Source organism: Labrus bergylta, chromosome 10 (assembly GCF_963930695.1).
Source record: "Labrus bergylta chromosome 10, fLabBer1.1, whole genome shotgun sequence".
Taxonomy (NCBI): domain Eukaryota; kingdom Metazoa; phylum Chordata; class Actinopteri; order Labriformes; family Labridae; genus Labrus; species Labrus bergylta.
The window spans coordinates 11878202-12000097 of record NC_089204.1 but is presented as its reverse complement, the minus strand read 5'-3'; the positions used below and the strand labels follow the sequence as shown (position 1 = coordinate 12000097).

Genomic DNA, 121896 nt, shown 5'->3' with positions numbered 1-121896 from the left:
ACAAATACATTCACCAACATGGCTGGAAAAAATCTTCTGAGAAGTGTCAGTAGCCCCGCCCTCCCTCCCTCCCTGCCTGCCCTAGATTTTTTCCAAGCTAATGAAGTTCGCATCCGTTCAGCATTCTCTATTTTTTCACTCATCCATCCAGCCGGTCATAATCTCTCCTGATCCAGCATTTCTTTTTTTTTTTTGTTACAAACGTTACAAATCCAGCATAAAGATAAGGGCTTCATTTTCTCCCCTTATATTTTTGGATCATGTGTTGTAAAAACACTCAGCGGTTTGTTTTGTGAGTATACGTGATACCTCACTTCACTGTGGTTTTAGAGTCTTCTCAGTGAATGCTGCGTCATTACTCTCATGATAGATACAAGTTAAAAACATAACGTTTCTACCAACAGAAGGAATTCCTTAAAAACTGCTGGTCTTAATAAGAGTTCTCTTAAGTCAGACGATGGAAGAACAGACAAACGGACGATTTTGCTTTTAGTAAGGGGTTTTTGGTGAAACATAAACGGCTCATCCTCCCTGGTGTTAAAATGTGATCGGCAGCTTGGTAAATCTGCTAAATCACGTATACAGGTGGGATATTTGGGTTGAATAAGTTGTTTATTAATGTAAGCTGCAGCTTGGAGGTATTGACTACTGATTGTTTGTATTATTAATCCCACAAATAAGAACAAACAAAAAACAAAAACAATGCATCATTTTCTTTGCTCTAAACTATCAATTTTTTTGCCTTTCCTTTAGTTGTAAAATTGTCAATTTAATCTCATGGCTGCTTGGACAAAGGAAACTTTTTTTTTTTAGAAACATTGCCTTGTTAGTAAAGTTAGTAAAGAAAGAGAAAATTAATTCATGATAGATAATCTATAAACTGAGATCAAAGGGATTATTTGGTATTTTTTAAGTTGGGTTGTATAAGTTACTTATCAGTAGGTGTATTAGTCACAGGACAGGCCAGTCAGCGTGGCCCCTTTAAGGAGAGACCGGCCAAAGTGCAGGCTGAAGCTACAGCAGGCTATAAGGCTATGCAGACAGGGACGTTTGCTGCATGTCATTTACCTCGACGTTTTGTATTTGGTCGTGAATTACATGAGAAAATTTGAAGTCATTGCTTCAGAATGGCAAATGTTTTTATGATTCATCTCTTAAAGTCAGACCACTTCCTGCAGCTTTACCTGCACATTTTAGTCTGTGTTAAGAAGATCCCAATCAGAACAATAGTTGATCAAACCTAGTTGTATAACCTAGATGCACATTTAGCTCCACTCTAAATCAAATCTCTGAGGCGGCAATGTGGTGCCTTACTCGCGGCAGAAACAAGAATCAAATCAGAGTCCGTTAAAAACATGGAATAATATCAGAGAGTTTAAGCACATAATGCATCAAGTGATCAAATATGGAAAGCAACTCTGAAATGAACTCTTAATAAATAAATTCAATATATTTACACACATAACAAATGAAATACATTTTAAATGCAAATAATGTATGTCACATTCGGCTTAAATAAATACTATAACCCTCTGTTCAGAGGTCAGACAATAAACAAAGACATTCAGTTAAAGGTGAATATGTGTCTGAGACTGCACTGTATTTCAAGCAGCATGTTGATAATGCATATTACCAACATAGACTCAACAAACAGCAACAAAAAAAAAAATTCTGAAAATTAAATTGCAAAGCAACTTCTCACTTGGTGCAACTTAGCTTCACTGTCTGAAGACAAAGAAATACACTAAATAAATATAACAGCAGTTAATTTGCACAGAGAACACTGTGACCTGGTTTAAGCTTGATTTCTTTTTTTTTTTTTTTTTTTAACTATGATCTGTCACTGCCGTGTCCTTGCGTCACATTTCTTAGAAATCGACTGTCGGTCAAAGATTGTGGGGCAGGATATGTTTTCTTTCCTCTTTGGATTTGTTGTAAAGGATGTGAGCAGGATGTGCAGTCGTAATGTAATTCAGCATCCTAATTATAACAAAAGAAATGTGCATGAAAATATAAGATCTAATAAATAAATGAATCTAATCTTCCTTGAAGGTGTTACATTGAGCAACTTGCAATCGTACGGAGAAATGTTTTTAAAGAGCACGTTTCTGTTTTGTTTGTCGCTTCTTTCTACGCGTAAACATGTGCACATTCAGGCTGACAGTCTGTAGCAGTTTTTCAAGGGGGAAGAAGCAAATCATGTACAAAAGCTTTGAAACAACAACCTCTTCTCATTTCTCAGTTTTTACATCCTCGTTTCCTTTCCTCCCCTCCTCTCCTAATGTGTAGAAGATATATAAGGAGTGAGGAGGGGAGGCAAACTGCATTAGAATAAACGAAGACATCAGTGCGTCAGATTGTCATCTTAAGGCGGTGGTAATGAAGTATGCTTTACGGCACAGCTATATCTTTGGCCCCATGTGTTGTTTCAGCCTGTTGTTTGTTCTGATGTATTTTATCATCTATGTAAGGACAGCACAAAAGTATCAACTTATTATTATGAGTATGCAGATTATTTGTATACGCTTTTACCCATGATGCCACTGTAAAGACTTTCCCTAAGGACACACCTGTGCATCTCTGCTCACAGCTACTGAAGCGAGCGTCTTGATACAACTTAGGAATCAGGTCATCCTTTGAGATGAGGCTTAATCAGTTACAAGGATAATTGAAGAGAGAGGAGACAAAGAGGCAGCATAAGGAGAAACGAGAAAAGCCTATTCTGTGTGTGTGTGTGTGTGTGTGTGTGTGTGTGTGTGTGTGTGTGTGTGTGTGTGTGTGTGTGTGTGTGTGTGTGTGTGTGTGTGTGTGTGTGTGTGTGTGTTCAGTCTTTGGTTGTGTGTTGTTGGGACATGAACAACTTCAACTGAAGAAACACATTCAGAAATGGCACATTTACGCTCATCTGCCAATCAAATCCGTAAACCTGCTGTCACATGATGGTCGTCAAAGTCATCCCTTTTGAAAACTCCTCAATGTGCCCCAGGTCCGTTAAACTCCAGCGATCAAACACTAAATCGGTCTACTGCATAGCGGCCTGTAACCAGTGACATCATCCTTTTCATCTGTTTTTCATCCTTCACCCAAAAACTGACTGCACTCCAAACAACTCCATTTGTTTGCTGCAACGTCACAGAATGATGTCATAGAGTCTGCCAACACGGCCCAGCCACTCACGCAGCGCCTGGCGGACTCGGGCATCGGTCACGTGGCAGGTGAGCTGGCTGAGGCAGGGGTACAGCGCCGGTTGGAGCGCCATGAAAGAGACGTCTGACAGGAGGAGGACTTGATTCAGGAGGGTCAAGACCATGTTGGTCCACGCCTGAGAGGAAAGAGAAGCATTTAAGAGTTTGCGTGAGGGTTTCATTCATTTTCATTTAAATATAACTCATTATTTTCTATATAATATAATATTGAGTCCTGAAGGGTATGTGAAAAAAGAAAAACTAGTGACCAGTTTTTGAAGTCTTAACTACATTTTGTTTCCTCTTTTGTTTTTGACCTCAAAAAAATTAAAATTGGACAAAAGCTTTATTTGGTGGAAAAAAAGGCCTGTATATGTTTTTTTAGGAACGTACTACAAAAAGTTGGGTTGAATTGAAAGGTCTGTTTTGGTATAAATGGCAGTTCAATCATTAGATAATTTAATTCACGTATACACCGGCCTGCTTTTCACAGTTGCCTTTCATTAGGAGAACCAAAGCATGTGATTGGTTGGTAAATTGCTCCACAGAGACCGGCCACTTTTTCGGTGGCTCTTGTTGCAGAAGTTAATTTCCCCATTCAAAGCCTCAATTGACATTTCACAAAATCTTTATATCAAGCGATTGACGCCTGGAACCAAGACAACCAGCTACCCAAATATCTGATCAGACTCGGCGCAAAAACAACATTGAAAAACTGGGAAAAAGGTAAAGACACAAGACCCTGTACATATTTTTTTCTGGAGTAAAGGAACTACCAAACCCACAACCCATTGCCAATGATACTGCTTCTTCCTAAATGTAACTTTTGATAGCATAACAAGGTTATTAGTACATTTCGTATTAGCTAACAAAATACCGAGCAAAACTACCACGTAGGGCACTGAGAGGTGGGAAACATTGCCATGGTAACAGCGAGCTCCACCAATCAGAGACGCCGCTTTGACACTTTATGATCGCGGGTAAGATAGTTATTTTTCCCGACATCGCGGATAAAAAAACAAACATGTTTTGCTTCAAACGACTTTGATACCATATAATCTTGTGACTTTTACCATCATTTAAAACATATGTTCATTTGACTTCCCACATACTATACCTGTATCTGAGCCTCGGAGTCTCTCAGCGAGATGCTGTGGGAGCTGATTGTGGATCCTGATCTGGGTCTCTTCTCCTGCCTCAGGACTTCAGGTCCTGCGCTAACCGAGTGCCTCAAAGGGGGACACTGCTGGTCTACCAGATGCTGAGGCCTCTGTGGGGGCCTATGCGGCTCCACGGGGCCCCTCCTCTCCCCGACCCCTCCTCCTACGGCGGCAGCTCGGCCTTGCTCCTTCATGAACAGGTTAACGTGACTCTGCTGCGGCTGCTGCTGCGGCTGCTGCTGCTTCCTGCGCTTGTACTCCATCATCAGCTTGCTTATAGTTTTGTCTGTGGCGATGGTGTACAGTTTGTTCCCCGCATTTTCCCACCATTCCTTTCTCCTGCTCGGTCCAGAGCAGCCAAGAGCTCCTCCTACAGAGCATCCTGTGATGCCTGAATCTCTCCTCTCACCTCCACTCCTGAAGTGGTGGGGCAGACTGCCTGTGCAACTGTGAAGAGAGAGAATGGCGGCTTTAATTGGATGACTTACTGAACAAACTCCATTGGCCACCTCATCGGCTGAGGCGTCAGCAACTGCAGTTCAACGAATGGTCACTTGAGGCCGGTTCCCAAAGCCAGTTTACCCTCCATAACGCAGTAGTGAAATGCTCAATTGATCACACGTTTCTAACCTACAACAGAAAACAGTTTGAGTCTAGACGCCTGCTTGTTGTCAAATTAGTAAATTCTGTTACTGAGCATCCCTTCTTTGTGGTCATGATTCCTTTCGGATAAATTCTCACCATATTTCTCATCTCAACTTTATTAACACAGTACTTCTCATCCATACAAGCATGCAACCAACAACAGATGGGAAATAAGGACAGAAATGGAAAGTAACAGACAAAACCATAAAAGACTAAAACAAGAAGGAATAAAATCGAGATGTGAATAATTAAAAACTAGTTAATTAAAAACTATAACATGTAAAAATATGTTGTACCAAGTAAAAAGGATGCTAGCCTTAAACTTGAAAACTTAAACAGTCATAAACAAATTTATTATGTGGGAGTGAATTCATGAGAGTTTTGCTGGCGTTTGGGCGTGCTCACATGATCGCTGTCTTTTGGTGTAAGGGGGTCATAAAACAATCCGAGCTGTTATAAAGCTCTGAATTTCTAGTGGGGCGATAAGATCAAATCAAATATGTTAAATATTATAGCACGTCTTTAGTCTTAAGTCTTTTGTCTGCCAATGGTGCTCAATACTGTGACCATTGTCTACAACCAGTAGGAGTAGTCTCCCCAGCACCAAACAGGAAACTGCAAACTAGAAAACATGGCCGGAGTCAAAGGAACGGGCAGTTCTCCTGGACTGTGGAAAAGGAGGAGAAACTGGTGGAGTTGAAGAATTCCTCTTTGACGTATCCTCCCCTTTGAACCAAAATAGAGTGGAGAAGTAAAAAAAAAGGTTGACACAAATTGCTGCTGCCTTATAGCTAGCAGTGCTTTTAATTGTATTTAAATACCATCCATAAGCTCTCTTCTTCTAATATATTTTTTATGATGGCACCGATTGTCAAGTACAGCTCTCTGTCTCATTTGAGAGCTGAAGCTGCTGCTTACACCAGATCAGGATTCCTTTATATGTTTTTTTGTGTTTTCTTGGTGATATTTCTTTGAATAAATCATATAGTGAGCATTTGGAGCAGTTTCAAATAGACCCAACGACCACTTTTAAGGGAATCAGAAGTGATGCAAGCCAACTTTCGAAACCTAGAAACAGCAAGCGCCAGTGAGAAGCGCTCGGACACGAAGTTTGTTGGCAAAAAAATCTGTTACTGGGATATTACCTACTGTATCTATGACCAAGTCTAAGGAGCCTTGTAAAGCTTTAAATATATACTGTAGCTTGTAACCTACTTTGTAGAAATTAACCAGTAGCTCCTGAATGTTTTGCTATAAATACAATATCCACACAGACCAAATATGTTGAGGTTATTAGGCCATTTAAATCGAAGCCATGACTTTCAGTGGTAGACTCAAGAGGTCTAAAATCACACCTGAATCCGGGGCTGGGTGTGGGCGTGTCTCCTGGTGATGCCGAACTCATGTCTGCTGTCTGACATCTGTACCCGCCTTCCTCTGACGGCGTCCCCCTTGCTGAAAGCCCGCTCACCGATGTTGGGGTTGAAGTCTCGGACTGAAAGAGAGGCAGGAAGAAGACGTGATCGCCTCCTCCCCCGACTCCTCCTCTCAGCAGCGCCGTCTCCTCCAGTGTGCTCTCCAGGTCCCGGTGCATTTGGATGTAGCTGTTGCACAGATCCATGCACAGCTTGTAGAGGCGTTTGACCAGCCAGGCCCAGTCTGCGCTTCCCAGAGGCTGCACGCTGAGAGACGGAATGGGAGCTCGCCAGTGATGACGTTTATCGCGGCCACGAGGGGGGCTGACCTGTAGGGAAGGACCCGGATCAAAGGATATGATTTGATATCTAGTATTATAACATTTATCATCACATTCTTCATTGTAATCCTTCCTGCACAGTTCTTCCCATGATTGTATTTAAAATAAAGAGAGAGAGAGAGAGAGAGAGAGAGAGAGAGAGAGAGAGAGAGAGAGAGAGAGAGAGAGAGAGAGCGAGTGTGTGTGTGTGTGTCTAAATGTATCACCTGTGCTGTTTCTTCAAAGATGTCTTCATCCTCTGAGGAGGCAGAGCCAGGATGAGAGGAGTCAGAACTCCCCTCTTCTTCCTCATACAGGATCCTCTTCACCTGAACACAAACGACATTTTAAATGTAAAGCACAATTTAATTCCTCCTGATTTTTTAGTAGTTGCATCTTTGAGTGTACTACAGTAAATGTTTCTACATGATTATCACAACAAATCAAGGATGTATCCAGATTATTCACATGGCTTTAGTTGGTGGTTGTTAAATGGTTGCTTTGGTTTGCAGATTACTCAGGAGGAGTGCCTTTTGTTTTACATGTGTTCCTGACATAAAAAATACTTGCTCTGAACGTCCATTGCAACCCTACAAAAAATGGAAGTAGATTGATAAAATGACAACAACAATTAAACAAACAAACAAAAACAGAATAACTTGAGCAAAAACAAAGTAAACTACATCTTAGCTCGGGAAAACAAAAACTTAACAAGAAGCTGCGTCAATCCTTTTCCATTTTGAGTTCACATGCATGTTTGAGAAATGATAGCCTGATAAAGCGTGTATAGATAACGTGCACATATCTTACAGTTGCCTTTTTTACTAATTGAATTAATATTAAAGATACAGGAACTATTACTCGATGTGGCTCTGGACAGTTGATGAATATTGACACAATACTCTCTCTCTTCTTCTGGTCCTGGTTTATTCTCAAACGCCTAACTCCCAAAGATCCCACTTGCTTCACCCTCTAACCTAAAAATGTGTAAGTTGTCGCAAAACAAATAGCATGACTTTGGTTTTTTCAGAGTTTTTTATTTTTTTATGAATACTGTCCAGCTGGAAATAAGGTGAAGGAAAATTTTGAGACAGAGCCAAAATACGGATGTTAAAAAAGTCTGCTGAGAGACACGACAGGGGGAGGGGAACTTTAAAGTCAAGTGAAAGCTGTTAACTTATGTACAGTTTATGTTGTTGTTTGTTTTTTGTTCGTCATAGTTATTACTTATCAAATTACATACAAATTACATACAAATATCCCTGACAAGGGACTACAGATGGACATGAGCCTATGGCTACAAACTGGCAATGTTTATGTTGATTAACGTGCATGTTACGTGCGGCCCTTGTTCTCTCCCCCTGTGCATTTCTGGTCTCCCTCCTCCCCCTACCTGTGGCGCACCTGAGATCAATCTGCGATCAGGGAGTAGGAGGGGGATTTAGGGGAGCCAGGTGGGAGAGAATGGGGTTGGCAGACACACACACTTTGGGGCCGTGGCGCGGTGAGGTGATCGTTCCCTTCTCGTTTAATTATTTCCCTGTTGCTTTCTCCCAACCAGGCTTGTTTTGTTTTTATCCAGGCATGTTTAGATTGCTGGGTTTTGTTATTTTAGTTGGGGCTGGAGAGACTATTTTCGATTCCTTCCTTTCTTATAGATAAGTTTTGTGATTAGGTAGTTTAGGGGGAGGTGCCTAGAGCGACGGCCCATTATGTGGCTGGCTCGGCACTTTCCCATCTTTTGTTCTGTTTAGCCAGATTGCTAGTCCTTTTTGTGTCTACTGACGGGGGGCGTAAGATCCTTTAAATAAAGCTCGGGGTTCAAACACTTAACATTGTGTGGCGTCCCTTTTTTACATGTTCTGGTCTCTTACAAATCATTTATGGTTTAACTTAATGTACGTCAAGGAGGCCGCAACAGTGCACTGTCCCCACCTATAAATCCATAAATAAAGAAATGTCACTGCTATAGGTGACCCTCGTTGCACATATCCATGAATAAAAAAAATAATATTCATGCAGCAAAACAATGAAGATAAAGACAAAAAACTGCAGAGTTTTTGATGTGTTTTTACCTGCTGAGCGGTCATGCCGTCAGCTTGGCTCAGCGTGGCGCACAGTAATGCCTGGAAGTAAAGGTTAAAGCTCATGGCAGACTGACGGTAAAGGTTCGCCGCTCCACAAACACCCGACACCTTCATCAGCAGGTACTTCAGACCCGGCCGAGTGTCAAAATCCCGAGCTGTCCTGCAGAAGATGGGATAAAGAGCAAGTCAGCCAAATGTACCCTGTAGTATTAATATTATTATGGTTATTACCATGAGATGATCACTTTAGTTGATGTTCTTAAAAACTGCTGCATTACACATCTTTACAACACTCTCATCTCCATATATGTCTAACTTTCTTGTGGTAGTTATTACCTGTAAGAGTCGAGCAGCAGATCCAGGATTATGGCTAAATTAGTCATGGAGATGTAGCGTAGGAACCCCGCTGAGGCTCTGCTGGGGTCGGAGGTCACGGGAGTGACCTTTTCTTGACCTTCAGGTTGCTTGACAAACTCCTCCAGCAGGATGTCGTAGAGGTTCTGGAGCAGGACCTGGTGGGACAGCAGGCTCACCACAATGGTCCTGAATGGGATGCTGCAGAAATCAGAAAACGATTAAAAATTAATATGGACAATAAATAAAGTACAACTAATAATAATAATATTAATAGCTTGGATCTATATAGCGGCTTCCAAGAAAAGTACAGCAAAAAATAAATAAAACACAACAAAGAAAGAAATAATACAAAACAAAATTTGTGAAAATGTCTGTGGAACTATTTCACCCTTTAAACTCCCAAAATAGTTGGGTTAACTATAACTTTCTTGGAAAACAGAAAACAATTAAAAGTCTGACGACATAAACTGTAAAGACTATATAATAATAATAACTATTATTTCAGCACTCTTGGTTATATTCACAGTTTATAGCTCTAATTAAAGCTGTCTCTATATTAATAGGGAAAGGTCCATCTCAAATTGAACCAACTAAAGCACTGATTGCATTGAAAAAATACATTTGGGTATATAACGGTGGTACAGCTTTGTAGATACTTGTATGCAGTGAACAAACAAAAAATAATAGTTGGAACTAAGACTAACGAACTAAAGACTGAAGATAAAAATTCTGAGAAAAGTGTGGGCATAGATCTCTTACTAACATCATCGGTTAAGCTTTACAAGCTTAAAGGAGCAATATGTAACTCTGACACACCCTATTCAGCAAATGCCGAGGCTTTTAAGCTTGGGGAGAATCAATTCTATCTGACCCAGTTCCCTTGCCCGCTTCCATCGCTGCAACACCTGTTGGTTTACAGTTTGACTGGCAAACCGAGGGGCATCCCAAACGGCCATTTCCTTAAAACCGCCTACCTTCTCTGGTCAAAACAAAAACAGACCATTCTGTACCGTAATATTTCCTTCATGTGTGATGACATAGTAAGGTCATTCTATGATTGAATTCAGTAGATATCTTACTTATTGCTCCTTAGTAAACATTGACATGAGTAAGGACAACAATGGACTTGCACACATTGAAACAGGACTTTCATACAATGCTACGAACAGAAAAGATACACAATGCCACAGAGAACAGCCTTACCCAATTTTCCTTTAAATGAAGCAGAAAGAAAAGCAAAGAGAGTTAATCAGAGTTAGAATCAGTGAGTTAATTTGGCTTCATTTGCTTTTTAATTTGTTTTGTGCTAAAACAAGAGATATTGCTTGCCCCTCCCCCTCCCTTATTGAAAGAGTTACACAAGAGGGATTTTTTTTTTTTCATGAATAAACCACAAAAAAGACAAATCTATAATTAAATATTTCTTAGACAACATATTAAACGTACAGTTGACTCCATAAAATTGTTGTGTAATTTTTACAGTCTATGGTGTGAAGTTAGCAAATATGTCAACATGCTACTGTGTGTCCATTCACGTGAAAGTGTTGTCCACCTTTTCTGAGTGTGTCCGTTGGACTGTGCGTCAGGAGGCAGCTCGATAATGAGAACGCAGGACTGAGCATGCTCGAAGCCTTCCTTGTTGTTGGGAGTCTTTGGGGAGCACTGCGTGTCCAACATAAAGACCTGCGACACAAAGACGGCATGTTAAAAAAAAAACAATTCTGGACATGGAGGAACTGGACAAACTATATTTTTAAAAGCGTGGGCCCTATTTTATTTAATTTGTTTTACATATTTTATGATCTGAAAGTCTTAGAAAAAACAGTAGCTTTGATATTTCATCAATAAGTTACTTTATCGTCTTTAGAACCCTCTGCCTTTCCGGGCAAAGTTGTCAATCAAAGTACATCCACCACAGTGCCTCTTTGGAGTCTTTGACTGCAGACTAAAAAGCTTAATTTACTCTCTAACATACGAAGATGTTATCTTTGCAAGGAACTGTGTATTAATAATGGTTAAGACTTAGAATAACAGAGGCAAAAGAAAAGCACTTGAAGATGAATTCTTTACATTCCGCACGTGTTCCCCAAAGACAGACCTGTTGAGCCATCGCCTTGATCCTCCAGTACTCAGCCTCAGCAGAAGGAGAGTGGGTAGGAGCTGCTACCTTAACCTCACAGGCATCTCCAGAGAAACTGTCTGACCCACTATGAAAGCACGCTAGAAGGTTCTACAGAGAGAGAGAGAGAGAGAGAGAGAGAGAGAGAGAGAGAGCGACAATATGTATCAAATACAAATGATGGTCACTGAAACAAAAGCTCACAGTTTAAACATTTAAAAACAATGAATATCAATGGTATGAATGATGCAAACCCCATTACAATAAAAGTATTTTTCTAGTACACAGTCAAATAATAAGACACTGTGGAGCAATAACCAGATTGCTTGTACAGCCATAAGCTAAAACATTGCACTTTTCTATCCTGATAAAGTCGGAGTATGGCACAGTTTAATAAAGTCTGTACATTTTATCCCGTGTGACCTGAATGCATGCTTGTAAATAATTCCGCTTTTCTATAAACCCGGTCGAAGGTCACGTGTTAAAGCGTCTGAAAGCATGAGCTACATTTTAAGGATTGACTCCCACATACCATAAGCTTTATATTGAGGGCTGCCAGTGTCCCACCAATACTCTTTATGTGTTCTCTTAAAAGAGTTTTCTTTATACATTCACACCGTGTTACACATAAAGGTATTTCAGAATTTGTCTGCTGGTAACGTTTGTAAAATTCTGGTCATGCAGGACAATTAAGAAATCTTGTTTTCTTTAGACTGCGGTGCTGATGATTGAATGCGATGAAGTCAAGATACAATAACATAATCCTTTATTGATCCCCAGTGGGGAAATGGAAGTGTTGCAGCAGTAAAAATGGGCAAGAAGAAGATCATGCATATGAGTGAAAATAAAACAAGAATAGATAGAAAAAAAGTAAACTGTACACACCCATTAACTGCCAAACTACACAGGACATTCAGACATGTTGTGCAGTAAATTTAAATTTAAGTTATGAGATAAAGTCACAATTATCAGATTAAGTGAAAGGCTTGTGATAATCCGACAAAATTAAGCAAAACAAATAAGCATCTAGTTAGAAGACATGAATAACAGTTTTTTTACTTTGTGTAGTGTGTATGAAACGATTCAGGGAGTCAATGACGGGTGAAAGTGATAGGAGTCCTGGGTATGGCAATGTGACAGGCACTTTAATGTCGGTGTTCATGATGACATCAGACTGTAGGTCCCACCTACAGAAACTATACATATTTAGTGTTTCTCTAACGTTTCTCCAGTTATGAAAAAATACACCCAACATGGCATCCAAAATAATTCATGCTGTTGTCATAGAGCAAACTCGAAAGTTTGAACATAAGCTAAAGGGCTTCGGTTGTTTCTAGTTCAGTTGGATGTCCAATCTTTTCTGGACCAGGACTCCATTCTTAGCACCTAGACTGGTCCAAGCCTTGACCATAAGGGAGAAAACATGTGCATCTCTTATCAAATGCAGGGACCTCCAAACGGATTATAAATATTAAGTATGGAAAACAAATGTATTTTATCTGCATACTAAGTATTGGACATTTTTAATGTATTTCCATCACATGAACTGTCCACAGGGATTAGAAGCCTTTAGAGGAGCTCAGGGACCTGGTCAAAGTTCCAGAGACTTTATTTTATCTAAAGTACGGGGACTTTGGGTTCAGGTCCAGTACTCACAAATTCAGCCACCATTTATTTAAAAAAAAAAAAAAAAAAAAAAATTATGGTTAAGGTGCATAAATGGACCAGGAGAAAGACAAATGTCAAAATCCAGGGGGAAATGAAAATGGAACACTTTCACAGCATGACAGCATTACATAGTCCTTGGGTTAAACGTTTGGAGCATTTTGGAGCAATATGTGACCTCCATGACCCCACATCGCATCAGGCCCTAAAATTTTGAAACTCCACCAAAAAGTAGATAAAAAAAACCTAATAAAAATACTTTTTTCTTTATATGTAATAAAATATTCAGGTAAATATTTAACAAAATAAACAGACAGAACGAGGACAAAATGTTCTAAATGTAATAGCAGCAGGCCGTCACATGCCACAGGATAACAGGAGCTTTTCTATAATCGGCCATAAGACCTAAATAAATATGATGTGCCACATAAACAATAATGTCAGCCCTTACATGCACCACTGTCACAAAGACTGTTACATAAACAAAACTGCATTTAAGCTAAATGTTGAGATTTTACATATTAAACTTGATGCAGATGCAGAATTTTAAGCCCTTAAAACTCCTGAGACAGTAGTAGAGATAAACACTGGGGTTTAAATCAAGCTGTAGTAATCGTATTTGGTGATCATGTGTAAGATCAGCTCCTTAAATTGTCCAGTAAGAATAGAAATAGAAAGAAGTTGAGATGCTCTGATAGACTGCAGTCTGATAAAAACACCTTAATGTAGTATTTTTGATTTAGCTAGTCATTTCAATCTGCATCTTCATCTAAAAAACAGTAGCCTGAAAAGCAACATTTTATTTTGGAGCTTCCATTTGCAAATTCCCACCCTTTTTAACATTTCCAGTCCACGGCAGCACTACAGCGAAGATCTGTTGTCACTACATCTTTGGGCCTTTACGCATAATCTACAACGTAATATCTATGTCCCAATGTGTAAATCACATTACAGTGTGGCTGAAGAGGCACAGCATGTAAACAAACAGCAGGAGCTGCACATACACTCTGACACACACACACACACACACACACACACACACACACACACACACACACACACACACACACACACACACACACACACACACACACACACACACACACACACACACACACACACACACACACACACACACACACACACACACACACACACACACACACACACACACACACACACACACACACACAGTTCTGCCCTGCTGTTTCAAACATTTTACTGTGTCACTGGTTACCTCTGTTAATACCTTCAAAGGCGGCTCAGAGGCAAAATTACTTTGCCCAAGCACCGTGCCTTGGGGACTTTTTCATGGACAGGTATACATTTCCCGCTTAGAACTGCCGTTGTAAAACAGGGCTACTGTTTAAGAGCGCCAAACAAGAACAGCATACTAGCACAAAGCTAGCAACATGTCAGCTATCAGTGTCTCTCAACTACAAAAGTCAAATGTTATTTGACTGCTATATTTAATCAAGTCAAGATCAAACAGGAACATAAACAAAAACTGGTTCCCTCCAACGCTTTTAGACTAACACAGGATACAAGGATGAACTATTAGCCAAACTGTTGCTAACGTTAGCTGTGCTTGTTTTAATTTTAGGATTCATTCAGTGTACCGGGCCAGTCTTTACAACTTGGCATAGCCTACTGCAGTAAAATTCTTTCAATATTGTGTACGTATATGTTGTGAAAGCACTTTAACCGACACATTACTCTATCAACCAGTGCATACGTTTGTCTTTAGATAATCAGTACGGACAAAAATGATAGCAAAATCTCAAAAACAGAGCGAATCCCATTTAATCTTTATGTTCAAAATAATATGAAGATATTCAAAAGATAACCCTGAAGAAACATATTCAGCTTGTTAAGAGTCCTAAAATAGAACTTTGTGGAAACGTGAAGAAAATCTATCAATGTTGACCAAAACAACTTGATCATTTTATCTCCCTGAAACACCCAAACTCACACACGCTGACACACACACACACACACACACACACACACACACACACACACACACACACACACACACACACACACACACACACGCAAACACACACACACACGCTAACACACAGATGTGGCTCTAAGCTGTAAAGCTGCTTAGCTGCAGTCAGTCAGGCAGCTGCTACAGAACTGCAGGAACACAAAAAACCCTTCAATAAAATACAGCCTAGCCATGTCACCTCTACTCAACACAAACAAACGCACACATGCACACACAAACACACACACAAACATGAAACAGAAGGAGGTAGATTCTAGCCTATGATTCCAGCTGAGGCTGTACTCTCAAATGTGTGATCTCCCACAGCACTGAAACACCACATCCACACAGCAGGTAGCCATCACAATCGTCCTCATCATCATCATCATCATCATCATCATCACAATCACCATCATCATCTTTATTATCATCATCATCACTTTCGTCCTCGTCATTATCATCATCCGAAGAGTAACACCAGTCTCCTCTTTCCTCATAAAGTTCAGTAGGCGGGGAAAACCCCATACTGTACACAGTTTTTTTTAATGAATCAGGCACAACACAATTACACAACTACACAAATCAAATGTATTTAATCTGGGGGGGGGGGGAGAGTATTTCCCAAAGCATAGGCAGAACATTAAAAGAGTGAAGCAGTTAATTTAAAGTCATTGTGGGATCAAAATTATGCTAAATTTGAAGCCAAACAAAATGTTCCCCTTTGAAACTTTCAGGGCTCCTACTGTTTGAACTCCAGCAACTTTTAATACTTTAAATGTGTACAAAACACTTCGCTCTTATTCACTCAAGTTCAGGTTTTGAGATGTCTTGCCTACAGTTTGAAAATTCAAGTCTGAACTGTAAACGCATAATTTGTTGTATAGATGTGAAAAGTGATTCACCTTGATTGGTATATCACACCTTAATCATTAGCCAATTTGGATTAAAAGTTCAGGTGCTAGCAAACAATTTCTAAACAGTAACCGCCTTGTGGGTGTGTAAGAGTTGAAAAGGGCGTGTGTGAGAAAAGCTGGGAATCATTTGTAGGTTTACAGGAAAACCTGCATTACTATTTTAAGATATTATATAGAATGAATGTAAATGCATTGCAGTCTCATAAATTGTGACCAAAATGTGTTTTATTATAAGTCTCTTTACTCTTTTTTGGTAACCAACAGAAAAGACTGTAGCACATATTTAATCAAAAACCAACAACAGCATCAAATGACCGTTCAGATTCAAACCTTCCTTTGGTCCTTTATCAGACATATATTTACCAATTAAAGCTGCATGTTCATTTTACTATATTCAGTTTTGCTGTATGTGTCAGAATAAAAAAGGGCTGTGTTGAAAAAGACAACTGGTATTGGTTTTTGTGTTCAGATTTGTAGAAAGGACTTGGGTGCAACAGATGGATAAAAAAAAAAGCTCTGAAGCAGCATTTTGTTGCGGTAGTTTAAAGTGACAAAAAAAAGAAATGCAACAGATTTTTGAGCGTGACACAGTTAGGAGACAGTTGTTATTCACAGCTGCAGGAGGTTAACTGGGGTTATCAGGCTTAACACAGAGTGTCAGCATGTTGACAGTATTAGCAGCAAATGCTTTTAGATTACTTCTGTCCCAACCGGCAGCTTCAGATTGGGGGTGGATTATGTGGTTTACTACAGCTGACTGGCCCGTTGAGTGTGAGAGTGTGAGAGTGAGAGAGAGAGAGAGAGAGAGAGAGGGAGAGAGCGAGAGAGAAAAAAATGATTCTGTTGCGTCATGTTCTTACCTGTTCTTTCTCCCTCTTCCTTACATGTGTGTGAATACATTTTATGTTACATTTAAGCATACATGGCATTTCATGTCCATATACCACCTGAATCTGCAAGCAACTGTGTATCTGTGTGTGTGTGTGTGTGTGTGTGTGTGTGTGTGTGTGTGTGTGTGTGTGTGTGTGTGTGTGTACCTTGACAGGCTCTAACGTAGCAGAGAAAGCGTCCTGCAGAGCACAGCAGGCTAACCTCCACATCTCCTCTGTGAACACCGGCCCCACGGTGACCAAGACATACCTGCAGAGAGACAAGCTGTAGTTAGATCAGGCAGAGAATAAAGATCTGACCCCTGACCTGTCAGCTTCAGGGGCCAGTTTAAGATTCTATTACTTGTTTATGAAACTTTACATGGGTTGGGTCCAAATTTGAGATACAGTGGATATCAGAACTGCTCAATCCATTCAATATTTTCAGTCGCTGCTTAAGACACACCTCTTTGTGTTGGCTTTGAATATAAGTTGAGCTTGACATTTTGAAATGTTGTTATGCCCCTATTTATTGTGTCCTTTATTTTTGTATTGCTCCTATTATTCATATTTGTCCTTAATATTGTTGTTCAACGTGCACAGCACTTTGGTCAACTGAGGCTGTTTTAAATGTGCAACATAATTAATCATCCACTTGACTTGACCTACTTTGTGAAGCCTTCAAATACACTTGAAAGGTACCAAAAATGCAAAAAGTTCAAGCAAATGTTAAAAAAAGATGCATTCATTCGGAACTGTTTACTTTAGCATAATAATCCATTGAGGTTGGTGTGTGTGTGTGATTGAGTCAGGATCAACTATAGTTTGTATTTGTTTATTAAGATTCCCCATAAGCTTATGTGTTGTAGTAGGCACTCTTCCTGGGGTCTCCATATTATCATTGGCAACATTTTATCAGTTAGATTACATTAAAACACATCCATGACATTCATACTGCTCACAGAACAATACAGAGGACATTTTCCATCTCAGACTATTTGTAAAAAGTGCAGACACCAGCAAGCAGAAAGTACAACAACCTAAAGAGGCAAACAACATTTTTTTTAAAGGTCACATATTTTGCAAAACACACATGACCATGTGTCCCTGGCCAGTCTGCAAATCCCCAAATTATGAGAAAAGTCCATCATTTCTGTTTTTGACCTGCTCCACTTTTCAGAAAATGTTTGTTTCGAGATGTTCTCTGTGTGACATCACAAAGGGCAGTAACCCCTCCCCCATGTGGGTGACACTCCCACAGCTAGGTGTTTGTTCTGCCCTCTGAATCTGCATTCTCTACGTATAAAATTGGTCACGGAGCAAAAAAGCCAGAGCCACCCAAGCCTTTCCAAAGAGGGGCGTGGTCAAACACAGCTCATTTGCATTTAAAGCTACAGACACAAAAACAGCCTGTTCTGAGCAGGGCTGAAATAGTGGGTTTAAAGGCATGTTAAAATACAGGATCGGAGTGGATGTTTTGGCAATTTAGTCACAGACATATTTTGGTGCGCTCTAGTACGTATATATACTTTTTGAAAAGGAGTATAATGAGTGACCTTTAATACACTTATATTAACCACTTGTGTGAACAAGCATCATCTGTTACTTTAGTAACCTAAACTGGCAGTCGTTGCCCTTCCTCCTCTGTTAAAGCAGGTTCATTTATTGTCAATAATAAAGGCAAATATAAACTGATGGCTACAACATTTAAAAACATGAACTGATAAATTGGGATTGTGCTAAAGAAAGAAAGAAAAAACATTCTGCCCCATAACAAACTATAAACAGAGGGAGAGAGACAGTACATGAACCTCACTGTGTAGCTTTACTGACACAGGGTCACTTTTGTGTGGTCACCTGATGCAGGAGCAGCCCACTCTGGAGATGGTCTCTGCGGGTTCGGACACACACGCCACCAGCAGCTTAAACAGATCCTTCAGCATCAGGTTGATCAAAGACTCGTAACCAATATCTGCATAACGCACACACACATCACAAAAACACAGCATGTCCAATCAGCACGTGGGATAAAGGTGAAGTGGCAACACTTTCATTTGACTAAAGAGGAGGAACAAGTGGAACAACAAGTCATTAATCACGCTCTATTTCATGTGTGTGCACAAACACAGGATTGAACACGAGACAAACAATAACAGTTCGTATGCGACAGCACAGTTTGAGATTAGAACATCCTATCGAAGATGTATGTTACTCAGATTAAAAATGAATCTCCTTGTTTCAGATTCATCAGACATTTGTGTTCCTTCTCATCCCTTTGCTGTTTCTTTATTCATCTTATATTTTTTTTTTGGATGGATCATGGAGATTATATACAAGACTCTACTTTGCATGTGTTTGGAAAGCACTTTCCATGACTGCATATTCCAATCAGACTCGGCTTCATTTTTAGCATCTTTGAAATCCTCTCTGAAATGTATGACTTTTTCAAATATCAACTGTTTTCTGTCTCTGGTGGCTGCTTTAGTCTTCATGCCATGCAATTGGTTTTATATTATTATTATTACGTGATAGAAGAGGGACAGTGGTTGCAGGAAGTGGAGGTTTAATAAAACATTTTAAAATAATTGTAGGTCAATATATTTAAACGTACTAAACCGAAGGCTTAGAACTGCACAAATGACATATTCTGCCGTCAGTGCTTTTCTCACAAAGCCTGTCGACGCTGATATATATTTTTTAACTATCTTCAAAATAAACAAATAGCAAAGTCTGCCCCGTGCAACACACAACTCACTTGACCCTCTCAAAGACAAGGACTCACAAGCTCTGAATCTTCAGGTCACAGGGGGACACTAGAGGAAAAAGTGAGGCTGATAGTGAGGATTTCAGTTTCACAAACATCTCTGTAGGCTGTTGTTCATTTTTTTTTTTTAAGACTTATTTTTGGGCGTTTTGTGCCTTTATTGGAGAGATAGGACAGTGCATAGAGTCAGAAATCGGGTAGAGAGAGAGTGGGGAATGACATGCAGGAAAGAAGCCACAGGTTGGATTCGAACCTGGGCTGCCTGCTTGGAGGACTACACCCTCCATACATGGGGTGCGCACAATAACCACTGCGCCACCAGTGCCCCGGTTGTTGTTGATTTAACAGAAAGTGTTGCAAACCCTTTCAGCTCGAGCCCCCGATGTGTAAATGAACAACCTGGCATTTGGATGTGATGTGAAGACAGTGTTTCCCACAGAATGACGCCATATCTGGGCAGTGGATTTTTTTTTTTTTTACTCTTATCTCAGAGAATGTTTTAATATTAAGTTTGTATTTATGTCAAATGTGTTTCTCTCTCAAAATGAATCTAGTTTTTGCAACAAACAACTTAAATCTACTCAATTTATCCAGACGCATGCGCACAGACATAAACACAACAACTACACCTCATGTTTTGAAAAATTCCACTCGATATTCCGTTATTTATAGGAGTTCAGCCAAGAATCAGCAGCAAGCCGATGTACATTAACATTAATAAAACAAAGCCATGAGAAGCTTCAGTTTTGATAGGAACAAGGCACCTGTTCTCAATGCTTTTACAAGAGAGATGTACCAACAGTGAACCTTATCTCTCTCTCTCGGTTTTGCTAGAGGTGGCATTTTTTTTAAACAGGAGTTATGTTATGTTACACGGAGTCGTGAGGTCCTCGCACGCGTCTGCACTCTCTCGCCCGCTCTGTCTCGCCCTTTCGTGCACGCAGCAATTTTATGAATAAATGAAAGATTTAATAAAAACAGGTCAGATATATACTTGGGATGCCCAGGTATCATCTATGTGTTGGAAGAACTATGTGACAAACCCTTTTTACACTCATAGGTGTGTCTCACCTGAGTGGATGAAACTGTTGATGTGCTCCACCACCAGCTCGCAGCACAGGCCAATGGCGTGTTTGAAGTTTGCAGCCGCCACATCCCAGTAGGAGTGGTCGCCATGGCTACGCTGCAGCCACAGTGCCATCACAGGAAGCAGCAGCTGAATGACCGAGAAGATGCCGAACCCGGGACCTGGAGGGAGGAGGTGCAGATTGTCTGTAAGTATGTTTGCTTATAAGAACAGAGTTTGGCAACTTCACAGATGAGACAGTGAATTCACAAATCAATCAATCGGTGAATTCTTCAATCTCAGCTTTTTGGGGACTTTTTCCCTTCAGCGTTTCAACCAAGCACTTGATCATTTGTAGATCCAGGTCATGTGACTGATTTGTCCGTCCAAGGACATTCAAATGTGTTGGTGTTAAATAAATTCAATAATTACCTTAACTTTACAGGTTTACTCAGCGTTTTGATTTAAATATTTCATTTTCTAAAAAACAACTTTTGACTGTATCCTGTTGTTAAACACTTCACAAACTCCTCCTCCACAGTTTTCTGAGCAGGTGTGTGTGTTTTCTTGGGTGTTACCTGGTACAGTTGTGACCTCTCTGAGCAGAGTGAAGAGCAGCTCCAGAGTTGGAGGTTGATGTTGGCGTGGACAGTTCGACACGGCTGCTGTAAGCTGCTCCAACAACAAAATCCACACCTGGATCAGACCTGCGGGGTAGAAAACACAGGACCAACACAGCGAGGGTCAGACAGAGTGGAAACACAAACCAGAAAGAACTAATAATGTGGACCACAGACACTTTACCTGTGTCATCGTCAAACTCCTGCAGGACACAGTCCATCCCGTCCTCAGTACTGATGGAGCGTTCCTGGCATCTCATTGGCAGGCTGGCAAGCCGCGCCCCCAAGAACACCGGCTTGGATGGCATCTTGTAAATCTTCGCAAGCAGCTGTCAATAACAAAATGTATTCTTTATGTCAATGGGCTAAATGACGCCTGCAAATATCTGCAAACTCCACAAAGCTTCACCTAACAACAACTGGGCACAAATGTCTCTACAGGGCTTTAAATACCTGTGTGATTTTTTTTCCATCATTTATCGGGGCTGTTGTAAATTCAAAATATGTTAAACATGAACTTTTGAGAAGAACATTAAAAAAGTTGAAAGGATCCCTAATCAAGTTGAAAATGAAAGAAATACAATTGCATATATCACAGACAAACAAGAGTCACCAAGATAAGATGGATTAGTTGATCCTGTAAAAGGGAAAAATAAGATTTCCAAATCCAGATCATTCTTATCCAAATCAAACAACCTGGCACCGGATTGAACACCACGGCTCGTACCTGGGAACATTTTCGAAGATAGTCGAGAGCGGGTAAGCAGAGGTCAGTGGAGCTGTAACCCGACACGTGGATACAGTCTCCAATCTCCTTATAGTCCACCTCTCCTGTGAACACACACACACACACACACACACACACACACACACACACACACACACACACACACACACACACACACACACACACACACACACACACACACACACACACACACACACACACACACACACACACACACACACACACACACACACACACACACAATCAGAAACTACGAAGAAAATCTGATTTTCTTCTTCCGTGTAAAGTGATAATAAAGCCAGGTGACACAGCAAGTCTTTAAAGTGTGGACATAAAACCGTTGACTTGTAACTGCTAAAAGCTAATACTGATTGAATGTTGATTAAAACCGATTTTTGGTAACACTTTACAATTAAGGTTACAATATTCACCATCAAGTGGTTACTAATTAGCATGTTAATTAGTAGCATACTGGCTGCTTATTAGTCATCATTTAGTGCTTATTAGTACCTTGTTCTACATGACAATAAACTACAGCTGATAGGACATTAACTCAGAGTTTTCCCTCAATACCCTCCTACCTACTGCTTATTGATAGAAAGTTAGGAAGTTGTTGAACATGAATTATGATCTTAATATGCTTTAGTTCTACCTGATAATGGCCATACTAAGCAAAGCACATTAAGATCAAAACTCTGAGTTAATGTCCTATTAGCTATAGACTATGGTCATGTAGAATAAAGTACTAAGTGCTCCATCATGACTAATAATCAGCCATTATGCTACTCATTAGCATGCTAATAAGCAACTTGTTAATGGTGAGTATTGTGACCTTCATTTAAAGTGTCACCAGATTTTTAATTTGTACTCATTCAGTGCATTATTTTGTCCCCGCAATATCAAATGCTAAATTGTAAAATCTTGCCTGAAATTAGATCTATTTATAGAAGAAAGAAAGAAAGAAGGAAGCTGACAGACACAGGAGGCCTTCTACCCTCCAGTTTTTACCCAAAGATGTGCCTTTACAATCTGATTCAAAAAGTGCATTTAAAAATAACATCTTAATGACTAAAACATTAATGACAACACAGAATGTAAAAGTCTGACAAACCTAAACCCTTGACGAACTTCATGAGACACATGATGTAGTCAGTGGCAGCGTTGGCAAAAACCTGGATGTTGTCAGTGTTGATGAAAGCCTCAAAGACGTCGAACACTGGAGCCTGGGACTTCCCTGGAGGGGGAGGTGTGACAGAGGAATTTGGAGGAAGAGGAAAGGGGAAAGGACAGAATTAAGGAGAGAAATAAAGGAAGGACTCATTTGTATTGCTTTAGAAAAAGGTCATGTGAGAGTACCCATAGAGTAATCCCCCAGTAGGTATTCTTTGGTGTCGGTCTTGCTGCTGTGGACGGTCCTCAGAGCGCTGAACAGAGGCCTCCATCCTGACAGGATCTGAGGGGAACACATCTCCACCAGCTCGCCTATCGACGTTATTACCTGAAGAGAAACAAGCAGCGAAACATTTCCTGAACTATTCTGTAAAATAACACTGCTTTAAATGTCAAGCCACAGATCTGGTGATAAACTGATTGATGCAAAAGAATCGTATGAACAAACCTGATCCTGCACATCTTCATCACAGAGCTCCAGCTGCATGATGTGCTCAAAGGGCCTGAACAGCGCTTCGTTAAAGTGGAAGTGAGAGAGCTCCGCCCAGCTCGTCAGCACCTCTGTCAGAACATCGTGGATGAAGGAAACGGCCTTCTGGGAAACATGGCGCTCTTTGTGACATGCCGCCTGGAACACAGAGATATTTTGATTGTGAGTGCACTGAGCTGTAAGTACATTTCTATCGTCGTCGCTGTTTAAGAGTTCATGCAAGGCGAAGTGGCAGTTCCTGATGTCCATGTTTTGTGCTCATATCATAGCTTTCATTTGTATTTGACTTTCTTTTCTTTTTAAAACCTCCCTCTTTATTTTTCAGAGTGATCACTGAAAGTTAATTGAACATAATATTACTGTCCACAGAGTGAAGTTACCATGACAACAAGGAGGACAGAAGCTAAATAATGACATACTGAGAATAAGTTGTACCCTACTTTCCCACATGTGAACTTACATTTTAAAGATGTATTTTTGGGGCTTTGTTTGCCTTTCTTCTAAAGATTGGACTATGGAAAGAGTCAGAAACAGGGGAGAGAGAGAGAGAGAGAGAGAGAGAGAGAGAGAGAGAGAGAGAGAGAGAGAGAGAGAGAGAGAGAGAGAGAGTGGGGAACGACACGCATGAAAGGATCAACAGGTCAGTTTAGAACTCGGGCCGTCGGCTCTCAAGGACTAAACCTCTGTACATGGGGCGTGCACACTAACCGCTAGGCTACCAGCATCGATATAAATCTGCTGATGTCACAGAAGTCTGCATTAGCCATTTATGCGCTCATAGTTTAAGACGTGTATTTACTTTGTAGGAGAAACTAAGAAGTAAGAAGTCCGCAAGTTGTAGAATTCTGAAATCACCATTCTAGGACTGTCCTTCAACATCGTGTTTTTTCTAAAAGTGATAGTATCATATTGAGTGCAATATTTGGATTTACATTGTACCGGATTATGAGAGATCCAGATCATTTTATATCCAAGAGTTTGAAAATGTCAGCCATTAGAAAAAGCTTCACTCTGTCTTTCAAAACAATGTTGAAGCTTCCTACCTCCACCAGATGAGGAGCCACCACGCTCCAGGCCCTCATCATGTGCAGCAGAGGTCGGTTCTTGTTCCTGACGATCCGCAGCATGGCCTCTCCCAGGCGGAAGAGATGGAGAGCACTGCGGCGGTCCAGCGTCGACTTGGCCTCCCCTGGGGACGAAAAAAAAAAAACTTTGATAGAATTTTTCCATGTCTTGATTTCATTTATATCCTGTTTCTTGTGTGAGAAGGTTACTAGTTAACTGATTTGTTTTTTTTTGTCTTATTCATGAGTAGACTGTCTTCCCTCCTTCATTCTAAGGTTATATATCATAGTTAACAGTTAATAACAAGTTTAAAATGATCCCAGTCAGGACCCTGTTCGAAGATATCCTACATGGTGATACCAAGAACAGAAAAAAAATTGGCCATTCAGGATTTTTTTCATAGCCCCATATGAATCATTTTAGATGCTCCATATGTTACTGCAGATAAAGCTCAGGAAGAACCACAAAGTCACTGAGCACTCCAGGAGCCTGATCATGTAGCATTCAAAAAATTAATTAGAATTAACCTCTTTGAAATAGTTTAGAAAATGGCAACAAGGGGGGATGTTGAAAATGTGTACCTGGCATTGCCAGCGAGTAGTCTCCGGTCTCAGTGACAGAGTCGAACAGCTGACACTGAGAAGCTCTCCTGAGCTGCTGCAGGAAGCCGACCAGACCCACCAGGTTCAGCTTGGTAGCTGCTTCTTCAAACAACCTGGAACACACAAACACACACACGTGCACACACACACGTGCACACACACACAAAAAAGTGTTTCATTAACCTCTTGTGACCTCAACTTTTGTGTTGTGTCCTCATTTACTTTCTCCTATACTAGTTATGAAGGACCAGAAGAACCAGATTGGTCTAAAACAAAGCATCACCTGTGAACAGAAAGTTCAACTGTCCCCCTTTGAGGACTTTTAAAAACATGATTTTGGATTCCCCCGGAGCATTCACACTTTGCATGTAAAACAATAGTGAAGTTCCAATGTCCTCATCCAGGGCTTTGTAGCATTTAGCTGTTCCTAAAACATGGCCTTGATAATATGGCTGCCATCTTGTTATTGCATCGATTTGTCACTCCCAGGTGGTTTCAAAGACAAACAATGAACACATTCAGATGAGGCACAATTAGAATGGGCATGAGAGCCGCCGCCCTTGCGAGTGCGGCCCGGCGCAGAGGAGTCTTTACTGTGTTCGGCTCTAATTTCAGCTTGTAAAATGTGTTCGGTCCATCTGTTCCAAAGGATCAGTGGGAACATTTTTTATTCACTTCTAAAAGCAGCCTAGATAACGAGTTATATAAGAGATGATCCATGATCCTTGGAATGAACACACACACTTATTATAAACCATGTGCCACAGTGTGTTAGTGTCTGCGTTTGTGAGTGTGTGTGTGCGTGTGCATTTTAATGCTGGGGGAAATTTAAAGCAGCGCAGAACCGTTTGAACTCACAATGAAGAACACACCTTTGTATTTCTGGTTGTGCGAGTGTTGACGTACACACCCAGCTTTGAGTTACCATCTCTTAACCTTAAATGTAACCCCTAAACATTCTCTCTCTCTCTCTCTCTCTCTCTCTCTCACTCTAGTGCATATCCAAAGCGCCTCCTGCCGGGCTGATCATGTTATACATTTATGAAGAGCCACTATTGTTAAGGCAACATGATAACAGCCAACAGATGTTTTATTAGGCAGCTTTTCTTCACCTTCTTGAGACCGTCCAGTCAGTCTTGATAGAAAACTAAATCTAAAACTAAATCCCTCGATAAATACTTTCCACTATTTTCAGTTCTATGTAGGCCCCACCTTCTTGAGCCAGGATGCATTTCATACCTACAGTAAAAGCAAATGAAAAGCACAAATGATAAAAGTAAACATGTGCCTATTTATTTGGTACAAAATATTCTAAAGCTCAGAAAAATATTTAGATGAATATTTCCTTAAGTGTGTTTTTTCTTGTCAGGCTTGCTTTAGATCTTGCGTCCTCTATACTCTGATTATAGTTTCCAACTCAAAACATTTGATTTTCTTAAACTGTTAAAGTAGGATTCCCCTTTATATTTCAGCTAAACTTCAATCTTATTCATAGCTGTAAATAAAACATCTGTAATCTGTATTTTTGTTTTATTCAAGGTGAGTCCAATAATTGCTTTCTCTTCTTATTAACTGCTTTAGTTCAATGTTAGAAAACTGTCAAAACTCCAGGTGAAAGATTTGCTTCTTATCCCACCAAAGATCCCAAACTCAGATTCAAAACATATTTTTTACATTATAAAAAATGAAATGTTTGCGCTTTAATAAATACCATCATTTCCATCAATTTTCTCATTTCTATTTTATTTTGTAGATTTATTGTTTGGTCTTTTCATGCCTTTGTCAAGAGATAGGACAGCGGATAGAGTCAGTCAGGGGGAGGGAGAGAGAGAGAGAGAGAGCGAGAGAGAGAGAGAGAGAGAGAGAGAGAGAGAGAGAGAGAGCAGGGAATGACATGTGGAAAAGGAGCCACAGGTCGGATTCAAACCCTGGTCGCCTGCTTTGAATACTAAAGCCTGTACCGGGGGCGCGCAAACTAACCACTAGCCCATCCGCGCCCCTAATTCAATAAATATTTTAGTCATGTATAATTTTTTATTCAGCCAATTATAATCTGTATTCAACAAAACGATATTAACACAGAAGAGTTCAGTTTCATAACGGTGTTGACAATAAGACTTTTTTTGTTGAGCTGTAATTTAATAAATGATCTTTGATGTTCCATTATCATGATTAATGCATGATATCATTGTGATATTTATACAGTGTCATATTTGGCGACCCACCTGTCGGCCTGTGTTGACAACGTGCACACAGCCTTGGCAGCACTGGTCCCGGTCATCAGGCTGCCGGTCTTCAGGTCCAGACCTCGGCCTCCTCTGCTGCTCTCCCTCAGCAGCTCCTTGATGGACAGAGGCTGGATGACCGGCTGGCTCAGACCCAGCTCGGAGGCCTCCGGGCTGGGCTCACAGCTCAGCTCCAGTCCCAGATCTATGCCCGCTGCATGCTGGCTCTGCTGAGTGATGGTGGTCAGAGAGGACGACTGTGTGGAGCCGTCACTGAAGTGTGTGTGCTCCAGTGAGCTGATGTACTCCGTTACCCTGAGGGGGGGGGGGGGGGGGGGCAGAATGATGGGGGGATCAGGTGAGAGAATACAAAGGTGAAAAACCAGGGAAGGAAAAAAGAAAAATTTTAAAAATTAGACTATAACAAAAAAACATTTTTTTCCTGAAGTCTAAACTGTATCTAAAGAATTCTGCCATTTTTTTCAGATTGTTCTCCAACAAGCTGACAACATTACAGATGGACTGATGCAAACATAGACCTTTTTGTTGAGGCTATTCTTAGACGGTCTGTACATCACTGTTTTCATAGTAAGTGGACTCCAATGACAAAAACAGAATTGTCTCCTTCCAAAACAAATTGATCATCTAGTGATCAAAAATAACTTCCCTGGATACAAAAATATAAAACAAAGATACCTAAGATAAAGACATGTCAGTGCTAGCCGTTCCTTGTCAGTTTGTTTGCGTTACTGTGTGACTTGGGTATTTCTAAGGGTAAGATCTGATCAAACAGACTACAACACAAAACAACAACAAATAACTCTCTGAACTGCTGGCTGAAACAATCTACTGAAGTGATTCTGAACTCATTTGTACCTTTTAGATATTCAGACTTCAAGAATACATAGACCTGGGGCTTTTGTTTAAAAGTACCAGAATGACCCTTTATGGTCTCCATAGATGAACCATAAATCTTTTTTTTTTTTTTTTTTTTTACTTTAATGGTCCTGTGACCTGAACCAAAACTGACATGACTTCCAAGTTTATGTATTTTTAAAGTCTAAAGGAAAATGTCGCTTCACTTAACAAATCAAAAGCAAGAGATTATAAACCCTTCAATCCTCCCTAGAATAAAAACCTAAATAGTTAATATAACTTGGAAAGAGATGAAAATAAATGATACTATTGGCTAAATATTTTGTTGAGAAAAGTGATACAGGCTTGAGAAACCAAGGGCACCACACTGGCTGGCTTGATTGCATAGATTGAGAAATTATGTAACTATGGCCCGATTTATGGGAATAAGTGTGTGTGTGTGTGTGTGTGTGTGTGTGTGTGTGTGTGTGTGTGTGTGCTTAAGTGTACGTGTGTGTACCTGAAGACATGTGGCCAGCAGTCGTGGTTGTGGCTTCCCATTTCAAGTCCAACATTCAGGATGGCGTCCATACACAACACATGGGCGGTGTGCAGGCGAACTCCGTGAGGACGACCAATCTGCTCCAGACGCTGCTCAACACGCTGTTTTACTACACACACACACACACACACACACACACACACACACACACACACACACACACACACACACACACACACACACACACACACACACACACACACACACACACACACACACACACACACACACACACACACACACACACACACACACGCATCAGGGAATGTAGTTAGGGTACAGGTGACATTTAAAGAAACCTACAGTGATACATACTTTATGCCTTATTAACCTTTACTGTATGTCACAACACAAATAGCAGTACCAGTTGACACACACATTGTGCATTGGCCCAGAACAGACAACAACCAAAATGTCAAATAAAACTTTCATATTTAATAGCCATTATTTGTCAAGCACAAAGACGCAAACGTGCGGCGGAACTTGAATCACTGTAACAGAGATAATAGTTTGATAAAAACTACATATTTCCAAATGATGGCTTTGTTTGTTGATATATATTGGGTCATTTGCAGTAGATTCTTTTTTAATCTCAATTTGTTGACTTGATATTTCAGGACGAACCTTAAAATTGAACTTCCTATCTACAGTTTAACACCAGTGTTCTCAGTAAAGAGAGGGTTTGATTTTGCTGTTGTTGTTTCACACAGCTGACACTAGATGTCCTCACAGTAATCTTTCAGAACCAGAAATCAGAGTCTCTTCAGGTGATAACAGTATCACTGTTAACTTTTTAACACATCCATCTATTATCTATACTGCTTTTCTCCTTTGGGGTTTTTACGGGGGAATAAGTGTCTTATTAAAAATAAAAATAAATCACATCTGTTTAGATAACAACGTAACAGAAGATTAACTCCAAGGTACCAACAAGTGGGTCCAAGTGGGTACTTTTCACTTGAATGTCAAATTCAAGAGAGAATTCAAATTCCATCGTCCAACTCACTGTCAAATGAATGTAATTATCCATTTCTTGACAACCCTTCTTTGTTTAATACTGATGTAGATAGTGTGTATTTATATCCCACTTTACAGCCACATGCATGTGCATATGTTCAAAGTCAAAGTCAAAGTCAACTTCAAAATATGCCAGACATACAGTGGAATCGAAATTGCGTTTGTCTCCGTCCCATAGTGCAATACAACCAAAATAAGGTAAAATAAGATAAGGTAAAATAGATAAAATTAAATGAGGTAAAATAAGATAAATAATATTTACAGTAATAAATTCTAAATTGTGCAAAGGTACAAAACAAAATGGTAAATAAAATAAAATAACATTGAAAGAAAAAGTAAACTTGTGCAATATGTGCAATGTGCAGTAAACTGAGTGTACTTTTGAATAGTTGAAATGTTTATCAGCTACTAGTGAGTACCAGATGTGCTTGTTTTGTCACTCAGGGCCGATGAAAGGTTACATTTGTACGAATATAATAAAAAGTCAATGAGCGTTTTTTTTTTTCTCAGTACCTTGTGTGATGGCGTCTCCGGTCTCGCCCACTTCCTTCTCCTCCTTCTCCTCCTGCACACAGGAGGCGGCGGCCATCTGGGCTAAAGCCGATGCACAGTTTGCAGCCACACCTGATGGCCAAACACACACACACACACACACAGTGTAAGGAGTAGTGTCTGTTATTATCTAATCCAACAAAAACATAACCTTGACTCTAAAAATGTGACATTAAACAGACTTCTATATTGTGACTCTGGGTATTTTTCTCCTTTGGGTGTCTTTCCAGGTTTTAACTGGCAGTGAGAAAAAGAGCACCTTCCCTCCCTACATAGCGCCCTCGCTCCACATCCGAGGTTACACACCATGTGTTCATTCATATTCATAGGTGTTTCCGTGCGGATAATTTCAATCAGGTTTCCTCCCCCTGATGGCCATGCCGCTGTGTCGGTAATTCTTACTTACCGATACTTTCAGATTTTAAATGAGTAGATAATAAAATGTATTTCCCCTGATACACTCTCAAAAAATCTGCAGCTAAAAGACCTTTTTTTTAAAAAACGTATTAACCCCCTACCTGATAACCTCAAGTTGAGCTGCTGAGAGCCCAAACAGTTTCAGGATGGTACGAAACATAAAGCTGTAATTTTAAAGTGTTTAAGTTGAATCCTGTGAAGCAGGTGGAAAATAAGAACAAACATTAGCTACCAGCAAAAGCTTTCCTGCATTAACATATAATGAAACAAATGTCTTCAACACATATGAATCTTATGAATTCTACAGAAATTACAGCAACATTTTTTTATATCTTGGGTTGACTTGGAAAATGTTATAACCCCTCACACAGGGTCCATTTCGCAGCTGAGCAGCTGTACACATCAAAGGAGAACTACAAGATCACGTGGGAAAAGACATGTTGCTTTGTCTTTCTGAGGATGATTTCTTGTTCCTTTGGTTGCCTGTCTTGACATAATGTTGATTAAGTGATGCAAAATATGATCAGGAGCAGTGCCGGACGAGGGGCTGGAAAGCTCGCTGAGGTGGGATGCAGAGGCTTTGCAAGGCCGAGCGTTGTGTAAGGTCCTTGCACTGCTTGGCATAACAGGAGCTGGCAAGAGGAGAGCCATCAAGACCACTAATGAGGCTGCAGAGAGGGCTTCTAGGTGGCTTTGGATCAAGATGTCCGACCTGTGGGCCAATGCTGCTGGGACACAAGCTAGGGCCTGATCAACCCTGGCTGGGTCACCTGAGGGAGGGCGTCTGATGTCGTGAGACCCGAAACACCCGATGAACTCAGGATACATCACTGATGATGTGTCCCAGCGCATCCTCGGATGTTTCTTCAAGTCTATATATTGTGTTTTATTTTGAAATTAACCAGATGCTCTGTGCGTTTCCTTTCCTTTCCAATAAGAGGTTTATGTTATCCCTTTGAGCTGTTTTGTATTGTAACACAGTATTTATTCTATATCTACTGAACATGTTGCTCTAACACTGATGTATGTTTGAGTTACGAATGACAAGAAGGTTTAAATGGGTTTGACACTTGCACTAATAAAGTCGGTAGTTGTTCTACCCATTTGCATCCAGCTAAATTTTAATTTTAAATTGTTAAACTATTTAACCTTCAAATTACAGTTTGAGATTTGTATAGCAAAGACTTGCTAAAAGAAGAAATGACGCATCTTTCATTTCCACTCAGTTTTGTGATACATCACTTTGATTCAGTGGGTAGAGAGTATAATTGTATTGTATGAATTGTAATTGAAAAAATGTTGAAGAGCACTAAAATAAATTAATACTAATTCATGCATTCAGTCATTTTTTGAAGGCATTCTCGTGTTTGAGTGAGGAGGTTGTAAAAGTTTGATCCAAAGCTAAACTTCAGACGGGATACACGATGTGTTGAAGAGCTGCTTGAATCTGCGTCTCTTCTGAGTGATCGTTCATGGATTTTAAAGTGGCTTGATATACTCCAGGTGCCAAAATGTTAAAGTTGGAAGAACTATGGGGCTCAGTCTCATAACATGTCCTGCACTCCGACCCTCTACTCACTGGCTCATTTTGTTCATTCACCTACAGGAGAGGTTCTGTCATATGAAGGGTATGCTTCACATGTGAACAAAGACAATTTCTGAAGGCAAATCTGCCCTTGTGCTGACTTCTTATTCGTCTGCTTACATACTTCAAATGAAATCATTGATTCTTGTTTTCTTTATGTTCTAGTTGCTTCTGATTATTGCATTGCTTGTAAGCACTAACCAGAGGGCATTATGCTGAAAAACACTTCAAGCCTCTTAATCAATACAGATTTGAATCTGTACCAGCTCCAGCTGTAGCGTTGAATATCTGACTCTGACTCTGATCATTCTGTATTGAAGGGAAGGAGGAACAGAGGATTCCCTGCAGGGATGAGTGATGTGTCTTAGTTTTCTTATTAACACAAACACATGGGGCTCCATGTTATACACACCCAAACTGCAGCTGAGCGCGGCGGCTTTCCGTAGACCGTCTAAACTCAGACAGATGGTGTCTCTCTCCCTCTGACTCTGCTCTTTGACCCCCTCCGCTCCCAGGATGAAGGCCAGGCCCTTCGAGCTGCCCGCCATGCGGCCCGTCAGGGGAGTGGACAACACATCGATCAGGTTCTTCCACACGCCAGTGAGGATGAAACGAGAGAAAACTGCTCCTGAAAGACACAAATGGATCATTAAAGTAGTGTCAAATAGGAGGAGAAATATGTATCTACATAGGGAAATGAACCAGTTACCCATGCTCCTGAACAACACACACACAGCCCAACAGTCCAAAGATTGTCAAAGCGGAAAAGTAGAATAAACTGGTATACAAGGCAGTGTTTCCCCTAGGTTTACAGCGTTGGTGGGGGGAGCGCTGACACGCCAACACAAACACTTGAAGGAATCTTGGTGTTCATGCGTTACTTTTAAAGGAAAGGTATCCATAAATGACTTCTTTCCCTGATTTCCGACTTTATCCACTATTCTATCTCTACAATAAAAAGGTACAAAAAGCCCAAAAATAAATCAAAAATATTTTTTTCACTTGACCTTCAAGGGCCGCCCCCCTAATATAATGGTAGGGGAAACACTGCAAGGGATAAAGTATTTTCAAACCTCGGCTCTTTTTTTTTTATTTATGTTGGAGTTTTTTTGGGACACCAACCAGCTTCAAAACCCCCGGACTCCAATTACAAGAACAGCTATGTCACCTGGCAGAAAAGGGGAGTTGCTTGTCTACCGCTGCCTTTATTTTTATTTTTTTTACAACAAATTTAAAACACAAACAAAATCAGTGTTGGGGAGGGAGACCCTCAGCTACAATGACAAAAAAAAATGCTTTTTAAGTCATAGAAGTCTGGTGGAAAACTTATTGTACACACACAAACACACAGAAAAGCACCTATGTGGGTGACTCAGCAGCAGTTACCATGGCGACTCTCCCCAGTTTGTTGTGCTCCTGGATGATGCAGAGGGAGAGCAGGTGGTCTCTGACTCATGTTTTCCATCTTTCCGTGTGTCTGCCCTTTCCTGCTCTTACCGGCTCTTTTAAGAAAAATAACTTTTATAAGTCCTTTTGTGTTTCTTTCCACTCCACTTTTTTTCTCGCTACTAGCCAAAAAATACAAGGTCGCAGCATTAGACCATGCAGCAGCGTTGTATGGGACGCTTCACCTTCAGCATTTTCCACTGATTTACGCTGCAGCCGTTCTGCAGCGGTTTCAGGGTGAGTGAACCCTATTTAGAAGGGTTTAGCTCGGCTGATTTAGAGGCTCAGAGGGAAAAAAAAAGAATATGCAATAAAACACAACGATACTCTCTGAGTCAATCTTGTTCACAGCTGAAGTTACACTAATGAATAATTCACTGAGAACCAATCAATCGGTCCATTCATCCATCATACCACTAGCGATACTTTGGGGAAAGTTCGATGCTAATGAGCAGCTTACCTGCCATCCCAGTGTCACTGCCAGCTTTGTCACAGCTGAGTGGTGAGCGGCTGGACGCCCTCCTTATCAGCTGACCTCCGATCGCGCTGCTGCCCAGACCGTCGATATCTGAAGGACGAGGTGGGCACAAGTTAGGATAGAGGAGAAGAATGAGTAAATAAAAGCCAGGGGTAAAGCTGTTGAATATGATCATAATACGGGATGTCTGTGTTGGTCTTAGAATGTTTTTAGCTGGGTAAACGTTTGACAGATAGTATGAGTTTTTGTGATATTTTGGGAGAAAAAAAAAAAAGGATTTTCAGGTTCTCACATTATTTAAGTCATTACTTGATTGTCTTTTGGGGCAGAAATGATTCAGACTGAAGAGCAAACTATTGTCTAAAGACTCTGACTCACTGAATTGGAGTGATGTTCCTACAGTCAGGGAAACATTTCAGCTGAATGATAATCCCAGAAACATTCAGACTTCTAGTATGTAAGTTCAGTGGAGATGATTTAGATGAATGAGTGTCTGTGTGCTTGAGTGTACCTGTTAGCATGGTGATCAGTGGCAGTGTGTGCTCCTCCGGTGAGCCCCAGTACCCCGCCTCGGCCAGCAGGTTGCGCTCCAACACTTGGTGGTAGAGCTCCTCGATCCAGGCCTGAGACAGAACCACGAGGACTCCGCTGCTTTGGATCAGACGCACAAACTCCTTCTGCAAAAGAAAAACAAACGTTGAATTCTTATGCATCACTCTACTGCATTATGTCTGGAAAAAGTATTGAAAAATTGTATTGTATTTCTCAACTATTTTAATCAGCAGAAATGGAAAAGGTATGCCAATCATACTCAAATAGAAACCACGTCTGCCCCCCCCCTACAAACTCATCTTGTGGGGGAGGTCAGCACTCTGCTCACCAGGCTGAGGACGGGTGTGAGCGTTCGTCGTCTGTAGTAGTCGCAGCAGCAAAGTTTGAGATTGAGCAGCAGAGCGTAGTACGACACCAAGTAGAGTCCATCTGCGTTCATCAGAGACTGACAGCTCAGAGTGTCACCTGCCTCGAACCCCGGAGAGTGGATGCCGCCTGGAGAGAGATAATGAGAGATTTTGAAATGAAGGAACTGCCCTTTAAAAAGTAACTTTGGGTACCTTTAAACCTGGGCACTTAATTCAAATATTTAAGGGTTTACATGACACATGAGTACAGAAAGTTTGTGAACTGCTCTGCTATAGATCACTGCTGCTGGCAGCCCAGAGGACTGGCCATTTATAAGTGGGGCAAATGTTTCAAACAGTACCGGTAACTCTACTTAAAGTGCTTATTTTTGTCAATGTAAGGAAGATATATGTATTCTTAGTGTCCAACAACCTTATAAAAGGTTTCTTATAGTGATATAATAATCAGTAGCAGCTGGTTTAATGCTCTTACAAAGCCAACACACTCCACTGACCAAAAAAGTGACTCAACCTTGGGACACAGGAGTTGGTTGTCTAACTGCTGCCTCAATCTGCACGTCTGTTTGTGTTCAGACAAATTATGTTGGATCCAAAGTAACCATTTCAAATATCAAAGTCACACTTTTCTACAAATAAACTAACCAACAGAGGCAAGAGAAAGTGACTGTTTGGAGAATAATTGAGTTACACCAGAGTTAGTAACCACTGTCAAATGTATCTGCTACTGTGAATGTGAGTGAGGGAAAATGTCAACAAAGGCACTTCCAATCAGCATGTAGAATTGCTTTGACTTACACCAACCAGGAGACAAGAGTAACAAATGTAAAAAACAAACAAACATTCAACAAAAAGTCAATGTTATTCGTGCTGGTCCTGTTTGCTTTTGTAGCTCATAAAGAGGTATCCGTTTTATTTCAGTATGTTGTATAATAAGTTAGGAACGCCTCACAGAAAGAGTATATCGATGTGGGATCTTCATCAGGAAGGAAACGCTTATGTGATCTGAGAATGAGAAAATAATTGGGACACACAGAGAGGGTAATGGAGTGAGAGAAACAAAGAGAGACTAGAGAGGGAAAGAGTGGGAGGTAAAGTATAGACAATGAAGTAGTGATCGACGAAGGAAAGAAGTAAAAAAAAAAAAAAAGACAGCGTTAGGAAGAAAGAGGGCTCAGAGGGGGAAAGAGACTTTAAGACAGACAGGTAGAGGACACAGAGGTAAAGAGTGAGAAGGTGAGAGGAGCCGGAGAGAGATCATCTGTTCGCTGATGAAGTCAAGTGTTAGAATTAGAAAGTCACTCTGGAGATTCACAGCCTCCAACAAAAATTCATTAAGTCACTTAACCGCAGAGTTTAATTTGATTCGTAATTTTCTTCTGAAAAAAAAAAAAAAAAAAAAAAACCTGGCTCACTGTTTTCACTGATGGATTATGGGTCGTGCCTCGGAGGCCAAACGTTTTATTAAACTGTTCCTGCTCAGCAGTGATGGAGTGAACATAGAGTACGGTACAAACACAGTCAGACTATGTTTCTTAAAATCTTGGAGCACTTACAATCAACCAGGGAAATACATCATATTAATGTTAAACATATGAATACAGGGTGAAGGGTAATATTAATCTCCGCCGTCTATAAAACCCACCATGTTCCTTACAAGGAAACACAAGATGCTAATGAGATGCTACTAAAGCTTATGGTGTGGGCTACACTTACATTTCTATTTTTAAAAGGCAACATTGAATCTGTGTCTTCTGGCATGCCATAAATACTACAATACCCATGAGCCCCAAGGCGATGACGTTCGGAGAAATCAGTCAGAAGTGTTGCATTTGTTCTCTTCTTCACAACTGGTCCAACAATTCATTTTCTTTTGTTTAAGGTGCTATAAAAAAGAAAATGATTATTGATGACGTAATAGACGTATAGTTATACATACATAATACTACTTAGTACATGTATCTTTAAAAGCATTCATTGATCACCCTTGTCACCACATCCCTGATCTAGAAGCGAACAAGTTTAATGTATGTAATCATCCAGACTGAATGGAAATAAAAGAAATTACACTTCAAGTCGAGCACCGTGGTTGGCCATGGTGAAAGAAATATATTCAATGGAAAAACAGACTCATTACTTGAAGACTAAATCACGGAGCCATGATCAACGCTGGGAAAAGTGGACTGATTACTGGAATGAAAAGACGGGTGGAGTTATCTGCTGGGCAGGAAAGAGTGCATAAAATGAAATCTTGAGACGGAGGCCCTCACTACTTTGTTGTGCTAGATGTTTTGTGAATGTAAACAAAGAAATAAAAAAGATTTTCTTAAAGCATAGAGAGACCCATACAAGCCGCAGTGACTCAGTGTGTAGATAACACTTTGGTTCATAACTTAGTTTGAACCACTTGTTTTACTTTCACCTTGTAAGTGATCACCTGCAGGCAAGTTTATTTTTGGACTTTTTGTGACTTTATTGCAGAGACAAGAAAGTAGAGTAGGAAATCAGGGTGAGAGACATCGGGGAACAACATGTGGTAAAGAGTCACAGGTTGGATTTGAACCTGGGCCGTCCACACAGCCTCCGCACTAACCACTACGCCATCGACACACCGGAAATGAAAGTTTTTATTCCATTTTATTGTCTTGTTCACTAAGCCTGCAGAGGATTTCTGAATTTAGCTATGTGTCGACACAGTATGATGTGTTTACTTTAATAGTACAGTAGGAATATATTTATGTACTGGTTGTTTTTTCTCCACTCTTGCTCAGAAAGTGAATGTCTCACACACACACACACACACACACACACACACACACACACACACACACACACACAACACACACACACATTTATCAACCTCCCCTCCCTCCGATCATCTCTTACCAGCCTGTAGGCCTGAGCAGAAGGTGGAGGAGAAGTTCTGCAGCGACTGGTCCACATCAGTGGCGGTGGCTAATCCCAGCAGCCGGGGCAGCAGCACCGTGAGTGACTGGAAGAACAGCCTCGCACTCTGCTGGTCGGCCTCCTGGTTGCGCAGCAGTTTGAGCGACAGGGCGGCGGTGCGCAGGGAGCGGTGACCCAGACAGTCGCGAGGGGTCTGCTGCTCCTCGTCAGCCAGCGAAACGTTATCGGAGCCGATGTCAGACACGTCGGAGCGCCCCGAGTCTTTCTCAGCAGCCATGGAGTACTGGTCACACGAGTCGAATTCTGTCCGAGACAAGTCCTGCTCCTCCATACTGATGGAACAACATGAAAACAAGATTTTATTATATATACATTTGTAAACGTTTTTGATGACCATTTCAAAAACATTCTGAAAGAAATCAGACTTGGTTTTCTACATTCAAGGCAGCAATTAGTCTGAGTTAGTGTTGGATATGAAATGACTTAAGAAATGTAAAGCTCTGCTCATTTTATGTTCAGAAGCCCTGACAGGTAAGTGAGATTGATGTTCTCATATAACATTTGTACAAGTGTATCTTTTTTCCTGTGTTTATTACTTATGAACAGAGGGGAATTGTTAGCATTTTATTTAAGAAGTATCATTTTTTTCTTTGTTATTAAAGTTCCTAATTATGTATAAGTTTATTTTATCTGAGATTTTATGTATTAAAAAGGTGAGAAAAATGCAAGATATAAAATAACAGTAAATCACAGAGTAGAAATATATGATTAATGTGCGTCCTGCGGTGAGAATAAGTAGTATAACTACAACTACAAACAAACCTGAGAAAAAAAAGTGTTTTTTCCCATCTCCAAACATTTTCTCTCCTGTTTTATCACAGACCAAAACGATCTGACTTTTTTGTTTTCAGTTGCCTAAAGTTCTTCTTTTCCCCCGCATGCCTGAATGTCATTTTGTCCTCGGTTATTCTACACACACAAAAAATTGAAAAAATGATTCAAGAAAAACTTTTGTACAGCAGGGGAGAAACCTTTACCCCCCCCCCCCCCCAAAAGAATAAAAGACCTTAGAAATATTTTGCCAGCAAATTAGTTTTTTTTTGTTCTTCCGAAGTCACAAATCTGTGAGAAAACACTTAAAAACAGACTTTCTTTGAGCTGTGGTCTAAACTGAATTAAACATCAAAAACTAAAAGCCAGAGTCCAAAAACCAAACCTGACAAACCTCTGTGTAGGAAAATCTAATTAAAAGAAAATACTACAAAATCACATCATGTTGCAACCCTATGACAGGGGAATCAAATGTGTAAAAAATACATCTGTTAAGTCAGGCTTACTATAATATCTGTACATGGCTACTATTTAGTTCATTAAAGATGTTGCACATCTGCCACATCATCTTTTGGAAAACCTCTAGATGACACCAGCTTGAAGTCGAGAACTTCAATGGCTTCTATTCAGATTTGACACACCTGGACAAACACACACGCGTACCTGAAGTTGCTCTCGCTGTATCGAGACCCTCCCCCGTGGTGAGACCTGGCCCTGGACTCCACAGACAGAAAGTTGGTGATGTCGGGGTAGACGAGAGCGTGACTGCGCTGCACCACATCTGGAGGAACCACACCTCCCCTGTCTCCTCCTACACCAGCTCTCTGTTTCTCTCCTCTCCCCTCAACTTCCACGGCACCCACCACGTCCTCCATTTGGATCCCCTGACCCGGCTCCAGGCTCCGCTCGGGTTTGGTCCCCACATGGCCGCCGCAGGACGAGGGTGAGGGGAGGTTTGTGTCTCCACACTCCTCGGGAGTGGTGTGACCCGGCCCCACCTCCGGGTCCAGGGTTGTCTGGCCTGTTTCTGTGGTGATGCTGATGCTGATGTCGGGGCTGCGCTCAGAGGCCTTGCTGGTTGCCATGTTGGAGGAAGAAGAGCTGAGGTCCCAGGGAGCCTGCTCCGAGGCGAGGATGTGTCTCTGCCACCTGAAGTCAGCCTCATTGATCTCCATGGACTCCCGCGTGGACTCTGTTCCATCTTTTAGATCCTCCAATCGTTTGAGGAGAAGCCGAGCCTGAAACACAAACATTAACTTAAAATAAGCTTATAAGCTCTCAATTCCAACGTTATTTTATTGAGTGCAAAGTACTGAGGTGACCCTCCTAATGCTATACTTTCATAGTAGAATACCTGCTCAGGCTGGATGCCGCGTCCCTGGGACAGTTCATCCAGCGCCCCGAGGAGGGCACAGGCACAGGAGACGGAGGAGTAACACGCCTCTATGCCTCCCTTCATACAGGCCTCTGTCATCCCGTCCATCACTCTTAAGACGTAAACAGAAACACACAATCAAACATTTTACGCTTAAGTGATGTACAGAAAGTAGAGGAACATTTTAAGACAGTAAAAGACAATGTATCATTTCAGCAGATTTAAACATGTGAGAGCATATGCTAACTTAAAATGAAATCATGTATTTCCCGCTCTTTCTTTACTTTCCGAAAAAACTCGGTATGAAGGCAAAAGAGAGAAGAGGAACTCACAGTTTGAGAAGGTCAAGGTGGGATTTCCTCTTTGAGAAGGAGCGCTTCCTGGTTTCAGGCTCAGCCACACATGGACCGGCCAGGTCGTACAGCCGCTGAGGGCTGCCAAGAATCTAATAAACACACACAGAAAGACATTCATTCATTCCACATTCACGTGTTGTCTTATTTCTACCATGTCTAGACAGATCCTTCGAACGCCTCCCTGTTGCTCTTGTTTCTTACTTGAGCGACAGGCTGTAACATGGTGTGCATCAGTTTAGAACAGTGAGCACACATTTTCAACATAACTACTTCTTAGGTGTCCAATTATCTGGAGCCAATTGAAAACCTGAAGCCAGAAATAATTGGGTATTCAACCAGACAATAGTTCAATCATTAATACCTCACACTTGTATACTTCATTGAAATGGAAAGGAAATCAACGGCTTTATGAAGGAAATCAATTGACATGAAAGTAAATGTTTGTGAGATGTTGAGCAATGATTTCTTGTGCTTCTACCTCCTTCATGATGCGGATGGCCTCGGTGCGGTGCTGAGGAGGCGGGTACAGCAGGATCCTGTGGTAGAGCGACTGCAGCACTGGTTTCATCGACTCCACGCAGCTCACGAGTCGAACAAGCTCGGCGGCGATGTAACACACAGTCCGCACTACAGGCGCAATCCTGGCAGGGGCGCTGGAGGAGCAGCCTGACCCTCTGCCTTGATCAGATACCCCTCCACTGGAGGAGTCCAGCTCATGGCTGATCCCTGGCAGAAGAAAACAAGGACCAAAATTAAGGCTGCAGATCTGAAACTGTGTAAAAAAAGTGTAACTGTCACACTTTCAACCAGAAGAAAGTTACAAATAAATTCCAACTAAATCAACTGCCTCTATCATAATCTGTTCTCTGATAGAAGAAGTGCCCTCTACAGAGATTTCGACCATTTAGAAGACGACAATATTGTGAAATTCAACGTGGTCTTTGTTTTAAAGATGCAGATTTGTTGAGGGAAAGAACAATGGACATATACTGTAAACCCTGTGAATGACTGAATCCCCACTCAGATGGATCTTTTTCAAAAGCTTTTGCAAGAATTTTAACATTGGGCCCATTACCTCCTTGAAATTTATCAGCACCACTACAGCACAAGCTTTGACCTCATTTAGAACAGAGGATGAGTGGAAGAGTCTTATAACATTTGACAGCTGATTTTACTCTGGTTGCCATCAACTGATTAGCTGCCAAAGGTTATTTTGTCCAGAACAAAAACAGAATCCTCGTATTCCTTTCAATTGACTCAAAGTAGCCCTTGGATTATTCTGTAAAAAGAAAAATGGCTATCCATGCAGGTGTCTCTGGTAAATACAGTTACCTAGACTGAGTCTGTCTGAGCGGCGTTCTCTGTCTGGCGTCCCCATGTAGCCGTGGTGGGAAGCGATGGTTTTGTCATTGACAGGATTTCCCATGATTGCAACAAGGGATGGACACAGCTGCTTCCTGGAAGGAGGAATATTATTGTTCTCTTATCTCTTATTAGAATACAGTTAATCAAAATGAAGTGAGAAGACTTATTTGAAGAAAAAACTGAGAACAACAAAAAACCTCGCCATTAATTAATATATAGTATATTGCGTATTGTGATTAACTGAAAAGCATCAAGATCCTTTTTTCTTTTTTTTTTTTGGAGAAAAAAACAACAACTTCCAAATTATTCTTTACTGGCAACCTCACAGTGATCGGAATTTTTTTCATCTTTTAGTCGGGAGCTACAGCTGTTGCTTTATTCATTGTTGGCAGCATGTGTAGGATTAAAACCATCTAATATCGCTTACCATACAAGGTCTGTAAAACCTCTGGACAGGTGCATTGTGGGAGGACAGCTGCTGAGCATGGAGAGGATGCACTCCAAGTAGAGGAGTTGTAGGAGCTGGTTTCCACTGGAAAATACAAAGACAGTGTCTGTAGAGTTAGTCATAATGTACAGTATGTCAAGTTCAATAAAACCATTCTGTTTATATAGGCATGGTTCAGAAAACCTGAGAAAAGAAAAGGAACATATTAATAAGTGCAATTATACGACAGTTGCAACCATGTTTAAGCATTTATCGTACTGTATGTGTGTATTTCCACAAAGTTTGGATTTTAAAGTGATTCTGCAAAAGTTTATATTTCACTAATATGCTAAGGTTTATACTCTGTAATTCATTAAACCCTTGTCTGTCAGTTGATTTCACACAATGGACTTCATGCAGTATTAAAGAGTATAATACTGTTTATTATACAGTAACTGAATCCTGAGGAGAGAATGAAGGAGGCCAGGAAAAATATTTATGAAGAGCTGAGAGCCATGGAGATGGAGCGCAGAGAAAGAGTTGCTCTAGAGGCCGTGGAGAAGCTCGAGATGGAGAATGAGGAGAAAGAAAAAGTGTACGAAATTACAGTGAGGACGAAAGAGAGAAGTATAAGGAGGAGAGGAGGATGTAAGAGGCCAAACAGAATGATTAAGAGGAGAGGACGGTCAATGAACTTAAGGCCCTGCAAAAAGCAGAGAAGCTTCAGTTGAATAAAGTCATACAGGGGGATGAAGAGGAGCCTAAGTACATCATAAAAGCTCTGAAAGAGGAGCAGCAGAGAGGAGGCGGGGCTCTGTTCCCTGTAGAGAGTAGGAGACAATGCTGGCTGTGATCTCCAGACCTCTGAGCTTGAAGCGAAACAGCATCAGGGTAGAAAGAAACCCCTGATCAGTAAGTGGGTTGGAAAGAAAAGCCCCACCCTAACAACTCCACCTATCTCCTCTTTGCTGCAAAGGCTGCACCAAAGTCTGAGTGTTGATTTGTTTTGATCATACTGTATTTAAAACTTAACCTTCTGAGCCCTAGCATGTTATACTTTAAATGACATCAAATAATGAAAATTAATGATAATATTCTGTAAAAATATTTTTTAAAAATGAAGAAATTGTTTCATAAAAGAAACCTTTTCAATCATGTCACTCTTTATTTTTATCAACGGTTTTCCTGAGACTCATTCATTTCTTGTCACTTTAAAGAACCAGTGTTTCTTTCATTACTTAACTTTACTATTTTTATTTTGTATATTTCTTGTGTATGTTACTTAAACTATGTTTGCCTAATATTTCTTCAGACAAACCAGAACCTCCTAAACCAGCTCCTCACAGGTGTGGCTGGAGAAACTGAAAGTTGATTACCGGGTGGACAAATACCAGGATAACAGAGAGAGGCAGGATGAGAAGAGAAAGTGAGTGAATTATCACCAAAATATTTCAACAACAACACAAATATAACATCATGTGAAGAGAAACAGCAGTGTTACCTGTCTACAGACTCCAACTTTTCACAGAAAACTGACAGAACGGTAACCACATCTTCACACAGGGCCTGGCTGGTTGGAGAAATATCTGCAAACACATACACAAAGGCACACACAGGTTAATTCATGGACTTATTTTTATCTTTATTCAATATGTACATGAAGTGATAAAAACATCATTACTCTCCCCCCCCCATACCTCCCTCTTTATCTCGCTTACCTCCTGATCTTCCTTTTTATAAATAAAATAAATCAATACCTTCTCTATAAACCTGTTTGCTCTCTGCCTGCATAGTCATCCATCTTACCCGTCTTATGTGAGTGTGTTAGTGTGTGATTGGATCGTATTATAAGAAGCCCCGACATTCTCTCTGTAAAGGTGTATCTGAGGACTGGTGATTACAGTTTGGTAATAACAGCAACAGAACAGTTTGTACGCCACAATAAAAATAACTAAAAGCCAAGAAGTGCTCCATGTTGTCAAAATCTTATGAAACAAAATCTTGCAGGCAGCTGCTAAGAAGACAGTTTATAAAGTAAAAGGATGTAAACACATCTTCAGATTTTGAATGAAACAAATTCAATATTTGTTATCAACAATCATGATGAATCCGTCTGTAACACTTCTTGGGTTAGGTTGTCCAGATTTTTTTTTTTTTTTTTTTTTTTTTTTTCAGAGCTCAGTGGTTTAATAGTCATTATTACACGCAGTGAATAAAATAAAAAACATACTTGGCTATTAACAGATTAGAACGAGTCAGACAAAGAATACAAAGTCTACGCTGATTAGGGCTGACAAAGGAAAAAACATGTCGTTATCTGAGTGGAAATGCTTTAGAACCACTCATTGTCAGGATGTTTTAGCATTTGGAAATGCACTTAGATGGTCTCAGCTGTAGATAAGACAAGAAAATATGCAGACCCCCCCCGCCTCCTGAAAGAGTGGGCCTGTTAAACCAGAGTGTGAGTGCGTTCCAAATCCACTCCTTCAAATCTACAAGGTTTGATTAAGTATGAATTTTAAATATAAAAACTTGAGGATTTTGATGCTAGCTGCGAATAACAAAGACAATCGAACCATTCCCTTGAAAATGTCTCTCTTTAGTGCTCATAACAAATTATGTTAACCACTTATTCAGGTACACCCGTGCAGTCTGATGCAAAGTGATACATTTTATGATTTGTGTGTAATGTTGCAATGTCTGCTAGTCTGTCCTTACTGTGCTGGTCTTTCTGTTTTTAACTATTGTACAGTGTCTTTGAGTTTTTTTTAAAAGCGCTTATAAATAAAATGTATTATTATTATTATTATTATTATCATTACATCAATCATTCCAGAAAGTCCACATGATTCCTATGATGCTCAGTTTTGTAACAGAGGTGTTTAGTTAGGCAGATTCTGCTGTTAGTTAGTGAGGTAGCCCCGAACACTGCAACACAATGTGAAATCACAGACTGGGGCTCCGATATCAGGCCTTTGAGATATCATTATAACAGTACAAGGGGTGGTATGACGGCACAGCTTCACTACTGTGCTGTAGTGGAATCGTGATGTAAAAAAGGCTCATGTAATAGAGGTAATTAAAGCCCTGAAGCAGATTGAGGAAAGCATCGGAGGTGAATGATAGCACTCGTATTGATTTACCTCTTCTGTGCAGGGGTGGTGCAATCACCTCGTCTCCATCAGCACCCTGTGGAGGAGAACACAGCAAGAGGAATGTTAACTGTGTCAACTAGACATTCTGAGTGTGTGTGTGTGTGTGTGTGTGTGTGTCAGTGCATACTAGAGGTAAATAGAAAGATAACCTCTTGTCTGTGTCGCAGCTGTAGTGTCAGGTCTCCCAGTATTTGGCTCAACGTGGCTCTGACTGCCGTGTTGATGCTGCGCTGGTGACAGCTGGACACATAGGTCTCGATGCACACCTACATGAACACACAAACACACAAACATCTGTCAGTCCGCTATCTCTCCTTGTGTCTGAGTCACTAAAAACAGACAACCCATGACGCACTATCCGCAGCATCACACACACACACACACACACACACACACACACACACACACACACACACACACACACACACACACACACACACACACACACACACACACACACACACACACACACACACACACACACACACACACACACACACACACACACACACACACACACACACACACACACACACACACACACACACACACACCAAACTGTCAGAGAGAGAGACTTATTGGAGGTTTCCATGATGTCACAAGTTACCCCGGTAACCAATGTTTACGGTGACCAAAGGACAGAAACGGGGTAGGGTGGTTTATATTAAAACACACACACACACACACACACACACACACACACACACACACACACACACACACACACACACACACACACACACACACACACACACACACACACACACACACACACACACACACACACACACACACACACACACACACACACACACACACACACACTACGGTTATTATTAAAGCTAAATGATCAATACAATCAACAATAAATATGTAAAATTTTCTTAATTTCAGAAAAATAAAAAACAAGACATCACAGCTCTAATGATTGGTTCACAGAGAAAAGAGGTAAGAGGCTGAGAGGTAAGAGACCTACGTATACATCTTCTAACAAAGACCATCTCTGTTAATTATATCCAGAGTTAAAGTCTCAGCAGCCTCAGGGATGGTTTCCACCACCTGTGATGAATCAATAAAAGATCAATACATCCTGCCTCATTATGCCATCCAGCTGAAATCAAGTCTGTGTACTAGATGGTAACACTGCAAGAGGCTTCATCAAGCCTCAGCTAAATTTAGAGTGGCCCAACGTGCATTCAATCCATATCAGATTATTTGTATGCATTTTATTGCTGCATTTTAGTGGAAGTTTGCTTATGATGAGAAATAATACTGGACATTTTTAAAGCTAAGAAATATAACATTGTGTAAAGGTTCACTTGAGTGAAGTTGCAGAGGAAGTGATCAAATATATTCTGACTGAAAAGGGACAGATAGTCTAGTTCGTTTATAAAGTTCTTATTCCTGGTGTCTCACTGCCAAACAATTAATTCGATTTCCATGTAGTCCCTGGGCACGAATACAATAAGAGCCTGCTGTTACTTCCTTTGCCTAAAGGTGGCAACAATGTCACATATAGGTTTGCATTTAGGTTTACCTAATCATAGTCAAGACGCTCACATGTTAATATGAAAAGGTTCAGTAATTATTTTGCCAACCTGCACATCGAGATCTTACGTTATTCTCAAACACTACAATGTGACAGCCTTTGGGAGCGATTTAGGGTTCACTATCTTTTCCAAGCACATTTGGACATGAGCCACGAATGACCAAACCTGCAATTAGCAGACGACCAGCAGTGCTGCTACCAGACACTCTCTCCATTTGGAACCATTTCACATTGGATCTAACAGAAGTATTGAGATCAGTTTATTATGCTTAAGGCTTAGAGACAACGCTCCTGACTCAGTCTCAGGCGACAGTAAATATCTCACAGGGTTCAAAACACTTTACGATGGTGTTATAGAGATGAAATATAAATCTTCCTGCTCCCTGTGGATGAAACTGAACAATCCCCCGTCAGTGCTGCCAAACCCTGCATTAAGAAGCCGAACTGGGCCTCACTGTATGGGATGTTACACTTAATGGAGTGTTGTTGACAGCCTCTCAAGCCACCCTGAGTTATGACCCGACACAAACACCACCCACATGCACACCAGATGGCCGGCCCTGGCAGCACAGAGGCCATTAACACAACATGTTGACCAGGTTTTTATGAGCTGTTAATGGACGTCAGACATCACCTGGGTGCAGGAGCTGCTGATGCTGATGCTGAGGGAATCTAGTTCATTGAGAAACACTCGCACCCAAACAGAACCCTGCAAAATGACTTTGCGTTTGGAGACACAAGGGTTGGTGCTCCCTGAGAGGGTGAATCAGATAACCTAACTCATCCCACATAGGGGCTGTGGCAAGTCCAAAGGAGGCTGTAGTCAGTTGAATTCCAATGTGTTCCAGTCTCTCTTTCTTGTGTTTCTCATGTTAACTCAATTGCTTTTACTTAACTTACTCCGTTGTTTATGTATAAGAGGCAAAGAGATAAATACATGTTTCTTAACAGTGATTATAGGGTCTTTTTTGCACAAAGAGTAGCTGGAATGGCACATAATATATATATAATATATATGTATATATGTACTGAAAAAATAAATTAGTGATGGAGAACATTGTGCTGCAGGATTGATTTCAAGTCTCTACAGATAATAATCAAATCGGTTTCAATGAATCAGGGTCAGCTTGGTGATTTAAAGGAGAGATATGTAACTCTGACACCTAGCGTTTAAAATGGGTACTGCAGTGCGAATTTTAAATATTGGAGAGAGCTGTCTCCATCTTCTCCCTAATGACACGGACACTGAAGCTTCAGTGTTTAGCCAGCTCTGCATCGGTCTTGAAACCATTCTGCGCTCTAACCTCTCTCCATTTTTCAAAAGCATCTCCAATATTTATACTAGTTCTACCACGTTTCTGGTCGTGGAGCTTATTAGCAAAATGCCAGTGCTCTTTAGTTTGGGTAGAATCAGTTATATCTGAACCATTTCTCTTCCCCGATTCCATCGCTGAAACACCTGTTGCTTTTACCATTTGCCTGCTAAACCTAGAGGCGTCCACAATGGCCATGTGGGGGTGCCTTAAAACCGCCTTCCTTCTCTGGTCAAAACAAAAACAGACTTTTTGTCACCAGTATCAAACTTAGAAGGAGGACATACCCATTAAAGTCTGGGGTATTGCTTTAAGGCGGTGCAGAGCCTCAAGAAGTCCTCTAAAATCCAGACAGCACCTCAACACAACGGAGGAATATCACCTGCAGATTATCTGGCTTTACAATTTAAACTGGTATTTGACTGAAAAGGTGACTGAAACAAATATTGTCCTTTCACAGAACATTTATGTTGGTTGCTTGTATAAAGTTACTGTGCAAAGAAAGAATGTGATGTGCAGTAATCCATGGGGGGCTGTGCACCCTGTTGGACTTATATTCTTGGTCCTTTTTTGCCTTTATTGGATAGAGCAGCTGAACAGAGACAGGAAATGCTGGGAAGACAAAGTAGAGGATGACCTGCAGCAAAGGGCCCTGATTGGATTTGAACGCATGGCCGCTGCGACAAGGACCATAGCCTATTTGTTATTAGCATGGTCTTCAATAGTCAAATCAATCCTGTCACCATGACAACAGCTTTGACTTTGCTTTATCATGAGATAAAACAACACAAAGAAGAAACAACAAAAGGTGGAGTTAAAACACAAACATGAGAGTTAAACGTTGACTTACATTATCAGTGAAATTCTTCCAGAGTTCTCAGTTAGTAGTAAGTAAAGACATCCCCTCATTCGCATTGTAATCAGGAAGTTGGTTATTTTGCCAAAAAAAAAAAAACTGTCACATTTATCATGAAACAATGGGAGAGCAAATTTGGCACAACCCTGAGCCACATCTTAGATTCATTTTCAAACTGCAGCTGTCAGTACCGTTCCCAGGAGCAAATGAGCAGGGATTGAAAATATTCATTTATGCAACTTGCTGACCAAAACCTTCCTGTCCCTGTTTGATGCTGCATGTAAAATCTAGAATAAATGATGATGAAGCACATTCGTATCAAACAGACTCAGGCCATCCTACCTCAGCAATCCTCAGAATGGAGTCTCCATTAATGTCAAAGTTTGGTGAATATGTGATACACAGCAGGACCTGCACACAGGAGAAACAAACACAGTGCTTGACTCAAAGAAAATCACTGTCCAGATATTAAGGAATATGAATCAATTTTTGAGGGCAAAAACAGCTTGTATATTCCCAGGTATTACCTTCATGACCTCCACCTGCAGGTCTTCATGGAGGGATGGGGTTATTCTAATGGCTTCCAACATCTGACTGAGCAGCTGCTTCTCCAGGACCTCCACCTCCATGCTGACTCCACCCACAAATCTGTCCTCACACAGGAGCTTCTGATTGGAGACAGGAGCAAAGGGAAAAGAGCTTCAACTAGCAGACCAACGGTTTTAAAACATCACGTATTTAAATAACACCCTCACTGGATATATCATTTCTTCAAATAACATGAGACAACAGATAAAACCCTTACGGAGGAATTTGCAACGCTATTGGAGGAAAGGGGGTTTGCACAACAGCGAAACGCTAAATGTAATATGAGTAAAAAAAAAAATTAACCAAATCAAATGAACCAAAAGTTACAAAAAAGTTACCATGTTGCAGAATATTGTAACTTGATGCTAGTCCTAACATTTTTTATATTTTATTTAACTATCGTCAGTGTTTAAAACAAGCCTGGCTGTATGACACTTCTGATGTTCTTGGGTTTAAAGCTGTGCTGTAGTGGAAATTGAATGCTTATCCTGAATTCTATGATATAAGTGACAGTAAAGCATGCAAACTGACTCATTACTTTCACTAACAACACCTTATTACCTGAATAAGCCCCATCAAGCCACTAGAAGTAAGGTTATAGATATATTCAGTTGAAAAAGGCAGAATTCCACTTTTTAAAATGTTGACAAAAATGTGGGTTGTTTTTCTTTTGTTTTCTTTTAACTGACTTTGTGTAAAATACATTTTTTAAGAAAGAAGAACAACATGAAAAGGACTGAATTGGCTTGTTGGGATAGAAAAGTCATCTCTACTGAAATGCATACCTGCATGCCAGTAAGAGCTGCCTGTCCCAGTTTGGTGTTTTTAGACTCCAGAGCCATCTGTAGAGGCAGAAGACAGCGCTCTCTGGAAAAAGAGACACAAACATGTTATTTACAACCAATCACAAACACTGCCTCTGTTCTCGTCCTCCTTCTCTGAGACTCTTTCTTCTTTGTATTGTTTTCATTGTTTTATTGTTGTTCTTTATTAAGCTTCTTTCAGAAAAACTCTAAATAAGTGTAAAGTATTATCGTTATTATTATTAAAATAACTATGTTACCATTGATGTTTACAATGAGGGACGCTTAATTCAATAGTGTTTATAGAAGCAGGAACATGTGGGTAAGAAAAATAAAGCCAACATGTTTTATTGACAAAAAACCACAACAAAAAAACCACACAAAAAAAACAAGACCTCTGTTGGCCTCTTGAGGCAGGCCCCTAAAAGAGAGTCAACCCCAGATGTTAAAATGCCCAACATCGCAGATAATGTTGACATTATTACAGTCCGGTAGGTAAAACAGATGCAGTCTTTGTTGCTCATTTTGCTGTCCATGACTGTATGATGGGTAAATATACAGATCATCTATCCCAACAATATTAATGCTGAAAGTTATGCATAATTTAGTGGAAGGACAAATGCTGCTAGCTGTCTGTTAGGTGCTAACTCAGAGAGTTGGTGGTGCTTGTTGAGTGTTAAACATTCACTTAGATTTGGTACCAAGTGCATGGAGGTCAGGATTGTTTTGGTTGTTCCCCATAGAGAAGGCCAAAAAGACCGAGGGTACATTTCATGCCTCAATGCATCCCACACTTGTGTACTTCACTGGTGTCACAGTGCCTCCCACCTGCAGATGCAGATGCAGAAGATGAAGTGAAAGAGAGAGCGGGGACAAGGAAATAACTTCACGGGTAGCAACATCTGTGACTTCAGTCGGCTTTAACAAATGTTTGTGTCAGCACTAAAGGGAAGTGGAACTGTAATAATTCTTATAAAATAAACTGAATACAGTCTCTGTTTTTTATTAAACTCTATTGATTTTGATACGTTTCACTTCGGAGCGATCTGCTGCAGCATCCAATCAATGAGTCATCCAAAAAGGGGGCGTGTCTGCGTGAAAAAAGCCCTCTGTGAAGTCTGCTCTCGTATTTCCTCGCTTCCCGTTCCTCTCTCCTCTGAGCATCATCAAGGGCTTTGGAACGATCATTAAGATAGGGGGGGGGGGGGTCCAGAACTACATTCGGGTTCGGCAGAGGATCGATGAAACATGATTTAAGAGGCATGAGATGCACCTCGAGACATCAGACTTATTCATTTAGGCCATTTATGGCTCCAAATAAAACAAGATGGTGGGGGCCATAATGCCATGTAATGGGTGAGGTAACTTCTTATGGGTGATTCTCAGGGAGACACTCCAGGGCCAATTTCTGTCTTTAATAATGCCTCTAATGATTCTCCACTAGCCTTTACGTCATCTTTCGTTATTGTAGTTGATTGAGAGCCCCCCCTTGTGGTGGAATCTACAAATTGTATCTTTAAATCGGCTTCAAGTCTGATATAAATTAGTGAGAAACTGCTCATTTTTGTCAGTACGGCACACTTCAGACTATTATCACTAATATTGAAAAAAGTTAAAGCAGCGATGTGAGTGTTTGTTTGATCAATCTAAAAAAGCAGCTAGACGGACTGTATGCGGCTGAATCTGCCTTGACCGACACAGATGCAGAGAAATGTCTTTGCTGACCCCAATGAGACTGGAGAGGCAGTCATGCAGTCCATGTCTTCAGGAGGCAAGTGCCAAGCAGGGGCCAGGAACCAGCGATAACAAGCTCACGCCATGTCGGACTTTTAGACATTCAATTCCACAAGAACAAAAAGTAATGTGTGCACAACATTCACCCATTGCCATAAAAAAAAAAGATGCAATAAAAAGCATAAAGGTGTCCTTTTTGTCCTATATGGCCTGTTGTCTTTAATTCTCTATAATCTGCTTTTTATTCTACACCGTCATCGTTGATTTCTTGCAGTATCCTTGAGATACTGTACAACACTAACATTCCAGTCAGCTAAGAACCATCTATAAATGGATTCATAACAATAAAAATAACACCTCTCAGTTAAAAATAGAAGTTTCAGAATCTACTTCCCTTTTTTTTCCAAACACTACAGAAGCAGTTACATAACCCAGCAACTGTGTTTGAATCACAGAGCAATTTTCTTTCTTTCCACTTCGTCTTCACTGAGCGAGCTCTGCTGCTGAGCGCAGGCTACTGGGCTTCATCTCTGAGCTGTCAGAAATCCACTGGTTGAGTGGGGCCCACAGCACGGCTCCAAACCAACCATTTCCCTACAGTTGGGACACTATTCATGAGCAAGTACAGTGCAAGGAATGAAAGGTCACACAAATACCACCATTCAAGTAGACTATCAGGATAAGAATCTTAAAGTGAACTGCAAAGCAAAACCCACTGAAATGTCCTAAAACCCTTGGCTCACTGACTGAGAACCGTGGCACTACATTACAAGGACATTATCATCAATAATTAATCCAACAATCTCTAACAAAACAATGGAGGTTATTGAGTGAATAATTCATGGCTAGATTAGCTGGAACAGCATCCAGAACTTCTACCATTCAACAGCCAGCAGCAGCCAGCAGCAGCAGCTCTCCATTCAACTCAGGAATCAGAGATAGCATTAATGCTCACATGAGAATGATATTACATTCTGTGTTTCTGCTTAAAAAAAACAATCAGACAGGTGTTTTAGTATGAAATATACTGGATAATAAAGTTTGGACACACAGCCAGACCTACATTTTTTAAGCTGCAGTCACTGTGAACAGCTCTGAATATTTAGTAAATGTTCCGTTTGATTTTGTCGTTATAATTCGATAGACATGACTGGCATACACAGGGCTGAATTTAACAACACCTCCAAACTAATTTCATGATGTGATCAAAATGAAACCCTGTTAGGGGTTATGTTGTTTTTCTGTATAGCACCAAGAGTTTTACATTCAGGTCTTTGGTCACCTTGAGACAATACACTGCAGAAAGAGACCATTCCTATTAGATTCAGACCTCGTTAAGCAGATCAGGCATGTAACCAAGCAACAGTTTCCCTTTGTCAGCGACATTATTAAACTCAGTATTTCCACTGTGTTAAATTCAAAACGTGGGAGCTAATTTGATGTGAACTGCAACTCATTTCCCCCAATAGAGTACATTCTTATCCCACCCTTCTATGCTCTGATTGGCTGGTACTTGTTGCCTCACAGTTTGCTTTCATTGTTTTCAGTCAGGGGTACAAGGAACCATTTTCATTTACCTCAGAAGTGTGTGATACGTTTTTTTAAAGCCAAACTAAACCTAACCAAACTGTGACAAATGTACAACCGTTAGAACATACATGGTTAGGTTTCATAATCTTAACTTCTTATTGAGGTTACGGAGATGATCATTGTTGGTGTTAAATTATTAAGTCAACATGGACCATTTGTTTCACATGGGACAAGAAGAGCTGACTCCTTGGTGCAAAACCCAAGGAATCCACGTTGCAGCCCATTCAAATGTCGATTTCTACAGAAGAAATAAACATGTTTTGAATTTGCATAAATATGGGCTTGGTTGAGGTGACAGGAGGTTGCCCAGAAACTGTTAAAGCCCGCCCAATTTCCAGCTCTTTGACTGTTTCCAGATTGATGGAAAGTAAAGTGGAGAAAGCATTCCCAACACGGTGACTGCAATAGTTGGGCTTTAACATCTGATGCTTCTGAATGACCACTTGTTTGACAGCTGCACATTTCTACTGAATACTGTAATTATGATTGTTACGATGATGCTTTAGGAGGATTCACTTCAGTGTCTTTAGCGGTAGGTGTGGTTGGTAGGAGGAGAAGCAGGGTCAGTACTGATGACACACCTGAGGGGGGGGGGGGGGTGTGGTGGCTCTGTCTCTGTAACCTTCATTAGCAGCACCTGCGGAGGAGCCGGCGGGATTTTGTTTTGAGTGGAAGAGCCGCCACGATGGAGACGCCAGGACGCAAGACAACTGAGAGGCTGAAATCTGAAGTAACGTTTGTTTTGTGTGAACACTTCACGGGTTCTTTTGCACATAAATCGAAGCTGATATGAAAGAGCGGGCTGGAGGAGGAGATCGCACCCAAGTGACTCCGTTGATCGGGCTGTCCGAGTGTGCTGGTCGCGGCACTCAAACAGACAGGACAGTTGAACACACATTCAGGTAAGGCAGGATACACCTTCACGTTTACGTAACACATAAGGAGAGGCACTAGTTACAGGCTCACTGGCCTTAGAGTCAGGCTCAAGGATAGCTTTTAGCTGTGGGTTTGTGGAGCGGCGTAACTATGATATTTAAACAGTTTAACCCAAGTGATGTCTAGAATTGCTTATAGACACACTGCCTTGTGTGAGTTGAGTGCTAAAGTTCAGTATTTGCATTATCACTACAGAGATCATATCAACACTCCAATGAATTCAAATCATACACTGGGTAGAATAGTGGTGTGCACATTTTATATTCTCTGCTGTAAATGAACAGTCTGTACAGTTTGTGGTGGTCCAACAAACATTTTGCTGCGTCATATGGAGTCATACTGAACGCCATCATTGGTTAGTCATTAAAGACTTTCTGCAAGAGAGACTGTAACAAGGTCTGATGTCATGCCTTTGAAGCTTTGAGTTTACATGAGAGAGCTGAACAGTGTGCAGAGCTTTGACTTACCGAAGCTGTGAAGGGGAAATCTTTGCTGACCCATTCTGAGACTCGAGGGTTTCTGTGATTTAAGGGGGACAAAGGAAAGGACAAACTGTTATTCATCAATCTTGAGAGATATCATGCGGTACATTTAGCTAAACCAAAAGAAAACAGAAATTCACCAAAAAGAAGAGCGTTCTGTTTGTTGAGCTCAGAAAGACCAAATAAGAATATTAAATTTTCATATGCAGGATAAGAGTAAGGATAAGGATTTTAATAATGTGCAGTCTTAGGTAAATAACATAGTATGAAAGAATAGATATATCCTGATATGTTACCTCTATCTTATCCAAAGAGTTGACCGGACCCTGTAGTTCATTCTGACTAAATAACTCACACACAGTCCGGCATCAAATAAATACTAACTGAAGCACCAAATACGGGTTGATCCACTGGTTTAAACATTACCCGAAGAACTCTTGTCAAGTAGGTTTTGATAAAGATTACAGCTGCCCGCCATCTTCTTAAATTACTGACACTTTTTAGTGACACACAAAACCAATGATATTTGAGCAATCTTTAAAGATGCATGGGTTCAGTAAGCGAGTGAAGGAATAATGAAAAAAGCAGACATTTCCAGCCTTATGCTTATTCAACATTTATGTCAAAGATCTGAATAACAATACACCTTGTCTTCAGGCTAATGTATCTCAAACTTGGACCGATGTCACATTGGCCTCATTCTTTCAACTTCTAACTGACACACAGCTGCATTTTTCAGCTGAAATCTTGTAACATCAGACCATCTGACATTTTTAAAACACAGCTTGAATCTTCTCACATTGAGGTTTAGTGAACTAGCCTTGCACCTGCACTGTACATTCAACGGGGACTTTTGGCATTGTTGCATTTGGAGACAAATATGTGCCGCATGCTGACTGATGTTCTTGGCCTGTCTCCAAACATTTAAAGGCAGTCAGGAGGAGACCTTTCATTGGTTGATGAAGTACATTGACTCTCAGTGAACACATTCTCACACTGAACTTAACTTCACCGTCTACATATTCATGGAGTATAGTGCATAGGAAATGGTCTTTATGTGATGTGTTTTAAGAGAAACCTTGATTCAAACTTGCATTGTCTTTGTGTCCGTGCATGCAGGAACACATCTCCAAGGTCTGCAGTCCGTTTTGTTCCAGCCCTATTAGTGTGTGTGCATTAATTCAGTGTGTATATGTGTGTGTGTGGGTAACACAATTTTCCCTTCATCAGCATAATCAGCACGACTCTCTATTTGCTGAGTTTCACCTGCCAAAAAGGTCAGGGTGGTCCATTATGTAATCATAAACTGATAATGGTACCAACGACGTCAATGGAAACCACTTCAAAATAATATTAATATGGTAACATAGATACATTTTCTTCGCAGTGATTCAAAAACAGTCTTGTGTCAAGTTTCGAGTGCTACGTGGGAGGAGGAGGAGGAGGAGGAGCGAATATCCGGAGATGGGGAGAGCACTGGACTGTGCAGACAGACAGTAATGAGACTAGCAAAGGGTTTCTAAGAAATGTTTGACTTTCTCCTTCCTAAAAGGGTTCCTTTGTGGTTTCCAATAGACTATAAGTCACGGTGCAGTCAATCATTTTAATTTGCCAACCCTTTCAGTAGAGTACCAGGAGTAGTAAGTCAGCACAATTCAATATTTAATGTTTATGCTGCTCTTATTTGTCATATTCTTTTCTTTTAATCCACTCAGTGAATATTAGCAGGTTTTTCAAACAGACTCTCACGATCCTATAATATCAAATCAACAGAAATACGATCAAGGGAAGTTTTCTGAAAGTTAATTTTGCATTATGTAGTATTGTGTTGAAATACCTGTTGCTAATGTGCTTCATTGTGTTTGTTCTCGGTGATTGACATGTCTGCTTCACTCATGTCACATCAGCCTGATCTACACAGATTCAGGTTGTGGATGTTACTTTTAATGAACTGTACATTAGAAGCAATTGCAAAAGATATATGTACAGCTCAATGTGACCCATTGATCCTATATCCTGTTTGTGTGTCAGTCTGCCCTTTGGGTTGAAAGGTATTGACAACTTTAAACATACCAAGAAATAGTCTATACTAACTGACCAGCATCCTGGAATTACATTAGATTAAGATTCTGTTTGTGTGTTTGTTCTTTTGAGCTGTATCGGGGCTGTTTGCCCACAGTCAGACACACACTGCAAGTCAAAAAAAGAAATATAATAATTACAATTTTGCTGCATTCATGTGCTGTTTTGAAATCAGAAAATTCCACCTGCCTTGCTGCAAGTTAAATTCTATATGTAGGCCTACTCGGGTGGATCCTTATTTTACATTTTCTAAAAGAACTGAACAGAACTGAAACTAATGGGTTTCATTTCCAGCTGTGTACACATTGCTCACAAAGAGCTAGATCCTGTAACACAACAGGTGCGGCTTGTATTCCTGTTTGGATGATGAGGCATCTCACCTACTCATTGAGATTAAAAACTACCTCCACCCTGTCAGTTCTTTTTGGGATGAAAATCATACATTTAAGTCTTACTTGTCCGAAACAAATACGATTACGAGGTTTCCTGTGTTACCTAGTTTATATAAGATGCTCCACATCACTGTTTAGGCCTATAGCCTAATGGTTTAAGCCGCTTTCTGTTCCTCAAAGGCTAGCAGGTGAACACAGTCGCAGATTTACCCCCCTCCTGCAGCCGGAGAGCCGGGTGGGGGGGGGGGGGCTGCTGAACACTCACCGCGGGCGTAGACGCAGGCATCGCGGATAGCTTTGTGCTTGTGGCCGGACGCGTCTTTCTGCAGCTTTCGCAGGATTTCCTCCATGCTGGCCCCAGAGAATTTAGCTTGTTTTGGTGATGTCAAAGAAAAAAAGAAAAGACACTCCGGCTGGGTGGGTTTGTGTACGTGTGGGGTTGTGCGTGGTATATTAAGGGAGCAGTGACAGTGACAGCATCCCTGAACCCCTTCCCCACCCCCTGATGGAGGCGATGATTCATGCCCAACGAGCAGCCAATGATGTCAGGCCAGCCGTCAATCCTGTGGAGGAGGAAGGAGGAAGCAGCGTCCGTGTTTTGAGCATGAATCCACCGCTGTGTCTTCCAGTGTCAACAAGCAAATATCCTCTGACATTTGACGAGCAATTGTTGTTAATTATCACCCATCCAAAGGTGGATTCATTCTGCAGAGAAACGCATTTCTCTCATTTTCGTCAGTCATTTAATCCTAAACGCTACCGTGTTTTCAAATCCCTTCCAAGACTGCACTTGTGTTCCTTCCTCCCGGAATCCAGATCCGGGTTCTTCTATCCCTCAACTCAAGCTGCTTTACACGCCAGGAATAAACCTAAAGCGCGTTCCAAAAGCCTTCCGCTCAGAGGTGGATATCTCTCCAACCTGGCAACACATTATTTACATCGTTTCCCTGCGGGGAGGCTTCAAACTGTGGCACGAATCTTTGGAATGGGATTTCCTGTCTCAGCATCGCGACAGGTGGAGAAAGCTGCCCCCGGGCGGTTTTACACTCACAGCAAAAATACATTTTCAAAACAAAGACTTTATGTTAAGTGGATTTAGCAGCTTGGAAAAAATATATAGTATTCTGAAACTAGGGGCAGTAAGGGAATATAGCAAAAATCTGGGAATACATTTCTTTACCAAGACATTTCTTCACAAATGTGTTCATAAAAGGTGTCTTATAAACACATGTAAAAATATCTAAAAAAAAAGGAAAATCTGTGAGAGCTGCTCAAAGTTGGTTGGGGTACCTGGAACCTTATTGGTGTAAAATTGCAAATGTTAACCTCTGCCTTAGGTAGCAAATGATCTAAATCCATTACAAACATTTGTTTTGCAAAAAATCCAATCCTTGGTGGAAAAACGGCCACGCCCACATTTAGAAGTAGCTTTATAAATTATGTTGATTTCAATCTCTTGAATAGTTAAAAAAAAAAAAAATACTCCAGCACATTGTCAAATGTCTCAAGGGTCCAGGTTTGAATCTTCTCCAGACTATACTTTTCCTAAAGTGGGGATTGGGACTCCCTGGGGGCACATGAGACACTGAGAGGGGGGTCGGGAGATGCCTTCCATAACCAAATAAAAAGGTTTAATGATTTAAAATAGCATATTTTACCCATTATTGTGAAAATACATACATACAAGTCGTTGAATTTCAAATAAAACTTTAGTCGTTATGTAAGATTTATACTGAAATGAAAGTGATGTGTAAAAAATCCTTTAAATGAAAGTTTTCACTTAAGTGCAACAATGTAGGTGTCTGTTGCTACTTCAGTAGGCCTGCATCATGGTTGGAATTCTGTACATTCTAGTCCATTTTGGAGTAACATGAATGTTAAAACAACTTTTTTTTTTTCACGTGTGGCTATTGAAATTGAGTTGTTAACCTAAAGCTAGTAGACATATACATTTTTGTCCATCCTTGTATCTGGATATTGTACTTCAGATAGTGTGACCATACGTCCAGATCATTGTAAATATTATTGGAGGAAGCCTGTGAGACGTCACCTATCTGTTTCTGCAGGGGACTTTGGAGTCCCATCAAAGGCAATCGCCAAGCTGAAAATGCTGTATCAACCTAAAATTTCAGTGAACCTAACGACAGGGAGAGAAAAAAAGCAGGCATACGTTTTGCACACACTGTGTACAAATGTCTACTTTCAGTCAGCCACGTTGGAAATGCTGACTGATAAAAAAGCCATACTAACGGGCAAACACAACGTGAGTACAAGCTGGAAGTAGCACTGTTACCATCTATTTCAATTAGGCAAACAATCGTGACAACCAACTTAAACAGGCTGCACAGGAAGGCAGCTTTGCCTAACGCCTTGTGCTACCAGTGCAGGTCACCGCTCTGTGGATTAATACATGTGTTTTCTCTTATCCTTAATTTACGAGTTATCAGAAAATTCACACCCAATGCAGCATCGACATGTGAGCTAATCAGACCAATTTCATTTTTTGAACCAGGCTGTAAACATGTTAATTTCTGTTGTAAAAAGATGGTTAAAGTGTGATTCACTTTTAGAACTATTAGTTAATTGTAATTTCCAGAGAAATTCATGTGACAGAATCAGGAACTTCTATGCGAGCATGCTAACATTTCATAAATGCACAATTTGGCCAAATAGATTGATAGATCATTTTTTTGTATACATTTGATCTTCCATCCAGGTTCATAGGAAGGGGCAATAAAATAAAAATGTGGCAAAATAGTTTTATAATCTTAGTGTAATAAAGTTATACAGTTGATGTATAGAGAATTGTAATGTGGCTGCAACAGGTTTTTTTTTACATTCTGATAATCATAGAAGCGTTTATTTACATGGGAGTGTTTGCCTGTTCATGTTTATTAAAGTCTATTTGACCAAAACTTGAATCGTGATAACAAAATATATATCGAAGTATGAAGCAGAAGAAATGTTATAATACAACTTTTAGTGCGCCAAGCCATATTCTCAAAGTAATTTGGTCATTTGATTTTGTTTTTAAATCTGCGTTAGATCAGTTTAACATCCGACCAGATGTTAGCAGTATTGAAAAGGTCGACTCATGATCTTTTAATGCATTAGGATTCATCGGTCATCTGCAGCAGTCCCGGTTCTACGAGGGTGCAAAAGCCTGCATTTGACCCTCATTTCACATTTCTGCACCCTCAATTAAATGGCCGCCAAAATTTTTTTTTTACAATAAGTAATCAAGGCTTTCAAACAACAACAGTGACTCAAGTTGTGTTTACTATACACCATGTTCTGATGGTCATGACTTGTACCACATGAACTGTCTGTTCACCGGGGGCAACATGCAGGACACCTGCACTATTTTTCATTGCTGTTGCAGATCACTGTAGATGCACCCCCTTCAATCTCAGAATCTAAGTCATTTTGTTCTAGATCCTGGCCTGATCTGCAGACATCTGTAGCTCAGCTGAATGTTTACACCACTAAACAACGGATCTACATAATGACCTGTTTATTCATCCTTAAAACCACACCTGCAGCATACTTTTTTTTTGGGTTGTAATTCAAGTCACATTTTTTGTTTTTTACAATCAGAATAACAAGTAGAAACCTGAAATTACTGTACTGCGCCATTAATGAGGCATGTGCAGAGTTGTTGAATAAGTCATAACTTTATCCCAGCTTTTTTAGTTCCTTACTGCTTCCAGTATCTTCTCAACAGTTTTTTTTTTAGTCAAATGTCATTAAAAAGCTGGTATCAAGGTGAAAAAGCACGCTCTTCATAAATACATGATAATGTACTTGGTAAACAATTTGTAGCTGAGCAGGCAGGAGGTGATTGCTAATCTGTATTCATGTATTCATATATTCATTGGCTGCACTCTTTTATTCCTATCAGGATTATAGAATTGGAAAATAAAGGAATAGTTACAAAGGGAAGGTAAGATAACAACATTTAGGCAGGAGTAACAGATGAAAAGGGTATTTAACGGTCACTTTATACACTCCCTGAAGGTGTATAAAACTACACAAGGAGTCAGAGGTTTCTCTGCCAGCTTTTTACATATCACACAGTTGTCAAACCGTGACTTTTAATTATGAATTAAAATAATTATTAAAAGAAAACAATTCAGCCAGATGTTTTCCAGCTGTTCCAAAGTTTTGATGAACCAAGCTTTAAGTTATTAACTTAGATTTTTGCTTTGCTGAAGTACAATAATAGAGCCATACTTGCAATGAAGCGATGCTGTTCATATATGATAGAGATGTTTGAGTGCCAAGGAAAAAGAACCACTGACTTATTTATAAAAAAATTTAAACAATGTGAGCTGTTAACAAATGACCCTTTCTGGTCGAAAAGGATCAAGATTCCCTTTTTTATGGAGTCCTACTGTATATTTGGTGATCTGTGTTTGAGACATGCTGCTACTTATCTGCTACTTTTTTTGTAAACCCAACAAGATTTGATTCTGAAAAGTGACTGGTCAGCAATATACATCTTTATAATTTTATCATTGCAAATAATTAATTAGATATATAATCTGTATAATAATAATAATAATAATTGAACATCCCCTATAACACTCATCATTAAATTCTCAATAACAAAGTTGGTTGGTCATCTCAGACATCTGGCACAGAGATGTGATAATAATAATAATAATAATAATAATAATAATAATAATAATAATGATGATAATAATAATAATAATAATAATAATAATAATAATAATAATAATAATAATAGGCTGAAAATACACACACATGCACAAACAGGATCCTATGGACATGCATTAATGGAGAGGTCTCAGAGTGAAGGGGCTGCCCACAGCGAGCACTCCAGAGCAGTTTTGGGGTTTGGTACCTTGCTCAAGGGCACCCCGGCAGTGCTCAGGAGGTGGACTGGCACCTCTCCAGCTACCAGACCAATTTTCAGACTTGGTCTGTGCAGGGACTTGAACCGGCGACCCTCCAAGTCCCTACAGACTGATCTGCTACCGCCCTGCTGCCCTAATCACATGTATGTCTTCATCTATAAATCTCTTATTTGCACGTACACCATCTTATATAACATCTCTGTTGAACTGGACTACCGGACCCTACCACACTCGCTCTACTGACTGTCTGTTGTTTCAAGTTCAGGTTCAGGGTTACTCTGAACTTGGAAAATAATGTGCATTTAGCTTTTTTGCCCAGAAAATGTGGAATAATTTACAACACGCTCTCATTTTGTTTCTCTTGGACAAATTAAGACAATGATCTCAAACCACTTTACCACTGTGTGTGATTGTTTTTACTGAGAATCATCCTGATCTGTCTTCGTTGTTTTATTTGTGCCCTTTTTGTTTTGTTTCTATTTGTATCTTGGGGTAAACCTCAATGATTTTCAAGGCTTAAATAAAGGTTTGAAATGAAAAAACTGTTTACTACGATAAAACAAGCTACTCTACAAGACCCTAAGTCTATTAGGAAGGCCTCCAGGGATTTGCTCCAATTTAGTCCATAAGGTCTGAGCAAGGTCCCTGTTAAATGTTTTCTTTACACAGCTGAAGGACTCTCGGATTTTGTAGTTACAATATGTGTTAGTATTGCCTACAAAGGGTATTCAGGTTTTTTTTCTTATCAACCTCCAAAGCAGAACAAATTCTGTTAACATAGCAACCTATTTTAAAGTTGCTGACAACATTTAAAATGATCACATAACAGGAGTGCAGAGACTCCAGGAACCAAAGTTTCCCCTCAGTCCTTGGTTAGTTGACCTGGTTATGAAAGAACAATTCATCATGTTGCTCAATGTATTAGACATGTATTGCTATGTGTTTGCTGTCATGTCACTGAAGTGCACAGCTTTTGATGCTTTGACAGCAAATTTGTAAGCATGAAGAATTTTGTACATGACGAAAACATTCTGACAACCTTTTAAAAAAGCTTGTTTTTATTCCTATAGAGCTACAAGAGAGTCGACCTCTGCAGTGCAGCTGGTGTCAATCGACAGCCTCTTTTGGTTTACATTGCATTTCTGCTCTGCTGCTATGGGTTAAATAGACCTTTGAAGGCAGACCTCCATTCAAGCAGTTTAACCTGCTTAACAATTGACTCTTAACTGTGTAGAGGTCTGTTTTTTTTGCAGCTCTCTTGTGTATTTTGCCTGGTTATATGGTACTTTATAGGATGAAAGCAATGATGTCACCTAATAAAAACATTTTATTGTATTATACTGTAATATTAGTCAAGGACATAAAACTTGCCAAAGGAGGCCAACGCAAATCTAAGGGGTCCAAAAAGACACACACACAAACACACACAAACTCAGGAGAAGAATGAGAATTGTACAAAATGTGCATTAAGCTTCTGACTTTTTTCCTAATATTGGCTGGATTTTTGAAATTCTGTGTCCGTTATTCTTTGCATTCAACAATTAGAGAAAGACTTTATCTTTCATTGGAACTGATTAAGCTTAAAAAAGAGTAAACCACATATCGAGGTTAAAGTCTATTCTTTTATTTTTTATGTTCCTTTTTGAGAAACGATGTTTAGTGGATGAAATCAAGCTGGACTTGAATCACATGGTTTGCGTTGGAACCACAGTCCAGCATGGGATAACCTCTTCATGGTCCAAGATAAAAAGTGTAAAGACACCAGACCTTAGATCCCTCATTATTAAACAAACATGTGATTTCTGCTGGGCGAATAGGGAATTCCAACCACGAATGAACTATACAAAGTACCATAAACACCCTGCAGTTTGCACTTATGCCCACTCGGGTGCGCCACTATTCAAGCCTACCCTCTGCATTAGTATCATTCCCACGTATGGGGTTATCACGCAATAATTTGGCTCAGATTAGAAAATGATGAAAAGGCTTCGGGAGCTGTTTGTGTCCCTGCTCCTGCCTCTGGCAGCATCAATCTAATAAGTTTTACAAGTGAGATGAAGGCAGATTGCACTTCTTGTCCTAACACTGATTTAATGCCTCCGCTTGAACGCTAAATAGCAAAATGATTGAAGGGGTTTTGGGAGAGATCAGTACTTCAGCTCTCTCACCTTGGGTACATAAAGTACAAGCGATCTTTAAAATTAAACCTGTCTCCATGAAATGGAGTCACTTAACCACCCATGTCTCTTTTTCGCTTATAAGCGGAAGGCTCAAAGTTAAATATGGAAAAAAAAACATAAATATAGCCAAGCTGAGAATATGTTACTATTATCCAAAAAGTAACACAATGTTCCAATCTTCCCGAGCTTTTCTTGGATGGATTATTTGTATAAATAGTGGCAATTTTCTTGAATGCCCGACGAAAACCCACTATTTTATCATCATGTATTATTCATTCACATTCTGGGCAATCAGTCCTTTGTCTTTCTCTCCCTCCTCTCCTGTGTGTATGAGTGGGCACGTTTGTGTGTAGGGGGGGGGGGGGGGGGGGAATTTCACAATTTGAAATCGCCAGAACAGTTCAGTCTTCTGCGCAATTACGCACGGTCTTCCATTGACACATTGGCTTGTCCTTACCAAGACAATTTCGGTAGAATAAACATGTATCAAAATGTTGTTTTTGTTCCTGTGTGAGTCTTCATGTTTAGATAACAGGAATTCGGCAGTCTACCGGCTATCCAAAATGTCTTTCGACGTCAAGCGTCAACTTTTGTGATGCGCACAATGCGGTTTTTAAGTTTCTGTGTCTGTACATCTGGCTGAAAAGCGGAGAGAATGCCAGAGTGGTCGCAGACAACAGGACATAAAATAGTATTTTATAGGTCACGTATTTTGGGAACATGCCTGCGGCGCGCCACGTGCGTAATGACGAGTATGCCTCTAAATAGAATAATTAAGGCGTCGAGGCTTTATGAAGGGAGGGAGAGTATGTTAGCGTAGTTAACCCTGAGGGGGGCTGTGTGTAGGAATTACTCATTTCTCACACCAACACCGGCACATCTGTGCGCGTCTATGTCACCACCGGACGGGTTTCTAAGTCCATGGATAAAAAGGAACAGGAGGCAGTAGAATGGTTGTTGTGGGAGCGAGTAACGGTAGCTTCGGCGGTGGCAACATGAGGTCGTCGTTCATAGAGGACAGGGTCGGCGGTGAAGTTCCCGGGGGCTCCACCAACATGATGATCTCGGAGGCTCTTGCACCCCGGCTGCTGATGATTGCACAGGGCGCCGCAGAGGCTGCAGCAGCAGCGGCAGCAGTGACTTCTCCGTCCACCTCCAGTCAGCCGGAGGTCATGGAGAGTAACGGGACCCGGTGCGGCGAGCAAATTTTGAGCTATGGCCGGGTGGAGAAAGTCCTGATCGGCGGGGTCCTTACCATGCTCACGCTGTCCACCATCTGTGGAAACTTATTGGTGGTCATCTCCGTGTGTTTCGTAAAGAAGCTCCGCCAGCCATCCAACTATCTGATCGTTTCTCTGGCCATGGCGGACCTGTCAGTTGCGCTGGCCGTGATGCCGTTCGTCAGCATCACGGACCTGATTGGGGGTCAGTGGATATTTGGACAGTTCTTTTGTAACGTTTTTATCGCCATGGATGTGATGTGCTGCACCGCGTCCATTATGAGCTTGTGCGTTATAAGCATTGACAGGTGAGATCAACTTTTTATAACAAAGTCAATTCATTCATGAAAAAAAAACCTCTTAAATGTAATAAAACAATGATCAAACAATCAAACCATGCGAGTCTACAGCCATAAAATCATGGGCGATTTAAAAACAATGCCTCAAGTGTAAGTTAAATCTATATCTAACATGATCTATATTTCCTTTTTACCGATTAATTCAACTTTTACGCATCATCATTTTTGGGAGTGACTCTCCGCATAAGCTACCTTTTTGTCTAAGAAGGCATTTTTTTTATGTTCCTCAGGTCTTAAACCCTTTTGCATCTCACACCACATTCTTACAAAAATCACATTATGCAATCTTACGAGATATTTTGTCGCTCCGTCCTCCGCCTTCTTAAATCACTTCTTAAATCACACTTTTTTTTAGGGAGGTCAGATGCATGCTGTACACCAGGTTCCTTTCTAACGTAACACCTTGATACAGAAAATACAGAAAAACGACTCTAAAATGTCTCGGATATTCGCAAAACATTGTAGATAAAGATTTACTGATCACAGACTCTTTCTGAAAATCTTGGAGATTCTCATTCATAAAAAATAAAAATAAAAAATAAACAATTCCCCACATGGAGGCTGTTCAAAGCATCCTACTCAAGGGCACCTTGTTGAGGGTGTAGAGATTATTACTCACTTGGGGCATGGTAATGCACATTTTTGTGTGTTTTATTTTTATTTTTTTAAACAAGGTGAAAGGCCAGGTGAAATTTGTCTGCCTGTTGTGGAAATCCTTCAATATATTTTTCTCGGCAGGTATCTGGGAATCACTAAACCCTTGACATATCCTGTCCGACAAAACGGTTGCTGCATGGCCAAAATGATTCTGTCAGTGTGGCTCCTCTCTGCCTCCATCACCCTCCCTCCCCTGTTCGGATGGGCGCAGAACGTCAATGACGGCAGAGTCTGCCTTATCAGCCAGGACTTCGGCTACACTGTCTACTCCACAGCTGTCGCTTTCTACATCCCCATGTCTGTGATGTTGATCATGTACTATAGGATATTCCGGGCAGCCAAACTCAGTGCAGCTAAACACAACATCACCGGTTTTCCAAGGGTCGGGGAGCAGGGTGCAGGGGCAGGTCCCCGAGGGGGAAGAGGAGGGCATGAAGTTCACCAGTCCACAGTATCGGAGGAAACAGGAAGTGTTGAAGGGACAGAGGCTGAGATTGAGGAAGAGGAGAGCCTGGACTGTGTGGCAGCTGCACTAAAGCTGCAGCGTGAAGTGGAGGAGGAATGCAGCACCCGCGTTTCACGCCTCCTCAAGACTGGCGAACACCACCAACGCCGGAAGAGGAAGAACCAGTCCATCTTCAAGCGGGAGCAGAAGGCGGCTGCCACTTTGGGCATCGTGGTGGGTGCTTTTACCTTCTGCTGGTTGCCGTTCTTCCTGGTGTCCACTGCCAGGCCGTTTGTCTGCGGCGTTGAGTGCAGCTGTGTTCCTCTCTGGCTTGAAAGAACTCTCTTGTGGCTGGGGTACGCCAACTCCCTCATTAATCCCTTCATTTATGCTTTTTTCAACCGGGATCTGAGGACCACCTACAGCAACCTCCTGCGGTGCCGCTACAGGAACATCAATCGGAAACTGTCTGCGGCTGGCATGCACGAGGCTCTGAAGCTGGTGGAGAAGCCAGACACTGATGTTTGTAAGATGTAGGTCATCAACATAGCTGCAGTCTGATGGAGATGACCATGAGGGAAAATGTCCATTGGGGCTCAGTCTGTGGCACAAGGTCACCACACTGCCAGGCTTGTTATTTCCCCAAATTTGTATGATGATTGCTAAGATGAGATGAGTTCTGTGATCAAATGGACGCACAGGAAGTTAAACAGAAGACAATTATTTTTTAGAGGGACTAAAAATAATTGAGGGAAAGTTAAACTCACTGATGATTTGCTGCTGTGACAGTGCACTTACAACTACTGAACGTTTACTACACCCGTTGTGAGGTCCAACAATTGTAACGGTAGTTGATAACTTTGTACATTTGAATCAGACAGCCACCACGCTGAACAGTCTTGTGCATATTATTTTGTTACAGAAGTCGGTGCACACACTGGCTTTGTACTCACATTTCCACAGCCTGTGTCTTGTATTTCCACAGTAAGCCAAGGAAAACGTTTGCCTCTCAAACAAAAACAGCGAATTCCTCTTCATGAGGCTATTAACACCAGTGGTCTTAACCTTGGTCCCAGATTGTCGAAGGGACACCTTTCACTGCTTCTAGATGTTGAGTTTGCTTCTATGGACAATCTTAATAACCAGCGGATGTGGAAATACAACTTGAACTCAACTGACATGTAAAATGTGTACACAAGTCAAGCCACACTGTTTCTTAGAGGTCAAAGTATCTCAGCTTTATGACCTTTTGTACCCAGTATGACTTTTAATCTTTTCAAGATGCTTTTTTTGTGTGTGTCAATATCACAATGTGTTGAATGTTTCAAAACATGGTCACTTTTCCTAAACTGAAGTCATGCCACAACATTGTTTTGTAATCAGGCTGCTCATAAATTAACTAACAAATGTTTTTTTTTTTTTTTTTTTTAAGATTTGAAAGACATTTGTGCTGAAAGTATGAAAGAAAGATTCTAGAGATACAGATGTGTAAAGAAAAAGATCACTTTGAACATGCCTGTGCCTTCTCGTCAGTGTTTTTGTAAGGCTGCAGGATATGGGAGTCTCCTTTCAAACTATGCACCTTATGTTTAGCATGTGACTAATAGTGTTTGATACTCCCAGAGGCACTCTGAAGAGATCATGGCTCTTTTTCAGCCTTTTATTTTGTAAAAAAAGAAGAGGGAGAGTTGAGAAAACTAAGATGGTTTAAGCCCTAACCATGCATAACAGCATACTTTTCTCCTAATTGAAGAAAATGGATTTTATTTATTTTCAGTTGTTTGTTGGTTTTCTCAATATGCCTGTCACTATTATTCAGACCCAAAGGTGATGTTGTAACATTATTTCTGTTGTGTGACGTACAAATCCTTGCATTTCAGAAGTGTGTGCTCTTTAGTTTATGAAATCCTTTAAAAATTAGAAAAATAAGTTTCAGTTCTAAGAATCAAAAAAATCTTTAGTGGGGAAGGATTTAGAAGTTTTAATATCATAACCCATTTTGAAAGTGTCTAGCAGATGTTTCATCTCAAATCCCAAACATGCACACACTTCAACATCTGAAAATAATGGCAAGTCAAAAACTAGAGGATATTCACAACATTACTGTGTTTGCCACTGGGAACTCACTACCACTTCCTATAATCTTGTATGATCTCATTTGATCTCATGGGAAGCAGTTAAAACCAAAAAGGAAGCTGACAGGGTGCAAAGACCAACTTAACGCTTTGCAATGAAAAACAGAAACAAGAGACGTCTGGATGAAAAATTGGTCAGGTTGGTAAACTTTGCCAGGATGTTCCATTCCATAGGCAAAAACTAAGGATGCGATTGATACTGTTTTTAATATATTTCAAAATCACCATGTAGCTTAATTTATAAATCCCAACATGCTTAAAACTGTTTGGAAAGATTAAGGATGGATCTGTAAACCCCTCACACTTCCGGCTGCATATCGGTACTGAAGGTACTGAACCAGATTTCTCATCCTATTGTTAGGAGGGTTGAAAAAAACAAACAAATAATGCCCTGAGTCTAGCTTCAGTTGTTCATCATTTAACATGAAACACAATCAATGTATGCTTCTGTGCTTTATCAGCAGTGTTTGGGTATTTATTTTAGCACATACATATCAACATTTAAAAATATAAGGTGTCAAACTTACTGTACGGAAGTGTAGTATCTCTTAAATCTTCATCTTCTGCTTCTTATATGATCACAGACACTAATAGAAAAGACAAAGGTATCTAAAAAATGTGCCTATTGATCAAGGGTGAGGTTCAGGGTACAAATGTGTTTTGAATGTAAGAAGAACAGAAGGTGATAGGTGATGAAGGTGAGCCTATTTTTATTGATGTTTTAAAGCTCCTCCCACAGAGATAGGTCAACTCAGCTCAGACTTTCATTATGGAAAAGCACAAGTTCAACTCCGGGGAAATGCATTGGAGCAGCAACAGATTGCATATAATGTTAATGCATATTGAAATTCCAATCAGATCAATGGTGAGGCCCTGTCCTGTGGGATGCCTGGAATAATCCCTGCCCGTATGTTAAGTCCTTTAAACAAAGCAGCTGGGGCATGCTAACTCCTATTTTTGGCTTTTAATTTCTATTATTGGGTTTTCCATTTGGACAGAGATTAGAAGTGAAGACCTGTTAACTTGTATTCCTCACAAAACACAGTATTTTCTGTGTTCTTGATACTTTGAGGATATTGAATGAACGTCTTGTTACACTTCCTGTGTAAACACAGCCTGTGCAGCTCAAATGTGTCCTCATTAACTTAAGTTTGAACTGCAACAAAGTGAGAAGAAGCAACAGAGGGCAGTAAAATCTCTGTTTGACACTGAATTGGCACTGTATTTTCTGCCTTCAGTCTTTTTCTGATCATTAATTAAAGCAACTGTGTGCAAGAGTTTTTTTCAAACACAAAAGGACGCACAGCTTCGTAAACACCAAGAGATGCTGTACATTCAGCCAAAATAAAATGCTGCGATCGGCTTTGATCATTGGTGGGCAATCTAACCCAAGATGTGACGTCCAAACTGCCAAACAAAGTTCATCCAGAGAGAAAAATGCAACCTTCATAATTCTCTTTGGTTTCTGGGTGCTACAAGAATTCATAAACTTTTGAACTTGTTTGAAGTAACTCCAGCTACACATTTCAAATATATTTTACCTGTCATAGTTCATGATTCGGAAATGTCATACCTTTTGCCTTGTTAGCAAAGGAATGAGTTCATTCTACGGACTGTGAACTGAACTGAAAAAGAGAGCACTGACCTGAACTCGTTATGGTTTTCAGCTCCATTCCCTGTCATACAGTAGCAAAGAGTGTTTGCCAGTGGACATGAGCAGGGGCCCATCTTTCCAAAACTGCATCAATAATAGTCCCATCCAGATGTAGAACTTGTCAAGATCTATATTTTAAATGCGGACACTGGTGATATTTGAGTGTGCTAACATGAGTACAAACAAGAAGCTGGAGGATAACATGATTAAAACCCAGTTGGTCTTACTGGGTTATGGAAACAGTTCTTTATGGGACTTTATTGATTGCGCATGAGCTGCTACACAGAGAAGAGAGGAGAGATGATTAAAAGGTGAATCAAGGATAGAAGCTCCCTCCCTGCATTCAGCGGTTGTCAGCTGCATCTCAGCCACAGACAGGCTGACAGGTGTGACCAGATGTTCCCTTCCCTTTGACAAGAAGAGAGTTAAAAAGCCTGTCTCCCTCGATGCAGTCTCCTGGGTGAGCAGCCCCTAAAACACTCCACATAAATGTCTCTGATCAAAGAAGGCGTCTTTTCTGATAATAGCTTCTAACAGAACCAAACAAGCTCAATCTTTTTTTTGGTTTCACTCACACTTACCGGTTTCCTGGTTTTATATATAGGATGTGTGTTTTGCTTTTTCACAGCTCATTCACTGGAGCTTTCAAAGACGTTTGAAGGGGCGAGTGCAAAGCCTGTATCACCAATATGATGACATTCAGTCATTCCTTATTTAAAGCTAAAATGAGGGATTTTTAGCTGGTTATGAATTGGTGTGAAATTAATACAGATGTCTCTTTGTGACCTACTGAACCATAAAATACCACCGGCAACAAGATTGACTATTTCTATTTTGTAACTTTGAATGCCTTTAAACGTGGATGAGGGGTAGGTGTCAAATGAGATTGTTTGCAATACGCTGAAGGCACTGCCTTTTTTTTGGTTTACATTTTACAAAGCAAATATTCACAATTAGTGATACATTTGACACAAAAAAGAAAGCAGGATGGCATTTTAAGTTAGACACACTACTTACACAGGTACAAGAAAAGATCAGTAATGAAATAAGATGTGCTACTTTTTGTCCACAGGGGGCGCCAAATCAATACAAATAAAAAGTTCCTCATAGGATCTTTAAAGACACAGTGACAGTGGGTCAGGGCCTCCAAAAGATTTGCAAGGGAGGTTGTGAGATAATAAACAAGACGGGAAAAATAGACTAATCAGATTTTCAATAAAACATTTTCCCTTTTCCTAATGTGTACTATACTTTTTACTTTTTTGTGTGTGTAACTGTACGTTGTATGTTCAAAATAATTGTCAAGACATTAAAGAGTTTTTAATATTTATTTGGTTGAACTGGTCACAACGGACGTGTATATATTTGTGAAAGCTGTGCTTCAAGTGGGTCACAAGTTAGTTGGTCACAGGTCAATAAGGTTGGGAATCACTGGTATAGGAGATCTGTGTCAATGGCAGCTAAAAAAGACACACCAACCAAAGATCGATCATTATGGCACAGATGTGATGGCTATCAAACAAAAGGCTTCCTCTCAATAAATTATTCATTTGAGGAACTTGCCTACAAAAAACTCTTGACTGTTAAAATGAAACATGGAGGGTAATGATGATATTCGTAAAAGGATAACAAGTACTGACAAACAAAAAGTGACTTATACTGAGTGCTGTTTGCTTCTGAAAGCTGTAAGCAGTGTTACAGAAATGCTTGACATTTCAACATTTGTGCCAACAGATGCTCACCGCGTTGAGTATGTCGTAACAATAAGAGCATTTTTGTCCAGAAAGGCCACATGAACCATGTTGTAGTCCCGATCAGTGCATTCAATCACCATTTTATAATGCACTTGTACCAAAGGGGATGTTCTGTACTGGGATTAGACAAACAACATCGCCCTTAATACAGAGAAGCCGTTGGGGGGTAACAATGCTTTTGTATAATATTAACCACCACATGTATTTTCTTTTGAAAGTGCTGTACTGTATATATTGTGATAAAAACAGGAGAAAATAGGAAGGTGACAATATATCTCCCTTGTGATCAAAGTAGTTGGGCTTGACAACCCACAAAGCATTGCAAGACAGGCTCCAATCGATTTATGTGCACAGACGCATTTCATTGTTAACCAATCGAAATCACAGAATCCTTGTGTAATTACAACAAAGAATTCCTGTGGACGAGACTGTCAAGTGTTGTTACTGTTGTTTTGGTTAAACCTTGTTGTTGAAGTTATAAAACATGTTCCCGTTTTTACTTGAACAGCAGGTTTTCAATAAGCTTTTGGAGACCGTTTGATCAGCAGATTGGTCATGAAACATGTTCAAACATAACCTTAGAAATATGAAAGAAGAACTGAGAACAAACAAGAACAGATTTCACGGTTTAAGATCATCTGCTATAAGGTCCAAGTGTTTTCTCATCAGACAACACTGATGAAAATGTGATTCTCTTTTGTTTCAAATGTAAATAATTTCACTTAAAAAATGCATTAACTCAGATTTTTTTGTCAGTGTGAATACATTCTTTGTGAAGACTTACTGTTCCAATCACCACCCTAAGAGGGCACATACACATGGAAATGGAGAACCGCCACATTTTGTAATAAAATGATTCTAAAACATTAACTGATTGCCTGTCCTTATGTTGACCTCATACGCAAATTGTAGAGTTCAAATAGCCATGAGAGAACATCAGCCCAATCAACATTTTTTGATATATTATTTTTTTGTTTTTGCGATAAATGTGAAAAAAAAAAAAAAAAAGTCTGCTTATGTGACATTCTGCATGGTGTAAAAATAACACTTCAAAAAGGGAACAGAGCATTTGGTGTTCTTTTAAAGTAACTGTCATCAGAGTCACTCTGTCTTTGAGAAGACAGTGCTAAGAATGAAACTGTTCAAGGTGTTTGTCAGCACTTCTAAAAATACAAAATAGTGTCAAAACCTTGTTCCTTCAAAACAACTTTTAATTGGGATATTGAAGAGGGGGAGGATGCATCACTCCGAGATAGCCTTGATGATGTAAAAAGTTACCTCCAAACAAGAAGCTGAGAAGTGTCTTTGTGTATTAAACAGCTCCGACTTCTTTTTACAATAAGAGGATTTTTGTGGTTAGCCTCAAACATTGCAACCACTTAAAAATGGCTTCTCAAGCATCATTTGTGTATACAAGGTAGTTGTCTCAGTGACATTACCAAACGGTTTCTGAAGTAGACTTCTGAAGCCCATCGATGGCACTCACCATATTTGAAATGTTGTCTCAAACTCATTTTCGGTCAAGTTAGCAACAAGCAAAGAACTTGAACTGAGGCTGGCCTTAAGTAAACAGCTGAAAACATTTACAATAAGCCTACGTTTCAGTCAGATCAGCCATGCCCCTTAATATCTTATCCTTTTTAAAATCAAAATGAATGTTTAAAAATTCACGTCTCATACAGTGTGTGCTGATAGACATTAGCTATTCAGACCAAAATTATTATTTGTAACAGTCTGTAAACATGATTTGATATGAGGTGTGTATTGGACTTTCGCTCTGTTGTCCATTTGAGGCAGCTTCAAGTGGACACTTAAGGAACTGCGTTTTTCTGCATTTCCACATTTGCTTATTTTTTCAACACTTTTCAGATACTCATTTGGGATGATGAAAATTTGGGGAATAGGCTGATAACGTGTTTTTTTTATAGATGTAAATTTGAGGTTTGTCTTGAAAAAGAAACACTTGGCATGTTCTTTAGTTTTTAAAGATGAACATTTTAGTTCACAAATGGTAACTTAAAGGGGAGCCACTATCAAGGCCGAATTAATGGAAAACCATGGGTTTTAGCCAGGTAACCATACATAGTTAAAACCACAATGGGTGGAGCCAAATAACCTGTCTACAAATGTCTGACCTTAATAAATTGAGTTATGCTAAATAGCTAATCCTGTTAACCATCTATCATCAATTTAAACACCACACTGAAATACCTTATATAGTTGCTTTTTGTAACTGTTAAAAAAACATCACTGCATTCCAAAAGTGTATTTTCAATTAAGTATTTTCCTATGAGTGAATTAGCAGGATTGCTAATACATGTGTAATGGTTAAGACATTGTTTATCAGTTGGGCTAACGATTAGTAGTAAGCTAGTTCCGCCAAGCTAGTTTCTATATACTATTTCCATACAGTTAGAGAAGGAATACGATTTGTGGGTCAGTATGATTGACCTTGTTTGAAGTCTGTTTAATATTAATGGCATATCGGGAAAAACAATTTCAGATAAGAGGCCACTGGGAAAACTAAGTATTAATAAAAATCAATGGATGTATTACCTCACATTAGTTAAACTCCAGCACAACACTACCACAACTGGAGTCAGTTTACAAAGAAGCAACCACATTGTTACTCAACTTTGGTTAAGCAAAACTGAGCCATTATTGGCCCTCTTATAAGATATTACTCTATCCGTAAACCTTTCTGAGCACTATTTTTTTCTTCTGAATTTGTCAAGCCTAAAAAAAGTTTGCCTCTATATGCTTTGACCTTTCCACAGCATGTTGGTGAAAGAGTAAATCAAAAAAAGTCATTCTTTTTGAAAAGTAACCACAGCACAGTTACATTTGAAGTGATTTCTGCCCTTTAAACAGTCTTCCTCTTATCTCAACTCTAATGTGAGTGACATTTTGGGGTATGTTTTATATTTTTTTGACAAATCTTAGGCCATGTTGAAGGTTTTATAGTTTTGGAGAAGCTGTAAATCTAACCCAATAAAGATGTTAGCTGTTATCAAACAGAATATGCTCAGCCTGTTTACTTGTGAGGGAAATGTATTCAGTGTTACTTAAAGAGCAGGCTGGCGGTATTATTTTTTGTGAGGGTTGTGATCAATACATCAATACAATACTACTTTTTGTGCCATAGCTAAGTTCAGACCGCCATTACGACTTTGTACATTCATATTGAGTCCCTGATGGCGTGATAATGGTAAATGGATGGTAAATGGACTTAAGCTTATATAGCGCTTTTCTAGTCTTCCGACTACTCAAAGCGCTTTTACACTGCATGTCACACCTACCCATTCACACCCTTTCACACACTGATGGTAGTGATCGCTAACTTATTATCGCAGAACAGAAACTTCCTGCTCACACGGTCCTGGTTCCATTTTGCGATAACAACCCACACAGCATTATACTTTACTGAAATAATTAAATTCAAACGTGAAAATGGAAATAATAATCCAAACAACACCAAGCAATTTTGCTATTAATTTTAAACAAACAACAACAAAAACAAATTGAAACAGAAAAACCGAAACCTTGTCAGTATGTATCTTTCAAACATCAGTATCTTTTATGTGTCTGCCAGAACAAAGACGACTCCGACTCAAAGCAGTCATGTGAGTCCTTCAAAGATTAGACCTACTTTTTGGAAGCTAACAGAGATTGTTTTTCCCTCTGACAGCTAATGAAGCGCTGATATGAATGAATCCCAGACAATACAAAAGATTTTCACTCTGGCTTCTCTGTGAAAAGACAGCTCCCCTCTAAAAGCCAGATGAGTCTCCGGGTGAATGAATAAATAGACAAAAAAATAGTTCCTTTTAATGAATAAAATAAGAGGAAGTACATTTGTGAGCGTAGTGTTGGACAGGGTATGCCGAGATATATGAATAAAAAGATGGAGGCAGATCAAGTGAGAAAAAAAGGCGAAAAGGGAGAAAGACTGGTGATTCACTGCTCTGCATTCAAGCTATTATATTTTACTTCTCTAATTATTTGTCGTTCTCATCCAGAGCAGGGCACACAAGATCATTTTATGTCCAAAAACTGGGACATAAATTTCCAAGGAAACTTTAAAATTCATGCTGATCCATCAAAAGCTGCTCCACATCGTAAGATTTATGAAAACCTTTATAGGAAACTGGCAACATTTCAGTTGATTCCCCCAACAGTCAGACCAACTGAGACTGAACTTCTCTTGAATGTGAACTGTCAGACAGCAACAGTCATATTGCTATTGTAGAGTGTGTGAAACTTAGAGATTGCATACATTAAATGGTGTCTGGGTGAATTGTATTTTTCTAATTGGCTGAGAAATGCCAATTAACTCCTGAGAATTGTACAATAATGTAGCTCTAGTGGAAATGTGTGTTAAACAATCTAACCTACTTCAATGGCTATGTAACTGTCTGTATAAGTTACGCTTCTCTGGAGTCTGTGTAGTTTGTAGTGAGCTAACATTACCTTACAGCAATAAGACTACAGCACATTCGCTAACTCACTATAGGCTACAGTGCTTGTTAGTGTGTTTGTCTTGTTGTCTGTCACATGATCAAATTATGTTTATTTTATGTCCACCGTACTTTATTCCATTGACTGAATTACCTTGCCTGAATATTATTGAATCTTGCCTGTATACCTTTGAGCTTGAGCACTATGAGAGTTGCACCACGAACAACAATTTCCACTGTTGCCAAGTTACAGGTCGGACACACTCTTGTGAAAAAAAAAGTCAGTTGAATTAAAACTTTATGTGATTAGACTTGTATTAGTCAAACCTTCAGATGTTAAAAGAGAAATAGAGTTTTAGCATGTGAAAAACATTATTGGTTGTAAACTACGCTGACGACACCACAATAGTAGGACTCATAACAGACCTAACAATAAGGCCTGCAGGGAGGAGGTTCAACATCTGGTACAGGAATGCTGACATAACAAGCTGGACTTAAACACAACATAAAACAAAGAAATTACAGTGGACTTCAGGAAAATCAAAGCACTCTGCCCTCTGGACACAGGGAGAGGAGGTGGAGAGGAGGTGGAGAGGGTGGAGCGCTACAAGTTCCTGGGGGTTTACATCTTAGCTGACCTCACCTGGTCCAAAACCATCTCCTACCAGGTGGGGAATTAGACCCAGTTGAGACTCCACTTACTCAGGAAGCTGAGACAGGCTCAACTCCGACAACCCTTACTGGACAGCAGGGACCTTCAGCAAGGTTGTGCTGCCACTGGCAAGAACTGCTTTTCGTTGTTTTAATAGCAACAATAATGATCTATTCTATTCTATTCTACATAAATCCACAGAATGGACACCTCATTGGGCACCATCCCTGCCCTTTTCTCCAGTTGCTCTTTTTCCCACATTTTCGTGGCCTCTAACATTTACCCTGTTTATTTTGAACACACAGAAGCATATGACAAAGATAGACAAATATGACAAAGATAAATAATAAAGAAAGGCCCCTTTTGACTCAAACACACCACTGGAGCTTCAGGGTTATTGAGAAGAATATTTTACCTACCACAGAGTTTAAACCAGCAACCCTCTTTCTACTCATACCATGGGGTGTCCTACCGGAGGACATCTGGGCATGCGAGGAGACAGCTGCCCACCAGATCAGTGGAAATGTAATGAATGGAAATAACATTATAACCTACAGCTTCGTGTGTAACAGTGGCAAAAAAGTTCCATCGATTTTGGTTGTTTATTGATCAGAGAGTACTTGTGATTGATGTCCATGGTGACGCAGTTTGTTGTTTGACTCATTTACTTTTGCCGCCCAGGGCAGCGTTTACATGAGCGGCTGCTATTGATTCAGCCTTCCCACATGCTCAAAAATACCATATGAAGAGTGAATTCTGCTTTCTTCAAAACAAAACGGACAGCTGAAACTCACAGGAGAACTTCACACCTTTTGTGTTCTTTTTCACGAAAAGAACGGGAGGTGTGTTTGTGTCCATATTAGTTTGGCTTTGTGAGCTACGACGTGAGAAGTTTGTTTCAAGAGGCGAATAGTGAGAAGTGCTGCACGCCTGGTGTGATGGAGAGAAGGGAGGAGGGCTGAGAAAAAAGCGTTAGGAGGAGAAGAAGAGAATGTCATGAGAAGAAAAGGATGAAGACGCATAAGTGGAGGGAAAAGAGTTTGGGGGGCAAGAAAGTATGGTGGAGAAGAAGTGCAGATAGGAGAGATAAAAGAGAAAGAAATTGGAATAACGATGATGGGAGGGGAGGAGAAATGTTGGAGAGCAAGAGAAAGGCAGTACATGAATGAATGAGAGAAAGAATAAGAGGGAAATAATGTGGTTGGTGGACGGGCTGTCAGACTCACTCAAAGCTGAATCATTGGCTTTTAGTGTTATGACTGTGACGTGAGCCAAGTAGCCATGTTAGTATGATGAGTCCAAGACATGTTTTTTATGATGACTCAGTGTGTGAGGAGGCAGCAGAAAAAAAAGCAGTGACCTGGTTCAGAATGGCCATCACACTGATTATGTTAGAAAGCTTGTGTCAGCCAGCAGGAAGGCCTGATTAATCTTTCATTTATCAACCATGGAGGCAAGGATCGAACCTCGTCTGCTCCCTGTCAGCTACGCAGGTGCCAATCAATCACACGGACCTGTGTGTTCACACCTGACAAAGCTGAGCTGCCTGCAGATATTAAGCCAGAGTTTAATGTAACTTTAGCTAAGAGGTAACTGTTTCACTGGCATTATGGTTGAGATGAAAGGAGAAATGTTTAAAAAAGAACAGCAAGTCATCATCCTTTCATTTGTCAATGTGTTCCATAAAGTGAGAAAAGTGACTCATATGCGTTATTTTAGTAATTTGTCCTTTAGTTGTAAGTACATTTTATTGTAAACTGTTAACCCTTGTAAATCCAAGTAAGGGACATGAGGGATAGTAATAATAAGCATGGCAACAAAAAACACTTGACAGAGTTTGGTTTTCCAGGAAGGAAAGTCACTGGGAACAGGTTACTGTTGCTGACTAATTTTAAAATGTTATGATGCAATGTTGATGTGGTTGCATGTGACTCAATCAGCACAATTATCAGACACGATGGCAGACATACAGAATGTTCAAAATCGAAGGGGCTTTTAGTGAAATACTTTGGTACATTGGAAGTGGTATATGCAAACCATGCCCACCACAAACAATAGTTCAATCAGGAGAGTGAGAGTTTACAGTGATTTATTTAACAGTTTAGGAAAACATAAATATGCGATTAGATTCCTTCATGATGACTTCATGCACTCAGAGGGGTAGCAAGGCTGACAGGAAGACGGGCTACCTCCCCTGTGGAGTCTAGACACTAGTGGTGGTAGTGGTGATAGAAGAATTCAGGATGTGATGAGGAGTATACTTCTGCTGGACATGCTTGGACAAAACTGATAAACTGTAGATTTCTAAGCTAAAATGCTTGTTTCACAACATGTTGGACTGGCTTTTCTGAATTTTGGCCTCTTCTACATCTCCAGCGCATAGCATCTGATAGGGAGGTCAGCAACTGGCAAGTGAGTAAGGTGAGAGTAAGGTGAATATTGCGCCGACAGTGGTCCAATTTTGGTACAACACAAACGTTTTTTGTTTTCTTTTTTTGAACTTGTATGTGGTAGTTTCTTTTTCTCTACTGTCCCAAGCTGTTAAAAAATGACAATAAATTATTGAGGTATAAACGGATAATGTTGGGAGTCCATTTAATAATAATAATAATAATAATAATAATACATTTTATTTAAAGGTGCCTTTCAAAACTCTCAAGGTCACCTTACAGAGCAGAGATAAAAAACAACAAGGTAACAACACAACGATAAAATTAACATTAAAAAACACAAATGTACAGGATGTAAAGGAGTTATGAGAACGGGTGGAGAATGATCAGACTGAATATGCCAGCTTAAAAAGATGTGTTTTGAGATGAGATTTGAAAATGGAGAGAGTGTCGATATTACGGATTTGTGGTGGGAGGGAGTTCCAGAGGTGGGGGGCAGGGCGGCTGAAGGCCCTGGACCCCATGGTTTAAAGATACAATTGACACGTTGAAAGCCACTTAAATATTTGATCTGCCTTTTCACCTCCACAATCCAACCGAAAGGGCAGGACACACAGCTGCTATCGAGGTTCATGCATGGAAGTTTTTATGAGCACCATCGCTGTGCATCTCAAGATCCATTTACTCAGTGACATTTTCCCTCTCACACAAAGACCTAAAGTGCAAGTACGCGGACATGCCCTATTGGATAAAAGTTTGTGAATAATGAAAGATAATACATTTTCCTTCTCACCAACTTAACATACAGTGTGGTATGCTCTCCATTAAATCCCTTGTACATGCAGAGGCATAACGCAGGGGTTTAACTTTTTATGCAATGTAAGGTCCTTTTAGAGTTTCTATCTAAGCTTTTTAAGTGGTTAAAATGAAGCATCGGTCTTTATTTTGTTGGATCAGCCATCCTGCTTCATCCCAACATAACACTTAATACATTATATTTGGCTCACTTTTTGTGATGCTTGTCTTTACAGACACTAAAAGTTGAAATACAGCCCTCCAAAATAATCATGTCAGGAGTCATCAGAGGCCGCCACTGGCGTTGTTTTTGACCTAAATATGTGTCTGAAGTCAGTTCTGAACAGTTCTTTGTTATTTCTCGATCCCATTCTTCTTGACTCTGTCTTTGTTCTCATCTTTCTCATGATCCAAATATTCTCTGTCTTCCTCCATGCCATTCAAATGTCCTCTATCATTGTGGGCATTTTGCTCATTTCCTGATTTGTTCTCTTGTTCTGTCACTTTCTAAATCTATTGCTTCAGTCTATCAATTTTTTTTTTACTCATCTGATGTTCTGTTGCCCTTTTATCCTTCTTTATGTATTTTCTTGTGATTTTACTTCACTTTCATTCATGAGCTGCATCTCATTGCATGGCTGTCTTTCAGTTGCACAAGCCTGCCCTCTGACCCTGCCTGTCTGCTATTCTTTGTAATGAACATTATCTGATTTCTCTCAAATCAAACTCTGTCCTGCACCATCTCTGACTCACTCCTTTGTTCAAACGCTGGATCTCTTTTCTTCTAGCTTTTATCTCCTCGTTCTCATGTTCAAGCTTTGACCTTTTGCTTCTGTTTTTTTTTTTAAAGCTTTCAATCAGTAGTTTATTGTTTTTTCAGCCTCTTGTTCTGGGTATTTGTCCACTTATTTAAAATACTGTGATGTTGGTGTTTTCCTTATTTATTTATTTTGCCATGGCTGATTTCTACATCTTGTATCACCACTTCCTCATTACATCCAACTTTCATGGTTTTAGTGTGTGTTAGGCTGAGTGCAGAGTACTCTCTTTAAGGAATGATGTAGTGGATTCTGTCATTGTAATCCCATTAAGTACTGGAATAAAAAAAACACATTTGCCCTTAAGGAAGAGCTGTCATTGTGAGAAATGGTACTGTGCCACCATGCAGGCAGGCTGGTGTGTTGTGAGGGCCCCTACTGTCACTCTATCCAGATGTAATTCAGAAGAAGAATCTTAATTCCACCAGAAGCAGCATATGGACTCCAGAAGGGTTGACATGTAAATGATCCCATTTTTTATAAATGCCTTTGGTCGGGGTTAGGAGGAATATTGCAACTCAGAAACTGCTTAGGAGGCAGCAGGGATCGTCAAAGTACTTTGTAACCCAAAATTTCCAATTAAGAGGCAAAGTCCTTTCATGTTTCCCCCTTTCGTCTTCATTCAACGTGTTTCACACTGATGTGAAGTTGAAAGAGATTCTCTCTGTTGGTCTGTATAGGCTCCCTAAGAATGATGAGGCAATGAGTCAATAAGAAGCTTTACGTGATTTGTCTGACAAAGACATGTTTTGAAATGTAGATTAAGTGTTGTCCACAAAAGACACAATGTAGCAAGAAGTGCAGTCAGAAATTTGGAAGAACTTCCTAAAAGTAACAGATAGAGTGTACTGTCAAAATAATGGCTTACTATGCAATGGAGGGAAAAAATTCAATATACTGGAGGCAAACTAAAAAAATGGAGGAAGTCCTTTCTAAAAATCGGAATAATGTGAAACCTGCATTGTGATTATTGGCGGTATTTTTAACTGCTTCTTTTTGAAGAATTGTCAGTTGGACTGCTTAGACTTTTAGTGATTGGTAAAAGTGATTTATTATAAAAGTAACTATTGATTTTTGGCATATTGTATTTTGATTAAAAATTCCAAACACATACCCTACCAAGCAGCTTCATTGCCTTTCTCCAATGAACCAGACACCCTCGGACCTCAATCCATCCCGGTCACTCTCCCCTCCCAAATCTTCTCACCTGCAGCTTCCTAACACCTGGCCATCCGCAACTGTATCTTCAACTGTTCCTAATTACATTTAACTTGCTTCCTGTTTTCTTCTTGGGATAATGGTTAACACTAATGCATTTATATGTATTTATGTACAGTACATATGAAGAGTTCATTTGCAAAAACAGATAACAGCCATTCTGAAAAAACAATGTCCTGACAATTTTGATTAGCACTTTAAATAGAGCTGTTATATGATCCAAATTCTGTTCTGTTGCAAAAACCCAATACAGTCTACGGGGAACTCGGTCATACCACACATCTTCAATCTGAGTGATTTAACCTGAAAAAGTTTTATGACATTTTTTAAAACGGAGTTATCTGCTTTTGCAAATGAACTCTTCATATAGACATAGAGGTCAGATCCAATCCCAAGAGGTCACTCTTGGGGGAAGTAATTAGAGATACATTCTAATGCCATGTGTGGACTATTATACCTTTACCTGGATCACTTATCCATGTGCTGTTAATGTTTGGGGTGAATGAGATTAATGAATTACTGAACTCCTCCTGCCCACCTGGACTATGTGCATATTGAGCCTTTCTTTGCATTTGCCATGTACCTAGCCAACATGTGTTGGCCTTGATGGGGCCACTTGATGTACCACAGTTGAAACCTAACTGATGTTCCCAGTTAGGACCACATTTTAAATATTCCATTTACCAGTGGACTAAAACATTTTTACAGCCTTGTTAAAAACTTTTGTTAGATTATGCAGTGTTTATCATACATCAGTTTATTTGGTGGCAAAAACGCAGGAGTCAGGAGCGTTAGCTTTTCCCCTAAGAGAAGAAAGAAGTCCATATGATGAGGGAAATGGTTCTTTTAAGTTTCCCATTTACTGTCATTCACCCCTTATCTCTCTTATCTGACATGCAGTTGAAAGAGTGAAAAGTCGCTTCTTTCCACAAACTTTCTTATCTTTAGTCTGATAAATAAACAACTTGGGTCAAAAAGCACACTGGTCAGTCAAGGCATAAGCCATTAGGACTGCCAGAGTAGCTTCAAAAACTTAGCAGTACCCAACAGCTCACACCTCTACAGCACAAACCTCTACTCCAAATATGGTCACGAGTGTTTACAGAAAAACAACATAACGGTGACTAAATGCCAAACTCGAGGCTTAAAAATGTTTGTCAACAAGTCAATCAGTCATGTCACGTTGGCTTTGTCCATTATTTGTACAGTCTATGATACTGCCCATATATGAGCCCTGTATTGAGCCCATCAAGGGTCCTCAATTAAACCATCCTGGTTAACCCTGGGGCATCACTGGCTGATTCCATTTTATTTAGGACCCAAATAGTGTGACTTTCCAACGAGACAAGCTGTTCCTTGTTATATATTTAAGCTCCTTTGGTAAATGGATTTAAGCTTGTATAGTGCTTTTCCAGTCTTTTGACTACTCAAGGGGCTTTTACACCACAGGTCACACCTATCCATTCACACCAATTCACACACTGATGGCAGAGGCTGCTATGTAAAATGACCATCAGAAGTAACAAATCCCATTCGCATACATTCATACGCTACCGACAAAGCAGTGGGAGCAACTTGGGGTTAAGTGTCTTGCCCGAGTACACATCGTACATGTGTCTGAGCGTCAACCTTCCATTTGAGACAACCATCTCTACCAACTGAGCAAGAGTCTTCTGAGGTTTTGTCCAGAGTTAACTTATTGCAAAAAGCCAATTGAATGTTGTCGGATGCAGTCAACTACCTGATATCTGATGTACTACATAAGCCCTTCACATTTTCCCACCTGGTAACATAGTCATGTTGGGCCACGCAGGCTTAGGACAGTCAAACAATGGACTTGGGCTTGCACCTCTGTAAAAGCCTCATTTGAGTTATTCACTGAGATCACAAAGAGGCCTAAAAGGACTCTTAATCCCAGAATCCCCTGCGGTACTTCACACCTACGCGTGAAGTAAGGGGGGACCGGAACCTCTCTCTCCTCATTGGAGGGGACCTGAGGTAGACCCCCCATGGAGCAGGCCAGGCTACAAAGCTCCAAGACTTCCATTGTTCTATCTCTTTCCACGCGCTGACTTCTAGTGCTCGGAGACCCAAGCTCACCTCCTGTTTCTGCAACAATCTTCCTTTGTTTTAAGTTTTTTTGGCGCGCAGGTAATCCGCGGCCGGCAGTGTTCTAAATTCCGAGCTCGGATTGTCCAGTGAACGCATCTCAGTTTCTCGGAGAGCGTCAGACTATAACAGATTATCAGAAAGATAACGGTCTTATTCCGTCCTGCAACGAAAGGACATCAAAGGACATCTTTCCACTCAACGGAGAACCAACGAAGCCGCTCTCGCAGTAAGGGACCTTCGCCGCCATCAGACGCCTCTGCACCAGGACGGACAGAAGATCTGCTCCATCGCCGGACTCTTTTCCTTTCACCAATCGCGGACAAAGCGATTCACAAGTGAGGCTTAATTAGGTCTGGGCAATTAGGACCGCTGCGTCCTATATGTGTTTAGCGTAACAGCGTTATAACCGGGTATTACTCTTCTGATCAGAAAGGCCAGTGTAAGCCGTATTAACTTGAATTCGGCTATCAGTTTGTTTCTGTGAATGAAGGGAATTACTCCGAGTTGTGGCGCGGGAGTCGGACTGTGATCCGGCCTCTTCAGGCACGCATTTCTCTTTTATTCTCTTTTATCCTCTTTTATTTCCCCTTCTACGAACATACACACACACACATATTCCTGTGTAAACGTACATCTGGAAACCAACTCCACCACCGCGCCATTACGCACAGAGATCTATACACTCACGGCTATCCAGACGCCTCAGAGAAACAGATCGTGTAGGGCCGAACTCGGTCTCTTTTAGACCTTGAGGCCACATTTAGGCCTTTGTTAGGTGTGCGCCATCGGAAGGGCGACCACGTGGGACAAAGTAATCTCCCCCCCCTTTCTCTCCCTTTCATCCACATACGCACCCAGGTCTTTGTTAGGTTTGCGCCATCGTGAACGACCACGTGGGTACGAAGCCATCTCCCCCCTTTCTTCTTCCCCCTCTCTCTCTCTCTCTCTCTCTCTCTCTCACACACACACACACACACACACACACACACACACACACCTACATTCACACCCCTTCCACAAGCCTTTGCTTGATAATGTTTGTTGCTTAGATTAGTTTATAATAGTTATTTGTTTAATTAAGTTCATTGATTTTGGATTGATGTTGCTTTGTATAAATAAATTCTGTTATAATTTAAGAGAGCAGTTGTTCGTGATTACTGGTGTATTTGCATTGTGATATAAGCTGGGTGCGAAGGCTTTGTGTACGGATTTCATGCCTTCAATTTATTAAATATAGTTATTCATTATTAATAATATTAGTAATTAAATAACTAATTTGAGACTGATTTGAGTGATATTTTGGTTATATTTACCTGATTACAGGTTGGTGCCCCAAAACGAGATTAAACATAGTTTAATGATATTTTATTTATATTATTAATAATTAAGTATAATTATTAAAGAATATAACCAAAGTTGACTTGATACAACCCCAACAGTCATTACATCACTAAAGAATCGATAATGTCCAAAATATGAACAAAAAGCTGTGATAGGACCTTTTGGCTTAGATTCACCTCCTATTCATAGAACAGGCAAGTCACTTAAAACTGTTCAGGATGCTCTTTCTCTCTGTTATAAATCAACTCCGGTTTAAATCATCTTGGTCTGAACTCCTGGCTGAAAACCCCAGCACCATTCAACGTGGCCATAAATAAAAGGCTGAGCCCTGCTGTGGCTTTAAAAGTTTACCCTTGCTTTTCTAAAATCCTCATTTACATATGAACAGACACTAATATGCCTCCAAACAAATCAGGTGTGATTACCTGCCTCTCTGCTGGATGGATGAAAGCTCCAAGAACGAGATTCCTGGGGAGAAGGAGTTTTTAATGACCATCGTCATTATGGTTCATGTTTTGTTTTGTGAAGCTCTCAGTTACTCATTAGTGGCAATATTAAAAATTTGAATCTCACCCACAGTGATTTATGTTAAGACATGTGAACACATCACCCCAAAATATCCCAGGGCTAATGAGATGCAGACTGGAGATAACTATCTTAGAAACTGTAGAGTTTGTCAGGAGCTCCTGGTTCTTAATCTTAATATAGACTGTATGGTAAAATAAAAGCTGTCCTCATACTTATATGTAACTTTTCTTCTTTGGTTATTTCTGGTGATTTGGGGTACAGATGTTTGTTTAAATTAAACTGTATGAACATGGTTCATCATGCATGTAATGAAGACAGAACAACTTATTGACCTACCAGCTGCTAAACCAAAAGTCTCTTCCAAAGAGTAAAACTTAATATTAAAGTAAGAGTCCTGCTATTTTGCCACTCCCCATATAACACTGCCTCTCCTCTATGGACATTTAAAGGAGGATAATGGCAACCACTGTTACCTGATCCCTCCGCCAATGACATTCAAAAATAATTGTACATTTAGGCTCTTTAGTTACGTTACCATTTGTCACAGTGTCATTCACAAATTCACCTTTAACCTTTGGGGATGTTGTCAGACAATTTTCCAGTTCTACAAACAGATTCAACACAGGTTTATTTGATTTATTTCCTGACATGTTTTGTTGTGGGTTGAGAGTGTAAATAGCAACGTTTCATTTTCTTTGTCACTAATAATGTATATAGTTGCAAATGTAAAATAGGATGTCCATTCTTCAAGCATTTTAATTTGAAAGATATAAATTGCTGCACATACCTTGAAGTCTTTAACTTAGACTTAAGGTGATAAACTCTCTCCCCTCAGCTCATTATTTATCCCTGCACATCCATCCATATGCACAGGAAGGTTGAATATCCTGGTGAAGCACTCAAGCAAGATACACTTCTGTGAGGTGTATTTTCTTAAAGAAAGATTTACACTACAAAACCTCTTCTCACAATGAATGTCTATTAATGTCAGTGGAATATATAAATACATGGACATGCAGTCATAGTTGGGTAAAGAGACAACCTAAGGAGGCAAAGATTCCCGATAAGTCATACATTTCACTTCATACATTTTTCATCAGAAAACATTACTACAATTTGTACAAGACAAAACGATAACAGGAAATTCTGAGCCCATAGCATCAACTGTATCGAACCAAATCAATTCCTCACTGGAGCTTTAAATTAGGAAGTAGGTAATAGAATCTTAACATAATTAACGAGTTGAATAAGATTAAACTACTACAGCCCAATACAGCCTGAATACATATGACACAATCAGAGTTGAACTGTTAATGTTTTACATCCAGCATAAATCCAGTTTAAGGCATTTTAGCCTGCAGTATACAAGCATGTAGATAATTGTTTTTGTCAACAGTTTGGGGAAGGAAAGAGAGTTTTATTTTTCTATGATTATGTGCTCTTGATTGTTTGTCCAAATCTATCTATCTGAACTTATCTTGCCCGCAAAGAGGATCCCTTTTCCATCATTTAAATGCTCAACCAAAGAAGAATCTCACTTCTTCCTTCTCTATGTCCGTCTCTCCTCCTTCCTCACTTCTTCTCTCACCCTTCCACTCTCCCAACAAGCTGGTCTCCTGCTATATATATCACTCCTTCAGAGAGCACTCTGTCTCTCTCTCTCTTACTGTGGGGAAATGGATCGCCCTTTTGGAGCTTTTGATTCTTTTATGACAGACAGTGTTATGAAACACATTCTTATCTGTGTTGCCCATCCATTGTTAATGCGTCACGTCTTAATGTTTTTGTGATTCATGATGTCCAATCAAACAAAGCAAAACAGGAAATAAACATAACCCAATATTTTGAATTTTTTATTTTCCTCTGCATTCATCATGAAAATATGTTTTGGCAGATAAATTAACATTTAACACAGGCACTCTGGATTAAAATGGGGAAAATGTATTTCTAATTTCATGGGGACTTTAAATAAGTATGCTTCTGTAGATTAAAAATCATCATCACATGCATATTCATTTGATGTTGTTAGTGCAGATCAATGACTTCTCTTCCAAGACACAATTTCAAATTTTGTATCGAGAAAAATGTATAATCAAATGTTCCTTTTGACTCAGAGAAAGACCCTGAATCCCTGGATTGAGTCAATAATGCTGCTCAAACAGACTGCAAAACATCCTGAGGGAATATTCTTTCAGAAAATATCAACTGAGATTCAAATATCTTGTGGAATTATTTACATTACAAGGAGAGAAATTGAGGTTTTACTATAAAGGCAATTCAGCCTTTTTAACAGGCTGAATTGCCTCAATTATTTTCAATGTTAAAAAATCATACCATGTAGTCCATAAACTTTTGCAACCAATTTTCTAGGGAAAATATTTTTCTTGTAAAAGGATGCATTCCAAAAGATTTCCTTAAATAAAGATAACTAAGAACTGCTTGATTGAACATGTTTGCTAAAAGTTGAACTTGAGAATATTATTTCCCTATAGTATTGATAAGTTGCAAAGGAAGCACAATGAGCATTTATTTTCACTCAAAACTCTACAGGAGGAAGAATGCAGATTTTGTCAGCTGTAGGACTGTGGACCATTTCTCTGCTCAGCTTCTAATGGAAGCATGAGTTTGCTCATCCAGTCTACATGTGTTTGGCGGGGGACAGCAGAAATGTTAGGTTCCAGGGCCAATGCTGCAAGTCATCTAGTCTTTGTATAACCAAAGGACAAAACATGGGGAAGCTCTTACTTTGAAATATAGGCCCAGGAAAAGCTGTTTGTTCGACAGTGTTTAAACTTACAGTGATCATTTTTCATCAAAAGTCGGTAACACTTTAAGGTGCTTGTAATAAGCTTTAATAACAGGTAATAAGTCACTTATAAGACCTTACTCGATTCTTATTAACACAAATAAGACTATATAAGTGTTAATATAGGCATAATTAACACATTTATTATGTCTTGTAAGACACTTATAGGATCTTATTACAAACTTATTAACACTTTATATACTGTCATAAACATTAATAAGATGCTTATTAATATTAAAAAGACTTCATGAGTGTTAATTAAACTAAACATTAATTTATAATTGGCTTGTGAGATATTAATTAACACAAAGAAACTTTTTTAACCCTTTTTTCTGTTAATTATGCCTATATTAACACTTATATAGTCTTATTTGTGTTAATAAGAATCTAATAAGGTCATATAAGTGACTTATAAGTGACTTATTACCTGTTATTAATGCTTATTACAAGCGCCTTACTATAAAGTGTTACCCAAAAGTCATTTTGTCACATACGGTATACCATTGGCTCATGGAACAGAAGTAGCGGCTGTGGTGAGCTGCTTGATGAGAAGCAATACTGACGGGCTGCATACTTCAGAAATCAGACTGCATTCTGTTATTTTTGACTCCTCTCTTTTAGGAGAACAACACTTGAGATTGTTTGGGTGCTGTTCATTTGTAATTCTGACATAATCGCTGTTCATTGACTCAATGAGCTTAATGTAGGGTTGCTGTCTCCAGATTTCTGGGGGTACAAGAATGTAGAATGTAAAGCAATTAGTGATATCAAACTTTCTAGAAGGCATCGTTACACCATGAGGGATGCTTTTGGTTTTACACCCTCTACACCCCTTTTTTTGTCAGATTATTAATAGTTGATAAGAAAGAAAAAAAAGAAGGGTTTCCCGACTGGAAACCAAATCTTCCCTGGCATTGTCCCACAGGAGCAAATTAGGACATGACAATATGCTAACAAGCCAGCTGCCACATTGTGATGTATCACTGTTGGTTTTCTTGACACTTCAACTCTTCAGTTCATCCTCTTCCAATAAAATTTTCTTTCCTTTAAAAGTTCTGAAATTTATAATTGCCTTAACCCCTTACTGCTAATCCTTTGAGAAGCTGGAGCAGCCTTGAGCAGTCATTCACAGAAAAACCCTGGACAGAGACAGAAAACCACATTCACATCTACAATGTTTAAGTCTTTGAGTCCTGCATGTCTTTGGACATTGGGAGAATTCAGAGCTCGGAAGAGAAGCTCCAGTGGATAATATGCAAATGGCATACAGAAATATCAGAGACAGCGTGTAGTTACAAACCAATACCCTTTTTTGTGAGAAGAGAGAGCTTACCACTGCATCACCACACTGAGGTCTCTTGTTTTGTTAACTGTAGTCAATGCTATTTCCTGTTCATCCTGGTCACGTGACAGAAAGCCTCAAATTGTAAATTTGGAAATTTCAACATTAATGTAAAAGATATGCCAAGTCAAATAAAACAAAATTAGTCTGAACAAAACAATATCATTACATATACATATAATATATTGTATGAACTTCTGCTCTTAAAGATAGATCTCGAACTTAACTTTACCCCTATATCCCTGGTTGTTTTTCCACCTGGCTCTTTGTCGACTCCATTCACGTTTTGTTCTCATCGTCTTTTTGGTAGTGTGATCTGTGAGCTTTAGCATAAACAACTAAAACGTATCATTAAGCTGACTTTATTTATTTTCCAATATATTTTTTGTCATTTCCTCAGCATTAAATTGCTCCTATAAAACCAGTAATTTAAACTTGAATCAAAAGAACATTGAGAGGAACAGAGAATTACTTTCCTCAGCGTATACACATTAAATGGACCATAGCAACATAGTTCTTTTTTTCATCTATGTTGATTATGTACATGTGCTTAGTGAGCGTCTTTTTGGCTGCTGTGTTGTCCCAAGCTGTTTTTATTGTGGTAATTTGTTCAGACAGGATATGTAGATGAACTCTATGTTCTTGTGTAGGGCTAAACCCTTATACATTATGTGGAAATGCAGCTTTGAGACAAGAATAAAGATAATAGAATAAATGTATATCGTCAGAAGGAATTCTGCGAAATATAGGAAAGAAAAAGAGGTTTTAAAGAAAAGAAAAAAAACCTTACCTGAGGCTCCTTCAATATATATATAAGTGTAGCCAGATTCAGACTGTCACGGGGCAACCCTGTGCCCTTTAAAGTAATAGACGGGCACACAAATGCTAATGTTAAAACAGACACTCTTGAGTTAACATCAAGCTGACTGAGAGGCCTGTGTTAAGGTCAGCTTAGCATGACTAGCAACTAGTACTTTGTGTGAATGACTTCTGACAAAAGAATAACTCATTAACAAATACATAGTATTTTCAAGGAAAAGATAACACACATGGACTATTTTACATTAAAACATTGTATTCATTGTTACATAGTGATGCTACGTTTCACACCGAGGCTTTGAAGCGTGTGTCGAGTAGGAGGGGTATTTCTAGCCGAGGCCCCGTATCAAGGCTCGTGTCATTTTCAGAGAAGCGCGTCATCGATGACAAACGCGGCCTCACTTCGAGTAGAACTACATCATTGATTTGTTTGTGTTTCGGGTTGTGGATAAAAGGAAGCGAAACCCACTTGTCATGTCTCCTTGTGAGTTTGCGTTAGTTGGTTGTTGAGAGTTGGAGTTTTGGTTCTATTTTTTTCGAGAAATGGAGCCTGCGAGAAAGAGGAAAACGTCTCCTGTTTGGGAGCATTTTGAGTTATCATCTCCCAATAAGGTAAACATTAAAACAAAACATTTGTTAAGCAGTTCCAGGACCTGAACCCAAGCCTCTATGTTGACGTGGCGCTGCCATAACCATTATGCTACAAAGCTTTCATGTATTGCCATGCTGAATCGCTTTAATTAGTTGTTACTATTTCTGTCACTATCATCATTTTCTGTGTTCATTATTGATGGCTTATTATTTTGATTTGAAGGTGAAGTGCTTGGTTTGCTTTAAGGATCTTTCTTTCAATCTTCCTTTTTTTCCTGGACTTGTAGTTAACATAAGTCCTCAAACTTGTTGAACAATAGATTTATATATATATATATATATTGTTGTTTCATAGGCTATATCTTGATAGGAAATCATAAAAAAATAAGATCACCGAATGATAATATGATTATATTGACATGCCACGTCATCAATGACATGCTTCTCTGAAAATGACAAAAGCCTCGATACGGGGCCTCGGCTAGAAAGGCCTCTCTTACTCGACACGCTTCAAAGCCTCGGTGTCAACCGTAACATCACTATTGGAGGTTGGATGTTGGAGCTGCACAGTGTTGGTGAGTATGATGAGAGTAATCAAAGAGTGTACAGAGCTGCAAGGGCCGAGAGCTGCATTGTTTAGAGCTCAGTCTCTGCTTTTTATTTGACACTTTTTGCATTTTGTTATTTTTTCTTGGAATTTTTATTTTTTTAATTTGTTACATTTTTCTCCAGGCCTGCACTTTACATATTGCTGCACTTGATTTATTTCACTGTAAATAAATTCACTTGGACTGCATTTTCGAATGTTTCCTTATTTTTGGGCCTAAGGCACTAGGCCATCCTTACACAGACTATAGGAAGGATTTATTACAAAATAAAGGGAAAACAAAACAGGCTTACATACAAAATCCAAACACAAAAAAACAACATCCAGAAAACCGATCAAAATAGGTGAAACCAGAGTAGAGATCAAAGAAACTTAATCACAAGGTGCAAGAAAAAAAAAAAAAAACAACCTCCAATTCAGTTTCTTAGATTAAGTTTTATTGTGATGGGCATCCATAGTTGTTTTATTACCACCACCTCTCTCACCAAGTAATACTTTAACAGTGCAAAACAATACTTCTTTCTCATGGTTTGGAACATCTTTTCTTTCAGAGACAATTTACAGAGTCCTTCCATTTGATCAAGGTCATCTCCAGGGATTTCCATAACATCCAGAAACCTTCTGACAGCATTCCAACACAATTTTTATCCTCCTATCTGTGTCCATTACACAAGCAATGTTCAATTTGTATCCATGTAGTTACATTCAGAGCCTTTCCCTTCTCCTCTTCATTTTACACAGTCATCACTTCCTAAAGTACACTCTATGCTTTTCACAGCTTCTTCTTAAGCCAGTCCCCTCTCAGCTCTAATTTGATTCAGTTTCTCCTCCTTTATTATTTTTTGACACTATATTCAGATGTGTCGCAGAGGTTTTTCTTGCAGTGCAGGTATGTTGCTTGACCTTTCTCTTCTTCGCACCCCTTGTCATGAAAGTCATTTTGTCCTCTTCTACCACATCATTTGACTCCTTTACATACAGCAGCAATATGGCCATTCTCCTGACAGACACACCTAATCAAGATATACTCCGTGAGTGACTATGCTTTCAAAGCTACAAACTGGGACACTTCAATTTCACCACAGACCCCCTTGTACTGATACACACATCAGTGACCTGCACTGGTCATACAAGGTGGTTTGTTGAAGTTGGTTGTCACCGGCGTTTGCCTCACTGAAGTAGGTCTGAACAGTTGTACTTCCAGCCTGTACCCACTATTTGTGTTTCTTCCTTTTAATATGACTTCTTTGTTGATATTTCCACCGTGGACGACTGAAAATGGACGCTTGCAGTGTGTGCAAAACACAACATTTTCATCACCTGGTACTTTTTGAAGGAAGCTTTAAAGCTTCCTTTTAGGCATGACAGCCAGCCTCCCTGTCTTTGCAAGGCAGATACTGTTGGTCTGATGAGCTAGGCTCGCTAAACAACAGATGCAACACAAGGTGCATTAGTTATGATTTTCTATTTGTTGAAATAGCAACAGCCTAGGCAATACCATTTATTGACATACTGTGTATCTACAGACAAATCAATGTTGCAAGCACAGTGTATAGTTACAACACAGAGAAAAATGCTCCATTTCAAATTTGCTCAACTTATGACATCACAAGTGGGATTCTGGTAAAAAAGAAAAAATCCCCTCCCCTCCCCTGGCATAGAACAAAACTTTTAATCAGGTCCACCATTTTTATTCTCGCTACAGAGGAGTGATGTCTACTCAGAAAACTCAGAGGGGGGCTCATTGCATTTAAAGAGACACACACACCAAAATGGAGTGTTCTGAGAGAGCTGGTTTAAACTGGGTCACAAACCTCCTCTGGTGCTTGATTCATGTTATATTTTGACCAAAGCGCAGCACAGATGTTTAATTTAGACCACATGGGACTGCTTGAAAAGGTAGAAAAGGGGTATAATATGTCCTCTTCAAACTCCCATTATCCTCATCAATTCTACTTCCCTAAGTTTTTGCTTAACATATTTTCCCATGTTGTTTCCCATCCATTGTGTGGGTGTTTGATGCTCCTGTCCATTTTCATGGGCACTTCATTCAAATAAATAACAACTTCACACCACTTGAAATACTGTTCTTTTCCAGGTTCTTTCTCTTTTCTCAATTTCTTGCCCAACTCCTCTTATTTATTAAAAAAGGAACTAATCATTGACAGCTCACACTTATCAGACACAAGTGTAAACGATAAAGGTGGAGCACATTAATCCCAAAGACAGGTAAAGAAACAAAGGAAAGAAAGCTGTATACAGGTGAGGTGGAAGTGACAAAGTAAAACAGAAAAAGATGATCATTATAATACATTAAATATATATCTCAAAAATGTATTGTACGTTGCAATTTCACCCTCCAGCACTTTTGTGAAACTTATTTTGACATGATAAAGAGAAGATACACTGTCACAATGAACTACCTCTTCCAGAGTAGGTGCTGGTACATCTGCAGGCCTTTGCAATGTTACATCGGTGTTCTTAACAGCTATTTAACTAGTTTGAACACTTTGTCAGACCTGAAAGTGGAACTAAATAATGATGGTGACAACAAAGACTTATTATAGAAATCTGCTTTAGAAATAATTCATGGCTTGTCCTTGAGAAGTGTGGTTCTATTGAATTCAAAGGAAAAGACTCAAGTTATTATTAACCTCTTGAACAAATGATTCAGATGTCCTGCTGTTCTTTATAATTCATGTCAAAGGCCAACAGCAAAAGGTTGAGCCATCAATATATTGACTGCCTGGGACTATTTGGGGGATAAAATACAAAAAATAAAATGGATGTTATGGTCCAAAAATTGATTTTGTGAATAAGACAGGTCTTCTCAAAAAGCAAATATGTGGAGACAACAGATCAGGCACTTTACAGACTAAGTGAGCTGTCAAACTGTGTCGTCAGCATGAATGAGAAAAAAACTGATGTTTAAAAAAAACACTCTGCTTCTTCAACCTTTCCCAGAGTTCAAATAAAAACAGTTAAAATGATTTATTAAGAGGAAGATCTTCTTTTATACAAAAATTGGGTATCATAAAACATTTAAAGTCACATTTCTTGGGATGGTCTGGAGGCAGGTCTCTCCCCACAGCTTCTTTTTCCTTCCCTCTTTAATATTTTGTTGTTTAATGACTGACAGAGTGGCTGAACGCTGCAGTTACATAAACCAGATGATGCTCTACTTTACATGAGTGTGGAAGTCTGCAGCAGTGTGATTTCCATTTCACAGCCCCCTGAGCTGCCTGGTGCTAATTTTAGGTGCTGCGAAAAATAACAAAACAGAATTAGGGAATTTCCCTCACATATTCAAATGTACAAGAGTCTTTTTGGTGTTTGTTCTTTAGTGAGAAAAACAAACTTCAGAAATAAAGTTGGTCATTGAATGTGTTCTAGGAAATGTATAGGATATATAAATTGGGATTATTTACAACAATAATGAAAGCAATCAAAGCTCTGCTGATCTTAGTGTTAATTTCTTCCAATTTCAGAGAATCTAAAATTGAAAAGACGTTCCTGAAGTGACTGAAGGTATAAAATGTGTTTGTCTTCAGTGGAGTAAGAAGCCGAAGGAAGCCACCAGGCTGAAGAAGACCTTTTGGGCTTGGCTTGCCCAGGGGTAAATGGTAAAAGCACTTTTCTGCAGTAGTACTAGCACTAGTCTTCTGACTACTCAAAGGGCTTTTGCACCCCAGGTCACAGCTACCCATTCACACCATGATGGCAGTGGTTGCTATGTAAAGCGTCCATCAGTTTATTAACTAATCCCATTCATACACATTCACACACTGCTGATGAGGCAGCGGGAGCAACAGTTAAGTGTCTTGCCCAAGGACACATGGGACATGTAGTTGCAGGAGCTGGGGATCGAATCGCTGATCTTCCGGTTTAGAGACGACCAACTCTACCTAACACTGCATCGATGACCATGCATGAGCTCAATCGTTGTACGGCTGGTGGCAGACCCTTGCAGCCCAGTTGCTCGGTAAACTGGGATGTTTGACAACTGAGGAGGAAGGCATCCAGTCTGTTCTCCAATTGCATCTCTTGACAGATTGAATCCCCCCAAGAAGCTTGGGTATTAAGTAGGGCTTAGCGAGGCAGTGTAAGGTAGTTACACCCTGACAGCCAAAACATAGAAATGATAGAGTAGTAAACATAAGGCAAGATAGCAGGACGCTGACAGATTGCTGGCCAAACACACTGGTGCCATCCTGCCAGAGTAACTGGTATCAATGCTAGCTTCCAAAACCTTTGTAGTGAGAGAAAGTTTGTTCTTTCTACTCCATCCAGAGAAAAAGGGTTCTTTGAGAATAGTCCTACGTGCTTACTGTGATATATATTGTAACACTTTACTGATAACCAGAATGGAAACAAATGGAAAGCAGAAGTATACTTTTCAGCAGTTTTGGAAATGAAGACCTTGAATCTCCTGTTTTGAAGTGTTTTACATTTCCAAGTATATTTCATATTTCTTAGCTAATCATTTATATTCCTTCCCCTTCTTTTGCAAACTCACCCTAACCTCTTACATAATACAGTGAACTACACGTTTTGGCTGAGCTTGTACATCCCCAGCAACCCACCTCTTTAAAAATTTCAAACACACATACATTGCGTTGTTGAGCTGTTGCCTTGGCCAGGACACTCTTGTAAATCAGATTTTTTTTAATCCCAATGAGGTTTTCCTGGTCAAAGAAAAAAGAAAAAAAAAAAGCACAAACAAACGCACACTTGCATAATACATGTGTGAATGCAAATGCTGTTAAATTGGAATTCCTCCACTTTAGAAACAGACAAGGGGCCCCATTCTCAAATGCAAGATTCAGATAAATGCCAACGCACACACCCCACAGAGCGGCAAGCTGTCCGGCGTCTTTGCACCTTACACTTTCTGCCTAAGCTGTCAGGTCACATGACCAGCAGCCATCGCCAAGATGCATAAAGACAGCGTCCTTTAAGAATTAATTATTGCCAAAAATAGCAATAAGAGCAGGAGTATGTAGATGCAGACGGGCATGGAGAGCTATCTTGCTCGTCTCTCTTTGTCTGTGTGTGTGTGTGTGTGTGTGTGTGTGTGTGTGTGTGTGTGTGTGTGTTTGTGAAAAAGAGGGAGAAAAAGCAAGATTTTGGGTCACTGTGGATAATAATCAAAACTCCAAGGTTTTAGGGAATGCATTTGCCTGCTGTATGCAACGTTCAAGTCTGTCTTTCTGCATGTGTGTGTATGTGTGTGTGCAACAAAAAGAGAGAGAGAGGAAGGCAGATGCAACACAACCTGACAGCAAGACATAAATAACACAAAAGCAACATGACTGTAACATGAACACAACACGGCCTGGTCACGTCGGAGGATTTCTGTCTTTCTCACATGGTGTTAATGTTTTAGCAGCTTGACCGCAGTATGGTTGGACATAAAAAAACATAGAAGTGAACAAATATGTGGGACAAATTCAGCACAGACCAGCTTAATTTAATTAGCCCTATTCAGACGGCCGATTGAAGGTGCTTTGTCTTCAATAATAATTCATCAGAAGTGTAATGGAGGGGTTGTGTTCCTAACTCTGTGCCAGCTTAGGAGGCAGTTACAGAGGTGAGACAGAATCGGCAGAGCCAAATGGGGGCTATGAGCGCAGAGTGTGTGCATGTCTGACTGTGTTAACATGGAGCTCCTGCTGTGCATGTGTTCTCTCGCGCTTCAGCAACACCATAAACACAATGAGTTTTCATAGACTAGGTCACCAATATTACGGCCTTTCTGAATAATATGATATCTTAAGGCATAATGACAGCAGCACTTCTTTATGCTTCTGTTGCAGAGTCCATTATGAAAAAGGAGTACGTGACAAAATGATATTGTTTGAAAAAAATGTAAGAATGTAGAGCCATTACGAAGTCAGTTGACCTAAGGTGCTTAAAAACAGACCCAGGCCACATGGCCTGTTGAGAGAAAATCATAATAGCAATTAACTAGAGCAATTTTATTTATAAAGCACATTTCATTACAGGTAAGTTCCATGTGCTTTATTCAAGGTTAAAAACAAAGGAATACAGCAATTAAAAATTGTTTCAACAGTCATGAATAAGATACAGATATAAAAGCTGTGAAATCTAGCACACCACAAAGCAAACATCAATAACCACAAGTGATCACCTACACATACACAAAGAGTAACTTTTTGTATGCTTGGAGAATAAATTAGTTGTGACTTCACTTTAAAAGTAGAGACAGCGATGGACCTTAGGTCAACAAGAAGCTTGTTCCAGAGAGAGGGACCACAGCTTCTAAATGCCCCCTCTCCGGATTTTGATCTAATTCTTAGAAAGGCAAAAAGACCTCCACCTGATGACCTGTGGGGCTGGGTCAGGTTGTAGTCTGTGAGCATTTAAAATGGCTGTTTAGTCATGATTTCTGTCTTCTAAGGTAACCAATGGGTTTAAAGCGCTGATCCATACATTGCTCATGGAAGTCAGAATACATAATGCTATTGGTCTATTTGTTGGGTAACGCTGACAACATGAATCATGTAAAATAATAATGCTTTTATTTTGAAACATAATGCAAGAACAAGCTTGCAGTGATTTACCATAGAATCAGTAAACCGTACATTGATACTGTAATGTACACTCTTTATTTTGTGTTCAAATATTCTACCAAGGCAGGCAGACTTTTTGATCATTTTAGGACATTAGGGAAACAAACCTCTAAAGATATGACACCTTCAAATAAAGATGTAATTGTTTATATCAACTTGGTATTAAATTATGTTATACCTTAGTTTAAAGTTTGTACCAAGGAATCACTGGAAAAAATACTGGACCTTGAAAGATTATTTTGTCATTCTACTTTTTCAAATCAATTTATAATGAATGTCCACTGTTACTTTTCTTATTTCTAATCGTTTTAGTCCCATGTTTTAGTTTTTTGAACTGGGAACACAAAGATCGTTGACAAATTATCTTTTATCCAAATTTACCCCAAACTATATTGAAACACTAATTCATTATTGTCATTATTATTATTATTATTATTATTATTATTATTATTATTATTGTTATTATTATAAGAATCTATTTTATTTAATTTCTTCAAACTAACAACAGTAAATCAAATTTGAAATTGCATAGGCTCTATATCAAACAAAGGCAAAGATTTGGAACAATGTTATCCAGCTCAGTTTGTTCTCTAACACCTACCATTCAAAATAAAATAAAACATTATTGGTGTGAAAAATATGTTTCATTCTCATTTAGTTTTTGAGTATTTTGCCTCTTTCCTTTTTTTTCCTCAACGATCACACAAGTGTTCATACAATCATAAGAAAGAGCCTAGAAACAAATTCATTAAGGGTTTCAAAGCCGATCGAGATTTTAGTAGGACATGAAGTGATGCATTTACGTGTGCCTCTGTGTGTGTGTGTGTGTGTGTGTGTGTGTGTGTGTGTGTGTGTGCGTGTGTGTGTGTGCGTGTGTGCGCGTGCGTGCGTGCGTGTGTGTGTGTGTGCGTGTGTGCGTGTGTGTGTGTGTGCGTGTGTGTGTGTGTGTGTGTGTGTGTGTGTGTGAGTGTGTGTGAGTGTGTGTGTGTGTGTGTGTGTGTGTGTGTGTGTGTGTGTGTGTGTGTGTGAGTGTGTAAGGAACAAAATGTTCCGTCGCTGCCCTTTATTTGTCTGTATTGTGAAAGAAAGTTTAGGGGGACACTGTGCAGCTGTGTTCTGTAAATAATGGATGCAGTCTGTGTTTTTGTGCTTTGAAAGGACAGTCTGGAGACAGCTTTTATTACGACCATGTTGATATGAATCCTGAGGCTACTATTTGTTCCAACCTCTGATATTGGAGCATTGCAAAAGGTGGATACATGAACCATTATGCTTAGCTACAAATCCTCCCCTGTGACTTCATTTGCATGCATCTTCATTATTGATAAGGGCATAACCTCAAAACAGGAAATTTACTGACTGAATCAATTACAAAATATTTCTGGTAACATGTGCCAACTTTGTACACAGGTCACATTGTGATGGAGGAGATAAATGTCTCTTTTATTGATGTGTAAAAAACACAGTCACAGTGACCTGTGCACTATGCCTCAATGAAATATATTCAGTTGATGTATGAGCAAAATAATGGCTGCAGTGGAATCTAAATAAGAGGGTGTGATGATGAATCTTTTGCTTCTCCGCCAGTCAAATAGTTCATATCTCACGTTTTAAAGAGCTGAACCAATCACAAGAGTGGATGATGAAAATGGATCACTGAATAAGAGCAGAGATCTGAGCTGAATCTGAAAGTAAAAAGTCAGAGAGTAGCAGAGTGAGTGCGAAGTCCAAAACACACAACTGTCAAAATGATGAATATATCACATTATACTGTAGATATCATACGTTGAATTGAAATTAATCAGTGGTTTAATAAATGGTTTTATTTTGGAAAAACAGATCCAAAAAGCACTCTGCATAACAAAATGAAACGCAATTAAGTGTCCTGTTAAGAATAGTGGACATTAATTCATGCTAAATATTTGCAAAATAACCTCTGCCTGAACTGTCGAGTAATAACAGCCTGAGAGGAGACAGCACTTAATTCCAGTGCAAATGAAGACAAGGTTTTTTCTGTAACCATAAATTTGTTACCTTGTGCATGTTTTTCTCTGCTTTCAAACATGAGTTTAAAATTGTATTACGAGCATTCAGACACAGACTTTCAACTCATGTCTTCGTCACCATGGAAACCACCCTCATTCGCCCAAATACGGTAGCTACAGTAAAATGGAAACTGGGATATTAGACCCTGAATTTGATGGATTTAATGTTTAGATGCCACCAGAGCAGTGTGTATCAGAGTCCCAGCATCACTGACTACCAGGTAAAAACAACATTTTATTTCATCCAGGAGAGACTTAATTAAGAGTGAGCACTTATTTATTCAACCAGTTTAGGAAAGATACATGTGCAATATCAGTGATTAGACTCCTTCATGATGTCTTCTTGTACTTGGGGAAGTGAGGCTAACAGGATAGGATACCCCCCCTGATGGAGTGGTGGTGGTGGTGGTCATGGAATTATGCAGGAAGTGATGAGGAATGGACTTAGGAGGAGCTGGTCATGACTCCATTGAGATGGAATGGAGGTGACGGGTTGAAGTGATCAAACTGAAATGACAAACTGCTGGTGAAAGAGAGAACATATTTTTAAAATATGACAGCAGCAGGTTGATTGGACGATAGAGGTCCTTGCAGAATTTGGTTGGAAATTACTTAAAGAGTAAACACCCCCAGTCAGCTGATCCCATGAGCAATAACACAGAGGGAGAGCGCTAGAGGGAGTGACATGAATGAATGGAGACTAATGAATGAAAGTATGAATGAGTTTACAAGTTGTCATTTTTAAAAACGCATTTTAATGAGACAGGATCATATTCTATTGCGAAAAAGTCAAGACAAAGCTAATATACAAACTTGAATGTACAAGTTTGCATACTAGGCTTACAGATGAAAACACAGGGTACTAATTGTAAAGATTCATCCATACAGAGCCTGCTGCAAAAGGTACATTTAAAAACATTCAAACCTATTCATGCAGCTGGTTAAAGTCCTTACCTCCAACTAACACAAAATGCTATCCAATTATAATTTGTAGAAATTGAATCCTGTAAGTAATTTAATTACATAAGTCTGTTTAAAATAAAAACAATGGTTTGACCATAAAACTCTCTATAACACTATGTAGATATAATACTGATTCAATTCCCCAATTTTCATATAAAGGTCATTTTAATCTAAGATCTTACCAAAGCAAAAGGCAGGAAAATTGAATTATCCTTCTCTGTGCAGGATTGAAACTATTATTCAAAATCATTTCTGAGTCACCTGGTTTCAAAATGACATAATTACACCATCACACTCAATCTCAGTGACACGGCAGGAGAGTTTAGATGACAGCTGAAGTCTGCCATACGCTACTGGACTGTCAAAGGCCTAATTAAAATCTCTGTTTAGCTCTCACACTAAATTACCTTGTCTCCACAGCTTCCCCTGTGACTGACAGAGAGGGGAAGAAGGCAAAAAAACCTCACATCAGTCTACCTGCCAGGAATAAGATAAAACATTTAAAATCACAAGGAATGATTTCATTTTGATAACTTTACATGCTCATTTTGTGGTGTATTACTTTCTGAGTACCCTAGATAAGTTTTAAGGAAAGTCTTATGTTTAGGATTATTGAAAAAATTGCTGAATATATCACCTAAATAGCTCCATACTTCAGCACATAACCTACAAGTTTAATCTTGTTATTCGAAAGAAGTCGGAAAAGAAAACTTCACATTAAAAGCTCTCTAGTTGGAGTGGTTTAAAAGCCATGGGAGCTGTCCGTGGTGCTGAACTGTGCAGTAGTTTCCTCTCTTGGAGCGCCTTAGGTCATGTCTAACTAATGAGGTTCAACTGAATGTTTGAGCTGTCGTATAATTAAGCAGTGAATTAAAAGTGTGCCATATATTTCCCTTAACTCACCTCTCATTCCCACTACAATGAATCATAACAACCCTTGCTAGCACTTACTTACATCAAAAATTGTAGAAAAAGAGACACTGGGCACGAGTACTGCAACTCTGAACATGCTTATAGTTATGTGTTTAAAAAGGACATATTCCAAAGTCGGAACAATGTGCGGTTGTGGCTCCTTTAGAGTTTAAGTGCACTTATGGTAAGTGACTTAGAACAAAAGCGTTGACAAAATGAATTCAATGTTATGTAAATTGGGCTTACAGCTTTTTCTTTGTGTTTTTCTTCTTCCCTTTTTGTCCCAGTTTAGGAAACCCAGTTTTCGCTCGCGACAATCCCTCTACACTAAAACTTTCCTTTGTTGAGCTGAGAGCTGTAGACAGACGTGCTATGACTGTGGCTCATACATTGGATATGTTTTTGTTTCATGTTGTAGCTTTGGGCTTATTATATTTGCATTGCTATGGCCTAAGTTGTTTTTGGGTGACTCCAACATGAAACCCTGTAAGAAGGGAGCTGACCAAGAACATAGGACAAGCAGAGGAAGCTGGCGTAGTGATTGGGGGCGATGGATTGGTCAGAGAAGCAATGAGATGAGTTTTGAAATGTACATAATGTTCATTCACTTAATTTTTTCCAAGGTTAACTAAAAGAAAAGATATCTTTATTGAACCAACTAAGTAACCTTTTAAATGAAACTAAGTCGTTTTTTGTGCCCACAACTGCAACAGTTTTCTGTAAGGTTTAGGAATAGATTATGCATTTAAAAGAAAGACCTCAAAGTTTAATTTAGTTTCAACACTGGAAATAAAAAGTGATTTCTTTGGTAAAAGAGAACAACTCCCTGGTAGACTGTCCTTAAGATTGTAGCACCAGAGATTTAGGCCACGACCACTAATACATTTATGACAACTGACACAAAGGGCAGAATAACATAACTTTGACTGACACTATAAAAGACATATATTCATGACTATTTATGTATTCATGACCTCATTTTCTCATAGAGCCCTATGACAACTTCTTTCGCATCAATTGGAGTTCCCCTCTGCTGACCATTACTGGTTTCTAATCTGCTTCCAATTATTGATGGTTAATGGTTGGCACATGAAATCAATCGAGAGGAATGAAATATGAATGTCAAGTTTGCAAAAAATAATTCGAAAGGATGTAAATAATCTGTAAAGTGATCTGATATTTATAAAAAGTATAATACCGTGCTGTAGATTCATCATACTTACAAATTGGCTCTTACTGAAGACAAAATGATGACCTTCTGGAGGTGGGACGCTCTCTCTCACAGGTATTATGATTATAATTGAGTCATCATGCTGCCACTGGAACACAGCAACACTTAAAAGCTAAAATAATTACCCCAGTTGAATCACATTTATGATTCCTTCAAAGTTGCTTAGCAAAGAACACAAATAAAAGACAGCAACACAATGCTGGGCTGCAGAGAAGGTGACTCATTTTTAAATCCAGCACAGCTGAAGTGTAGCTATTCAGCCTTTAATGAAAGTTTGTTCAGATGGCACCTTGACAGAGGGAGTCTCCATGAAGATGTTTTCCGCAGTTTTCCGAAGGTGTGTCTCTTGGTGGGGACCAATTTGATTTCAGACCGTTAGAGTTAGTCGCCTTGCGATCTCCATTTATTCAAACAGACACTGTGTTCATGTTAGATTAGGATATGTTAAAGAAAAGGGGTTATTCTTGTTGTTGTTGTTTTTTTCTCTAAACAATGAAATTATATCTTGTATCGGTCCTGCCAACATTTCCATTTTATATGGAAGGTGTGTTAGTTGTTGTAAAATGCAGTTTCCTGGTCATGATGAGATAGAATCAAAGTCAAAAATGAATAAAACATTCATCCTGTTGACCAAAGTCAACACAATCTTCTCGCAAAACAAGCAACAACCAAAAACTGTTTGCTGGAAGATTTTACTTTTTTAGCCTCAAAATGATAAAGTAATGGGACAGAGCCAAGAGCTTGATTTGGAAAACGCAGGTGTGTTTGTTTATGTTAATACTAATAGTACAGTATGCAAAAAGACACCATGTCAGACTTGCTATGACTGTCACTGATTGCAGAGTGAAATTCTGTTTACAGACCTTGATTTGGGATGCAGGTGCTTTAGAAATTGGTAGAGAATCAGAAGACTTTGAAGCTTTTAAGCTGCAATTTCTGTAATTTCAGATGACATTGCATTGACTTCCCTTCATTTCAATCAGGCTTATCTGATCCATATTCATAGCTTGCCTTAAAATGAGCATGTCCTTACTAAAAACTAAGTATCTTCTCTAAGACTTAATGGTTAATGTTTTAAGGATTTGCATCTTGTCTCCAAAAGGAACATGAGAACATGTTCTCATGTATAGACATGTTTTTCAAGAGTTATAACATATACATATATAATAATATCAACATAACAACATGTTAGGCCTTTAAAGGATTATTTAGTCGTATTATCAATGGGCCTCATTCACCAACCATTCTTAGGAAGACATTTCTTCTTCAAACCAACAGACACAGTTTTCAAGGAGATTCTGACACTGGCCAAAGTTTTCTCACCTTGGATTTCAGCTAAGATTAAAATCTATAAACACTTTAGAGGCCTCTTAGGCACATCTAAGTGCTGATATGCCATGGCAAAATGATTGGTTATTGAGTTTTCCTTAAATTTGCATAGATTTTGTTTAATCTGACAAACTGTGTATAGAGACACTGTATAAAAATAGATACGTTTTATTTCAATGATGCAATGTTTGACTTCAAAACTTTAAATTATGAATATAAACACAGCAATTATGTCACAATTTTAAATTACTGTTTGAATTAACACTTATTCACAACAATAATAACCTTACTTAATGCAGTTATTTAATTACAAATCTGATATTTCCCTGGCTCATTTTTCCAAGATTTAAAGGCAGGGTTAGTAATTTTCTCCAGATACACTTTTTAAGATTTTGGTTGAAATTGTCTTTAGGTCCTGACAGAAATTAATAATTCATGTGCGCTGAAAAAGGAACAAAGAAAATCCGTAAGCGTTGTAAGCATGTAAGAAATTCGACCAATGTCCGCCAATTTGATGAACCTATCAGGCCTCCCTGTCTCCCTGCTCGTTCTCTACCCCTTGTGTGCACTAGCCCACATTCAAGCGTATACTGTGAGTTTACTTACCGCTGAACAAGACATGAGACGACATAGTTTCTACACAATGCAAGCGATGAGCAGAGGTCCGCTTCTCGAGCAACAGTGCATGTAAGTGAGGGGCGTGGCTTTTGAGGGAGCACAGAGAGGAGGGGGTGGGTGAAGATGGAGCACAGAGGGAATGCTAATGCAGCTTTTAATTACCAACCCTGCCTTTAAGATCAAACTAGTTTATCTCACTTCATCTGGTGTTTTCTCCTTTCCGATGACTGACTTCTCTAAATAATCATTTAGCCTGTTTGTGTTTTATCAGCCCCGTAATAGAACTACTCAAGCTTTTGTTACATTTCAAGGTCAGTGTGCAACCATTTTTAACTGACTTCTGCATCACAGTCCTGCAGTCTCATGCCCTTACTGTATATGTGTATTGAAGGAGTGTTTTTCTATGCTACTCATTTAACAACAGGCATCAGCTTCCTACTTACACAGACATGACATTTATTAACAATTCAGCAGTTTAAGAACAGCTGCTTGAGTCTGCCAAAGACTTTTCTTACGATGTTCATGAGAACAAATTCAAAAAGATGATGAAAGAGGCCCATTGTTTCGCCAACTATTCCTTTCAGTTACAATAACATGTTTACCCAGCTCATTGTTTGAGGGACACTGAAACTTCTGCTTAAAGAAGGTCAAGGACAAGAAACACAAGCAGGCAGACGATCCCACTAGTTGTTAGAAACATGAATCTAAAATCAAAGTGTAGTAACATCCATCACAATACAAAACTGACATCTTAAATCAAAAACTCTCTCGGTCTTGACCTACTTAGGTTTTGCACACAGTTTTCCTGTGCAATGGCAGATTACCTGGGGATTACAGGATTACTTTTTTCAGGTGCACTCACATTCAGTTTTAATTCCAAGGAGAGCAGTTTAGTGCTTTGGTTGTGTGTTCGCCTGACAGTTTCATACTTTTCAAACTTTTACATGGTAGTGTTGCTGTGTTTACAGATCTTACAATAAAAAAAAAAAATAATTAACCTTAAATTACAAGAGTTGTGATTTTTCGGCAAGGGATTACAGAATATATTCTGTTATTATTGGGTATTGTGTTGGGTATTTCTGTTAACAACGTAAAAAAAGGCTCATGAGTCAATCAAGGTCTTTGTTTAATTCTTCTTGCAAGTAGAAGGAACAAAGCTTCAGACTGTATTGACACTCTGATCACAATCACAATAAGGTTGGGTTTATGTACACATGCTTCACAGAAAAACCTTCATGCCGATATAAGGATTACCGATACAGGCGCAGTCAAATATCAAATACATTTTGTCACACATTTCTTCATACATTTCAACACATCGCACAACAGTAATGTCAAGGAAACTTCAAGTCTGAGTATCTTTGATATTTAGCTATTTGTAAGAAACCTTCATCCTTGGGTAAAGACAAAACAAGAATATTACGTATTAAATTATTGTAGCATATTTTAAGCGAGCTGTAAGTAAAATGTGTCCTCGACAGTAAACAGAATTTTTCCATTACAGTATCCTCATGAGTATGAGTATACTTTTATGTCTTTATGTCTGATGGATGGTGTTTGCAGTACTTTCTGCCATTATCTTTGATATAATATATAACCTATGTATATATTTATACATATATCAAACACTTCCCAAATTTTAATCTGTGCTTTTGCACCAAACTAAATGGGCCACATTTGCATCTTTATAATATTCCCTTTTAGCTGCTTCAGCACAGGGAGCTCTGCAGCGGGGTGTGATCTATTTGTGCTCTGCTACCCGCTCACTGTTGGATTAATTCTTAAACAGCTTCCGGAAACATCCTCACAGCTCTCATTCATTCCCGCTAGCCATTCTTCTGTATCTCCTTTGCCCTGTCGCTCAGTCTCTTTCTGCCTTCCGTTCTCTCATTTTGCAATCTTTTTTTCCTGCTATTATTCTCTTCATCTGTCAGTCACTGCCTTTGTCTGTCAATAGCTTTTTTCCTCAGGTTCCCAACCCATCGTTTAGCCTAAGTGCTAATCCTGAGTGACTTAGTGCAGCGGCCTAACCAGTTTGCAATCAAGGGAACAGTCAAGGGATGCAGTGCAGCTCACTTTCTTGAATCTAAGCCACAGTCAAAGTTTTATTTGATGCATTTTTGATGCAGTTTTATTTGATGCATTTTAGATCCATATATACCTAATAATTCACTTTTTTTGTCTACATCTGTAAATTTTGTAATTACTGTACATAGCACAGACTCTTGCACTTTCTGCTTATTTGCACTTCTGGTGAGATGCCAAATCTCATTTCGTTACTCTATACTTGTATATGTGTAATGACAATAAAGTTGAATCTCATCTCATCTCATCTCATCTCATCTGATTTGGTTTGTGTGACTCACAAATATGTTCTCGGTGATCTTTTTTTCTTCTCAGTCATTTAAGTTGTTGGAGCAGCCATGCACAAAATAATGCCATATTTTACATTTATCTTATTCTCACTATGTTGTTCACATCCCCAGTTGAGATGATATTATGGATTAGCTTAGGGGGGAATATTAAACTTTAGCTGTCACTTTATGTTCAGCTTTACATGCATGAGTCACCGCTTACTATCAGATGACAACTGTTTGTGAAATGCTGTAATCCCTTTTTGTAGGTTTTTGTATTTCAAATCACAGTCATGTAATATTTGTTATTTTGTGCAGCCAAAGCAAGTTCCAGTCAGAGAGTTTGAATATAACACTCTACAGGCGTTAAACATATTTTCATTCAAATATCATAATTCATAAATAGAGAAAGGTCGCAGCAGGAATAGCTTAATAGGAATAGAAACTAAAAACTGGCACATTAGCATGTTACTGAGATTTTTGTGTTTTCAAAAAGTTGCTTCTTAGCTTGTTAACAGAGAGCAGCAGAGCAACATAAGGGTCAAGGTCAATGTTTGAAAGTCTCTCCACTACATTCACCATCTAGCCTTTTTGCAGGGCAGGTCGTGTATAGTGTTTTTTTTTTTTTTTTTTAAATGCTGGATTGACTAAAACAGCTAATAGGATGAACAAGGTGGAGGAGAATGCTTACACTGAAGCAACACAGTGAAGTTGCAGGAAGTACATTCAAAAGCAGAACAACTTGAAGAATAAAGCAGAGTCTGTGTGGGTTGTTGACCACTTGTATAAAATATATGGGAGATCCATTGATTGTATCAGGAGTTCATTAGCAGAATTGTTGGAAGAAATAAAATCTTATCTGTTAGATGCCGAGAAAGAGACAAAGACAGTGTTTAAGGTGTCTAATGTACATTTTACTTCATGAAAAAAGGCTCAAGGTAGGCGGTGGCGACTGAGCGCTGGCTGGCGTTGAAAGAGAAGTATAGGCAAGCTTTACCAGAAGAAACTATCAGGCTGCAAGGTCATTCAGAAGAACAGGTGGGTGGTGAGGCACACAGGTAGGCTGCAACACAAAAAAAACTCAGGTCAGTCCACAATTTAAACACTCAAACAAAATCACAGCAAAAGTGGCAGTCAAAACTTCAGTATAAGATAACACTACAAACAAGAAATTAGTCACTGAGTAGCGACTGCTAAGGGATAATCTGGCACAGGAGTGGTGTCTTGACCAGGTTTTTATGTCAGGCGTGATTACATAAGGAGAACCAAGTGTTCCTATGAGACCCAGCTCTGCCAGCCACGCCTTCCAATGCTCACACAATCTGCCAGAGAGAAACAGAACGAGAACAGGAAGAACCACAAAGTAACACTTAATGCAAAACTGAACACTGAAACAAATATCACCTTGTTGTATTCATTTTAATGTATAGATGTAATATTCATCAAGTCTAAAAATCATCAAAATGAATCAAGCATTGAGTGATTATCACTTCAGAATGAGCTCTTTGTATTTCTATAGAGAATAAGTTGCATAGAATCAGTTTAGCACCTTCCATGTTTCTACGGTTGCCTATAATGGACAAACCAAACACGTGTGCCTGTAATGTTTACAGTGAGTTTCCCTCCCAGCATGATTCTTTAACAGGCTTGGAAAAGAGGAGCATTTCTTTGTTGTTTATTTCAATCTGCAACCTCTCTGCTGCTGCCAATAAATAATACACACTGGTGGCTTTTGTTTTCATCAAGTTTCAGTGCATAACTGTTGATACATAGCCGCTAAAAGTCCTGGTCTATTTAGTGGCACATTTTTACCCTTTTACATAGTAAGAAAGTATCATGCACTATCAAACAATAAACAATTTATGTGACCAGATGGGGCCAACTGCACCTGCCAGTAGGCCAAAAGGACCATAATCCTCTTTTATTAGCAACATATCATTCAATGTTTTATATGTGGCCTCGTGTAATTTGTATGTGTATATTGTAGTATTACATGTTGTCCTGTTGTGTGCACGTAACATTTACGTTAGTAGGTTCTTGGATACATGCTTTTACTAAGCTGTTTAAATTTGTATATTGTTATTTCTGCTCTATGCTGCTCCATGTCTGTCCTATATACATTTTTTATATTGTTAGCTTTATGTGTATCCTGCATGGTTTATGTATTTTCACCTGTGGCTACTTACCTGTCTGATTCATTATTGTCATGACATTTTTATTTGTAGCTTTTAGCAATGTTTGAATTTGTTTTTTTTAGGGAGCCTTTTATAAAATCTGGCCAAATGAGCTAAATTAGCTTTTTGGCTAACTCTGGAATATTTTCAGAAATGTTTATTAATATGCTCTGTCCTTGTAAAATCCAAAAAATGGAAAATAAATAAAATATAACCAATGATAATGCATCAAAATATCATGAATGTGGTTAATCTTGTGAAATATTTGAAGTTAAGACGGACTACAAACTTGGCTAGTTTTAGGTGGAAAATAGGTTGGTTGGTCAAAATACATTACTTCAAGGCCTCTCTAAGAGACAAACGTGATGTAATATACATCACTTAATATAACTCAATCTTAACTTTAGCTCTCACATGTGGAATCAATCATGGCCTAATTGACAATCCTGTTTTATTTTTTGAATTCCATCCATCCCAATCATTTCTGGTGACTTATCCTTATCTGAGGTCTGTGCTACCTCGTTCTCAATGTTAACTGATACAGATGTTAAATATCCTGATTACCCCTGAATCCAATGACAAAGCAAATCAAATACTGAAAAGACACTGAGTAGCTTTTTCTCAAGGAAATTCAAGATTTGTATGTGGTATAACTCAAAATCCAACTCAAGCTACTTTTTTTAACTGACATGTTGAAATATTCAATTTTATTGTTTCTGCTATAAAACTCTGAAAACTACAAAGACCAAAGTGCAGCTAAAACATCAATTGGTATATTTTAACAAGCAGAGAAGTGACATGGCAAAGTCAGAGTGTGGAGCTTTTCTTACCTTCACATTTCTCTTGCTTACATTTTATTTCCTCCCCTGGAGACAGTGATCCATTCCCATTAGGGCGTCACCTCATACCCACTGCTGTTTCCTGATGTGTGAATACGATTAATAACTGAACTGTGGTTTAACTGCAGGATATAAATACTGAACAGAATTCCATCACTTTCACTCCAACATTGTTTAGAAACTTGGATCAAGACCATGTCAAAGTGTCAAATGTATTGTGTGTCTGCTGGATATCTGTTACAACATCAGGTTGTCTGTGCAGACCATTTGTTTGGCAAAGTAATTATTCTCAATTTAAGACACATGCAATCAAAACACAGATGGTAAAAGTACTGAGCAGGTAAGGAAAAAAAAGCCTTTCGCAAATCAGTTTCAAAGGTTTACAAATCTCTGTGTACTAGGCACGGATATGCATTTTGCATTGTCAAAGATTGGAAATCTATGCACACAGTTTACAAATTCAGTGGCACCGATTATAAACCGTTTGCATGGATTAGTAAGATATGGAAATTGATTTACAAATTGCTTTTTATTTTTTCTTACCTTAGCCTTGTGAAGTGATTAAGCCAGTTCGATACTAAACCAAGGTTGCTCCAGCCACCGAAACTCTTTTCTGTAAATGCTTTAGAATTAAGCAATTCCAATGCCTTATCATCCAAGATATTCTGACACGTTGTTGCAACTCTTTGGAGTATCATTTAGATGAACAGAGATTCATTAAGTACATTATGCACAACATTAAAAACATGAAAAGTATTCATTTTCTTCTGGACTTCCTAGTGGTTTATGTCTGCTTGGTTAGGTTCCCTTTGAAATGTCACTTTCTCCAGATAAGTAATCCTAAAAAAAAGAGGTATATGAAGCAACACATTTGTGGCTTTTTATAGAAATTGTTTCAATTAGTCAATTAGCTTAACATCAGACTGATTTTCTCTTTGATCATTTTGACAGTTAAACTTTAAATGTAATTCATGTTGCACCATCGTTTTCAAGAAGAAAAAAAAACCTAATTAAAGTGATGGTAAATTCATCCATGTTTAACAACAGAACCAGGCCAAAGATACAGCCCCTTGAAATGATAAATGGATGACTCAGATCTGATCTTCACCAGAAACACAAAGACATAACTAAATCTTAAAGTAATCTACTTAAACAAATAGCAAGCATCAGGCCTCATATCCGCACAACATTGAGAATATGCCATTCCATTTTCAGCTGAAAGTCCAACAACTTAGGCTCATTCAAAACACTGCTGTCATAATGCTTTTCTTTTCTCATTCCTTGCCTTTTTAAAGAACTTTGAAGTTGCCCTGTATTTGAAAGAGCTATATCGATATTGTTTTCTCGCACCAGCAAAATAATAATTCAACGATATGGAGGCCAGTACGCCTCATGCATACCTTAAGTGATGGTATTTGATGACTTTAATAAGAAAACAGGATGGCAATACAGGTTGAAAAAGGATAAACATTATTTAAATTAGGTTGTTTTTTTTGCTTCAGTCTGTAGCCTCAACATGGATACATATCAAATAAATGCACTAATGGACAGTGAAGTTGAGGCTTGACACTTCTCCGAGGCTGAAAAGCTGCTACAACACGGTAAAATAAAGGGCATTTAGTCTGCAGGATCCGAGTAATGTTTTCAAAGGAAGAGTCTAATGAGACGCCGCAGAAAGCTCCAAGAACACAACCTGTCCCAGCGCTCAGTCAGGAGGAGTTAACAAGATAGAAAAACTGTGGTGTGGATCAGAGATCCGGCTTCATCTGAGAGGCGGTGGTTGATCAGAGAAAACACATCAAAACAATTACGCTGAAGTGAGACAGAAAAACAAACCAGAGGAGGTAGTCGGAGGCAATGCAGCCCATTTCTGAAAGTAAGCTTATTGAGAACTTGAGTAGTCTACATCCAAACACTTGGCTGAATTAGGAAAGTGTGCAAGAACTTGATGAAAAAGGGTCTGCAGGAAAGCTTTTTGGGGTTTCCAATGTACTACTTTTATCTTTTAATAATTGAATTTCAATCAGTTCAATTATAGGTAACCCCTTTATTTTACCCTTTAAAAATAAATGAGTTTAACTAAATCAATTAAGAATCACTAGAGCATCATATTATATGATAATATTGTTGTAGTTGTTGTTTGTTAAACTTCTGCACCCTTTTCTCTGCTCTTCTACTCTATGAAGAAGTAGGTCATACATCTGCTGATATTGTTTGAAGTCCCCCAGGAATGGTGAGCTATGTGATGATGATATTGCAGTAGTGGTACCAGTTGCAGGCCACATCATGCACCTTATCCCGGGTAGACATTTTCCCATACATCACCTTCACATACAGTAAGTAACATCGGTGTAACAATGAAGCAATACAATCAGAAAATAGTCTTTGAATTGTCACAATTTCATCTGTTCAAGCCGGTTTTGATGGAGATGGCGTTTTCTATTTAAGTAAAAATTCAACCTGACTCTGTCACAACATCTCTCAACCAATCATCTCGCTGCGGTCAAATTTTAAAACCTGTTCTCTCTCTCTCCTACAGTCAGAGTTCGGATACAGCCTCAGAAACCCACTCCTTTTCTCCTCCATTCTTCTATCACATCCACCACCAGTGTCTAGACTTCATAGGGGGTATCCTAAGCTGCTGTCGGCCTCATTACTCCTCCGAGTACATGAATTGGTCATGATGGAGTCTAATCCCCAAAGACTTTGCACATTCATTTCCTAAATTGTTAAATAAGTAATTGTTCATTCATAATTACGTCTCTCCTGATTGAAATTACATTAATGTATAAAAACTTCTAATTGCTTGCACCCTATTCACAATGGACAATCATCAGAAATATTAAAATTCAGTTAAAAGCAGCCGGCTAACAAATATGCCTGAATATAGGTGCTTTGCTTGCTAACGTTCAATTTAGAGGTATCTGCAGAGGAAGAGGACAAATTGGTCAATTTTATTAGCATGTGCTTCGTGAAATGATTGGCTCATCATAGGCTGGGTACAAGCTGCTTTCAGAAGAGTGGCCATTTCACTGAAGAATAGTTAAAGCTCAAGAAGAAGCACGAGTCTGCATGGTGCCACTGCCCTAAAGCACAAAGTGAAATTAGGCTGTGAGTCTGGGAGATTACTCAGCAGTTCAGTTGTTGGCACAGTTAAATGGATCAAAGCTGTTCGCTCACAAGGTGCCAGGTCAGGTGTTTCTGGTACACAATATGAGTTCTGGAGAGATGGTAGCATGACCCCATTTAGCAGGCTCTGCTTTTATGATCTCTCTTTAGGAAATGATCAAGACCTAGGCATCTTCAAAGGCACATGTCATCGCCTTCAGAGGAGCTAGAAGGTGTGCAAAGAGTGATGTAGACATGAGGGGCTGACAAACTACATGATTGCTGACTGTGAGAAGAACTGAGAAGACTTCTTCAGGTCAGGATGAAAGAGGAAATACAGTCATGAGCGAGGCTGTTTTTGATTCTCAAGTTTAATTGATTAAAGAATACATTTGGGCAAAGACTGTCATGGTTTACTGTTTGAATAATGAAACAGCTCATTGAATTAGGAAAGCAGAATATGTCCGCTCTCCCCATTGTCTGTTTCCCAACAGAGAATGAAGTATTGCTGATGTGGTTGAAGGAGGAGATGGGCTGTATAGCATACTAATAACATGAGTGAAGTGGTGTAAAAAGTCACACTGAAAAGGCTTTACCAAAAAGAAGAAGAAGGAAATGAAGCGTCAGTAAGACTTCTGGTAAAACGTTTGCTCTCCCAGATCCAGTTGCCTTTTGAAGCATAATTGAAAGCATACACTATGTCAACATAATATTCACGGCATCTCCAGGCTCCATAGAAAATTTACTAATTCAAGGCAATAAGTAGAAATCAATTCAAACCTGTGTCAGATGTCTTCCGTAGCATAAAACTTCCAGGTAACCTGATCTGTGATTTTACACACTCAAACAGTTGTAGTTTGTATAACTTGCTTGCCTCACAAATGGTTAGAATTCCTGGTTTAAAAGGCTAAACTTAATATCTTAACATAACACAGTAGCGAGAAATGTTCATTTTAAATGAATGTACATCCAACCAACTGTTGCTAAGAATGTATATTGAAATAATTTAATTTAGACTAAATATGTTAGCCTTTATGTTAGCCCTAACCTTAGACTGTGTGTAAGACGTATATGTAGCCCAGTGACATCCTTTGTTTGTTTACTGTATAGATCAAGGCCTTGAATCTAGAGTTTGACATATTGGCTTTCACAAGAAGTTACCATATTTGGACAAATAGTTAGCTGGAAAGAAGCAGAACATTTACAAATGCCAAGTTATCAGCTTATGCTGGCATTAGCTGGGTTAGCAAGGTGCAACCATGATTAACAGTCTGTTATAATGATTAAGATGCTGATTTTGCTAGAGAAAAACAGCCATTAAACCAAATCTTTTAGCAAAATATGAAATTTAAAAAACAGCAAAATACTCAGAGTAACTTTTAGTGCAACAAAACATTGTACAATGCATTTCAGGTTGGTAGCCACTTGGTCGCCATAGGCTTCACTTTTCACAGAGTATTTACCATTACACTGCCTGGCTCTAACTGTGTTAAGAGTATTTTATACAGCCTGACACTAAAGAGCATGAAAGAATAAAACATAATGAACATGTACTGAAAAATACTTTTCTTGAAACTAACTAATTCCTTGATTTCTGTATACGTGCTGTTTATGAATACATATAATTCCCTCGATAAGATTAAGATCAAACACGTGTGATTGACACTTTATTTTATAAACAGCACTCAGTTTAACACGATGCAATTTCTTGGCATCTGCTGAAGGCAAATGACACTAACAGGCTGTGAAGGGAAAATATCCTGCACAGTATTTAACAGTCTTAACCACCTGAGAAAACAACACGGTAGAGGACATACTTTGACATTCTGGGAGTGTTACATGAGTCTCAGAGACACTCGTAGAAGTTGTCTCAGGACATTTCAATCAGGAGAGGCTTCTAAAGAGTTTACAATGATTTATTTAACAGTTTAGGAAAAGCTAAACATGCAATGTCTTTGGCGATTAGACTGTGTCATGATGACTTCATGCTCTCAGAGAGGTAGCGAGGCCGACAGCAGGATAGGAAATCTAATCTCTATGTCAAATTCATTCTGTAACATGTTGCATATTAAACCTGGATGTTTCTTATTGGAATTATAGAAATTACAAGTGAACTGGAGTCTACTGTGGTGGTGTCTGAGAGGAGGGTACTGAGGAAACTGCTCACACTGCAGAACACCCTCATTTTTAGACTGAGACCACTAAAGAGCGTCACAGAAGCTACAGGAAGTCTTATCTATCTGTGTCCATCAAACTGTTTCACTCCGTCATGTTCTGCAGCAGGAAAAACTGGAGCATGACTTCTTATATCATGTGCAGCATTCATTCATCGATGTTGGGCTACATGCTGTTCATTTACATGTGTAATCATTATTTTCATGTTACTGATCAATCCATCACTAATCAACACCATGTGCAATTTTACTCTGACTTTCAATATTATGTGCACTATCACTTTTTATTACTATCAGTTGCTGTGAAGTTTAATATATTGCATGGTACATTACCTTCATTATCATGGGCAATATTACTTTTTACTACCTCTAAAAATCATAGCCAATACTTCTGTCAATGACAACATTAATTTACTTAGCTTACTTCTTTTTTTTAAGATTTATTTTGGGGCTTTTTGGGCCTTTAATGGAGAGATAGGACAGTGGAGAGAGAGTAGGGAATGACATGCGCCACCAGTGCCCCACTTCGCTTACTTCTTATCATACTTCTTATTGATATCATGCTGCACTGATTCTTAGCATTTCACCCTTATCCACTTCATACTCTATGTTTCAGCATTTCAAATACTGATATATATATAATATTTTTTCATGTTACTCTTATTTTGCACCATAATGTTGGAGCAATCTGGCATCATACTTTCCTTAGGTATTCACATAATTATGTCTTTGTCTTATATGTATTTTATTTTATCTTGTCCTATCTTACAACAACCAACTGTGTCCTGAATGAACAGGTCTTCAGTCATCTCCTCTCTACATTTTAGGATGCTTTGAAGGAGTGTTTTATCAGACAACCTGTACTGCACGGCTGCCCCATTGCCATTTTTTATTTCACTGCATTTGTCATGACAGCTGTCTAAGGTTCTGATCCAGGGTCTGTCCCGAGTTCAGGGGCTGTCTGCTGCATTCATCATCCCACTCTGATACGATTCAGCTGTAATGTTGTTCCAAGTACATCTCGTTTGGAATCCTTGACTGTCTACAGAGCCATTTCTTTGCTCCATGCTGCTTGCTTTATTTATTTTCCAGCCTTCACGGTTATCTCTTTGCTGTTTATAACAGGCTTCTTCTAGCTGCTGGTTAGATTTGTTTGCCTGACGTGTTCACTGGACCTAAAACACTAATTTCACCCCTAGTATAAACAGAGAGAAAGTATGGCTCAGGAGTGAATATTACCTTTTCTTCACATCAGAAGTGTCTCTTGCAGTACACTCAATATATTCAACCTATTTGAAATAAATAAGTCTGTGCATCATTTGGCATTTCTGGAAAGCATGTGTTGATATGAAGCTTTTTTTTTAGGTCACATGTTCAAAGGAGACTCCTTTACATCTCCTTGTGTTAAACATGTCTTCCTCTCCCTCATGACATAGTTCCACTCTTGACTCTACTACAGACAGAAAGTATAAGATGGACTGCCAGCAGGGATCCAGTGCTTTCATCTTAAAGTTCTCAGATTGTGATAACAAGGTAGTCCATGTGTCAGTAAAAGCCTTATCGCAGCACATGCACTCTTCAGAGCACACATAGCTTACACCTCATCACAACTACTGCAGAGCACCATAGCAGGCATGCCTCTGATATGTAAATTATTTAGGTTTCCTCCAGGAAAGGTGAGTGATGGATACATGTCAGGAAAAGGGATAGAAGTACTGGGTACTGAAAAAAAACTGTTTTGGGAAAAAAAAAAACCTATCTCAACATGTAAAACAGTTTGCACAAAAATTGCATACAGCTTGCTTTATTTTTTCTTCAAGATTCATCAGTTATTGAAAACCATGCTCACCACCCATGGGATGCCAAGCAATGTGTTGTCTGAGTTGAGTATTTGATGCAGCTTGGTGTTTCTTTGGGTTTTATACCTATTCAAAATCATGGTTTCCCCAAATAGTGTGTGATAGTAGAAGTATAGTCATGTAATAGTTATAATACAAATGTCTATGAGCCTGCTGATAGGAACTTATTCAATTTTTTAAAAAGTGGTAAATCTTTGACAGCTCCAGGTTATGCACAAGACATTTAAAAGTTCATGACCTCAGGAGCAACTTCATGGTGTGAACTGTTCTTATAATGGAGTAATTTTAACAGCAAGCAAAACTCTGTACAACACACAAGACTCAAGGATCAACTCAGTTATGTTTTTAATAAGACAAACTGTCCCGGTACTGGCTGTGATCCTGCTTTCCCTGTGTATTCCTGGTTCCCTTGTGTCTCCTCCCCCTTTGTCTGTCTGTGTATGTGTGTCTCTGGAGTGCGTGGCATCTTCAGTTAAACACCTAGTGGCGTCACATACCTTCAACTCATCATCTCATCTGCTGCAGTACGAAAACCCTGTGCTTCAACTCTGCTCATCACCAGATTATTCAGTCTACTGAAGTGGTAGTTATTATTGGCCGCTTTTAACACTTGAGGTTCTTCCTAGTTTTTTTCCCCTGTTCTAACAGCGTTTTCCGCATAGTGCAGCTACTTCTGTTTTTGTCCAGGTTTCTGCCAGTGTCTTCTCCTCAAGTTTGCTCCACCAACAAACAACTCAATATATTATCTGTCTGCCTTTAGGGAACCAAATAAGGACCAAAAGTCTCCTCCACTCTGCCTCAACCAGCCAGCCAGTCAACCCTGCAATAAAACCTTATTGACCTATTCATTTTGCTGCTGTCGGCTTTTGGACCTGCATTATACAAACCTTAACAATAAACATGATGCATTCATTAAACAAAAATGAAGCTTTGCAAAAAAAACAACAAAGTACAGGTTAAATCAACTATTGCAAAGGAAAAGTAACCACAGCTTACATCCTACAATACATGCATTTCCAATTATATGTCTGATTATTTACCGTACATGTAAATTAAAACATACTGATGCAACTGCACATTACAAACACCATCGTTCTCCCCACAAACCTAAATTCTTATTCAGCTGATATCTTCTGCTCACCCCTCAGCATGTCTTAAAAAAGATCTCAAATCATTTTACTAACAAATAGCAGCAAATATAATAATTTAGATTCCACAGAATATGGAGTAGAGATAGCACAGAAGCATTTGTGTTAATGTATTCATGAGCTCAGCTAAAAGCTCAAACAAAAGGATGGCAGCAGATGAGATACTTTTCTGCAACTCAGGTCTCCATGAAGACAGGCGGCTGCTATCAGGTCGTGTGAGAAATTCTCCCTGTACAGACTGCTTGCTTCTTGTCCAAACAGAACTCCCAGATGCCTGAACACAGCTAAAGAACTTTAAAGCCTGGGTGAGCACATGGAGCACACAATGTGCTTAGTGTCTCTTGGCTCATGTATTTAATGACACGTTCAATTTTCAATGTTTCCTAAAGCTCAACTACTGGTTCTGTTTCACTCAGAAATGGTGATAGTTTAATTATTTGGACTATAAAACCATGAAAATACTGACATCTGCACACTGCTATTTGCTTCAAAATCTCTCCCAATGCTATTCAGAGGTGAAATAAGTTGCTTAGATCTAAGGTAACTTATTAAACATTATACAGGAGAAAGGAGGGTGTGAAATTATTTTCAGCTAATTTACTAACCACAAGGTCAAGATGGAACAAATAGGACAGCTGCACATCTGGCCGTGTCTTTATCTATTTCAAAAGAAAAGAAAATATGAGTGAAAAAGTCTGTTTGACCACAGTGACCTTGTAACTTTTGAACATCTGGTAACA

General features: G+C 39.5%; 2 protein-coding genes across 2 annotated transcripts; one reads left to right on the top strand and one right to left on the bottom strand.

Annotated features, from left to right (window-relative positions):
• Nucleotides 1-1805: 1805 nt before the first annotated feature.
• Nucleotides 1806-61605, bottom strand: arfgef3 (ARFGEF family member 3). Its single transcript, XM_065959278.1, has 41 exons — nt 58315-61605; nt 55561-55612; nt 50816-50897; nt 49970-50110; nt 49785-49853; nt 45874-45990; nt 45713-45758; nt 44071-44155; nt 42570-42674; nt 42110-42234; nt 41256-41503; nt 40754-40866; nt 40401-40533; nt 39710-40284; nt 38195-38547; nt 35272-35438; nt 34903-35068; nt 34374-34481; nt 32880-33095; nt 30427-30537; nt 28855-29005; nt 27480-27794; nt 25234-25367; nt 24631-24776; nt 23546-23725; nt 23284-23425; nt 23039-23161; nt 21907-22010; nt 21364-21508; nt 21138-21266; nt 20565-20741; nt 18587-18701; nt 16898-17000; nt 11268-11399; nt 10722-10852; nt 9149-9367; nt 8801-8972; nt 6953-7054; nt 6346-6734; nt 4303-4792; nt 1806-3322 (listed from the first exon to the last, which is right to left on the bottom strand). Exons 1-41 carry the CDS (start codon nt 58397-58399, stop codon nt 3131-3133), a joined length of 6888 nt encoding a protein of 2295 aa, XP_065815350.1. The 5' UTR covers nt 58400-61605; the 3' UTR covers nt 1806-3130.
• A 3912-nt stretch (nt 61606-65517) lies between these two features.
• LOC109977154 (5-hydroxytryptamine receptor 7) lies at nt 65518-74222 on the top strand. The gene is made up of 2 exons (XM_020626981.3): nt 65518-66637; nt 67427-74222. Exons 1-2 carry the CDS (start codon nt 66060-66062, stop codon nt 68325-68327), a joined length of 1479 nt encoding a protein of 492 aa, XP_020482637.1. The 5' UTR covers nt 65518-66059; the 3' UTR covers nt 68328-74222.
• The last annotated feature ends 47674 nt before the right edge of the window (nt 74223-121896 follow it).

Excerpts from the sequence above, each read along its gene's own strand:
- arfgef3 (XM_065959278.1), bottom strand. The coding sequence starts at position 58,399 with ATGGAGGAAATCCTGCGAAAGCTGCAGAAAGACGCGTCCGGCCACAAG. Across the intron at positions 55,613-58,314 it reads TGCCTGCGTCTACGCCCGCG|AAACCCTCGAGTCTCAGAAT; the intron begins GTGAGTGTTCAG and ends CTTAAATCACAG. Across the intron at positions 27,795-28,854 it reads TGCTGGCCACATGTCTTCAG|GGTAACGGAGTACATCAGCT; the intron begins GTACACACACGT and ends CCCCCCCCTCAG.
- LOC109977154 (XM_020626981.3), top strand. The coding sequence starts at position 66,060 with ATGGTTGTTGTGGGAGCGAGTAACGGTAGCTTCGGCGGTGGCAACATG. Across the intron at positions 66,638-67,426 it reads TGCGTTATAAGCATTGACAG|GTATCTGGGAATCACTAAAC; the intron begins GTGAGATCAACT and ends TTTTCTCGGCAG.